This window comes from Cupressus sempervirens, chromosome 8 (assembly GCF_028749045.1).
Source record: "Cupressus sempervirens isolate cs-2001-9-10 chromosome 8, ASM2874904v1, whole genome shotgun sequence".
Taxonomy (NCBI): domain Eukaryota; kingdom Viridiplantae; phylum Streptophyta; class Pinopsida; order Cupressales; family Cupressaceae; genus Cupressus; species Cupressus sempervirens.
The window spans coordinates 504,738,595-504,876,784 of NC_143125.1; the positions used below are offsets into that span (position 1 = coordinate 504,738,595).

At 35.5% G+C, this 138,190-nt stretch overlaps 1 protein-coding gene across 2 annotated transcripts; it reads right to left on the reverse strand.

The window, feature by feature from the left end:
- Positions 1-5,457: 5,457 nt before the first annotated feature.
- On the reverse strand, positions 5,458-107,682 carry LOC149543413 (NAD-dependent malic enzyme 59 kDa isoform, mitochondrial-like). Of its 2 annotated transcripts, none has more exons than XM_089798200.1 (19): positions 106,935-107,682; positions 100,600-100,696; positions 85,449-85,567; positions 85,103-85,270; positions 65,715-65,843; positions 65,472-65,532; positions 64,262-64,365; positions 64,080-64,163; positions 63,837-63,943; positions 63,593-63,698; positions 42,884-42,997; positions 42,640-42,705; positions 17,773-17,845; positions 17,550-17,636; positions 17,415-17,469; positions 17,217-17,288; positions 6,770-6,832; positions 6,120-6,234; positions 5,458-6,034 (listed from the first exon to the last, which is right to left on the reverse strand). In XM_089798200.1, exons 1-19 carry the CDS (start codon positions 107,082-107,084, stop codon positions 5,957-5,959), a joined length of 1,848 nt encoding a protein of 615 aa, XP_089654326.1. In that variant the 5' UTR covers positions 107,085-107,682; the 3' UTR covers positions 5,458-5,956. The 2 variants fall into 2 exon arrangements, with proteins under 2 accessions (XP_089654326.1, XP_089654325.1); XM_089798199.1 differs by lacking the exon at positions 106,935-107,682 and adding an exon at positions 104,189-104,420.
- Positions 107,683-138,190: the final 30,508 nt, after the last annotated feature.

The following is a 138,190-nucleotide window of genomic DNA, read 5'->3' on the forward strand; positions in this document are numbered from 1 at the left end:
ACGAAAGAGTTGCATCTTTCAAGGCTACATTATTTGTCTCTACTATTGACAAACAGTCAACAAGCTGTAGGAGTGTGACTAGATCAAGTGGTTGGTCACATGTCTCACATCCAAGAAAGGTGAACTTGTAACAAGATGTTAACACAATGATATTACTGAGGTTATTGTGGTTTACAAAGGCATTTTGTCAAACACTTGCTTGGCAACTTGTGTGCACAAAGGAAGTGCCAGAAACTGACAGTGGAGGGAGCAGAGTCAATTTAAACACAATGTCTCTTTTAGTGGGTGATTGGTGCTAGCGCAATCACTGAAGTAGATATTCCCTCCTACCACAGGTCAAACCTTGGTGAGAAAAATGGTCATATGCAGTCTTGTTGATGTTAAAAGCTCTACACCACTACAAGATTTCAACTGCTCATCTTAGGAATTTCAAATGTGCAAAGGAAGATGGGTCGTCACCATGGTAATTGTAGATCCAAAAAGAAAACCCAGTAGAGAGAAGGAAAAATTATAGAAAATGGGCTTTCAACTAGATTTCTTCATAAAAACTACTTACGACTTATGCTTAGAATAGTTCTATGAAATAATTGGTAAGTAAGCAGCCCCGATGTTTGTACATTGAATTTTCTATATTCTAAATGCTTTTTTTTTCTTTATGGTATATTGTAGTAGCAGAAACATCATGTCTCAACCTAACGGTAGTGGAACTAGGGCTAAAACCTACCTTGATGCTAACCCTAGTGCAGTAACAAGGGATAGAGCTTGGACACATGCTATTCTTGGGAACAAGAAAGTTGTGACATGTTAACATTGTGTGATAACATATAATTTGGGGGCGGGGCGAGGTGAGGGAATTAAAAGATTGAAATATCACCTAAAACATGTATCAAAGTGTGATATCAAAAAATGCAAGGAGGTACCTCAAGATGTTGCAAGCTCTCTTAGAGGAATCTTTAGAGAAGAAATGTTTTTTAGAAAAGCATAAAAAAGAGATGACACAATTAGTTGGAACTAAAAGTGTAGAGGACTCTTCAAGTTATCATGGACATGGTCACCCTCTCATTCCACCTTTTACTACTACATCTCATAGTGCAAGCATTGGGCCTCATGTGTGTAAGAAAAGATCCTCACTTGATTCCATTTAATGCAACAATGAACTTATAATTTTAAATTTTAATTTGTAAATCTTCCCTTGCTTGCATAACAAGTATACTTATATTATTTTTTAATTTGTTATAACTTTTAGATCTCCTTCTTGGTAAATTGCCATAGATGTTATTGTTAGTGGTTCAGGGTTCAAAGCCCCTAATGATGAGGAGCTAAAAGGTCCTATTTTGGCCCATCGCATTGCTGATGTAAAAGTTAATATTGAGGAACAACGTAAAGTATGGGTCGCGAAGGGTTGCACCATCATGACTGATGGTTGGGCAAATAGAAAAAATAGAGCACTGTTAAATTTTTTTGTCTCCTCGCTAGGTAATTCAATATTGTACTTAGAAAGTAAGAATTTGATAATTTAGTAATAAATTGATTGATCATTGTGATTGTACTAAATTACTTTATTTTTTCTTTTTTGTGAGGTAATGGAGGAAGTGTTGAAGGAGGTGGGTCAAGAGAATGTGGTGCAAATTGTGACAAATAATGTAACAAATTATGTTGTTGATAAACTTCTTATGTGTAGGCACCAGCACTTGTTTTGAACCCCTTGTGCTACCCATTGCCTTGACCTCATCTTGGAGGATCTAGGTTGGGTCCTCAACCTTATGTGGCAACACACAAAGAATAAAGAGTTGTCTCATCCAATGGTCACTAGAATTGCAACAAGTTCTCACGTTGCAATCTTTTCTTATCGCATAGGCTGATTTGAAATGTATGTTTGTATGTGAGGAGTGGACAAATTCACAGTGCAACAATTGAGGTGGTTGATCAGGTTTTTTATGATAGTAGGTTTTGGAAACCCACCAAAGAGATTGTGGATGTAATTATTCTTTTTTTGCTCATTTCCATTTCATTTCACTATTTTTGTTAAAGTTTTAAACACTTGTTTATGTTTATTGGCATTCATCTTGTTCATTTGTAAACAAAAAACTTAAAAGCTTAATGTTTTTTTTTTTACAATAATTGCAAGTCATAGAGCCTCTTATTGTTATCCTATGGATTGCTGATGGAGAGAAGCCCTCAATAGGTTACATTTATGAGGGCATGGATAGTGCGAAAGAGACCATTAAAATTTTTTATGCAAGGAATCATGAAAACTATGTTCTCATATGAGATTGCATTGATAAGCGATGACACAATTTACTTCATAGACCTATACATACAACTGTCCACTTTCTTAATGTAACATACCAATTCAGCCCAAATTTTAAATTTGATAAAAAGGTGTTGATGTAATAAAGAGAATGCTACTTGATGCAACTGTTTTGTTGGAACAATTATAATCTATGAAATAGAGATGTATAAGAAAGCACTAGAAGAACTATTTTCATGAGACGTGGTTCTAAATTCTATTTTATTACCACTTTAGAATCTAGAAAAAAAATTGATAAAGTAAAAAAAAAAAATTACTGATTTAAAATTTTCTTGTTACAGATGTATATGGTGGGAGATGTTTGGTAGTAAGGTGTCAAATCTACAAAGGATTGCAATTCATATCTTGAGCTAGTCATCTAGTGCTTCAAGATGCAAACATAATTAGAGTATGTTCGACCATATACACTCGAAGAGGTGCAACAAGTTGACAACAAAAAAGTTGAATGCTTTTGTTTTTGTTCACTACAACCGTCACTTACGCCACAAACAAATTTTGGGCACCGACACATCTCCCATTGTATTAAAGAAATTTGATATACAAGCAAAGTGGAACGCAAAGGTTGATGAGAGTGGGTTGATGGGTCTTTGAGGCCGAGAGTGATGGCTTTGACTCTGATGATGAAGATGAATATGATAATGAGGAGGATAGAGATAGGGAGAGAGAAAGCTCTAGAGACTTCCATGACCTATCTTAGGCACACTCATGCTACTATGAGCCTTTCTTTTAATATATGTTTTGAACTTTTGATTCCATGGATATTGACATATAGTAGACATTTGACAATTACACTATATTTCAGATTTTTATTATGTTATTCAGTTTAACTTTTGTTGTATATGTGTACAAAGTAACTTCTATTTATCTCAATTATTGTGTATTTAATGTAATTGGCTAAATGATACATGAAAAAAACTTATAATTCTTGAAAATCTTTGAATTTCATGAGGTTTTTGTCTAGGCCCATTTTGGACCTGACCAAGTCCGACATTGGTAAAACTGGTTCAAGGATCCTTCCTTGGTTTATCAATAGAATGGTTTTTGAAGTTTACTAATTGAGTGAAGTAGATTGAGTTAAAATAAAATTTAGTTGTTTGCTATTGTTTTAAGTGGGTAATGTTCCTTGAGCAACAAAAATTTGATAAGTAGGAGATGATTTCCACAGCTAGTCAAATTGTGATGTGAATATCAGGATTTAACTGTGTGATTTTTGAGTCAAACTCGATGACCCATGTTTCATGAGTAGTGATTCAACATGAATCCATCTCTCATGAGAATAAATGGAACACTTAGCACTCATTGGATCTAGGTGATGCTCACAGGGGTGAAGCACCGGGACTTCCCAGGAGGTCACCCATCCCAGTACTACTCCAGCCTGAGCGCGCTTAACTACGGAGTTTCCTCCACAGTTAAACCCAAAGCTTGCAATCCCATTTGCAAAACCTTGACCAAGTGTTGTGCCTTATGAACCATTCATTAGAAAGCCCCTTAAGCTCATCAATTGATAAGTAGGAGATGATTTCCATAGCTAGTCAAATTGTGATGTGAATATCAAGATTTAACTGTGTGATTTTTGAGTCAAACTCGATGACCCATGTTTCATGAGTAGTGATTCAACATGAATCCATCTCTCATGAGAATAAATGGAACACTTAGCACTCATTGGATCTAGATGATGCTCACAGGGGTGAAGCACCGGGACTTCCCGGGAGGTCACCCATCCTAGTACTACTCCAGCCTGAGCGCGCTTAACTACGGAGTTTCCTCCACAGTGAAACCCAAAGCTTGCAACCCCATTTGCAAAACCTTCACCAAGTGTTGTGCCTTATGAACCATCCATTTATTCTCATGAGAGATGGATTCATGTTGAATCACTACTCATGAAACATGGGTCATCGAGTTTGACTCAAAAATCACACAGTTAAATCCTGATATTCACATCACAATTTGACTAGCTGTGGAAATCATCTCCTACTTATCAATTGATGAGCTTAAGGGGCTTTCTAATGAATGGTTCATAAGGCACAACACTTGGTCAAGGTTTTGCAAATGGGGTTGCAAGCTTTGGGTTTAACTGTGGAGGAAACTCCGTAGTTAAGCGCGCTCAGGCTGGAGTAGTACTGGGATGGGTGACCTCCCGGGAAGTCCCGGTGCTTCACCCCTGTGAGCATCACCTAGATCCAATGAGTGCTAAGTGTTCCATTTATTCTCATGAGAGATGGATTCATGTTGAATCACTACTCATGAAACATGGGTCATCGAGTTTGACTCAAAAATCACACAGTTAAATCCTGATATTCACATCACAATTTGACTAGCTGTGGAAATCATCTCCTACTTATCAATTGATGAGCTTAAAGGGCTTTCTAATGAATGGTTCATAAAGCACAACACTTGGTGAAAGTTTTGCAAATGGGGTTGCAAGCTTTGGGTTTAACTGTGAAGGAAACTCCGTAGTTAAGCGCGCTCAGGCTGGAGTAGTACTGGGATGGGTGACCTCCCGGGAAGTCCCGGTGCTTCACCCCTGTGAGCATCACCTAGATCCAATGAGTGCTAAGTGTTCCATTTATTCTCATGAGAGATGGATTCATGTTGAATCACTACTCATGAAACATGGGTCATCGAGTTTGACTCAAAAATCACACAGTTAAATCCTGATATTCACATCACAACAACAAAAATTTACTATACCATTTGAAAGAAAAATGAAGCAGCACGGAGTAATGATGATGATTGTTGTGATTTTATCTTCTTCAACAAAACATGGGGCTTCAGGTTTGGGAGGGATGGAACTGCTTGTAGTCTTTTGGATCTTCTAAAAAAGGAGGAATCTGCATAAGGATTTTCGTAGGTTGGTCATTTGTTGGGGTATTGTATAACACCTTTGTTAGTTGTTTTTAGTTTTGGTGTATTTTGCTACTGGTTTCTCACAGTTTTGATGCTTTCAAAAGCTTCATTGATTATTTCTACTGGCTCTCGACCCTTTCAAAATACCTATCTAGTATTTACTTTAATCAGATTATTCATATATTACCATTAAGTATATTGATACCAATATCTATCATTCACAAAAAGAAATTGAAGTTATGAATCTTGAAAAATATGCAAGGCTCCATACACGCCGCTTTTTCAACGTGGAGAAATGATAAGCAAAACATCGTTCTTCTTGATATCCATCTTGAAAGTAAAAATCTCAGAAAGTGCACTCTACCAAGAAACTCAAATTTGGCATGAGTTTCGACTGATAGGGAACAATAAAATTGATGAGTTCTCACATCTTCAGTTTGCCCCAAAAATAATATTCTCAGATTACTACAACAGTTCATCCACTTTGTCACATAGAAATATAGAGTGACAAATTGGACGTGAAGTAGTCATTGTGTTGATTTTTTCAGCATTATCTTGACATTGGCCGGCATATCCGTTGAGTAAAGCCATTGCCTAAAGAACTTTAATAAATTGTAGAGACAATAGGAATCAAGAAAATAATGAGAACCCTGCCTCATACACTATGGCATGCTCCATCCCCTATAATTTATATAAGGGGTTAGCAACACCCACTTGAAACTTTTCAAGTATGAATCTGAATACTATCGACATCAATTTTAGACCCCTGAGTTTTTCTCGGCTAAATAAATCCGTTGCTTAGTTCCACTTCTCACACACCAGAGGTGAGTAATCTGGAAACCACATATTTTTTCCAACATATTCCACAGTTTCCTCCTGGAAGAATGGAAAAAAAGCCAGTAAGCTATGTAAATCCTCAAATTGAATAGTGAAATAATTATAATTTATACAACTAGCTTACCTCAGACATCTCACGGAGTTCTCTGGGACTTGTTTCTCGATAACCATCTGCAAGGTCTTCTACAACAGCTGCCCTTATAACTGCTGCTCCAACTCTCATTGTAATGTTTCGTATGCTACAAAACAAAATATTTCTTTTAAAAAAAACCTAAGTGTTGTGTATCCAGGTTTTAAGGCTCTAAATTTTTTACCACTAACCTTTAACACATTTTGAAACCCTACAAGCTTAAAGAGTTTAAGGCTACAGGGACCAAATATATCATGTAAAAACCACATACCAAACCAATAATTAAATGTAATTCCATAATAAAAAATAATAGACATCCTAACAAAATAAAACATCTATGAAAATATTCTCTCGTAATATTTATACATCAAAATTTTAATTAGGCCTAGAAATTCTAATGTGGAGTCTCTGACACATCGGTAGGTATAACTGAATGTAATAATTACAAGCAAAAGGCAGGTGCAATACTATAAAATCTGAACATAACTCTTTGGACAAAAATCTCCATATTTTAATATTTTTAAAAAAAAATTCCAACAGAAAGCTATCTTTGTACGGAGCAGAGAGACACAGTTTCATTTGATCACTAGTTTAATATTTGTCACAAATAGGACAAAGACTATCTTGTCATAAGATAATTATACCTTGAAATGGATGGAAAAATTACACCCCTCTCGATCTCTTCATCTGTAATGTAATCTGCAAGACTGCAAAACCAATACCGATTATGCAGAAAATTCAAGTTTTAGACATCAAATTGTCATATGCAAAAAGGTTTGTAAAGCATCATGCAGAGAAAGCAATTTAATAGAAAGATCAAACAAACAACAGAATATCTAGAGTTTATTATGCAGGTGTAGACCAAATTTATATCAATGTTCAAATTAGATAATTTTGACACTACTGATCTATTTAAAACCAGCTAGAAAAGTTAAAAAGTAATGATACTCCATCCCTATGCCGTGTGAGTATGTAGGTAATACTCACAAGGTTCTGAACAAGCAGGATACATTATTAATTTTTAACAAGTAAATATTCATTAATTAGATCACAAAATTCAAAAAGCTTTAGATTTAGGTTCCATAGAAAATTAATTACTTGTGATCTCCAATTAGCTCATGTTGTGATATCTATTTATTTAACTTTTGAGTTTTAAAATTGATTTACATTTTTACTTTTGAAATTATTTTAATTTATTACATTTTATACTTGCTTCCATTTCATATCTTCTACAGTGTTCTTTATCTGCTTTGATTTTCTTGTTATCATAGAAATTTCCCTGTTCCAGAATTATTAGTTCATTGGCAAACAAAATTATTTATAATTTATTTGAACTGACTAGACTAGCTGTTGCATTGAATATGCTGTACTTTTGATTGATGATAAAGGTCATGTAAATTTTTAAAGAGTACTCAAAGTAATAAAGAACAGGAATGAGCTGTCTGGTTCTCTGCTTGAAGTGCTTGGTTGCGTGGTTGAGCTGCCTAGTTGATTGTTTGAGCTACTTGGTTGTATAATTGAGCGTACTAAGGTGTGCTTGAGCTGGTTGGGTGTCTGCTTAAGCTGCCTAGTTGTCTACTTCACCTGCTTACGTGTGCCAAGTCAGGTTGCCTTGTCAGCATTTGAACATTCTTACGCTCGACTTCTATGATTATAAATGTGGCTGCTAATTTAAATATGCATCACATATGTTAATGATTGTATTTAGCAAGTCCTTATCTGCGATGGATTCCTTTGTAACATTTTCTTAAAGTTGGCTCCTTTATTGGGACGGCATATACCAAGTCTTCAAAGGATGAAACAGGTCAGATCTATTAGATTTCCACAATCCATGTATATGAGATTTTACTTTCTGGATTTGATTGTGTACAGTTTTTTTACCATCAATGTTTCAGATCATACTACATGATCCATCATCAGGATGCAAGAGAACAAGAAGAACAAAAGATCATGTAGTATGATCCGAAATGTCGATGGTAAAAAAACTCTACACAATCAACTCCAGAAAGTAAAATCTCATAAAACAGGTCGTTTGAGTTAATGATTCGTTTCTGGTAAATTGTGTGAGTGTAAAGGGAGAGAAGGAAAACAATTGAGTGTCTAACTGTTAATTTTCAGAGTCAGTTTTAGTCTGGCCTGTTATGTGTGAAGAATTGTGTTCGAGTTAAGAATGAGCTTGCTTGCTGGAAATTGAGAGCATTAGTCACTCTTTGGTGAGAGTTTGTTGTGAGGATTGTGATAAAGGAATTCATTTCTGTTACAAATTGTGATTATATCATTTCTGCTAAGTTGTTGAATCGGGCATGGGAACAGGTATGGGTACATGGGTACAAAAGGCTGGTACAAAAAATTTTTTTGTAGGGGTACGTCTTTGGTACATTCATATATATATATACATAAACATATACATATATATGTGTGTGTGTGTGTAATCTATCTACCTTAGAATTAAGTTTATAATATCATATATCTATACCATAGTTACACCTACCTGGGGGACTGTGACATTGGGATGGGGGGCAGGTTTCCAAGCAGGGGTTACAAACGGACCTGAATTTGGGGATGACAGGGGGCGGGAGGGGTGTATATACTATATAATATACATGTGGTACTTAAAATGCAGGTAATGAAAATATGTATAACAATATAAGACATAAAATGTAAAATACTAATTTAGTAAAATTTAAATACTTGAATATTGCATTGAAAATTGAACATGAAAGTGGAACTTTGAACATGGAACAATAAATTGTAAATATTAAAATTTTAAATAGTCAAATGAGCAAATCAAAGAGTTTTAACTTCTATTATATAAATATTAAATAATAAATAATAAAAGTAATAGATATCAAAAGTATGAGTATCTCATCATAGAGATAATTACATTGAGCAGCATGATATGATATTCCATACACCCAATAGAACTTTAAAACATGTTTAGTTTTTTTAAGCAAACTTTTCTTTTTGGTTGGATAGGTCACACCCAGTCATCCCCTAGGAGGGTTAGGGGACTTGTTCCCGCCCCCATAGGAAGCGCAGGGACTTGTTACTATCAAAACTCACATTTTAAATATTTTGTTAGCTTAAGTAGGTTCATAGATATTTATCAAAGATAATCAATTGCATGCAACATTGTATAGTCATGTACCCCTCGATGACCATATGTAACTTTATATCCAAATGAACTGGCATGCCTGGGTTCAAACCCTGAAAACCCAAAGTTGAACCAGACTAGGACCCGTACCTGGTTTGGACCAGACCTGTACCAAGCCCTAAGATTGGCAAACATGATGACTTAGGTTTAGATTACTTTTTAAAAGTTTCTAGGCTAGTGATTTCTTTTTTTTATGGGATAAAATGAGAGAAAAAGAGGCAATTAAGGAGAATTTGACTCCCTTTGCATGGGGCATACCAAAATCATCAAGTGTTGTAGAGACAACAAATACTAGCTGGCTTACCTTTTAAGGGTACCCATATTCCAGTACCTACAGCAGGCAATAGCTCACAAGGTAAAAGTTTTCAAGGTATGTTTTCCTACCATGTAAGATTCCTTTTGTTATGCCATTTGCACCTTTTGTTGTCTCATTTTTCTGTTCAAAGACTTTTCTTTCGCTTCATATTTGTCAAGGTTTGCTGATTCTATTGCCAGAAAAGGGCTTGTCTATATTGAGGTTCTAGATTCATTCCACATCCTTTCAATACGTGTCCACAATTAGAGCCAATTGCTGTCCTAAAAAGTTTGATAGCACAACTTCAAATTTTAAGCCTTCAATAAGTAGGTGAATTGGTCACATACATTACCCAAATCATGGAGGCACCTAGTTGAAATTCACAATTCAAATCTTAAGTTATCAGCAATTTGTGTCAAAGGAGTCAAATGTCTACGAAATAATAGGGAAAAAAGTTAAATCGAAAACAAAAGAAAACATTCCTTCGGCAGGCTTTTGGGGTTTGTTTGCACCTTAGCAAAATTTTCTACTCAACCGTAGCTAGACCCCAAAGACTCAATTGTTGTTCTTTGAAGTTCAAAACCTTTTGCAGAGCTGCAATTCTTGTTGGATTGCATCTGGGCTTTTAAAAAAACAAAAGCTTATGTGACATTGGAGATAACAAATTCTCCATGTACCTTTGATGTTTGTGAAAAACTGTTCTTCGCATGTGATAGTCCACAAGAATATATAGAGGCCAGGGAGTTTCCAACACATCTACAATTCCTACCAAACCCTTAAAACCTCAAGGCAATACAAGAGCTAGGAATTTGAATGCACAACAACCTCTAAAGTTTGAAAACCCACACATTTCTTATTGTTAAGATTGACTCTTCTTTACAATACTTACATGCACACACAACCTAAAGCCCCCAAAATAAAACCAAACAAGGGCTCACTCATTGCTGCATGTGCGAAAGAGCTTAAAGAGTAATCAACCCTTTTCATTTGTAAAAGTAGCTATTCATTCTCCTCTATCCTATGCATCCCAGCTCTGCATCTAACCAAACCCCCCACAGCAATGCTCTAGCACCCTCTAAATCTATGTCAACTACAATCCAAACTGTGCCTTGCTAAACAATATGTACAAGGAAAGTTTCAAATTAAGCTTTTGAGGGCTTTTCAAAATTGTTGGATTTTGCAAAGTTTTTGTTTAAGTTTGCAGTGGCAATCATTCAAGAGGCTCAACATTCTAGAGAGCATTAATCCTCATTTCTCGAAATAACCATGTTCTTTTGCAACCTGTAAAAATTCACATTAAGCGGTCTTGTCCCCTGCCTCCATCCATCTTATACTCCTTGATGCAGCTCAAGGTGGCAGATTCCCCATCGGAGATGTCCAAACCTGGCAGCAACAAGTAAACACATAGATACAATTGAAATAACACCTTTATTATCAGAAAGTATCCAACTGCCAAACATGTCAGGCTGTAAGGTCTTCCTAATTGCAGTCAAATAGAAGACAACCAAACTCAAACCCAACCCACGATCTATCAAGTCCCAGAGACAATCTCCTAATTGTACAGCCTACCCCTAGTTTGCTTTTATGTTATATTGCCAAATTCTTTTAGGCCAACTTTCATGGTTACGTGATTTGATTCAGTGGTACTTGGTTACCTGATTTGGTTGATACTATTTACATGTTTGGATTATATATTTGATAAGCTACTTTATACTAGGATATTTAATGTGTTCATGGTTATTCTTTTGTTGATGATGCTTTGCAGACATCATATAGCGCTTTCAGTAGCTTTCATGATGATGATTATATGGATGATTATGTGGTTTTATGGTTACTTAACCCATACTTGCATGTGTATGGTGTACATGTATGTTTTACCTTATGTTTGACGTATATGATGTGGTTGAGGGATGGAGTTGTCGTCACCTGCTAGTCAGGACTACACGATGTACCACTCCCTGTCATTGCTTGTTTAGTTTAGATATATATGCATATGTACATGTTTGGCTTTTATGTAGATTACAGGTATCGGGCATCGACTTCCCTGAATTGCCAAGATGAGTGTGCCCTATTGCAGTATCTCAATGGAAAAAGAGGGGAGATAAATCTCAAGTCCAAATCTTAAACCCAAGCCTAATTGTCCTAAGATAAAGGACAAGTATTTGAGTTCTTCACCTTTTCGAATTAGTCAAAGTAACGTGAATTTGAAATCCTGACCTTTGAGTTTGATTTTTCACTTTGTCTTTGTAGTCAAGTTTGATCTTATTGAGTTTGTGGGTATGTTGTGATTTTCAAGTATAATAAAATCAGCCTAAGAGATTATTAAATGTTTTATTTAAACAAAAAAATTATAAAGAAAAGTTAATTTTATTATATTTAATTAATTGAGATCAATTAATTAGAAGAGTTAAATTTAAAGATTTTATCAAAAGACTAAATTTGGTGCAATTATATTTATTTAATTTAACAATAATAAGTTTAGAAGTTGCATTTAAATAATGGACTTTAAATATTATTATTAGTTAAATTAACAAATATATTTTCTAAAAACGTCTTACTTATTAAAAGACAAAGTGAGAATAATTTAAATAAGGTTTATTCTAATTAAAGGCATAAAGCATGCACAAGGGAATTAAATAAATTTAAAAAATAACAAAAGTTATTTTAAATGAGACGCCTTTGCATGTTCGTGAACCGGAAACTCTAAGTAGGATTAGACTCTTTATTAAGAGATTTGAGCTCATTTTTACACACGAGAAATTTCTGAAGGATCTGAGAGACATGAATTTTGCAATCGTTGAGCTATTGTCAGATTGTAGCATCATATTGAGGTAGGAATCTCGTGGAATTCATTGTAGGAAATCTCTTGAAAAAAAATTGTCTTCTTTGTGCCTATTATATCAATTTTGTTTACAAAATTGAAGCTCTCATTGAAAAGATTTGAATTGATCAAAACTTGTTCATGGGTAGGGTTTGAAACTGGAAAACTTCGTTGTTTTATTAATTCAATTGGTTACAATTATTCCCTTTATCCGATTAGTAAACATAATATATATATATATATATATATATATATAATACTTATCACAATATATAAAATTTACTGTGATAAGTGTCATTTTTGGGAATCGTGCATGGGAAGGGGGCTTTTATAAAAAAACTTATTATAAAAAATAAATAAAATTGAAGTGGGGGCGGGGGCTACCACATCCCCCCCCCCCCCATCCCGTACCCCCATGACACGTAGGCTGAGGCTGCGCAAGGGCAGCAACAACTGCCTTGGGCAAGCCGTCGGCTACTTTCCCCCTTTAGGGGTTTGTGTAAGTTTCTTTTTGATATTGGTGCTTTCCAGTTGCTTGTATAAGACTAATGTGGTTATTGTGATTTTATGAGATATACTTTTATGAGCTTAGGGTATGGTATCTATGAGTATGCTAGCGGGAAGTGACTTGCAATAGAGGTCAGAGCCCTAAAGAGGTTGCTCGAGTAATCCACCATAAGTTGTATTGATAAGTGATAATATTTTCATTAATGGGGTTAAAATGAATTAACTAGAGTCAGTATATTACCTCACCCATGCCTTGAGTGCTAGTATAGACCAGGATGGGAGTAGAGAGGATGCTTGGCTGCAACCTTGCCTTGTTAGTATGCCTTGTTTGTAAGAAAAGATAATGATGTTGCATAGAGTCACTAGGGGGCCGGGGTTTGGGGTCCTTAGAGACAACGAATGTAACCTTAGAGTTGACTCATGTGATGACACTTGCCCACTTGCATATTAGGCTTCCTACGTGTCTTTGTTGCTTTTGGGATTAGATGTTACTTGTGTACATGGTATCTTTGAGATAGATTGCTATCAAGATGCCTTGACCTAGACTCTTGTTATGACTTTTGAATTGTTATCCGTTTGGGACTTGAGATTCTCCTCAACATTGTGGGAGTAGGCCATTTTGGTTCCACGAGGTCGGTGGTAGTGTTTCTTAAGATGTATCTTATCATGATGTATATTCTTTTAGAATTTCATAACTCGTGACTTGTGCAGAAGATGATTATGCACTCTAGTTGTGCCATGTGGCATCTTAGGTAGTTGTATATTCTTTCATGTGATTTCGTACATATGGTTATTCTATGAAATGGACTTTGTTTACTTATCAGATTTAATCTTAATAAAACTTATGTGTGTGATTCAACGTTATGGAACCCTTGAGAAATGTAATTGTTATTGTATTGCTTTCTATGTATGTGAGTTATTACTTCCACTATGTTATCTGTTGATTGTTTTAATCTTTCAAAATATCAAATGTTTAGCAAACTTAGTGACATTATAGGTTAATTTCTCTTAGGTTTCCTGGCAGGGCGTCAACAACGCAACTTACAAGTCGGCTTAAAGAATCACATTTCCCAATAACAAGAAAACATGTTACAAACAAAGAATAAACCTAAAGATAAGACCAGTGGTTGATCAAATAATCATATAGGGATGTGCGACACTAGATATAAGCCCACACATGATCCAACATTCACCATGAAGAGCCTCGAACTATCGCAAACATGAATCATGCATTACATAATGAAAATCCACCAATCGGTCAAGCTAGCAACGAAGAACAAGCTACCAGAGAGAAAAACAATGGTTACTCGTCAAATAGCAATCCAAATGATGCACGATTATAGGAGAATGATCCAAACTAGGTCCTTAATAGGATACCAAAATCGTACATGCAAGAACAAAGAACCACACACACAATCTTCTAGACAAGAAAAAATACACAAACTGTTTTTGAGTGATGCAAGCTTGCTAGCTACCCAACAATGATCTTGCATCATGCACCCCATGTAAATAGAAGATGTTAATTAAGAGGAACAAAACTTGTGAACATTTGATAGTATTCAAAACATAGATCCCATGCTCATTCTTAATCCACATATCCTCTCCATCAATTACTTTGGCATTCTACAAATAGTAATTCCTATTGTTGTTGCATTCAATCCTCTCACCAACATCACTTGCAACTCTGTTGGTGCTACTAGTCTTATGTAGCTTACCTCTGCAACAAACTCTCAACTGATTAGTACTCACAGTCTTTTTACCATTACCTTAGTTCTTTACCACATAATCTTTTTGTTTCTATGGTAATACTTTATATTGTTGCATACTTTAACCTCTATCTATGCAACAATTTGTTGTGATCAAACTCATCCTTCACAACAATGTGTTGCATTGTTGTTATCTCATCTTGCATTGCTTTTGCATTTGACTTCACTACCAACTCACAACTTCCAAACTGTAGGTCTTTACAACACTCAAGTTCCTTGCACTCTTACCTATATCATCATTTGAAGGAATCAAGGTAAACCTTTGTCCATCCTTTACAATAGTAACAATATTCCTTCTCCAATCATGAATAGCTCCACTATCATATTGCCAAAGGCTGCCAAGTAAAACATTGCTCTCTAACTTCCACCATATGACTATCTTGAAGCCAACTTATCCCATAAGGACAAAAGTGTTCAAGTCTTCTCAATCCAAGCTATTGTACCATCTCCTTTAATACAAGGTTATCAATACTACCACCATCCATATTAACTATACAACATTTGCGACCAAACTTACAAAGTCCTAAACAAGATTCTTCTTTGTATTGGTTCCACTTCATGCTTACTCAACATAATTCTTTTAAGCATAAAAGATTCTCCCATCTTCAGTGAAGGCATACCTACCTCAAGCTCGTGCTCAGTTTGATCCTTAATTGCCACTAGGTTCTGCTTACCAAAACCTCTGCTATTATCTCTAGGAAATTGGAAAGCTCCATGTCCCTCATTCCCACACTTGAAGCGGGTGCCTTTAAAAACTTTGTTGTGAACTCTCTTATTTGGAATCATCTGATCAGATTCTGATTGAACTGCTTGCTTTGCCTTTGTGTGTATTGACCACTTGCTTGTCACTACCCCTAGGGTTACTTTGTCTTATTATCTTATGCCTTCATGGCATACTGATAAGCATCCTTAATTGTGCTAATCCTTAACATACTTAATTTATCCCAAATGTTAAGTCTCAAACCATTCACATACCTGGCCACCTTCTCCTTAGACAACTCTTATTGGCCCGACCTGATTTACATCTTGTAAAACTCCTCAATATACTCCCTGACTGACAAGTCCTTTTGCCTCAAAATCTGCAACTTCTTAAACAATTCCAATTCATAATCCTCATATATGAAATTGGCCTTAAATATAGCAATCCAAATGATATGTGGTCATAGGAGAATGATACAAATTAGATCCTCAATAATATGCAGGCATTCAAGAATGAACATTCGCACACACTATCTTCCAAGACAGGAAAAGAAAACAACAAATTGTTTTTGGGTGATGCAAGATTGCCAGCTAGCCAAGGATGTTCCTGCATCACTCCTTAACCTAACAATTAAGGACTTCTCTGCATTTTGTCGCTCTTTCGATATTGGTGCAAGACTAAGCTGTGATAGGATTTTTCATTATGAGACACCATTGGTATCTTCTGTCTTTTCTATTTGTTGGTTACTTCAGCTGCTACTCGCTAATATTTATTATGACGCTCTCCAAATAACTTATAACAGCTTACTACTTGCTGTTCAAATAACTTACAACAGCTTCTTATCTTCATTTCTAAACAGGTCTACAGATATGTTGTATAAAGTAGTGTCGTCTTTCTTAAAAGTTAACCAATGCATATTTTTCTTGTTCTGTAAAACAAGGCATTTACTTGTGAACTTACAACAAAAACATTGACAGAGCATCCATCTGTTCTCAAAATATCCACTCTTAGTGGGAAGTTATACACCATGACAAAATTATGTTAGTGTATCAAATAGCTTGAAACTTAAGGCTATTACATAAATGGTTAGGACAAGCTATAGATGGCCCACACAAAGCACAAAACCGAAAACTTTGTGATGTATTGGAGAAGGTACACACAAAGAGATCAACTAACCTAAAAATATATTTCTCACAATTGTAAAGCATAACTTTCTGTAGTTGCCTAATGAAAGCAAGCAAATTCTCAGTAATATACCAACACCATAATTTCTAAAATTTGGAGTGATTTGGAGTGGGCTTAGATGCTTAGCTTTTCATTGTACTTAAGGTTTGTGTGGGGCCAATAGACCATTAGAGTTAAGGCTACGGGCAGATGTAGAAAATAATTCTTGGTTTGTTTTCAATACTGACTTTTTCCATTTTACTACCACAAGGTTGCCTAGAAATCCTAGGGATGTTTGAACGACTCTTAGGAATTCCTAAGATGTCCTGGAACATCCTGGCATCCCCAAGCCATCGCTGAATTGGTAGTGAAGATAGTGGTATGGAAGGGGGTGTCTCTCCCAAGTCGCTCCATCCCTGAAACATCCCCATCCAGGAATATATTAGAGCTTTCTATGTATAAATAAAAATTATGATCTGGACCACAGAATCTTATGCTAAAATTCTGCTTCTTAGGCTGTGGAACAATTCTATATATGATATTCAACTTCAATATAGCTTATGAACATTTTCAATCATCAATATCTTAATACACACAGAATTAGTTCAACATATCAGCCAAAGAAGAAAGCCATGGCCATAGTACACAGTCATAAATGTAACACTTCATTTCGTGTAGACTTACCATTCAGCCGCAGCTTGTAGCATGCCATCTGAAATAAGATGAGCACCACAAAGAAGTGTTCCGAGTCCAATTCTACAAAAAAGAGTGATTTAGCATGATACAAATAATCCTTAGTTTTCATGATTAAATGTTGAAGAGTTTGTTTTTAACTGGAAAATCATGTTTAAACAGAATGTAAATGAATTAATATTCTTTTACCCAGGGAAAAGGTACATATTATTTGCTTGGTTTGCATGACCTATTTTTCCATTTCCTGCACAAATGACATCCTTTAAATACCAGCCATGTAAATTAAATCATGCACTAGATCAAAGTAAAGGAGAGGAGGCAAACCTAGATCAACATTCTGGAAAGGGCTACCGCTTGCAAATACTATGTTCTCACCCGCATACTTGAATGCTTCAGCTGCTGTGCATTCAGCTGTTCTACACCAATATTATGCACAAATAAGATAATAAAATTAAACAGAACCAAGATTAACAAATATTATCCTCTTCTCAATAAGCCTCTTTTGAGAGCAACATTTGATATTTGTGCCTATAGAAGGAAAAATCACCATTTTTTGTTGGATTTGACATAGCAAATATTGCAGGCTTTTGAGCATCAGATTCTTTCATTGCCTCCAGAACCTGTATGTGAAGTCCAAAATAGAAAAATGATCAATTTTGATTTTTAATATAACTGAAACAATTATTTCACTGGGGTCGAATTTAAAAAGCCTTTATAAAGGAATGTTAATTCTTAACGTTAGTACTATAAACCTAGGATACCGATTCGTCTGGAAATGCAGAGGCTTCCACATCAGCTGCAGACGGATGCGGGATGCTTCTTGAAGCCCTACGGATGCGGGATGCTTCTGGAAGCCCTGCAAATGCTGGCCGGAAGCCACCCACAAGCTCCCGGATGCATCCAGCGGGTGGCTTCCGGCCAGCATCCGCAGGGCTTCCAGAAGCATCTGGGACCATCCACGGGCCCAACTACATGAAAAGTGTAAAACTCATTCATGTTATTTATCTTTGCAGCATTCATGTTATTTACACGCTGCTTATCTTTGTTATATATATATATATATATATATACATATTTGTTTTCTTTAAATGCCAAACTCTGATATTGCTAGTGCCTAGAATATTTGATTATTAAACAGTATGTAGATACAACTTTGTTTATGACGTATGATTCTTAATATTTGTTGCTAATCAAAATCTTTGACCAAAAGTATTCACGCAGAGACTGTATGTCTTTACTGGGTCTTCAATACTTAATACTCATCGCAGTTGTTATAGACATATATTAGCATATTTGATATTTCTTGCATTTCTTTGCACTTCTTTGCATATTATATATATATATATATATATATATATATATATATATATATACACACACACAACTATATAGACATATATTAGTATATTTGATATTTCTTGCATTTCTTTGCATTTCTTGATATTATATATAATATATGCAAAGAAATGCAAGAAATATCAAATATACTAACTATATGTATATATATTAGTATATTTGATATTTCTTGCATTTCTTTGCACTTCTTTGCATATTATATATATATATATATATATGTATATATAGACACACACACACACACAACTATATAGACATATATTAGTATATTTGATATTTCTTGCATCTCTTTGCACTTCTTTGCATATATTATATATAATATATGCAAAGAAGTGCAAAGAGATGCAAGAAATATCAAATATACTAATATATAGATATAAATATCAAATATACTATATATATATATATATATATATATATATATATATATATATATATATATATACACGTTTCCTCCCGCATCCGCATCCAAAAAAACTCCACATCCCGTATCCACTTCCGGAATCCACTTTGAAATCCGCATCCGAATCGGTAACTTAGCTATAAACTATAAATCAAATTTCTTATTTTAAAAGATAATTGATGTAACTTAGAAAACAACCTATGAGGATGATAGGGAAAGAATGGCTATGTTAGAAATGGAATTAGGTATTATCACCAAAACAAGAGCACAACTCAGAAGAATTGTCCCTTGTCTTGATGTGAATGATGTTAATCTATTGCTTCAGTTCACAGCTATAAGTGTCAAACATCGGATAGTCCTTGTAAACACTGTGGACGTGTCTGTTGCCCTTTTCTCATTCCTGTTTTTCCAAGGCCAGTTAAATAGAAGTGACATTCCCTAGTGTTGAATCAAATGTTGGACAAGTTCCTAACTTGTGTATACCAACATTCTTTTTTGAGACTTTTCATACAAAATAAAACATGCAGAGCTTCAAAACATGAAAATTTATTCGACTACACAATTTATGAGGTTACAATTGAGGTTTCCATTTCCTTCGGTCTAATGCTAAACAATGTCAAGAACATTGCATAGATGAGTATATTCGATCAACACATTAGAATGCAGAGATAAAGTCATTAAAAACTTGAAAGAAAATAATAGCATTTGTGCATCCTAGAGGCCATATCCGCTTTAATGCTACCAAATAAATACAAATCACATTTCAAGAAGAGATCTGTTGTGTCGGAGTTATTGAATCATCTTCTCATGCCCCCACCAAAATCGCAGCCCTCACAAAATAAATCATAGCCTTAAATAGGAATTATGCCTAGACATAGCAAATAAATGAAGAGGGTTCACTAGATAAAAAGAAATTAAAATTAAAATGATAATGATTTGTTTAAAGAGGGCCAACCTGCCAAAGAGACATTTAATTAATTTAAATATCTTCAAGGGTGTAATGTCTCAAATATAAATTTGTATCGCCCCAAATTTAATAATAATATCTTTTGGGCCCTTTTATTTTATTAGTTTGTTTAATGGCTTTCCGTGTCGGTTCATTTGGAACTCTTTGGGAAGTTTCCTAGAGCCCATTTATAGGGCCAGGTTTGGCATAGCTGTAGGTATTGTGAATTATATGCTTCTTTGTATTTGCAAATCCAGTTGGATTTCTGCTTTGTTCGGCGTTTCAGAGGTGAGAGATCCTCTCTATTCTAGCCTGCGGCAGTTTCGATGGGAGTCACTCTCTGCTTGTCTACTTGTCGATTCATATTTGGGAAGTTTCAGTTGAAGACGGAATTATTGTAATCAGAGACATATTTATAATAGCTGTTACATTCTCAGTAGTTCATTTCTGTTTGTTGAAGTGCCATATGTTTGCCTAAGGATTGTGATACTTATGTACCTATCTGGAAGTGTAGATTTACCTATCGTTCATTGACATTACCCATATAGACCATACGAGCAAGTATCATCTAATTTGGAGCATGTCGGAAAGCAGGAGAAGGATTAGACACTGTAGGGTGACATAACATCACTGTATGGCCTCAATGCCACCATGCAGAGGACCCAAACTCACATAAAACATCAAGACCCCCAAACAGCATTGTACAACCTAATTTGACTGGTGTTGACTGTACATCCTTGCAACTACTGTACAGGAATTGTATCTTCACAATACAACCATAAACATTCCACCGTACAGACCACACCATTAATCATACGACCCAGTGATAGCTTTACAAGAGAAAGTTGTGGCCCACAGGCACTAGGGCTTGATATCACAGTACAGAGGTAAGAAGAGTGGCTAATGCGGATAAGGTGTGCAGTGCAAAGTATATGGGCAGTTGCATAGGAGCCACGCCATCAGGACATTACAGTGGTATCAGAGCTGGTGATTTTGCCAGCCTATTGGGTAGTGGATGCAGGTGTACACTAAAAGAAGGAACAGTTCCGCTAACAGAATGGGGGAACCACAAGAACCTACCACTAAAGTCATGGCACTGTTAAGGGAGCTAATTAGAAGCCAAGCTCAGCTCAACGAACCATGGTCAGAGATCAACGACAACTCATTGAGGAAACACTGCTGAAACTAGCAATAGGGAGAACAAAATGGGCACGTCAATAATTCTATCACAAGAAGAGCAACCACTTACCATTCACACTATTGGCCATCAATGCTTACATTTCCCCAGAAAAAAAAAGCACCTCACAGAGAGCGAAAACCTACTTTCCACGAGTTGCAAGAGCAATTGAGACAAGATTAAAGGAATGCAGATCTTGAGGGAAGATATATCCTTCAAGGATTATGTTGATCCTTGAATGAAATATTTGGGTGAAAGGGGTCATGCCTACTACAACAATGACATCAAGGTAAGAATTTTTTTTTATCATCCTTCGATGGCACCATGGCAAAATCAGCATGAGCATGGGCCTAGAAGGCAGATACCTACTTCCAGCTTAATCTGATGCCTAAGGATGAGGCGATCAAATTTGTAACACTTCACCTAGAAGGGGTTTCTCAAGAATGGTGGCATCATGGAATGGTCACCCTCAGCCATGATCAAGTAACCTCATATGCCAAATTCACGGGAAGGCTTATAGACTACTTCAACAAAAAAGATCCAAAGCTCAACTTTAAGGAGTTGGCTCAACTAAAGCAATTCAAATTAGTAGACAATTACATTACAGAATTCCACAGTTGTTTGTGCTTGTAACAGAAATCTTGGAGAAGCAACTAATTGTGTTTTTCATTGATGGACTAATCGAACACCTAATGGGTTGGGTAAAAGGGTTCAACCCCAACACACTCATCGAAGCAATTAAGAAGGCACATGACATGGATGCATCACCCAACATGACCCGACTCTGAAGGAGAAAGACAACAAATCCCATCTCAAGAAGCCATAATTGGATTAGGCCACAAGATGGGAGCTCACAAGGAGGAAACTCTACTTTACGTGCGGGGAGTTGTGGGAACCAAGGCACGGATGCTTAGGCAAAGGGAAATCCATTACATTGAGGTGATGTCTGATGACAAGGAGCAAGAGGAAATTGAGATACCAAAAGAGTCTATGAAAGAGAGAAAATTGCCACACTAGTACCAAGGGGCGGCAACATTGCGACATTGGCAGGCACCCCAAGGTGTAGTATGTTTCAAATACATGGTACACTCCAAAGGAAACAAGTTATAGTCATGCTCAACAATGGGGTCATGCTCAACTTCACCAACTCGTCATTTGTCACCCGGAGGGGTTTGCATAGTAAGAATATGAAAGGTTCGAAGTCAAGATGGCAAGAGGAAATCTCTAGTCATGCACTCATCTGGTTTTGCAACTAAGCATCGCCATGGGAAACTATATAGTGAAAGATGATTTCTTTGCGGTGGGTCCGAACGATACACGTCATATTGAGCATTCAATGAATGGATACCCTCAACCAATACACAAAAAGCTTCAAAAGGAGTGAGTTCTCATTCATGGTAGATGGTAAGAAAGTAGTTCAAAGAGGAATATTGAATGTGGAACCTTACAAAACCGGTGAAAAGGCAACAAACTTACTACTAGGATGAGGAGCTTCAAGCAATACTGGATAACTCTCTCTCTCTCTATGTATGAATGTATGTATGTATGTATTTATAAGTGTGTGTGTGTGTGTTTGTATAAAAAGCTACAACCTGCAACATACAATGAGTTATATAAAAGCAATCATAGCAGCAACTCACTGTATATTGCAGGTTGTAGCTACGGTTTAATTGTGCTATGCATAAATATGTGCATATTATGTATTGTTTGATATATGGGCTATAATATGTGTAATGATGTATTTGTTGAATATTCTTTAATAATTGACATTCACAATTATGTGAAATGACTAGATTTCCACTTTGTCTATCAATTTGGTGCAACCAACCATGAAGCTAGGAAAGTAGCACAAAGAGAGAGAAATTGTATGTGTGTGTGTGTGTCTAAGCAATCATAGAACCAATTCATTTGTATAATGCAGGTTGTAGCTACGGTTCAATTGTGCTATGCATCAATATGTGCATATTATGTATTGTTCAGTATATGGGCTATAATATGTGTAATAATGTATTTGTTGAATATTCCTTAATAAATTGACATTGGCAATTATGTGAAATGACTAGATTTCCAATCTGTCTATCCATTTGCTGCAACCAACCATGAAGCTAGGAAACTAGCACAAGGAAAGCAAATTTGTTGAGGTCCTCTTCTAAGCACATCACCTCATGGTGGTGACAGTCCCACGACGCCAAGGGGATGCAAAGAGTGACTTGCCCTTGGGCTTGAAGGAAATACCTTCTGAACACCCCATTGTGGCTTCCCCAACAACCTCAACAATGGTTGATTATGGGAATGGAAAGGAAAGGAAAGGAAAGGGGGTTTTATAGTCCACGACACTATGCCATAGTTTTTGGGTTTACGTATGGTGACAGTGATATGGGACTACCTCGTACTCTTTTTCAAGAGGCAGTTGGAGCTACAAACGAGGCATTAATACCCTACCCCCTAGTGGGATTTGAACTTGTGACCTCTCTTTCAAGAGTACAAGTTTTCCACCACTAGGCCAACTCAGGCTGTACCTTGGATTTAGTTAATGTTGTACCTTCAGTCGGATTGATTTAACCATGAGATGCATTGTTATGATTCTGATTAGTAATCATTAGACAATTAATGTGTGTGTGTGTGTGCGCGCGTGTGTGTGTAGTTAACAATTGTCTAATAATTCCTAATCATAAATAATGAAACAGTATTTGTTAATGAATAGACATGTCTTATGAAGGGGTTGTGTCTCTCCTTATCTCATCCACAATATAAATACAAGAGACATCGTTGCCTTGGGAAGACACAAAAATCACATGCAGTAGTATTACATTTGCAGGGTTCACACTTTAACAGATTCAATGGAATCTCAATCCTAGATGGTGAATAAGATGGTAAGGGTGGGGAAAGCAAATACAAGTGTCCTCACCAGGCACACCACCTCGTGAAGGATGGATTGTGGAAGGCCACATGAGGCCAATAGGGATGAAATATACTCTCTTGGGCCTAAGGTAGAAAGTCACTTCAGGCACTCTAATGTGTTCCTTATCCCAGTCATTACAATTGAACCTAAATGATAAAATATAGATTTTGCATGATTAACATGACTAAGAATATATGTTCACTAACATGATACCAACAATGAGATGGTGAACTAATTTGATGATGTATAGTTAGCATAAGCATTTCACCATTAAGATTATAGATGTGTGTCTTGCTTCTAATCCTCAACTACATATACAAGTTCTTTCTTTAATTTAAAAAATATCTGTGATATTATGCAAACATTGACAGTACGATATAAAGACTACAAATCTCCAAGGTTTAGTTTAGGGATCCCCACAATAAAAAGGATTTAGTTAAAGTGGTCATTGCTTGACAATAAACAATCTCAGGAAGGGAGGACTGTCCTGCCCCCACCTAGATTGCCACCCCCACAAACTAAATTGAAGCCTTATATAGAAACTAAGACTAGAAGTGGCAAATAAATGAAGAGGGCTGACTAGATTGGAAGAAATTTAAATAGTAATAATTTATTTAAAGAAGGCCAATCTGCCAAAGGGACATAAAACTAAATTTAATCTGTTTGAGGGGGGACAACGTCTTGAAGAGATGCCAGCCTCTTTAAGAGGCATGAAAGGGAATATAAAGGAAGGAGTTGAAAGATATATGGGGAGAAAACACAGCATCTATAAGCAGAGGTAAACTCTAAACAGTGAGTTAACAAGACAGCAGCAGCAACTATATAAATAAGAGACGCAATTTGCTTATTCAGAATTAAGTTTATGAAGAGTGGTGCCCCTATGTAATAATCCCTGCTTGTTCTGATCAAAGAATTCAAACTTGGACTAGTGGAATTTCGTCAATCAGTTGGCATGTTACCCAGATATTAAGGCCTAGTATCACTGATATGATCTGACACTCTAGGGGTAATACACATTCAATCAAACTAATATGTATATTGAAAATACTATTGAATACAAAGCTATTCTTTTTACCAACTTGCGGTTATAACAGAAATTACAAATGCAAATACCAGATGGGAACGATATTCATATGAACTTACTGTTTCATAATCACTCAGTTTGCACATATACAGTAAAATAGGAACAGACCTGGAGCCTAGCATGTGAGGGCTGACTGTTCACATGACCTGGTGTATGTGAGTTATCACGAGCTGCTCCTGCAATGGTGGCCGAATTTACTGAAGCTCCCTATCCTTGGCGTGGAACCAAGATAGCTGATGTCGTGATTTGCTTAGGCTCCCGTGACCCTGCTGCTCTCTGTGGGCTTTAGTGATGTTATTATTCCCAATCCACAGACCAACTTACTCGTAATTCATCACTGCCTTTGAATGTGAGAGAAGGGGAATGTCGAAAGTCTGGTGAGTGTATGGAAGAAGTCCCAATGTGGGTTGATGAACCCGATATCTCCTTGCTTACGTGAATTGTTTATTGTATGTGCCTTCCAAATGCCGTTGAATAACTACCCAATATCCACGTCCTCCCAGCTCTATTCTGGCCGTCCTTACAGTACCTTATAACCGATATGGTTACTGTTTCTACTGTATGGAAGAAGGTTAATGCATCCCACTATTATTCAACTCATAAGTCAACAGATAACTTACTTCCAGTTCTGAAGCCAATACCACATTTCTTCTTGCTGATTTCCTGCCTGAACCTGTATTTGTTCCTAATGAGGGGTTGGGGTGTCATCCAACTTCCTCAAACAACTTGAGGGGTTTGGTCCTTAGAGTTACCAGTCACATTAAAGAAACCGCTTTGTAGCAATAGATTAATATATCTCATGGTACAAATCCCAATGCAACTGCTTTCTTTTATAACCTTGAAGTGAGGGGGGATGCGAACAACTTAGCAATGTGGGATAAAAGCCAATTTTGTCTTTTAGTCACTTAAGTCATTTTTTCATAGAGTGAATTTAAATAATAAAGTACTTTATAAATCAATGTGACTTAAACCTTATAATTTCCCACTTAAATATCTCCTCCACTGAAACCAAAAGACTCCTGTGACTGGATGGCATCCTAAAACAAATGTTGTTAGCCTATCCGGATGGAAAGATAAACCAACTAGGCGCCATTAGGTCTAGCGCAGAGAAGGGGACATTATAGTCCTCCCTTCCCAGGATTGCTTGCCCTCAAGCAATCTCAATGCGAGATGCTGCAAAATTGATTCGCTCTCCCAAGTGGCATCTTTATATGGCAAATTCTTCCAATGAATCAAATATTCTTTGATGAACCTGTTACGTAGCTTCCTTTCTCTAACCTCTATCACTTTTGTTGGAACTAGTACTAACTTCCCTTCCTCATTTAAGTGGAGGCAATCCAATGGAGGGTACTACATGCTAACGAATTGCTTTCTTGAGGCAAGAAACGTGGAAAACATTATGAATTTTGCTGTCATCTGGCAAGTCCAGCTCATAAGCGACCTCCCCAAATCTCCTAGTAATGTGATAGGGACCAAAAAATTTAGGCTAGAGCTTTTTGAGACCCACTCTTCTTCAAGGAACTCTATATGTACAATTGGAGACGAAGATAAACCATGTCACCCAACTCAAAACTTTGCTCTGTCCAACGATGATCAACGTACATCTATTGATTCTGAGCCTGTAGAATGTTCTCCCGAAGGGATCTGAGAATGTCTTGCTGATCCTGTATCCAATCCCCAGCTAGCGGTGCCCTGTTGTCTTGCAAAGCCAGATCTACAAACGATATAGGTTCGCTGCCATAGAAAGCTTGAAATGGAGTCATCTAGATGGACATGTGGTAGTTGTAGCAATACTCCCCTAGATATAACCACTTAACCCAAGCTCTCTGTTGCCTTGCTACATAGCTCCGAAGATAACCCTCCACCTATTTGTTTACTATCTTCATTTGCCCGTTTGTCTGGGGTTGGTAACTCATCTTGGGTGTCAACTCCGTACCTATCAATCTGAATAGAATCTGCAAAAAGGTGTTGAGGAACTTGCTATCCCTGTCGCTCACCCTGTCACTCATAGTAGTGCGAGGAAGACCATGTAGACGAAGAACCTCTCGAAAAATAACTCAGCTACTTCAGAGGCCAACCAATCTGCTGTTATGGCAAAGAAATGAGCAAATTTCGTCAATCTGTCCACCACCACAAAAATGGAATCTTTGCCCTACACCCTCGGCAACCCTGTAATAAAGTCCATGGAAATACTCTCCCATTTTTGTGCTGGAATAGGAAGTGGTTGTAATAACCCAGTTGGAAAGTCATGCTTTGACTTGTTTTGCTAACAAGTCCAGCATTCTCTGATATGTTGCAAGACATCGTCCTTGAGGCCCTTCCATGAAAACTTTTCCTTGACTTGTCTATAAGTTTTGAAAAAAACTGGGTGTCCTGTTGATGGTGCATCATGAAGAGTTTCCATAATCTTACCCTTGAGTTTAGATCCTAGTACGAGGTAGATCCTATCCTTATAAAAAATCACATCATTGATTACGTTGTACCTACTGCCCTGAAGTTGTCCATCCATAATCTGACATGCTTGAGTATTCTTAGAATACTCAACCAACAACTAGGACTTCCAATTTGCCGATATCTCAAAAATAGCACAACATTTTACCACTAAAGGTCTACTAGAAAGCGCATCAGCAACTACATTGTTCTTACCCTTGACATACTCAATGTCAAAATCATAAGCCTGAATCTTGTTGACCCACTTTTGTTGTCTTTCATTTTGATCCTTCTATTCTAAGAAGTAGCACAAACTATTGTGATCCGTCCTAATTGTGAACCTACCACCCACCAAGTACTATCTAAACTTGGTTAAAGCATGCATAATGGCCAACATTTCCTTGTCATAGGTTGAGTACAATCTCTCACCATCCTTGAGCTTCCTGCTCTCATAAGCGATTGGATGCCTATCTTGCATTAGAACTGCGCCAATCCTCCGCGTTGCATCACACTCTAATATAAACGACCGAGAGAAATCAAGTAGTGCCAAGACTAGGAATGTGCTCGTCACCTGCTTGAGCTTATCAAAGGTCACCTCTGCATCTATTGTCCACCTAAATGCCCCTTCCCGTGTGAGATCGGTGAGGGGAGCTGCTATCTGTGATAAACCTCTAGCGAACCTCCTGTAATAAGACCAAAGACCAAAGAAACCCCTCCAATCTGATACGTTCCTCGATGGTGGCCAACCTAGGATTGCCTAAATTTTTTCCTAGTGTACCTTCACCCCATCTACACCAATCACGTGCCCAAGGTGAAGAATCTCAGTCAATCCAAACTCACATTTTGACTCCTTCGCAAATAATGAGTGCTCCTCCATAATACTAAGTACCTCAGCTAAATGTTGCAGGTGCTCCTCCCAAGTTCTACTGAAAACCAAGATGTCATCAAAAAATACTAACATGCTCTTTCGTAGCTGTTTTCTAAAAATATGGTTCATGCATGACCGAAATGTAGCCGGCGCATTAGCGAGTCCAAATGGCATAATCAAAAACTCGCAGTGTCCATAGTGACATCGAAAAGTTGTTTTATGCACATCCTCCTCGCAAACCTATATTTGATGGTATCCCGATCTAAAGTCAATCTTCGAGAAGTAAACTACCTCATGTAGCTCATCCAATAACTCATCAATGTGAAGGATAGGGTACCTGTTCTTGATGGTCCTCTTGTTGAGAGCACGATAATCAATACACATGCGAAGAGTGCCATCCTTCTTCACCAATACGACTGAAGAAGCGAAGGAATTGGAGCTAGGTCTGATGTGTCCCACCTCTAAAAGTTACTCGTCTTTTCTATCTCCTCTTTATAGTGCCTGGGATGACGATAAGGCGTAGTGATGACAGGTTTCATGCCCTCCTCTAACTCAATGATATGCTCAAACCCTTTGTCTGGGGGAATGCCCAAAGGTATGTCCTCAAAAACCCTCTTGATGTCGATATGAAACTATTGTCCGGAGTCTAAGGTAGCCTTAGAGGAAATGAAACACTATGCTGCCCACTCCATGTCATCATGCCTCATAATAGCCTCCATCCTGTGGGTTGAAATCAACCTGGGTTCACCCTCTGGCATAGCCTTAAGGATCACGTATCAGCCATCTTGTAAGAACTCTAGATACATCTTATCATGATAAACTGTGTATCTGCCAATAGTCTGTAACTACTGCCTTCCCAACATGGCATCTAATCCATCCAAATCAACCACATAAAAATATACCTCAAGAAGGAAGTCATCAAAATGAATCGAAAGTCTTGACACTTTCCCTGTGCATCTCAATCTCTCACCTCCTACCACTCTAACCTCAAACTTGAGTATGTCATCAATCTGTAACTTCCTCTTTGTAACCCAGTGTGTTCTTATGAAGTTAAGTGATGCCCTCATATCTAATAGACACACAATACGTTGTCCCCTAACTATTCCCTTCAAACAAAAGGGATGTCTCGTGGGATCGCTGGAAAGGGAAGCTATGATAGGAGGTTGTCCTTGAATGGGTTCCTTCTTTCTCTGTCTAAGTGGTCATTCCTCACCTTCTTCCTCATCGCTGCCCTCCTGTTGCTCATCCTCCTCCTTAGAAAGTACCTCGACATAATGTATTTTGCCTTTGCCAAGGCATCTATGATCCGGTGTCAATGGCTCTCTACAAGTGAAACATAACTTCTTCCTCCTGAGTTCATTTCATGTCTCAAAGTCCATCCTGGGAGGTATAGCCTTATGCTGGTTCTTGTTCTTTTGGAACGAAGTGGACCCCTTATAAGGTTTCTTAGGAGGTTGTAATATCGAAGAGGGTGAATCTAGATCGTGTGAGATCTTAATAGCATCATCCAAGGTGATTGGCTTAAGTACCTTAGCCAAACCTCTATATTTGTCCTCTAGACTCTCAGTAAACAACATTACCTTACGGTGTTCTGACATATCCGGAACCATCACCGAAATCTGTTGAAACTCATCAATGGAATCATCTAGAGATCTGCCTTGTCGCAACTGCACCAAATCCCTGTAATAGACCTCTATATCCTTCCTGTCAAAGTGAATGATCAGCTTAGAGCTGAAAGTCTCATAAGACATAATGAGACCATGATCCTGGGTGACCAGCCCATGATGCCACCAATCATATGTCGCTCCTTCCAAATGCACCGTAGCGAATCTAATGGCTTATGTCTCTGACATGTGCTTAAGTGTTAGGTAGGTGTCTAGCTTGTGAATCCAACCTCTCGCGAATGTCTTACTACTGCCATCAAAAGTAGTGAGAGATAGTTTGTTCATGGCATGCTTCAAATCCCTGTTTTGTGCTCTAGATCTCCTGTCTTGTTGTGGACTCTCTGTCTCCCTTTTTTAATTTAAAAATTGAACAAAGGACAAATTCTGCTTGACCAAATTAGGAAATTAATCTCATTCATCGTACATTACCATAATGTTATCAAGTAGTAAGTTTGGTGTCACCGGTGGTGCTACTTCTTCCTCTGCATTAAAGATGGGCATCAAAGGCCTGTCAGTGTTCCTTGTGGGGGCCCTAGCAGCTCGGGGTAATCCTGCTACACTACCAACCTCCACTATGATGACTCAGGGCTGCCCTGTGACGCGGAGCTAATTGTTCCATAACACTTGTAAGCTACTGAAGTGCAGTAGCTATATTGTTCTGCCCATCTCTAATAGCCCTCAAAGTTTCTCTCACTTCCCATTCTTGTTCATTCTCATTATGAGCCATTTGAGTGTCCTGTACCTGTTCAACCTATTAAATATGCTCAATCTATTCAACCTACTCAACTTGTTCAACCTATTCACCTGTTCCAAAAATTAACTCCTCATCAACTGAATAGCTATCCTCAATGTCAATCTGATTTGAAGATTCTGCCTATTCTGGTTGGAAGTGACTAAATTTATAAGGTTTCCTACTCATACCTGGCTATCATTTTCCCATTTAATTCAGCCTGTTATGTAATAAGTTTTCCCCACAAGTTGGCAGGACTTATGGCTCTGAAACCACTGTAATAATCCCTACTTGTTCTAATCAAAGAATTCAAACTTGGACTAGTGGAATTTCGTCAGACAGTTAGCATGTAACCCAAATATTAAGGCCTAGTATCACTGATATGATCCGACAATCTAGGGGTAATACACATTCAATCAAACTAATATGTATATTGAAAGTACTATTGAATACAAAGCTATTCTTTTTACCAACTTGTTATAATAGAAATTACAAATGCAAATACCAGATGGGAACAATATTCATATGCACCGGATCAACTTCTTACTATTTCATAATCACTCGGTTTGCACATATATAGCTGGAGTCTAGCATGTGAGGGCCGACTGTTCACGTGACCTAGTGTATGTGAGTTACCATCAACTGCTCCTTCAATGGTGGCCGAACTGACTGAAGCTCCCTATCCTTGGCATGGAACCAAGATAGTTGATGTGATTTTCTTAGGCTCCCGTGACCCAACTGCTCTCTGTGGGCTTTAGTGATTATTATTCCCAACCTTTAGACCAGCTTACTCTTGATTCATCATTGCCTTCGAATGTGAGAGAAGGGGAATGCAGGAAGTTTGGTGAGGGTATGGAAGACATCCTAGTCTGGGTTGATAAACCCGATATCTCCTTGCTTACGTGAATTGTCTGTTATATGAGCCTTCCAAATGCTGTTGAATAACCACCCAATATCCACGTCCTCCCAACTCTATTATGGCTATCCTTACAGTACCTTAATTGATATGGTTACTGTTTCTACTGTATGGAAGAAGGTTAATGCATCCCACTATTATTTCAACTCACAAGTCAACAGATAACTTACTTCCAGTTCTAGAGCCAATACCACATTTCTTCCTGTCGATTTCTTGCCTGAACCTATATTTATTCCTAATGAGGGGCTGGGGTGTCATCCAACTTCCTCAAACAACTCGAGGAGTTTCCTCCTCACAGGTACCAGTCACATTAAAGCAATCGCTTTGTAACAATAGATTAATATATCTCATGGCACCAATCCCAATGCAACTGCTTTCTTTTATAACCTTGAAGTGAGGGGAGATGCAAACAACTTAGCAATGTGGGATAAAAGCCTATTTTGTCTTTTAGTCACTTAAGTCATTTTGTCATAAAGTGACTTTAAATAATAAAGTACTTTATAAATCAATGTGACTTTAACCTTATAATTTCTCACTTAAATATCTCCTCTACTAAAACCAAAAGACTCTTGTGACTAGCTGGCATCCTAAAACAAATGTCGTTAGCCTATCCTGATGGAAAGATAGATCAACTAGGCGCCATTAGGTCTAGCACGAAGAAGGGGACATTACGCCCTAAGATAATGACATCTCTAGGAAGAAGCATAAATGGAATATCATTCCTATTTAAAGTAATGGAGAAAAATCAATTAGGCACTAGCACCTATAAGAGTAGATCGACCCCTAGCATAAATATATATACAAGCAATCAAATCAGTAAATCATTGCTTATTGCAGGCTATAGCAGTACAGTTTACTTGTAGCATGCAGAAATATGTATTTATTGTGTTGTTTGTTATATGGATTACAATATTTGATGAATATTCTTTAATAATTGATATTGTCAATTATGTGGAATGACTAGATTTTCAATCTGTCTATCAATTTGATACAACCAACCATGAGGTTAGAATATGAGTACAAGGAGGGAGAAACAGTTATGATGTCCCCTTCTAAGCACACCACCTCGTGATGGTGACGAATAGTCCCATGAGGCCAAGAGGGTGCAAGGAGCGCCCCACTCTTGGGCTTAGAAGGGGAGGACACTCTAAACACCCTATTGTAACTTCACCACCAACCCCAACAATGGTTGATTATGGGAATGGATTTAATGGGATCTCGATCACAAACAACGAATAAAGTGTCACACATAGGGAAGTCTATACAAGTGTCCTCATTAGCTACACCACCTATTGATGAATGGTTCTTGGGAGGCCAAGAGGGTGGTATATCCACACTTGGGATTAAAAGTAGAGTCATTTCGAATACCGGGCTTCGGCCTAGAGTGTTGCTTCAAGCACCCTATCATGTTCCCCTAGCCAATTCTTAGCATAAAATAAATAATCAATTTTAAATATTATGTAATTAAGATGCTTATAAATATATATTCTATAATGCTAACAATAATAATTGATATTAATGTGTTTTTTAATGATTTCCAACATGGTTCCAGGATCTAAACTAGCATCTATCTTGTTCAACAATTTAATTAATAGATAGATATCTGTAATTCTATTCCATTGCTTGCTTGGCTTGGAATTGCTAAAAATTAAAATCAAAGTCATTTGAATAAAGAAAATGTCTAAAAATAGACCAAATTAATTCAACTAAAAATAAAGCTTCAACGACCATTAACTAAACATATAGGATAACAAGTTAAATATAGTAAGATCCTAAGATGCTAAAAATATTCTAATACCCTCCCTTAATGGTCATTCCATAGCTACCCTAAAAACAATTGTACATGTCTTGTGGTCATAAATGTTTTAGAACATGCTGCTAAGACACAGCCTAGATCTATAGAATGTCAATGACCAAGAGTAGCCAAAAAAACAAAGAAGGTTGTCCCTTCTTCAGAATGGTTTGCAATTAGAGATAAGAACCCGACACTGAGATGAGTCTACACTAAGCCTCCTAGGATCTACAAAAGCTCTAACCAAAAATCATTCACAAAATGTCTAAACTAATGTTTGATAATGAAATTGTCCTTCCATGTAGACAGGGATGTCAACTGAGAACAACTACCACAATTTTGAGGAAAAACTGGCAAACCCTCCAAACTATTACAGATGAGTAGGATGCCCCAAAACCAACTGCAAGATATTGTTATTTGAAAAAGAACCTAAATACAAAATTCTTTGACCTAAATCCCATGTGAACTTAGTGAAGCAAACCAAAGCAAATTTTGAGGTGAAAAATCGATTCAAAACAAACAAATAGCGAGCACAAAATCCAAGAAATGGATTAGCATACAAAACATCGTTTTTAAGGAAAAATAGTAAAACCAAAACCCAACAAGAACTAAAGAGCCCTCTTGGACTGCATAAACTCTAATCAGGGTATATAGAAGCAAACAATAATGGGCATGTGGGCATAAACACATAGGAGGTAGGCTCCTTTAAATAAAAACACATAGCAGTTTGAGCCTTTTGCTAAGGCCCTTCCAATGAAGACTATGCGATTGCCAATCATTTCTTGCAATCTATCTTCATGTGACTATGCTCGTGACAATAATTGCACCAAACACTTCTTTGAGAGTGCCAAAGGCTCACCTAGAGCAATTCGTTAGAAATACTAAGGTTTACCTTTACTCAATGTAACACAAACACTGGGGTACGTTGGGACAAGTTTTCAGGACGAAAGGACAATGGGCCTCAATTTTGGAGCGGCCAGAGGACAATGAGGCAAGGAGGGGTGTTGTATAATATACATATAGAACTTGAAATGCTAGTCATGAAATGATGATTCAGTATAACATACCAAATTGAAATACCTAAACAAAGCAAAATTGCAACCCGAACTAGAAACATTACACATTCAACAAGGTAACATAGTACATACCCAATATTAACATTCAAAAATTAAAATTAAAATAGAAATTCAAGTACCCATCCCAACGGCAACGTGGTTGCAGAATGTCGGAGGTGGGGGTACTTGGGTACCTCCAAGCTAAGTCACAAGGTTCGAGTTTGAGTTCGAGTTCGGCAACTATGAAGTTCGGATAAAGTTCGGTAGGATGAAAAAATTTGAAAAAAATTCGACATAAAATTCGTCTTATATAATTTTCAAAAACCTTAAGTATATCCAATAAACTTATCAAAATAATTTATCATTACAAAATGATTTCAAATAAAATTATTAATTAACATATTAATAAATAAACATACCAAATATTAAATATTAACGTTTTAATTAAAATATATATAAAAATAAAGTAATCTAACAATAAATAAAAATAATAGTAAATGGACATACAAAATAATAAATATTAATATACTACAGATCAAAAAAATATATATAAATATAGTAAATAATTTTTTTAATTTTCTAATTTCTAAACGAACCCAAATGCTTTAATATTGTTAAACAAATAAATACATCATAAATTTAAACAAATTGAAACTTAGTATAATAAATATCTACGTCGTTGCATCTGCTCGAATGGAAGAATTCAACATAAAGAAGTGGATGATAGGTTCGTCTCTCCAGTTGAGGATGGATCTGCAGATAAGGCCACTACTATTAGCAGCTAAGGGCAAATGGCAGAAGTCTCGATTTCTTGTCAAGAAGATATTGACATCGCTAGATTTGACCTCATTGATGACGAATAGGGCATAAACAAAGGGGGGTGATCTTTTGGCATTTGTCACAGTTGGGTCTGCTCAAACGAAATCAACAAAAACTGCTCGCTTTGGACCTACTCCTACCTTTGCAGAAAGCAACAATTGTTTCTTTGGCCATACGAATTTAAGCTGAATTTTAACGAACTTTTTTCATTTTTTATGAGTTCACCGAAATTCGACCTTGAAGCCGAAAATTCGGCGAACTCTATGACTTAGCCTCCAAGTACCTAGCACAGGAATGTCTCAGTGGCAGGCACTTTGAGGTTGAGAGGGGGGTGCGAGTCCATGGGTTTCGTTGTCTTTATTCTTACCTAAGGCTTTGGCTATGAAAGCCACATGTTCAAAAGAGGAGGAACTAGCATGGCTTCCCAAATGTCACTCCCATTTCTTCTTCCTCCATTTTGTAGTCAATCGCCTAAAGTCGATCATGGATGTCCCTTATTGCATAAGATGTGCCTAAAGACGCCTACTTATCCATCATGACAGATGTCAACACTCTTCAAAAAGAATGCACAACTCTAATCAGACATCTCATGAAGATCCTTCAAGATGTCCCAAATTTCTTTGAATGTTTTGCCAAAAGGCACCTACAACTAAAAGCTTAATCAACATGAAAGCTTCACAATTATGTTCATCCCATTTGTCTTGATCAGTCAAAATTTGTGGACGTTTTTCTTTACCCAAAACTATTCTATCCAAGCAACATTATTCAAATATTGCCATTATTCAATGTTTCCAGGTGTTGTAATTATGATAACTAAAATGTTGGAATATAGCCAAAAACCCTACACAAGTTTAACGGTGTAAAAAAAAATTCCAAAAAACTAGAAAACCCTAGCCCGTTGAAACCAAATTTTGGATTAAGGTTTCTAAAATCCTCTAAATGATGCAAAGGGTTGTCACATGGCTCAAAACAACCCAAACACAGAGATTTATGTTATAAGTACAAATTTTAAAAATGAAATATCACAGATTAATGGTCACATTCAAACCCTATATGGCACTAGAAATCATTGAAAAATGTGGAGAAATTCTGACAAAAGTCATGTTCAAAGTTTTCTAAAATGAAATATCACAGATTAATAGTCACACTCAAACCCTATATAAAACTGCAGCCAAAAAACCCTATATGGCACTAGAAATCATGGAAAAATGTGGAGAAATTTTGACAAAAGTCATGTTCAAAGGTTTCTAAAAATGGTGGGAAAAACCAGTGATGCAGCTTCTAAAAACCAGTGGGAAAAACCAGTGATGGGAAAAACCAGTGAATCTAAGTTGTTTTTAATGTCGCAGCTTTAGGGTGAAGCATCAAGGATCCAAACAAAAGCAAGAGAGCCAAAAACCTTCAGGTGACTGATTCTGGGCTTGCAACCTGACCAAGCCTCTTCCGGAGTTTTACCTTTGACCGCCACTGTGGGTGACCGGTTCAACAGATAAACTGCAGTGTTAACTGCTTCTGCCCAAAAACGCTTCGGAACATGTCTGTGTTCGAGCATGGAACGAGCCATCTCGGTGATTGTCCTGTTCCGACGTTCAACTACACTGTTCTGTTGTGGCGTGTGGGGTGTGGTGAACTGGCGTTGGATGCCATGTGTATCCAAGAAGCTAGAGAAAACATTAGAACAAAATTCCCCCCCATTGTCTGATCTAAGAGTAATAATAGATTTCCCAGACTCTTTTTCAACTAAGGGTTTAAACTTTTGAAATACAATAAATGCATCAAATTTCTTTTTAAGGAAATACACCCACATTTTTCTACTGAAATCATCTACAAACAACAGAAAATACTTGTACCCAAGAACAGAAGGAGTGGCCATAGGGCCGCAAATATCAGCATGAACAAGCTGAAGTACTTGAGAAGCTCGCCAAGAATCGCCACTGGGGAAAGGTGTGCGATGTTGCTTCCCAGCCTGACATGCGTCACAAACTCCAAGGTGTTGGGTTTGAATCTCTGGCAAACCAAGAACAAGCTCATACCGAGCAAGTTGTGAGAGATAATGCACATTTAAGTGCCCATATCGCTGATGCCAAAGTGAGCTGATGGAAGATCGCCGAGCAGCCATAGCTAAGTCCTGAGAATCACCAGAATCAGTAAGTCTGAAAAGACCATGATCCTCAAGACCAACTGCAATAGTAGACTTAGTCGCCCGATCAGTGATGGTGCACTGATGTGAACTGAAGGTGACTGCCAAGTGTGGAGAATGTCGCAGCAACTGACTAACCGAGAGTAGATTTAGTTCCATCCCTGGAATGTAGTACACATCAAGGAATATGAGCTTCCTCCCAACAGACTAAATTTGAATGTTGCCTTTACCAACAACCGTGTACTCTTCTCCACCACCAAAGATAACAGAATCTGAATAAGGCTGGTAGTCAGTAAACCAGTCTCTGCGGTGAGTGAAATGTCGAGAGGCACCTGAATCAATGTACCAGGCAGATGACTGTACATGATCTGCAGGTCTTTTAGCCATGAAGGCATAAAAGGCAGATTCCACCTGCTCAGTGTGCTCTGCACTATTCACTTTGGGTTGCGAACCTGATTGCTTAGACTGGGCAGCTAAGCGTTTCTGACATGCAACCTTCATGTGACCATACTTGTGGCAATAGTTGCATTGAATGTTCTTCTTTTTGGTACCATCGAATGCTGGAGCAGAAGACTTCTGCTGAGATGGTTGTTGAAACTTGCCCTTATCCTTCTGAAAGGATTTCGCAGCAAAGGCTTGCTCAGTGGAGGTGGAACTGGAGCTGCTACCGAACTTTTGTTTCCACCGATCTTGCTGAAGTAGCAGGGTGCAGAGATCAGTGAACTTTAGATCAACACCAGTAGATGTGATGTTGAGAGTCTCGATAAAATGCTCATAGGAATTTGGTAAACTCCGAAGAGTGATTACCACAATATCCTCTTCCTCCATCTTGCGACCGATGGCAAGTAACTGATCACGGATTTCCTGAATCCGATTCAGGTGTGCCTGGAGCGAGGTGCGCTCATCCATGACAATAGAAAACAGAGTGTTTTTCAGAAAGAAGGCTCTGCTCTTGTCGGAAGTCTCATGAAGACCTTTTAGATGTGTCCAGATTTCGGCCGCTGTCTTGCCGGATGGAATCTGAGAAAGCTGGTCATCAGCTACGGATAGTTTGAGAAGCATTACTGCCTCTCGATTATTCAGATCCCATGTATCTTGATCAGGACCCAGAGAAGTCGGACGCTGCGTAACACCCAGAACAAGTTGATCAGTTTTTCGATATTCGAAGATTGCAATGATGCGTTGCTTCCAGGTTCCATAATTGTGACCATTGAATTTGGAATTATGCTCGAGCAGAATATTTGTCAGAGATGCCATGGCACGTTTTTCAATGAAAAACTGTGAAAATTTGTGAAGGCACGTTCTTCGAGGCAAAAATACGGAAGACCCAGAAAAATCAGAGAATGACCCAAAAGAGAGCTCGAAAAACCCAAAAGGAATCTGCTGTCGTTTTCTGAATCCGCTGGCTCGAAAATTGAGGCACAAAAATCGAGGCACCCAGAAAAAACAGACGACAACCCAGTTGAGCTCTCGAAAAACCCACCAAGAATCTGCAAACAAAAAATTTTTTCGACCCCAAAAATTAGGGTTTCGAAAAAAAAAGGCCCTAGCTGAAAAAAGCTTGAAAAAACTTCAGATTTCTTGATGAAAAATGGTCGAATCTGCTTCCCAGAGCACGATGACAGACTGAGACGGCTAAGAGCATGAAGATTTGATATAGAAACATGCAGATTTTCACCCCAAAAACGCGAGTCTCCAAAAAATGGCCACGATTTCCCCGCGATTTGCAGACCCGTAATTTGGGAATTTCTCCAAGCAGAAAAACCCTAGGTGGGTTTTGGAGAAATTAGCTGAAATAATTTTGGAAAAATTTAAACAAATAATTTCAAGAAGAAATTATAAATTTTTTCGAAAAAATTTAAGTATTTAGTTCTGATACCATATTACAAGGTAATTGGTAAATACTTGCTTATTAATAATAGAGACCGAAAGGTCAATTTATACAAAAGGAAGAGATGATGTTTCCTTAGGAAACGATCGTAAAGAATAGAAACATTCTATTCCAGAGAAAGCAAAAAACGAAAGCAAACTAAAGCTAAAGATATTTACAAGATAACCATTAACTAATAATAGACGTCTTATCTATTATTGTAATATATAAGTTATGCAAAAAAAGTACTGGATCTACAAATAAAAAAGGCGTGATTTTTGGCAAGGGATTCTGCAGGAAAATCATGTTGAGACTGAAAGAATCTGCAGCTTTCAAAAATCTCCAACCAATGTCCCAAAAACCAGATGGGTTTGGAATAGACTACAAAATGGAATAGATTAAAAAATTTACCCAAATTTTTTTGTCTGCTCTAATAATATAAAACTTAAAAAAATGGAATGCATTGTATCAACAATACAATAAATATATAGAGGACGCTGTTAAAAGTGTTAACTAAGTAGCAAAGTTGTCTAAATAAAAGCATCTAAAAAAGACCAAATAGACAACTAAAAAAAGCCTAAATGGCCATTATCTAAATTTCTAGAAGAACAAGCTAAATATAGCAAGAACCTAGGATACTAAAAATATTCTAATAAATTTGTACCACATAGCTTAGTGCAAGACTCAAAATGAAATAGGAGACTCAAGATGATCTACGTTAAAGGATCTCAAATTGAAAAGTCAAGTTTGGTTGGCCTTCATCTAAACAAGTCATAAACCTTGTCACACAAGAAATTTAGTCCTCTTGGTCTTCAAGTTATGATAGTGGAGTGCAATTTTCTAAACAAAGAATTCTCCCATTGGAAGCAAGAGCTAGAGAAATATGTGTATTTGAAAGATGATGATTCTTCACCCATGCCACCAAAAAAACCCAACCTTTGCAACTATCAAAATTAAGAAATGATAAAAACAAAACATGACATACATAAAAACACTAGATACATACATAACATATATTAGCAACACCATGAGAGGAGATGGGGGGGAGGCCTTGAGATGTGTGCCATGGAAGACTACTCAATTGTCCACATTTGTGTCATGCAAGACTACTCAAGTTGTCATTAAAAGGGAATAGAATATCCTCAATTATGCCCCATTGTATGGAGTGTGTGATGTATCAAATTACCCTACAATATCTGGCAAGTACTCGTCGCACAAAAACAAAACTATAAGGGAACTATGACTTTGTTAAATTGTGTTGATTTCTGAAGAAGCGGGATGTAATGAAGAAGGTACAACACAAGTCTTAAGAACAAAGGTGGAAGATGAAAGAACACATAGGTTCAGGTGAACAATCCTCCCCTTAGATTTCTGATCCACACTCACTGCATGAGAGTTGACACCAGTCAATGGAGCTACATCCTCGATGGGAGCAAAATGGGAGAGCCCATATAACCATGATGCATTATACACACTACAAACCATAATAAGCTCTACTCTGCAGATCTCAGAGAAACATGGAATTTGCGGTGAACTCAACTATTTTACCATTATAAGTAATCTAATTATTGGAAAGGAGATCAGATGATAAAAAAGAGATGCAAAGTACACCATTGATTTGTGCCATCAACAACCTCAATGGAACACCTCCCAATAACAATTATAGAAGCATTTTGCCCATCAAAAAGCAAGGTAAAGTGCAAGGCTCGTATGGAGAGAACATTACCGCAAATGATGCCTAATAATTAGATGCCCCTAAATCAAAAAGCAACATGCCATATTGGAGGTGTGTCGATGTAAAGAGGGTATGGCCATTAATCTTGTCTTCACCACAAGCCATAGAAGATGACGTGGGAATGTGCAAGTCCAGAAGTGGTAGAAGAGGGTGAACTAGGTGAAGCTGACTCAATATGATTCTTTTGGAGATGATTCACCAGCTCATCTATCTGCTTTCCAATTTCTTGGAGATGATTGAGCAACTAAAGCATGTAATTTGGAACCCAGGTACACCAAATTGTGTCAACTTGGCCTATTTCCATGTCAAGTGTTTATAAAACACTTCAAATTAAGGTATAGTGAAGGCAATACCCAAAGCATCCATGGTGGAAAATAATGTGGAGGCAAAGACCTAAAAGGGGCCTCAAAGCTTCGAATTTCTCCTGATGGTTCTCAATGGAGAAGGAATTGGGTCCAAAGATGCCAAATTTGATTTAAGCTGGTTGAAGTGTTTACAGAACACATTAGTTCCCTTGAAAAGCTCCAGATTTGAGCTACATAGCTCAAGTAGTGCAAGAATCAAATTGAATAGGAGACCATCTGGAACACGCATACCAATCAAAGCCCTAGCCTGATCCATCTTGTCCCTATGCTAAAGGATCTCAAATTGAAAAATCAAGTTTGGTTGGGTTTCATCTAAGCATGCCATAAACCTTGCCACTGCAACAATCTGGTCATCTTGGTATGATAGTTATGGGGTGCAATTTTCTGAACAGAGGGTTCCACCATTGCAATTGGTTTTCAGATTATGCAAGGGCTAGGGCAATATGTGGATTTGAAAGATGATGATTCTGAACCTCTGCAGAAAAAAACCAATTCTTTAGCAACTCTTACAACTGAGAAATGAGAAAAGAAAAACATGACAAAATCTGAGATCTGAGTAACACGTGTGTGTGTGTGTGGGGGGGGGGGGGGGTGTGGGTGGTAAGTGAATGTAGTAAGTGAAATAGAAAGAGCCATGTGTGTGAGTGTGGTAAGTGAAATAGAAAGAGCCATAGGCAAGGAGTTCATTTCCTATTATCAGTATTTAAGATTAAAAAAGATGGAAAAGTCAATAGAAAGCACTATAAACTGCAGTAATTAAATATGGCACAAAAGGTATCTCCTTATATTACAAGTTTACATTTAGAAGTTCTAGAAAGAAAGCCTAAATAAGCTTTTTAAATGGTTGAACAAAATTTGCCCCCCAAAAAATCTTGTTTCTGACAAAAGAATGATCAATTAGATAAAATCAATCCAAACTAAGAATGAATTCCATGTAATACACCTTTACTACCAAGTGAATTCCTACGAAGGTTCATTTTCATCAGAAATTTTATGGCATTTATCAAAAAAATCAATCAAATATTATATCCAAATATCTAGTATAAATAATACTGAACATTACAAATCAAAAAAAATGCTTTAAAATATACTGCTTTTGTAGATTTGCATAATGATTAGTTCATTGTTTCAATTCATTCATCAACAGGGTAAAGACATTCACCTCCTGATTGAAGATACCACCAACTCCAGATAAACCTAGAAGCACATGCGGCTTAACTTTTTTCACCTGAATGCAAAACATCACCTCAGAAGCTCAGAAACTGCTGTGGATTGATAAATACACTATTAAAATGAATGAATGAACCTTGCTCAAGAAAGAATGTCATCAAGTAACTTTCACCACATAGAGAAACATTGAAATCATTCTTATGAGCTAGTATGAGACAAATAGAAAAGGAACAGACCACTTCAATTAGGCTGGCACCCTCATGCAAGTCATTGACCCCATCAGCTCCAGGCCCTCTTGCAAATGGTTCTGCCTCTGGATCAAGGCATTTCCGAGCTTGTGTAACTAGTCCCTATTTCCAAAATGTAGATACAGTTAATAAAAGTCATTAGTAATCTAAGCATACACTACAAACATTGGATACAATCAAAACAGAAATTGTATAATACATTTTATCAGTTTATGATATACTAAATGTCCAAAGGTAAAAGAGAATATCAGAATGTTAAAATAAGACAAAGCAAGAAGAACAAAATCCCATATGGGCTTTCCGTATTTATGAATTCATACATCTCATATATGCTAGTATTAAAATGTCAGGACATTATATATCAGAGAGGATAAGATCAGTATACAGTGTCCTTCCAGAAAACATGGTTACAGAGTTCCCAAAAATAAGTTTGGGGTTGCATCCAACCGCTAAATTATTCCATATATTAGTCACTTTTGAATTGAATAATATAATATGATTAATATAACTATTTAAAAGAATTGAGTTATAAAAATGCTAAGAAATTTGAGATTATATAGACTGTAATGTTGAACAACCTAGAAAAACGTATACATTAAATAATTTATTACTAAAATCTTTTAAATGGATTAATAAATATTATTTTTTTAAATCCAGTTTATCAAAAATAAAAATAAATCATTTAAAAAAACCCCATCAAAAAAGTTATTATGAAAAATTAATAAGAGAAATATAAAAAAAAATATGAAAAAATAACTCTCTAACAAATATTCTATTGACTAAATAAATTATAGAAACTTAAAAACAATATTTAAAGAAAATACTAAACTAATATTAAAAAAAAAATTTAAAAATTTAAAAACTAAAACCTAAATCAATTTTAAAAATCAAAAGTTAAATAAATATAGAGCACAACATGAGCTAATGTGGAGATCACAAGTAATTATTTTTTAAATAAATAGGAAAAGAAAAACTATAGTCAAAAGTGGAGATTTAAAATATAATCTTATGTGAACAAATTAGATTATAAATAATTTTCAAGATAAATAACATAATATTGCTAAAATCTTTTAACTAGATTAATAAATATTATTTATTTAAATTTAATTTATCCAATATGAAAAATAAATCATTTAAAAAAACCCCATCAATAAATCTACTATGAAAAATTAGTATGAGAAATATAAAAACATAATATGAAAAAACAATATTTAAAGAAAAAATAAACTAATATAAAAAATAATTTAAAAACTAAAATCTAAATCAATTTTAAAAATCAAAAGTTAAATAAATAGAGATGACAACATGAGCTAGAGATCAAAAGTAATTTTTTTTTTAATAAATTAAAAAAAAAACACAGTAGTTAAAAGTGGAGATAACTAATAAATATCAAAAGAAAAGTTAAAAGTAGAGAGACAAAAACTGGCCGGTAAATAATTGAAGGATTTACAATTTTCCGGTCAAACTGACAACTTTTCCATCAAAAATATATAAGAGAGGATAAGATCAGTATACAGTGTACTTCCAGAAAACATGGTTACAAAATTCCCAAAAATAAGTTTGGGATTGCATATAATTGCTAAATTATTCCATATATTAGTCACTTTTGAATTGAATAATATAATATGATTAATATAACTATTTAAAAAAATTGAGTTATAAATATGCTAAGATATTTGAGATTATATAGACTGCAATGTTGAACAACCTAGAAAAAAGTATACATTAAATCATTTATTATTAGAAAATGTATTGAAGATACAAAAAGATGTGTATTAGCAAAATTAGTATTATATAATGATAATATATCAAGTTCAGGTCCATGATTCAATTAATCTTTTCCCTTTCCAGGCCCTTTGTCAAAAGACTCCAAGAACAAATTGCTTTCAAACTCTATCAGATTGCAGGGTTCAATCATATATGCAAATAACACCTATATCAATTATGAGTTGTTTACAGTTCCCCTAAGGACGTCTACGAGTCCCTGGATTATAAATCATATGGTGTGTCCTACAGGTTTTCTGATTTCTTTGATACAAGATCCTAAATAAATGAACAAAATTCCGAAGTGCTGATTACTTTTGCAAAAATAGAAATTCATGCCCACTAAAACAAATGTCCGTAGTTTTAATTCAGATGTGCACTTCTAAAACCGACAACCTTTATTTTCTCTTCCTAAAGACAACTATCTTAAAAGGTGGATTTAATGCTCCAGCTGTAGATGTATAAATATGGTTTGATTTGCTGTTTTCTCTAAACCTTAGTCATGTGAGATGCAGACACAAGAGCATAAAATCTGAGCAATGTATAAGGTAAATGGAGAGAAATTCCTATGTAGATTTCAAAATGGCATCTCATGTTGGAGATTGTAGCTGCGATAGACATCTTTATCTCTAGAAATATGGACGCATTATCATTATGGTCATCTTCAGCTGAAAAAGGACATTTATGATAAATGTTACATCCCAATTTTTGACCTGATTTAAAATATAGCCGTTGAGGTTCACATGAAGTCAGTTGGCAATTTAATTTGTTATTATCTTGCGAAATGGTAAGATGGTTAGTCGTTATAATTTCAAATGAAGATAACAAGCTAGTTGATCATTTATCACGAATTCATGGAATTGAGAAGATGGTTAACCGCTATAATTATTTATGATTAAATAATTTATTATAATAATATAATTTAATTACGAAGAATTTCCTTGTAGGAAACACATCGAAGGGGTGAAAGCATTGTCAGAAAAGAATTAGGCACAGGAGCATCACCATCACTAAGAACCTAGTGACTTGAAACAGGATACATCTGTGGGACCCGCATGAGCTATTTAAATAAATAAATTGAGAAACATAAATAATTGGGTTAAAGTATAAAACGTACCTTAAAGGATTTAATTTGATCTTTCACCTTATTATTATAACAGATATATCTATATACCTACATATAAAAATGAGATGGCGCCATTTTATTATAATAATAAAATGATTAACACTTGGCATGAAAAATCAATTTAATATTTGGCAATTCGAATTGTCTTATAATCTTCCAACTTTATCTTCCAACCATTTAAATTTTCTTTTCCTCTTCTTTGTTTCAATCGAATTAAAACATTTGGAATTTGATTGACTATAATCTTTCGTAACCGATGGGAGCCAAGGAGTCATATTTCACTCTCCATTTAAGGAAGCCATGAGGGAGAGGCGGGATCACCTTTTTCCTTGGTGCCCGAATTCTTCCTTCCTTGCTACATACAAATTTTCCTTGTTTCTTTTACCAACTCATCCCTGCATTGATACGATTTGCCTATGATACATCTTACAATCTGCCATTAAAACGTCTTACAGTCTACCATTGAAACGTCTGCTATTGCCATTGATATATCTTACCATACACCATTGATACATCGGCTATTACCATTACCTTGTCAGATTGTGCGACTTCAACTTCAAGAGATTCCGGCTAGGATATTGTGGCTAAGTGCTGAAGCAGTCAAGAGGGAGTCGGTCAGTTTGCAAGTTACCCTTCTATATTTTTGAATGCATATTCTCCTACAGCTGTCTTGGCATGGTAAATCAGTATTAGGACTGCAATTATTATATGTTGCTTTGCTGATGGCTTCTTGCGAATTTCATAGAGTTTCCATTTTGGTTCTTTATATAATATCATTGTATCTTAAACCACCATTAAGAAGTTGAATGGTAACTGTAGCAGTCTCATAATGATTGTATGAACCATAAAAAATAGTATGGATATCAACAGCAAGAATTAAATGTATAATAAGAGAAGTATGCTCATCCAATGCACCTGGGAATCACTGGCAATGAAGCCATGAAATGGTGAATAGGTGTAAATAAAAAAAAATGTTCATAATCTTTCACGCACCTGGGATTCACCGGCTGATAGCCATGAAATGATGAAGAGGTGGAATGACTCTACAAGAACGCAGAAGAGAAATCAGATATGATAAAATTAAATTAATTAAACAATAAATTATGCAATCTTCAAGAATATCTCTTTCAAATCACAAATTGTGATAAGCTAGAACATATATGTTATTCATGAATTTGTTGGGAATCAACAAACAGAGCCGATTGCTCTAAGATCCGAACACTTAGGATTAACCGGCTGTATAGCCATGGAAAAGGGTGAAGAGGTGAGATTGAGTCTACAATGACTTAGAAAATAAAAGTCAGATATGATACATTAAATCTAGAATAATATTATTTAATAGCTCATGCATGATCCTGTTAATTGTAACCTCCTTCTATCAAGTTGAATGGTGTGTTTAAATACCAGGATGCTCAGTAGATGACAGATGTTCCCTGTCTATTCCGGGTAGGAAGGGACTTTCTCGTTAGAGGTTGTGTGAGGAATAACCTAAGGTTCAAGGTTCGGTGGTAAGCCCCTAATAATGTTTCACCTCTCCCCAAGTTATTGGACGTACAATAGACAATGATAAGCTATGCATTCAATTGTTGTCAGAAACAAGCACTTTTACTTTTATGAAGTATATGCAAAAAGAGGGTAAGATTAATTGAGTTTTATCATCATTACAGTTACTTTACACTTAGTTGCGAGAGATAGATAGATTTATCTAATGTATTGATTATATGAATATTGAATATGAGCATATCTTTTAATCTTAAGTTATTGCCATAGTTAAGAAATCGGAAGGAAAGGAATGATACAGCGGTATCTAAAGCCCTAATTGAATCAGTGGTATCCGGAGCTCTAAATGACACAGTGGTATCTGAAGCTTGAATTGATATAGTGGTATCTGATGCCCTAAATGATCCATGGTAACTGAAGCCCTAAATGATACAGTGGTATTGATGCCCTAATTGATACAGTGGTTTGTGATGCCCTAATTTTATATAGTGGTATTTAATAGTAATCGTCATTTGATTTTGATATAGCAGTATTGAAAGGTAGTCATTATATGATTTTTTATAGTGGTATTTGTGGACTAATCTAAGTGATTGCAGAAGCATTCTTACAATGATTTATCGGTTCAAATTTCATGATATGTGGATTTTAATTACTATAGTAAATTCATTGATGGTGTTTTAAGTTCTTAGTTAAGAAATTTTTGTCTAACTATTTTTAATGGTAAATCTCATTCACATGAACATGACTGATATAACTGTCTTCCTATGAAATTGAAGTAATAACTATATTTCTTTGAGTATGTTAGTTGTTAATTAAGACCTGGGAAAATTGGTCGTTACAATAAATTACAATGTTAAATATTAAGATGTGTCATACAACATGCATTGCAGCATGGAAATATGAAGAGTTGTATTTGAAAATAAAGAGTCTTGTTTTGATAAATCGAAGAGACCTTTGGTTGTAATGTGAAGAGTCTCTCTTATGTTATATACTGCTCCAAGCGAAGAACATTGTACACTGGTACATTTTATTATCAATGAAGTGATATTTTTGGTTGTGTTGTTGGGTTTTCCCTTCATCTTGAAGGGTTTTCCCAAGACAAGGACAATTCTGAGTGTCTCTTGCATCTATTTTGCTCTCCTTTATTGTTGTTTATCTTTTTTTCTAGGCTCAAAATCCAACATGGTATCAAAGCCAGACTGATATTGGCAATATATGTTTCTTGAAAATATTGGAAGGAATTTGGATCTTCAAATATTGTTTTTTGTTTCACCCATTTGTTATATTGAAAGCATTGACTCTTTCTGAAATTGTCTCAATTTCTCAAATAATATGCAGATTTTTCGATGATTTGGGTAGTTTGTAATGTTCCCTTTTGGAACATTACAAACATTGAAGTTTTATTTTATGCAATATTAAATTGACTTTGAGACATAGGCTCAATATATCAAAAAGGTCGATTTAATGTTATATAAAGGACAAAGGGGCAAGGAGGAACAAGACGAAATGCCTTAGGGAAGTTGAAAAGCCACAAGGGAATAAGACGGAAACCAAAGAGGAGTCGAGGAGTCTTGGTTTGCGTATTAAAAGGGGAAAGAGGCTCATTCTTGGGTATGCTTGATTTTATTATTCAGTTCAGTTTCCTCTCTTGTGAGAGTCTCAGAAAGCTTCAGCTTTCAGCTAGTTGGAGGATGTAGCCCCTCGTGCTAGCAGATAGTGGACGCAAACCCATTGTCCCGAGAAACATCACTTCAAGTGTTTATCTCACACTTACAGGTTCTTATCCTATCATTCCAATCCGATTGTTAAATCTGTATTTAGGATTGGTTTTCTGGTACTAGTTATTGTATTGTTGTTGTCTAATACAATAACGTTTTAGTTATTGGTTGTTATATTGCTGTTGTTTAAGGCAATAACGTTGTTCAAGGAATTATAAGAGTTTGTTGGTCTCATCTCATCAATTTGTAATTCGTGGTGATATGTTCGACATCTTGAATGTTATTTTGGAAATCACAAATTGTTATCTTGTGGAGAATCATTGATTTTATTGAATGTCTCATATTACATTTGTTTATATTTGAGTCTGATATTGTATTCAAAAAGTGGCTGGAAAAGTGTCGATTGGCATTTCTACTGTTTTCAAATTTGATGGAAATTATCCGCAATGTTTTATTTCTGAGTGTACTGTTGAAAGGAAAAATGAGCAAATATCTTGCTCGGGATAATACATAGTTGTCTAATTCTTGGAGGCAATCTCTGGTTCTTTCAGGATATTCTTGTTCTTTTGATTTTCATGTTTCAAAAGGCAGTGTCGTCTGAGTATTTTTAGGCAGAATTTAATGTGAAGTATTCAGGAGCTTGGATGCTTAAGTTCGGTGTAGAATCTGGAAGTTGCTATTTGGATATTTTTTCCACTGGTAATGGCATTTTTTTTTTATACTGTCTTAATTCTGACAGGAGATGGTTCTATTCACGTTTCTATAAATTTTATTTGTGTAACAGCTTCTTATTATTGTGTTCCAGCTTTCATGCTGCTGTTGTGTCACCGTCGATTTCCATCTTTCCTGTAACTGTTGATTTCCTTAAGCGCAGAGGAAAACGACAAAGGTTGGAATTACAGGTCATTTGTGGCAATTCACTCTCATAAGTTCAAAGTCAAGTGCTGTTGTGTTTTGATTAGGGCATTTAATAGAGGTCCATCGTCAATCTCACATGCACAGCAATGACGCAGAACATGGCTTTTCATGGCCTCTTCTGTATACAAAGCATCTAGTGGGATTTGTGCATGCCTATGACCACCATGTGAACCCTGAGAGTTGGTCGCCCCAGGTGGAGGTTGCTGAATTCAATCAAGTCACATAACACTATTGACAATTTGGGAGGGAAGATCGACATTTGAGGGAGATAGAGAAAGTAGAGTATTCTTGTGGCACACTTTAGATATAAGCCACAACTTACAGGTCGCAATCTAGTGTGCTCGAAACTCGTAATGCCAATGGATTCTGGAAGACTTCATCGTACAAAACATCGAAAGATTTTTTTTGGCAGGTGCAAAAAGTAGTAGATGTTGGGTATGTTGATGCTCTCATAGATGGTCGGCTCATTCCTCTCTTTTTTTCCTTCTTCCCATAGAGCAGGTACATTCATTTCCTTTATTCAATCAAAAGAGAACCACTCAAATTTGTTGTTAAAAGGATTCTTGATTTAAGGTCAACTTCTATTGAGTCAAATTTGTGGATTTAAATCATGATCTCCCCTACCTGCTAATTGGGATTACTTTTGCTAAAACTCTAATATTCTCTATCACTTGTGTCTATACCATATTTGGGAAGTTTAAATCCCAATATTGATGTGTAGTATGAATGTCTGGTCAAGACAGGCAATTTAATGTCTTTCGATAATTCTGGAGAATTCTAGCCTGGGTAATGACTTTGATGTGTTATTATTTTTTTATAAATTCTAGCTTGTGGAGCAAGCGTTGGTGGCCATATTGTCCAGTGGGGTAAGCTGCACCAAGAACAGCTTGCAGGATTTTACCGAATAAACCTATGAGAATTTTTTTATTTCATCTTCTTGTAGAAAGCTCGGCCTTAATTTCTTCCATATATATTTGAATTTATTTTAAATATCCAAATTAAAGTTTTATTTCTCCAGTCTTGACTGCCGATATATATATATAAAGATTTCTCTAATTTTTAAATTGTTCCATCATTTCACATTGTAGTTCATGAAGATAAGTTTGCTAAAGCGGAAGAGAAAGAGAATAATAGATTGACTTCAGCATAGAGATAAGTATTCTATAGTTAAATCACTGGGAAGAGTATGCTTTTAATATTTATCTTTATTATAGATGATTTTATGAGTTATTGATATCTCTATTTGATCTTTATAGGGAAATGTTCAGCTTTGAAGGGAGGTAATTTCACTATCTTTTGTGTCAATAAAAGCCATCCCTGCTAAGAGGGAGTCTTTGTTGAAAGGGTATTTCAATCATTATATGCACGTTGTTAATGAGTAACCTTATCTGTATTATAGGATATTGAGACTCTTGATGGAAATGGGTCTCGGTTGTATTTTTCCTTCTCGTTAATCACGGATTCTTATTTATGTGAAATTAATTAAAGTTGTAAGGTCAACCTAATAATCTTTCACTTATGAGAATCATGTAGAGAGTCCCTGATGTCATCACGTTGAGAGATTCCGTGCTAGGAGTTCAAAGTCTTGTTGAAAGAGTCCATGACTGTATCACGTTGAGAGAGTCCATGATGAAAATTGATTGTGATTCTTGCAAGTTTGTCGTGTTGAGATATTTGATGACAACATCACGTTGAGCGAGTCCATGATGAAAATTGATTGTGAGTTTTTGCAAGTTTGTCATGTTGAGAGATTCTATGATAGCATGTGATTTTTGTAGTTTTTTTCATGTTGAGTGATTTCATAATTATTAGTTATGAATAAATATTTTCATGTTGAGTGATTCCATGAATTTTATAGGATCTATGTGATTACATTTTATCATTGAGTTGCAGCCTTGTGTGACTATGATGTAGGGGCATCCGAGGGTCAAGGCTGTTGACTCAAATGTGGGTTTTGGTCTAGATTTACTTCCAGGGGTCATAACTTTTGACTCGGATGTGGGTTTTGGCTGAAATTTTATAGGCAGTTGTATGAGGAGTTATTTGGATTGCTGATTGAGCTCAACTCGATAGGTGGCCATTTTGACATTTCTTTGGGAGCCTAAAATACCATCTTGACCTCCAAAATTGGCTTTTTGTGTTTTTCCAATTTTTTTAGGAAATTGTTTCTGTAATAAATCCAAAATCATATTTTTGATTTCATTGATTAGTTGGCAATTCGTCTTGCCTTAGTGGGGGCTTTTCTTGGGAAAAATCGGGATTCATGGGATGAGTTTTAAAAATTACCAAAAATGGTAAAATCCGTTTTTCCCAAAAATCTAGCAAATATGGTAATTTTTGGAATTGTAATAAGTAGTTGTTTTCTTTTATTGTAGAGGCAAAGTAGAGTTGCAAAAGTTTTAACGAAGAATTATGGCATTTTCAAACATTTGTGTTGTGTCAATTTCTGATTTATTCTTTGGCAGGATTGGGTTACATCATTTGGTATCAAAGCAAGAGAGGAAGAGGAAGAGGAAGAGGAGGCGTCACGCCGATGCAAAGATTGGTAATGGCTATGTAAAGGGAGATTGAACAACTCAATGAGTGACTAGATAATCAAAGAATACAAAGAGGAAATGAATCTGATGAAGAGGGAGAAAATGCAGACGAAAGGCTAGGAGAAATGAGCTATGAAGATAGAGTTCTCAGAGCTTTAGAAGGAAAGAGTGAAGCAATAAAGATTGACGTTTCAGACCATGCTGGTGGTCTTAAGCCAGAAGAACTAATAGACTGGCTGAACGAGATGGGGAAATTTTTCGAATGGAAGCCTATGACAAAAGAAAAGAAAATGAAGTTTACATGCACAAAATTAGAAGGACATGCAATGATATGGTGGGATCACCTCCAAAAGGAACGAGTTAGAAATGAAAAGGAAAAGATTAAGACATGGATCAAGATGAAGAAAAAGCTGAGAAAAAAATTCTTACTCGTGGATTATTTCAAAACCCTCTTTCGTAGATTCCAAAATTTGAAGCAAAACTTGTCTTCAATGCAAGACTATACAAATGAATTCTACAAGCTATCCATGCGCATAGAACATCAAGAAAATAATGAGCAGATAGTTTTTAGATATGTGAATGGCCTAAAATTCTCTATTCAAGATGAGTTGAGCATGCATCGTGTTAGCAATATGGAGGAAGCCTACCAATTAGCTTTGGAGGCTGAAGAAAAGCAGAATAGGCAATATAACCAGAGGAATAGAGGTGGTCGAAGGGGTACCTCAACTCCATTTTGGGGAGGTTCCAATAATGGTCAAGGAGAGAGTGTTCAAGGTTCTGTAAAAAGTATAGACACTAGGAAAGGTCCTCCAAATCAAGAAAGAGGAAGGGGGTTTCAGCGAGGTTGAGGCTACGGAAGCGGAAGAGGCTAGGAAAACCAGAGAAGGCCTCTCGCTTGTCTTAGGTGCGAAGAAGGACACAGGGCTTTCAAGTGTTCCAATTTTAACATGCAGGATAGAAATCAAGGAGGGCCATCCAGAGTAAACCTAGCCGAGGTTGACAATGAATCTGAACAAGAAGTATCTTCGGATATGGGAGAAAGTCTCATGATGAAAAGGACAACGATTATTCCAACCAAGGAGGATGTAGAGGAGAAAGGTATTGATGATTCATGGCTCAAAACCAACATATTTTGGACAAGGTGTACCTCAAGAGGAAAGGTATGTCAAGTAATTGTTGATGGAGGCAGTTGCGAGAATATGGTTTCTAAAGAAATGGTGGAGAAACTAAAACTCTAGTGTGAAAAGCACCCTCGTTCTTATCGGATTGCATGGTTTAAATAGGGAAGTGAAGTCACAAAAGATAAGAGGTGCCTTGTTTAAATTTTCGTAGGAAAGGTCTACAAGGATGAGCTATGGTGTGATGTGATTCCGATGAATGCATGCCATGTCCTCTTGGGTCGTCCCTAGCAGTATGACAGAAAGGTTATTCATAATGGGGAAAATAATACTTACACCTTCTGGAAGGATGGATCTAAGGTAGTCTTATTACCTCTCAATGGTGATGGAAAAACTAAAAGTATGTTATTTGAAAAGGAACTTGTCAAGGAGATGAAAGTAACAAGGTGTTGTTATGCATTGGTAGTACAAAAGGGGAAAGACAAAGACTTAACTATACCACCAGAAGTAGTTGCAGTGTTAGAAGAATATTCAAATGTTATTCCAGAGGAGCTACCTGATGGACTTCCCCCAAAATGAGATATCCAACATCATATTGATCTTATTCTAGGAGCAAGTCTTCCCAATCAAGCGGCATACAAAATGAGTCCGACATAGCATGCAAAACTGGACAAACAGGTGACTGAGCTCATACAAAAGAGCTTAGTAGAGGAAAGCATGAGCCCCTATGATGTCCCAGCATTATTAACTCCAAAGAAAGATGGAACGTGGAGGATGTGCACATACAGTCGAGCCATCAATAGGATAACCATCAAGTATTGTTTTCCTATCCCACGTTTGGATGACATGATGGATGTTCTTGCTTGAGCGACGTGTTTCTCTAAGATTGATCTACGAAGTGGGTACCATCAAATCCGCATCCAAGAGGGGGATGAGTGGAAAACAACTTTCAAAACTAGGGATGATTTGTATGAATGAAAGGTTATGCCTTTTGGTTTATTCAACACACCTAGTACTTTTATGAGACTCATGAACATCGTGTTGCGTCCCTACATTGGTAAGTTTGTGGTAGTTTATTTTGATGATATACTGATTTTTAGTAAGGGAAGGGAAGAACATTTGCAACACCTGAGGATCATATTAGGGGTACTGAGAAGAGAAAAGCTCTATGCTAATTTGAAGAAGTGTAGGTTCATGCAAGAAAGCTTAGTTTTTCTAGGATTTGTCATTTCTGCAGATGGTGTCAAGATGGATCCAGAGAAAGTTCGAGCCATTCTTGAATGGCGTAGTCTGCGTAGTATCACCGAGGTGAGAAGTTTTCATGGCTTGGCTACTTTCTTTAGAAAGTTCATTTGTAATTTCAGCAACATTGTAGCACCTGTGACAGACTACACTAAGGGTCGGGAGTTTTCATGGACCAGAGAGGCTGAAGAGGGTTTCCAATACCTAAAGAAGAAGGTCATTGAAGCTCCAATACTAGCACTACCAGATTTTGATAAAGTGTTTGAAGTGGACTGTGATGCCTCACATGTGGGCATTGGTGTTGTACTCAGCCAAGAAGGTAAGCCCACTGCCTTTTTTAGTGAAAAATTGAATGATGTGCGAAAGAAATATTCTACAAATGATATAGAATTCCATGCAATTGTGCAAGCTTTGAGGCATTGGAAGCATTATCTAGTAGCCAAAGAATTTGTGTTGTTTACAGACCACATTGCTCTAAAATACTTGAACACACAAAAAAAATGAACACTAGACAGGCAAAGTGGGTCTCTTTCCTACAGGGGTTTAAAATTGCTCTGAAGCATAAATCAGGGAAACAGAATCAAGTTGCTGATGCCTTGAGCAAGCGAGTTGTTCTTCTAACCATCATGGAAATAGAGGTGGTTGGCTTCGATGCAATCAAAGGCTTGTATGAATCTGATAGTGACTTTTGGGAAGTTGTTGATTAGTTGAAGAATCCAATACCTGGGCACACAGACACTATTCAAGGTGAGTATCTGATACAAGATGGTTACTTATTCAAGGGGAAGCAGCTGTGTGTTCCTGTAGGAACAATGCGGGAAAATATTATTCGAGAATTTCATAGCAATGGTATGGTTGGGCATTTTGGAAAGGATAAAACAATAGCTTTGGTAGCAAATAAGTACTATTGGCCAAAGATGAAGCCAAATATTACCAGATTTGTGGAGAGGTGTCAAATTTGTCAAGTAGACAAAGGGCACTCCCAGAACACCAGATTGTACATGTCATTACCAGTACCAGTAGGACCGTGGACAGACTTGAGTATGAATTTTGTATTGGGACTGCCACATACACAACGAGGTAATGACTCTATCTTTGTAGTTGTGGACAGATTCTCAAAAATGGTTCATTTCATTGCTTGTAAGAAAACTAGTGATGCTACTAGGGTGGCCGAGTTATTCTTTTCTGAAATAGTCAGATTGCATGGGGTTCCAATAACGATCACCTCTGATCGAGATACTAAGTTCTAGAGTCATTTCTAGAGGACCTTATGGAAGAAAATGGGAACAAACTTATAGTTCAGTAGTGCTTACCATCCACAAATTGATGGACAAACAGAAGTTGTCAATCGCAATATGGGTAATCTGTTGCGATAAATTGTTGGAGATAAGCCCAAACAATGGGATTTGGCATAGCCCCAGGCAAAATTTGCTTATAATAGCTCAGTGAATAGGTCAACTGGTAAGTCACCATTTCAAGTTGTTTATGGTAGTAACCCTCAGGGTGTTCTCGATTTGGTGTAGCTTCCCTTGGGTGACAGAGTTAGCCATGATGGAAAAGCCTTTGCAGAGCAGCTCTACCAGTTGCAAGAAGATGTAAGACAGAAGTTGCAGGACAGCAATGAGCGATACGAAGCTTCTACAGATTCTACTCGAAGGTATCAAGTTTTTAGTGCAGGGGATCTAGTGATAGTTTATCTCAGAAAGGAGAGGTTTCCTATCGGGATTTATCATAAATTGAAATATAAGAAAATTGGTCCCTGCAAGATTTTGAAGAAGATTAATGATAATGCTTATGAGGAAGAGCTCCCCAGTGGTCTTGATATTTCTCCTGTGTTTAATATTTCTGATTTGTATACTTTCCATGGTAATGATACCTCTGTTGAAAAGGAGGATGTGGTAGACTAGACACACACCATCCCCATCAAAAAAAGAGAACAGGTTGCACAGATTCTAGACAAGACTGTTCAGACTTGCCAAGGTGACTACAACATATATCTAATGCAGTGGGAAGGGTTGGCACCGACAGATAGCTCCTGGATTACGGAATGGGATTTGCAAAAGCTAGATGAACCTTAATGGAAGCAATTTGACGATCGGTACTTGCAAGAGTTGCGTTCTTTTCAAGTAGGGGAGAATGATGCAGGGGCATCCGAGGGTCAAGGTTGTTGACTCAGATGTGAATTTTGGTCAAGATTTACTTCTGAGGGTCATAACTTTTGACTTGGATGTGGGTTTTGCCTGAAATTTTACAGGCAATTGCGTGAGAAGTTATTTGGATTGTCGATTGAGCTCAACTCGATAGGTGGCCATTTTGACATTTTTCCGGGAGCATAAAATATCGTCTTGACCTCTGAAATTGGCTTTTTGTATTTTTTCTAGTTGTTTTAGAAAGTTGTTTTTGTAATAAATCCAAAATCATATTTTTGATTTCGTCGATTAGTTGGCAATTCGTCTTGCCTTAGTTGGGGGCTTTTCTTAGAAAAAATCGAGATTCGTAAGATGAGTTTTAAAAATTACGAAAAATGGAAAAACCTGTTTTTCCTAAAAATTTGCCAAATATGGTAATTTTTGGAATTGTAATAAGTAATTTTCTTTCATTGTAGAGGCAGAGTAGAGTTGCGAAAGTTTTAATGAAGAATTATGGCGTTTTGTAACATCTGTGTTGTGTCAATCTCTGATTTATTCTTTGATAGGATTGGGTTATATCAAACTATGCAGCTAAATATCTCTATCTTGCTAAGAGGGAGTAATAGAGATTGTAGTTGTGATAGAGATCTTTATCTCTAGAAATATGGAGGTTATTATTGTTATGCTAACTTTTAGCTGAAAAGGGACATTTATGATAAATTGTAGTGCTAAATATTAAGACGTGTCATACAACATAAGTTGAGGCATGGAAATATAAAGAGCAGTATTTGAAAATAAAGTATTTTTTGAGAAATTGAAGAGACCTTAGGTTATAATGTGAAGAGTCTCTCGTGTTATATATATTGCCTCAAGCATAGAACATTGTACGCTAGAACATTTTATTATCAATAAAGTGATTTTTTTGGTTGTGGCTGGGTTTTTAGCTTCATCTTGAAGGGTTTTCATAGGATAATCATGAGTGCCTCTTGCATCTATTTTGCTCTCCTTTATTTTTGTTTATCTTCTTTTCTGGGCTCAAAATCCAACATCTCATACCTCAAAATGACATAAAACAACTTTTATTTTTACAATTTTACAAATACTCCACTTAACCAAAATCATTAAGTACATTTAGAAAATTAAGTTATTTAAATCCCCATAATAGTACTTCCAATTCTATGCTATAAAACAACCAAGAGATACACAAGGGAAGGTGCCAAATCCGCAACTACACATCCTGATCTTATTTACAAAACAATGACAAAGTTAAGTAAAAAAAGTGAGTGAGGCCAACAAGCTCTCCCACACTCTTTATGAAACCAAACACACCCTACAAGTAATCCACTCACAATCACCATTGTCGGTTTTGCACTTGCAACAATGAACTTCAAGAATGAAGGGAAAAAGGGAGCATGCATACTTTATGATTAGACACCCTTGAATAACCACACCACTACAAACACATGAAACTCATGGCTTGAAGGTATAAAATTCAAACGCATGACAAGCTTGATGCCAAATATGATGATTTTCAACAAAATCTTCGACGACCCCAAGACACATCAAGAATGTTGAATAGTACAATTGCTTTATATGTTTCGGTGCTTTCAAATAGTGTGTTGTGGATATCATATGATCGCACCTTTGTTCACAATGTATTCTAAATTTGGAAATATTGCGATCCTATGTTCATCAACAAAACAATCTAGCATTGAGTAGAATTCAAACAACTGTTGGCTCTACAATAAGAACAAATTATACACATCATGTTTGCAATGCTTCTATTCTTCTAGTAGGGCCACTATACTTATATTTATACTTTTTGGCTAATTTATTATGTAACATTCAAGAAATATAACCATACCCCACTTTGGAAAAATAAAAAATAAAAACATTTGAGCCATGCTAGATGAAAAGGGTCATTTTTTTTTGTTCTTTCATTTCTTTTACTTTGAATTTGAAGTGACTTAAATATTTACTTTTTGTTTGTTGAGTCAATCTCTGTCCTCAATTTGGATATTAAGCTACGATACAACCATAGGACTCTAAATAGATCTAATGAATGCTAGGTCAAATACAAGCTCCTCTCTACCATAGTTCATGACTCGATATTGTCATTTGTTTTTTATTCTATGACTAGAGGAAAGTGACCACTAGTGAATCGGGGTCCAATAATGATTCAGTCATTTTCACAATAAAGTCACCAATAGCGGATCATTTATATACCAATAGTTGGTCATTTTTTAGCTTTTTATCCCCTAATTGGCTCATTTCTGCACCACTACTAGGACATTTGCCCACAATTGCTGGTGATTAGTGATGATTTTAGCATGTATTGGTGATTGGGGGTCAAGCATTAGTCAACACTTTTTTTGGACCACCTTTTGACCCTTTCGCAGTAACATCTCGTATAGAGTGCATTGTTATTGGCTAGAAAACAAAACTCTAGATTTAAGCAATTAAGTTGCATAAAGAAACGACTCAAAGAAAGGTCAAAATCCGATACTGTTTGGTACCTTAATTGAGTGTACGAAGTAGCTATAGCCAATACTAGTCCCTTCCCCTATCGTAATCCATGAGTATTGTGTTGGAAATATTCAGGACTAGCTCGGTTATTGAGAGGGGAGGGGTGAACTAGTAACCTCAAAACTGTTAACACTTTCAGCACTTAATAACATAATCCAATTATCATTAATAGATCTAATCTACTGCATGCATGAAAAACTGAAAGCATATAACACTTTGAACACAATATGTGGTGACCCAGAAACCTTCCAAATAGAAAGTAAAACTAGGGTGGGGATGATACTCACAAAACTTCAATACCGCATTATAAAGTTGGTCTGTTAAGGCTTACAATGATCACTTCTAATGATCTGCCCTGTTAGGAGCAATTAGGACTGCTAGGTCCACCTTGTTAGAGGTCTTACAAACATACAATGAAGTATGCACTTGGTAAAGAGATTTAAAGAAAAGATTGTTAAGTCTACCATGTGAAAGGATTTGAAGTTGATTCACCTATTAGGATGAAACACCAAATCTCTTACTTACAACTGAATTGCTGATTGAGATCCTTGAAATACTGATCACCTCTTTGTGACAAATGTAACTTTGTTGCTCTTGATATGATCCAATATACTTTGCTCTGCTGCTGATTTACATTCACATTCTCTCTTATCAAAAACATTACACTTGGGTATGATACAATACATTACATATATACCAACCCAATTCACATAATTACAAGGTCAGCCAATACACAAGTTAACGCCAATATTACAGAGTCGGCTCAAATGTAGAAACTCGGGTTTTGAAAACTGACTTGGTGAATTTCTAATACACAGCGTCCACTGTCATTACTCGGCATCATCATGCACTCAGTGGAAGTAGAGGCTCGGTCCATATTGATCCCTTCAACGTAGTTTCAAACTCGGTATACACTGGTGACTCAGTAGATACAGTGTCACTCGATAGAAACTAAATTCCACGTTTACCATGCTTGCACTCGGTAAACACTAATCATCTCTTCACTCGGTTAACACAAACTTCGCTTCACAAGAATTGATGACTCGATAGACACTACGAAGCTTGGTAACCACTGAACTCTCGGTAAGAATTGTTGGACTTCACACTGCTTGAATTCACTTGGTAACCACTGGAATGCTCGGTAGGAACTGTAAAGCTTGGTAACCACTGAATTACATGGTAAACACTGGAATGCTCGGTAACCATACAGAATCTGAATAAGTGTTGTAACTAATAACAAACTTGACTTAATGCCAACATATTGTATACTTAAAAACACTTGAGAATATTTATACATTTAAAAATGCTCTTTCCTTCAACTCAAATCCACTCATGTGCTTATTTAATTGATGTATAGTGGTGTATGTGGTTACAATAGCTACCGATTGATTAGCTTATTTTGTCTTTACAATGGATTTAATAAAAGATGTTTGTTACAAGCTTTAAACACTTATAATTAAACAGTTTTAAAACATCTATATTTCATGGCTTTTCAATTTGTTGAGTTTGAATCTCACCAAGTCAAGAATTACTCTGAGTTGAGTCTGATTCTTGTAAGTTTGTAACTACAGTATTATATTGAATTTCTAAGTTTTTATGAGAAATAAGAAAGATATTGCAGATATAGTGAGAGTATTTAAGTGCCAAAGATGAGTGAACAGAATACAAACATTGAGGTACTAAAAACCTACTCTAACATGAAGTAAGCCATTAATCTTCAACACACATAATTGCATTCTATACCTGTTGAGAATTCACCAAGTTTCCAAGTAAAATGTAGGAAGAAACACAATTTCCAATTTATAAAACCCCACCTAGCCCCTAAATACCACAAAAACTTGATATGGTGTTTCCATGAAGAAAGATCCAATCTGAAATTGACATGTTACATTGATTATAAACCCTGGAAACTTGAGAGTAACTTGATGCAACGAAATCACTGAACACTACAAAGCATTGACATAGCTAAGCCATTTAATCTGATGACACATTATAAACCAAAAAACTGAGAGCACCTAGAGAGCACCTTAGTCATGTACTCGGAGTAGCCAAAGTGCTCCTGTGGCCACTCCCAAACTCATGTCACTTTGTAACAGGCAAAAAGTACCTAGGAGAAGAACCTCAAAATATGCTCACCCAAGTTTTCAAGATGGGGATGACAAGGGATGCATTCCTCTGAAAGAAGAATTTAGGCCCATCTTTTTGGTGAGCAGTAGGGGATGACTACTTATAAAGGGGAAACTTAAATATAAGGAGATTTTAACTATTCATATGATAATATTATTATTGATCAAGCATTCATCATAAACATTGTAAAGCATTTACCTGTATGGGTAATTGAATAGGAATTAGGATGCTCTTAACAAACACAATAGTTAGGCATGTCTTTATCTAGTTAAAAAAGAAGTGCCTAACTAGTGTGTATCTAGGTGAGGGATTTATTAGTGATGTTTACCTCAAGATTGCAAAATTGCTAATTAATGGTGATAAGCTCCGAGATAAATACAGATTTGAAATCAAATTGTATTTGAGATTAACTCCCACATTGGTTCTAGATATCCTTGGGAGGTTAAAAGTTTTAATGTGAAAAGATCAGGTGCAATCTAAAGGATTTAAGATCTGGGAAATCATCTAAGGCCAAAATGATTAAAAAACAAGATTATGAAACCGAATGCAAATCAAGTAAACTCTAGGGTGAAACCCATTTCAGCTTCACAAATCTAGTTGTGAAATCAAATAAAATCCCATTTTGGTTTAATTTTTCTTTGCACCTCCATAAGATAATATGTCATGTGCATGACCCATCTAGATGCAAAAATCTGTTATCCAATGGGGTGAAAGTGAAGACCAGGTCCAAATTTAATGTCATGTCATAACAAAGGGAATTTGAATGCAAAAAACGATAAAATCCCCATTAAAGATATTTGGGGTACGGATGATCCTTAGAGATAAAAAGAAGAAAAATCAATGTGATATTCTCTACGATGAATATGAACACCAACTCAAATCAAATGAAAGGGAACTCAGAGAACACAAACCAGGTAAGCTCTTGTATACACATCATAGGGAATATGGAGGAAAATATTTTAGGAAATGAAGTGCAAGACTTTCTCCAGATTTAAAGTTTTCTTATGGAAACAAGTCCAATCTTAGATCAGGTCTGCAACCAACAAGAAAGACACAACCTGAGGAAAACTTAAATTAAAAAGGCCTGAAACTTGAATCTAAAGTCTCATCAGCTATGAATACTCAAGTTTTGACAAACAAAGGTGACTTTAGATGCAAACAATAATTCGAGCAGGCATTTCAAAAATTGCCATCCAGAGTTAAACTCAAATTGATTTTCTCTGGAAATAGAACAATTGAGCCTGTGCAATTATAGATTGGACATAGATTAATCCAAAGAGTATATTGCCAACTAAACTTCATAAAGTTAACAAACTAATCTGATCAAAATGGATGAGCATTATCATTATTACAAAACCAGAGACGACTCCAAACATGAGAAACGGAAAGATTAAACAATCCCATTAGGGAGAAAACTAGAAAACTGAAGCACAGGAAGATCTTATTCAAAGAAAAAAAGTCACAAGGATCATTAATTTGATGAACCAGTTGGGTACGGTGAGTACAAAAGCAATTATGATATAAGCACATATTCTCTAGATTTATGAATACACATAAAATGAGCATACTACAGGATTTTTTCATTTTCATCACACTGAGGACAGTGATTGTCATAAAGCTAGTGGCCCACACTTTCATTCTAAGCCATGAAATGCATCACACTTTGATTCATTTAAAATAAATGTATTGTTTAAGACAAACAATCAGGCCTTAAAAACCTACGAAGTATCATATAATCGTGTGCTTCAATTCTGTGATTTGCCTTTTTAAACATATCAGTGCCGCACACATTGAACAAACAAATTCAATAATAACTTCCATGTCACAACCATTCATATACATGTATATGTAACAGACGTTTCAAGAAACATTTTTAAATCTAAATGAAGAATTTGTATAAGTCAAATCAAAAAAATCAATACAAAACCATTCTGAACAGAATTTTAACCAAAATCTGGTATGCGTTACTCTAAGATTAAAGGATAATCTCACAGATTTATCTAGAAGCCAAAATTGATGGTTTGCCAGTGATTTTTGGTGGGAACCTAACATCCTTGACATTGTCTGTTGTGCCATATTGAGTATCCCAAGCCCAGCACTGCAAAATACCAGCTCCATTTTTGAGGAAAAACAGAAGTATAAAATTTCTTTACACTGCTTGAGATATTATACAAAACAAATAATATTGAAAGTACAAGAGCAATTTTGGTCTTTCCAAGAAAGACTTTCAAAGTACCTTCCAGCACCAACGACGACAATTTTTTGCTTTACAAAATCTGTCAGTGGTCGACCCTGAGCTCTTACTGCACTTAATAACCCAGCAAGTGCAACCCCTGCAGTACCCTGCCAAACAAAACAAACAGACAAGGATAGTATGATTAAGGATGCCTTGACTTCACATTGAACAAAAATCTTTTATGGACATAATTAACAAAAAACTCAACAATTAAAAGAAAAAGTAGCATAGTCAAATAAAAACCTGAACATCATCATTGAACATACGGAAACTTTTACGGTATCGCTTCAAAAGCTCAAATGCCCATTTGCTTTGAAAGTCTTCAAACTGTTAATATCAAAAATGAATCAACATTAACAAGGGACTTGATGGAAACATTAATAACAAAAAAATACTATTCTTGACTATTACTCTAACAGACCCACCTGCACAATAACCTTTGGCCATCGAGCATAAACAGCTTCCATAAATTCATCGAGCACAGCCAGGTACTCATCTCCTTCCAGTCTTGGTTCACGCAACCCCAAATCTATAACAAGAAATTATGTAACTTTGTAAAAATATCATTATCATTGATCATTAGAATATCCTAAAAGTCATTCTAACAAGGAAGTTAGGAACCATTTCCAACAGTTGTTACTACGTTTACTACAAGCATGTGACTATATCTGACATTAGCACAATCATTTTTGTTTTCTATTTATTACTCACTCTTCCAGCACAAAACCAGCATGATTATTACGACAGTCCCATGAGGGTACAATCAGTAATTCCATTACCTACTTAGTGTGCATTGCCATTATTATCCCCTACATTAAATTTTAAGAAAAGATTCTGGCAGATGAAGGAATTTCCTTCTGAATAGAAATTAGTATGAGATAAGAAAAAAGCTTACTTCTATTTAACCCTCACTTATTTTCTTATACTATCAATTCATTGTCAACTACTAAATATATACCCTAATGATCTTTATAGAATTGAATTTCAATCTAGATTGCCCAGATGGACTCCAGTCAATATCTTCTTGCATTGCCCTTTGAATCCATAATGGTTTGATATGACTAAACAAAGTTATCTAAAAAATAGTTTTGTAATGATGCAATAAAAGATGCATGGTGTGTAACACAATGCTAAACTACCCTACAAATGCAAATTTTTGTTCTGATAGTAGTGAAGTTTTTAATAATGACTCTTTTGACAACAGTGGGCGTGACTTAAATTTTACTTCATACAATGGGTGTATGCAAATGAAAACAAATCCCTCCAGAGTGTATGCAAGCATTCATATTGCTTACGTGCATGCACATATCATAGTAATGTAAACATGTTACCAGTGACTATTCAACTCCCATTAAGAAACCCTTAATAAAATCAAGTCAATTAAAATCACTTGTCAAATAGAATGCACTTCGTTTAAGTAGTCATTATGGATTTCCTTTGTTTCTATCATGTTGTATATACTATATTTAAGTTTTTAGCCACATGCGAGATGATTAAGCTACTGTATTAATTAAGCCTTGCATATATAGGCCACTAAAATTGATGAGCATACTGCTATTGATGTACAAAGTTCACACAAAAATAAAAAATAAATCTTATAAGAAGAATGGAGAGAATCAAAATTTGTATACTTACAAAGGTTATCTCTCAGTAATTTTTCATTGTTGGTCCCAACATCAAGCATAACAGGCAGGATCTATATGTATAAATTCAAATTTAATTTTAGAAAGAATCAACAAAATCAAATCAAAAAAATCACTAAATGAAAGTATTTTACGGACAAAAATTTTAGTGCTAAGGAATAAATCATCCACACTTCAAAAATATGCACATCAAAAGAAACAAAAGACAATGGCTAGAAAATCGTGCAGTACTTACTCTTTGAGGATTAATTCCAGCAGCAGCTACGTACATATCAAGCTTCCCAATAGGTATACCTATTCCTTGTACTCCAAGATCCCCAAGACCTAATATTCGACTTCCATCAGTAACAACGATCATATCCACCTGTCACCCAAACAAGAAAAAAACAAAATAAAATTTCAATCGTGTCAACAAGACCTTCTGAAAATTATTATCTAAATTAGTGGGCTTGCCTGTATAAGCCAGTATATTGCAAAAATCTGGTTCTAATATGGTTTCAGGTTTAGGATGGCCCTAAGTTTACTAAGGGACCAGCCCAAAATCCCAAGTGAGAATTCCCATTTGATGAGTCTCTGCAATGTGTTTCTAAGTCGTTACAATGTTTATAAATCCCTGCAACTTGCTTGGCAAGCACTGGCTCATGTGACTCCAATTTTTAAGACGAGCAGATATGTATTACCAAATCAAAACAAAAAAATTAAAATCATTAAACCGATATTATATTGACCCAACGTATTTGCAATCTGCTAATAATTTATACTACTATATCAGTAGTAGTACAACCATGTGACAAATATATCCAGACATTTGCTATTAATATGTAAGGAATGCATATGTGAGATTAAGTATAAGAATAGCAATATGATATGAATTAGTATTTACTATTAATCTATGTAGCCAGGACAAACGATATAAGAACTAATAACATATACAAAATATGTATTAATACTCATATACAATTATTAAAAATGCCAAATCATATCTAGTGCACTTGTAAAGTCATTCTGTTAGTAAGGAAGCCACAAAGATTCAGAACTCCACTAAGCTGATGTACTCACAGGCCTTGTGCCTTCACCAGAGTAATGTGGTTGTAGGATATGTGCTTTTGCAGCACTGTTGTACTTGCAGGTTGTGTACCTTGGCTAGGCTGTTGGGCTCACAATTTTAAACAAATGAGATGCTGAAATGGGGATTGACAGCACTCAATGTGGCCTCTATCAATTTTATAACAGAAAAGAAAGTAAGCAGCAAAAAAAACAGAACACAAGACAGAGCAAATTCCCTGGGAAAACCCTCCAACTTGAGGGAGAAAAACCCATCCACAAAAAAATCACTTATTTAATGAACAAGCAGAAGTCTGATTTACAACTCGCACAAAACTAGGTGGTGCAGAGCACCTAAGGGCCCATAGAGGCCTCAATTGCAAAAATAATGAGTTTTGAGTCCATTTAATGTAATAAGGTCTACGGTGGTCTATTCTTATTTGCTTTCTAATGCTGACAAACTTGAAAAATACATGTCTTGTGAAGATTCATTTTGGAGACAGGTTTAAGATTCAGTGTTGAGCTCAATATAGATTGCTATCCAGTAAGCTTCAAATTAATTATTATATGATTAAGAATTATACCCTTCCACGGTCTCTAAACAGCAACTATTGCATCTCTTAGGCATCATTGCTAAATAATTCAAGACTCTTTGATTTGAGAAATCAGGACTGAGAGCTTGAGAACACAGCTCAAAGCTACATCTTTACAAAGGTCAAGAGACAGCTTGATGGAGCCTCACTTTGTACAGGGATTTGTTTCTTTCAAAGAAGATTTTCTCATAATATGTATTGATATTACATGATGAGCATGACTTGTTATGTAAATAAGGGAGAATGTTGGCAAGCTGAATTTGATGCTCGCAGGATCAATGTTATAAGGGGGGAATGTTGGCATAACTGGCATATTGCATTGTCTGGTGATAGTCTATAACGGATATATACAGTATGTAGTATTTTACTATTTACATCATAACTGTACAAGTCAGTTTTGTTAGTCTTTGTTAGCCAATTTCTCAACTGATTCTGTACTAGCACCGTTATATATTTGATGTTATCATGGTGAAATATACATCAAATATTTCACTATTCGATTTTGGTTTTTGAATCTGCTCTGTTAATAAGTTCCTAATCAAATTTGAAATTGAATATCTATCACTACTGGTTACCAAGATACCTAAATGGCCAAGGTGAAAGCATATGGTGGAAAAAATTAATTTATTTTTTATGTAAGTATCCCAATCACACATATTTATGTTAGCCCACACCAAATATTTCAAAATGATACCCTTTACCCAAACTACAGATATGTTTTTTTTCAATTGTATGGAATACCAAATAGTCAACAACACAATATCACAATGTGTAGTATATGCTATCAATATTAATGTTGTGATGCATACAATCTCACTATGGACCACTAGCAATAACAAGGAACTGCTACAGCTAACTTGAATGGCTGACAGCAACAATACATCCACCCAATACACCTTAAAACTATCATGAATAATCTCCACTGAACTAGATGCCACTCTTTATGGATGTAATCTTCCATGATCTAGATGCCACAATATTCTTCAAGAATGGTGCTGCACAATATCTAGATAGGATTATCAGTTTGCCTTCAGAAGAATCATGAAACAATGGAGGTTGCATCTGCATAAACTCTGATGACAACATCTAAAATTTGGGATAACCCTGCAATTTAATAACTAGTGATCCAAATCTCTTTTATAGATGCAGCTAGCGTAATTAATAGGACTGCTTTCGATGTTTGAAACATAATTAAATAGATTCAATGCTCCACATAAATCGGCCCTAACAGAATAGCTCACAAGATGCGATCTTTGCTAAAATATGCCAATACAATACCAAATCAGCATTGGACCTGATCAAGCGGCCTCACAAAAATTTCTTATTTAAATGTCCAAAGCAAATTCTGACAAAACAAAAATATAGATACAATCTGGCACAGTTTGAATGCCTACACGAGTTTTTTCTAAGTGAAATCACCCCAATAGACCAGTAGCTTTCTGTCCCCCAATTTTGCTGGAAACCCACAAAATTTTTGTCCTCGGATCTCCTCAATCTCAAGGTTATTTATCCTTGGATTGTTTGTTCAACACAAGGATCACTATGAAGAAACTGGTTGATAAGTGCACCTTCCTTTGAAGAAACTGGTATTAGCACACCTCGGCTCCTCTCTTTTACTTCCAAAAGATGACTTTTCAATTCCTCATTTACTCGTTCTCATATTCCTGGTTAAAACAAATAAACTGCTCAATTTTTATATCAAAGTATATCTCTGTGAGTTATAAAGTTGTCCACGTTTTGAGAAGCTTTAAAATTTGATTCAAAATATTATTAGATTATTTTCCAATTTTTCCTTTTGGCTTGGGAGAAATACTGTAAGAATGAGCTTCTTAGTCCATTGCTAGGCATGTTTGAAAGGGGACAAGACATGTCCACCCTTTCAAAAATTGCTTGCATTCAACTAATGCAAATGCTGGGATCTAAATTCATCATTGCAAACTCACAATTTCATGGTTTCAATAAATTTCAAATCCTTGTTTATTTGTATGACTTGTAAAAATCAATTCATGTGGTTCTCTAATAAATCCTTTTCATTTCTTTGCAATGCATCCATAGTCTCTATGAAGCATTTGCCTATATCTTCAACTTGGCCATTTCCAATGTCCTTGCAACTATTAGTCTTACTGGGGGCTGCTTTGTGCAAAATGTTCTCGCCACCATGTTTTTGCTGCACTTCTCTGACATAACTTGAAGCTAAAAAACTGCACTTGAAGAGATTTCTACCACCATGAAGACTTTGTGAAACTCATTCTCTCACGGAACATAGTATCACCTAAAAGTTGTGGCTGAGTAAAGATAAGTGAGAAAAATTATTTATGCTTCAATTTTTAGCACATTAGGAATCCTATCCATAATCAGACTTATGCATTACTCAGCAGAAGCTTCAAATTTTAATACCTCTTTGCTCTCATTGTGATTGAAAATATAATATTTAAACCTTCCTCGTGAGTAGCGAGGAAAGCATCACCATAACCCTTTTTGATTCTCCATACAACAGTCCTTGATTTACTATATTTTCTAGTTGCAAGTATGGCTATTTTTAGTCATGACATCTAAGATTCTAATATAAGCAATTTGGAAACACTAAAATATGCTGACCTTTGTTAGCATTCACGAAATGCACTTCATATCTTCTACGGTTAGATTTAATTTTCAAATGCATGGGATGATGAGCTCATCCATAGTCACCAAGAAATGGCAGATATACCAAATTCTCGCACGATTTTCAGCGCAGCGAGAAAACTTAAGGTTTTTGCGTGAGATTCTCAGCCAAGAAGCTTCAAACTTCTCATTGAGAAAACAGCAATATATCTCCACGAAATCACCCACTTACCGCAATAACTTACTGTTTTCTTGTGGGTGGCAACTGTCAAAATGAAACTCCCATCAAGTTACCTCATTTCATTTATTTTTTCATTTAAAAGCCCTTGGAACAGAGAAGGGTATGGAGGAGAGAAATAGTGTTCGGCAGCCTTGTAGATCGATTGCAAGTGGATTTGAAGTAGATCCAAAGCTCTTTTCAAGCAAATCTAGATTCACAAGTTTCTAAATTCTTTTTCTTTTGAGTTAAATATCATTTTGTCTTACCTTAATTGCAGGTAATTTTATTAAATCTCTAGAATACCATTTACAATGTTCTCTAACACGTTTTAGAGTGTAATGACTAAGATCTAACACCATGTTTTTGCAACTTTTCGAAAACAAATCATAGTTTTCTCAATAATTTCATTACTCAACAGATTTTTGGCTAAATCCTTTCAAGTTTCAGCTTCTATTAAAACTTATTTAAAGTTTTGATCTAATTTAGTTTGTTCCTAAATATGTTTATTACATTTCTAAATATGTGGCTTCAACTTGTGTTTTGTATGTGTAGGTTGATTTTAAATTAAACAGCAAATATAGATTTTCTACAACTGGCTCAGCTACAGCATAAGCTAGTAGTCCCATAGGTGCTTGTCCATCTAGATTTGTAGGCATGCACCCCAAAGGGGCTATAGAGGAGGCATGGAAATAAGGCTTTGAAGAAATCAAGTATAATAGCGTGATATGTATAAAATGCGAAAAACAAATTTGTGGAGGCATAACTCATTTGAAGTACCACCCTGCTGGTATAAAAAAGTGTGACACAAGGATTTGTGATGCGACCACTAAGGAAACAAAAAAAAGATGCTTTCCTTGCTTGTTGCCCAAGAAGAGAACAAGTTGAGAAGGGAAAAGCCTGAATTGGCCATGAGGTCAGCCATTTCTAAATCGCAAGGCATGTCTCCATTAAGAATCATTTATTATTCTAAACACCATTATTAGTTCGGACTTTGGAATGTGCAAAACATATGATCATAATGAAATGATGTGAGTTGTGACCAAGTATCCCAGTCAACCTTGATAAATAAGAAGCAGTAGTTGAGGCATTGTGGGCTCTATTCATGGCCCACAGATCCACACACCTACCATCCACTCATATTCCACTTATGTAGGTTCTAGTAGACCACATAAATCTTCTTTTCATGGTTCTTTTATGCATAGAAACACACTTGGAGCACAACCATCACTGGAGGGTACTGGATGGAATAGTCATGTGCATCGGCAAATTGATATTCAATGTGTCAATTTTTGGGTTTTTTTACAACATTCCCTTCAATGTTGCAGCAAGTCCATGTTTTCTAAATTTTGTAATTGGTTGTATGGTAGCGGGAAAGGGCTACAAACAACCTACTCCTACAAACTTGAGTGGCAAGTTAGTTTACTTGTTTCGAATTTTAAAACTGTTACAATTTTACAATTTACTTATTTTTGTTGAATGTAATTTTTAAAATTTAAAGTCGTGTACTTAATGTCATTTTTTATTGTGTTTGTAGATTGCTCAAAGATGTTGTTTTTAGGGCTAAAGATGTGGTTGAAGAACAAAAATTACACTGGGAACAGTATGGTAGCACCATTCTTTCAAGTGGATGGAGAGATAGAAGAAGTTGTACCATCATTAATTTTTTGGTTTCTTGCAAGGATCAAATAGTCTTTCTTAAATCCTTGGATGCCCCGGACAAGGTAAAGACTGCTAGAACTTTGGCTCTAATGCTAAAGAATATTGTGATGGAGGTTGAGGCCTAAAATGTGGTGCAAATAATAACCAACAATGCAGCGGCATATGTGGCCGTGGGCAGGATCTTACAAGAAAAGCATTACACAATGTTTTGGTCTCCTTATGCAACACATATTATTGACCTTTTGGAGGATATAGGGAAATCGGATTGGGCGAGACCAATTGTAGAGGATGCAAGGAAGATAACAAAATATATCTATAATCGCCCTTGGGTTCTTCACTTGATGAGAGACTTCACCCATGGGAAGGAGTTGATTAGACCCAAGGTCACAAGGTTTGCAACAATTTTCTTAAAGTTGCTAAGTGTTCCTTTTTATATGAATCCTTTGAGGCAAATGATTGAGTCCACCATGGTTAGAGTCAAGTTTTTTAAAGAAGCCCAATGGACAAAGGGTTGCACGCTTGTCTTTGACAACCACCTTTTTGATCTAGCTACATAAATTGTGGAGGTAACTCTAAAACTTCAAAAGTTGAATATTTAAGCTTTTTTGTATTCAATCATCAAGTCTTTCATTATTAATTTATAACCCTACTCTATGATTATTGATAATCATTTTCAACATTTCAATTGTAGGTTGTGAAACCCTTGTTTAAAGTTCTTCGCTTGGCAGATGGGGAACAAACCCCAATGGGGTCCCTTTATGAGGCCATGGATAGGGCCAAAGAGGTGTAAGAAATCAGCTCCACCAACCCATTCATGTGGCGGGATATTTCTTGAACCCTCATTTCCACTTCTCTTCATCATACAGAGATCCCAATGGAGAGGTCATGGAGGGTTTTAGTGAATACATACAGAGGATGGTACCTAACATTGAGGTGAAAGACCTCATTGTGGCCAAGATGGAAGTGTATCAAAATACAACGAGCAAGCTATTCTCCTTACCCATGTCAAAGAGAGGCACAAAACGCTCAAACCCCAGGTACAATATCATGTGCATGATAAGTAGATATATACTAAGCTATAGAAACTTATTTTCTCCTTGCTTTCTAACTCTTTAATATTTCTCTTGTAGATACTTGATGGTGAAATTAGGGTAGAGATGTCCCAAATCTGCAAAAACTTGCCCTTTGGATCTGATGTCAGCCATGTAGCTCATCTAGTTGTGAGCATAATTGGACCTTATTCAAAGCCATTCACACAAAGAAAGGGGAACAAGTTCGCACAAAAACACCTAAATGATCTTGTTTTTGTACAATATAACCTTAAGTTGCGCATAAGAAAGGTAATCATTACTAGTTGAGCCACTTGATCTAGATGACATAGATCCTTATGGTGATTAGACAACACAGGAGCAGCCTCCATTGCTCATAGAGGATGACATATGATTTGGAGAGATGGGTTATGGAGGAGGATTTTGCACCAGGATTAGACGACATTTAGGAGGAGGGCAGTGACAGATGATGAGTCATTGCCAACACCAACACCATCCACATCATACAGGTTTGCTAGGGCTAGAGATGCTAGACACCCTCCCTCTCTCATAGCTTTACTAGAGCCACTAGGAAGGAGAAGAGGAAGATGTAGGCTAGTTTCATATTATACTTGATATTTGTATTTTCTTATCAATTTACAAAGACAATTCACTATCTCTTTCAAAGTCTCTAACTACATCGACATTCCACATGAGGATGCGATTTTGTTACTTATTCCATATATATATATATCAACTTGTTTGGTTTGTTTACATATTTACTAACTCACTAAATGAATCTAGATATTGAATTTTGCAAAACACTGCATTCTTTATTAAACTTAAGTCATTTTTAATTTCCCAATATTTTGCCGCAACGTTTCCAATTTATTTCTAATATTTGCCAACAAAACTTATGTTTGAATATATCTCTAAGGTTGAATGTGTAGGCAACTTTGGACTGAAGGAAATTTACATGTAAAAATGTTTCCCATGACGACATAATTTTGAGTATTTATGTACTCAAGCTTGTGCAACATTGTGTTAAATCATTCCAGAAATAATTAATGAGTTGAGGAGCTTAATTTTATCTTGTTTTTTGTGTCTCTGGATAGTGGAAGGGATGGTTTCCTTACCCAACATCATGCTGGAACGCAAACAAGTATTCAATGACCACTAGAAACAGCACATTCTCACCAATTTTGTGTCTATTGTATTGGCCACAAAGATTTCATCTATCAGTACTCTTTGGCAAAGTTTTTAAAATATCAAGATGAATAGTGTAGTTAGTAGATTGACCATTACGAGAGGGTATTAAGTAACATTGTCATATTTAGCTTATAATGGTCATTTAAATTATTTAGTTAATTTTTAGTAAATTTCTATTTGTAAGTTGTTTAATTAGCTTTTAATGTCTTTCCACTATGTCTTGAGTTCTCCATCATTTCCATTATGGAAAGATCTTCTACAATCGCTTATATAAAGAGTATTCCTCTCTTTTGTTTGATAGAATCAATTATCATTTCAATTGACAACGGATTTTGTAATGACCCCTACTAGCTCACTCCAAATCTCTGTTGTAGAAGTCACTATTTTGTTTTAATTTTTTTATAATTTTCTAGTGTTTTGAGAGAATATCTGCCTTTTTTGCAGTGTAGCACAAGGACGCGTCCCCCCAACAAAAATGGGCCACACCTAAGACAGGGACGCACCTAAGACAAGGGGACGGCGTCTAGGTGTCTTGGGTGGTGCCACTCAAAGCGCCACCTTTGCCAAAGATGGCAAGATGTCTCTGTGTCCCCTGTGGGTGCGGGGGGGTGTCTCCAACAGCAACAAGATGGGGGACATTAAAAAATTAAAAATATAAGGCATTATTTTTTTAAAAAAATTGGTTCTACTTTTGTTATAATGGGATGTGGGGGCCATTCCTTCCTTGTTTGTTCAAAAGCCTTCTATTCTTCATTTTTATTCACATTTGCATTTCTATATCTCAAGACTGATATATATTATAAATCTAAAATTATATAATTTGAAACTCTTTCATTTGTTGATGTTCAATGTTCATTGTTTGTCATTTGATCATGAATCATGATGTTCCAGTTCAAAACTTCAATGCAATGTTCAATGTTTAAGTTTTTTACATCTTTATATCTTATATTGTATAATTGTAGTACATCTTTTCATAACTAGCATTTTAAGTACCCATATCAAGGCCCCTCTGTCCCCCCATCTTAGAAACTTGTCCCCTCGTCCCGCCGTCCCCCTGTCCCGCAAAGCGGTGTAACAAGTTTTTTGGGTTTTTTAAATATATAGAAATAACAACTAGCGAAGCTAAACAAAATTGATAATAACTAACTCCAATTTTCATTTGTTTACTTCTACTAGCAAATATTTACAATGACAATGAGCTTCCAACAAGTTTGCACTATTTAAAAAAAACCTGGCAGAGATAATATGCAACATGGGTCTTTGTTGTTAGCAGGTATGATTAATTGTTGATATAGACAATTCAATCGGTGCTGCACGAACCAGATCACAGCCCTCTAATTACCCAACGTCACCTCAAGAAACTTAATGCAGGAGCAGTATGATATTGCCACCTCAATGTATGATGTAATAATACCATAAAAAATGGTCTGTAACAGCAGATTAGTGCCCAGCTCAGGTAGCTGCTCCAGAATTGCAAATGCTAGCAGTATATGTTCAAAATCTTTCAAACAAATTCCTTGCAAAGTTCCAGAAATACTTGCAGCAGATATCAAATCAGAAAACACAATTCATTGGCAATGAAAGCCAACTCAAAGTGCATATCCAGCTGGAGGAATTTCATAATTCCTCAAACCCCAACACCAAACCCTTTAACTCTCTCAATTTTCATACACATAAACACAATAGAATGAATCGACTTCTTGCAAGGAATGTACTTTTATAACATTTTGGAGCCAAAGCTTATTCTTCACACCAAACGCCATATAGCTTATTATTAAACATTTCACTTAAAAAGCTTCATTTCTCATAAAGCAACTGTATGTTACAATTTGAAGTTAACAAATAACAAAGTCAATTAATTAATCAAATTCTCCCCCATTGCTCCAAAATTAACCTTTTCACTAAAAGTGGTATCCTTGACACACAAGGTTCCTGATTCATATGCCCATGATTTAAAACTTTTGATCTTGATTCCACAGGCTATAACACTAAGGTGCCCATCAATTACAATGGCAACCTTAGTAAATATAATTGAAGTATAACCAATAGTACACCCAATTTGTGAAAATTGCCTAACAACACCAAAATCAAAAATCTGATAGCACGGGAGTGATCCCGATGATAGAAGTTGGTGAATGGTCCTAAAGGGGTGATTTACTAAAAATAGATGCTACTTCCAACAATCTTGGAGCCCAAACCAAAAGTCACAAGTAACATCTGGAAGCATCATATAACTTCAATAAATCATAAGAGCTCGTTGGAATCATCTATTGACTTACCATGGAATCATAAGTCCCCCAAAACGGAGCCAAACTCACAATTGGCCACTAGAGAGCCAAATAACTCCACAACAAGGTCCTCTAAACATCACTATCAACCTACAAGGACCCAATGATAGGCTAAATCCATCAACCCTAATACAACTCAAAAATAGGGACATTATAGATTCTTGGATGTAAAATCTCTCAATATACAAACTCCAAATATAAGAACACTATATCTAGAGAATTTACTTTTTGTAATACAAATCCAATTTTGGTCAAAAAAAAAAATCTGTTTAAACTACTTTCCATTCAGTTATGCTACAATGTAGTACATAGAGATTATGAAGACCAACTCGGCCTCTACAAGCTCCAAAACCACTCATGAGCTCTGCAACCCTCAATTTCATACTTTCCTGCTACTTACAAGCTTTAAACGCACATGACATTTGACATTCTCTATATGTAGAATCAACAAGAATGTTCTCTCCTCTCCTAGAAAACTAGAAGGTTAACAACAATTACTTGACTCTCAAGCCAACAAACGAAAGAATAACACTTCAATAGACAAGAAAATTTCCAAAAATTATCCATTTTCTTGCTTTGAGCCAGGACAAAAGTCCATTTGCCCCTTTCTTCAATTTTAGGTTTGAGGAGTGAATACTAGTATACCACGATGGACTCATGGTTTGGTCAACTTGCTTCAATATTTTGAAAACCATAGTTTTGCATAGAGACTCAAAATTAGGTGCAAATTATTTTATTGCATATTTTAGGGGCTATCCACTGCATTTATGAGATACCAAATGAAAAATCAAACCCAAAAGTTGTCTCTTCTGCCAACAAAGATCCTAAGATGACCCAATACAATGATTGAATCCCCCACTAAGTTCAAGAACATGTTGTGAGCTAGAATAACATGTCTAAATGTCACATCCAAATTTTTTAATTGCACCTTCCCTATTAGGAAGCTTTTGCTCCCAAACGCTCACAACTTAAAAAATTATTTGAAGAGCTCAGTCTACGCTATAGTCTCAAGTATTCTTCTTTTCATGGCTTGGACTTCCAGATCCAAACCATGCTACAAGCATATTTGGATAAACTAGACCTCATTATTTTATAGACTACAAATAATTTATCACAATAACAGAAGCAAAATTCAGCTCACCCTTGCTTTTTGATCACTCTCCAATAGTGGAAGAAACTACACACTTCTTTCCAATAAGCATATGGTCCATTCTTTATTAAAAAGAAATATATATCCTCCCTCCTTTGAGGGCATTTGGCTATTTGGAAACCATTTTTAATCACATAGCCCGTCAATCATTTCTCATACCACAACTGCAAAAAAGGTGCTTCGCAACAATGCCAAACAACACGCTTTCCTCTACAAAAAAAGAAGCACATGATTGAAAACATCTTCCTTGCATACCTCGCTTTCTTTTATGAACACCACAAACCGCTCCATGGGCTGCAAGTTTCCATGGGATTATCTTATCCTCCTATTCAAAAATAGTTTGTACTAACATTGAGTGTCATTCCCCTTATCTTTCATCTACCTACTCCTTGTGTCTCCTTTCTCTTACTAAAATGGTTGTAGATATCCTTCAAGCATTTCCCACATTGAAGCTCTTGTCCCATCTTCCTTAAAGTCCCTAATCCTATTGAGAAATCTTAGCCTTTTCGGTAAACTACTCAATGATTAGGAAACTCAAATCCTCTCTTGCCTTCATAAAAGGAAGCATGCATTCACCACATAAACATGTAGAGGTCTTTCTACAGCCTCTATGGATTGACCATTCCTTGACCTTACTTTACAAGCCCTCTGCTTTGTAACCCATCATCAACAACATTTTTGAACTAGATCCTTCACTACAAAAATTGAGCAAACCAAATAATTCTTGTGGATAAACAAATAAACCTATAGCAAGGCTTACCATGCTTTCCTATGTTTGAGTTCAAGCATCTACCCCACAGAATTCACTTCTCTTTATTCTTCCTCTAATTTACAATTGTGTAAACATCTCATCCTTTGCATGCAACTCTTCTTCCATCTTTCTCAAAATGCCCAACAAAATGTCTCCCTCACTCCCCAACGAAACATGCAATTCCTTCTACAAATCCACCATTATTGAATTTTCAATTGGCGGCACCTCAAAACCCAAAAACCACCACACTTTTAAATCAATGTAGCACTAATGAAGTTTTTTACCAACACTCTAAGCTCAAACAAAGATCAGAAATTGAACCATTAAATAAAAACTCAAAGGATTTTACTGCTTTAATACCAATCCAATACATAAAATGGGAGGATATTCTTCAAACAAGTTTGTCAACAACACATTATTGGATGTAAGACCTCTCAATCCACCTTGACAAATACCTTTACTGTTTACAATGTCTTGAAAATCAAAAGGTCTGAAAGCACAAAATAACAAAGATATACACATCAACACAATGTGTAATTGAACACATGAACAAACTCAAACTTTGTACGTAAAACTTTATCTAGAGAAAACACACTCAAGGTGAAAAAGCTCCAGCTTGGGCTGCAATTACTTGTCACCCCACTATGCATTAATGTATTGAGTAAGTCAAACGAGTTTACAAAGACCAACTCAGCTCCAACCCCGATGATGAGATCTACAACACTCAAATTCACAGACATCTAATACAACTAGATTTCAAACTCGCATAGCATCCAACAATGGCTTCACACATAAACAACAAGAACATTCTCATCTCTCAAGAATCTAGAGGGTTCACAACAACTCTTCATGGTTCCCAAACAGACTGATCAAACATTACTGCCCAAAATATGCAAGAAAATGGTCAAAATCTTTTAATAGTTTAAGGCTAAGTCAGAACATATATATATTAAAAACATAATAATATTACATTATATTCAAACATTTAAATAAATGATAATAAATTTTAAAATAATTCAATTTAATATAAATGTTAATTAAAATTAAAAATTGCTAATATTACATTTCCTAGATTTATTTTTAGATGTTTAAAGGTTTTTTCAATAGACAATGGGCCAAAGCTTATTATGTGTTATAAGAGGCTCATAAATCGTTGTGCTATAGGGTCTTGCCTTTAGATGTTTAAAGTTTTAAAACATAAACAATAGATTTAATATTTTGGAGTATTAAAATTTAATATAACAAAAGTTAATATTTCTAGAATTTATTAAAAATTAATAAAAAATAAAATCATATCAAATTTAGAACGAATATTCACTTCTTGTTTTAAAATAATAACTAACGCTTAAACCAAAAACAGGTGCAAAGGTACAGCCAATAGTTGCCTGAAGTTATTGATAAATATCTATGACTTCCATAGCACCTATAATAAGAGGCATCTTCGTATTGTCATAATTTGTACACCATTCATTCATATTATGAAATCATACTAAAATTAAATGCTGCGAGTTTTGTTTCTTTCTTCTTGTAAGTCTATAGCATTTGACTTTATCTTAGTTCAATAGAAAGATTCCTTGTAATACTAGATCATGGAAGGCTGCAGGGAATAAAACAATAATCACGTCAACAACTTACTTTTCTGTCAATTCAATACAACAAAATTAGAAATAGATATAAATAAAACAGTTTATAGATTCTGTAAAGAGGAAGCTCTTTATAGAATTTTAAAGTTTTGAAACTATATGATTCACATAAATATATGAGACATAAAAGGATATATTGCACCAGAAGGATAGCTAATTCTTGGTTTGTAAGAAAGCTAAACTTATACATTAATAGTGTAAATATTGGAAGAGCTGAAGGACAGCCTTGGTTGAAAGACTTTTTATCACAGATGGATCAGTTAAGTTTAGTTTGATCATATATGTCTAAAAATAAACAATCATCAATGCAGTGTTCGAAGGGACAAAATGGCAGGTCTACCATGCTCTCAAATTAGAATAAATCATTCTGGTTTTCATTTATTCCCACTCTTTTTTGTTCCTCCTTTTAGAACAGAGTAAATGTAATAGTGATCTATTCTGTTTATTATTAAGCAAAATTTTCTTACTACCATTTTGGTACTGCAAAAGCACTTTGCAAGGCCCAAGATATTTTTATACAAAATTAAAAAGGAATTACCAGACTAAAAAGTGTGCCAATGCTTCTATTGAATACTTGGTATGAAAGATGAAATTACAATGAGGCAATGCTTCCATTGGATACTTGATATGATAGATGAATATGCATGATAGCAAACTTCAAACATTTTTGGCTACAGACCAGCATACATGATTCTTTAGTAAAGTTTATCCCCTGTTGAGTTGATTTTGTACATATGTTAAGTTGCATATGATTTAATCATTTTGCTAACCGTAGGCTAACTAATTAGAAACCTGCAATATCTCTACCAGATTTTCCTTGATCTAAGTCTCCATAAACATACATTCAGTAAAATATATTTCTATATCATTTCGCTAATCATATAGTCTACTGTTCATCTACAAATAAACAGAGGAATATACATATTATTGTTTCTAACAATTCAAATCTATGCTAGAAATTATTTAATTACATGAACTTAATCTGGACAAGTAGACAAGCTAAATCAATGAATGATTACAGAAATTGTGGAACAAAGTATTGTAGCAGACGGAACCTATCTGTACAACCTGCGATCAAAAACTGTGATACTAAAGCTACTCGCATCTACACAATAACTTTGATACATGTGTTGTAAATTTGGCAAACCATAAATCCCTAGAGTTTCATGTTCCTGCTGATTGGGTGGCATCCCTGAAGTCCAGTAGAGACAAAGACGCATCTTCGACAAGCATCCCATCATTAGAGGCTGGACAATTTGTTTAATGTGGCACAAAAGAAATCAAATCTTGAGACGCATTTTTTTTGGTAGCAATCTTAAGATGTTCTTAAATGCTATAATAGAAATTAGAATAGAAGATTTTTACTGTATACAAGGCCAAATGATAAAAAGGAGTGGATTGTGATTGCAAATTCACCTCATTATATTTATATTTTAAACACTGGCTGTTTTTAATTTGTTTAAATTATTTCAATCACCACTCTGGAAAGGAAATTAGTTCAATTGATCAAATGATAAGATAGTTTAGTTCACAAAGAGTCAAATCAATTCTTGCCTAAGGCCTGTCACTGTAAGAGATGGACTCTGATTCTAATCGATGGGAAATCTGGGCTGTAAATACCTCCAAACCAAAAAAGATTGGCATCCCCAAAACAGCTACAAAGACAGATGGCAGAAAAGGATGAATATTAAAAAGCAGTTACCGGCAAAAAGGCTGGAAAATATTTTCAGGCCGATAGCGTGAGACAAAATCAGCGGGCTGTGCCCCTGATGGAAAAGCCTATCGGCTAATCCAAGTACTATTAATAAACTCTTAATCAAAAACTAAAATGTGTAAGTAAAATTTTATGAAGGGACGGAAGAAAAAAAATGTCGGAACAAAAAATACAAAAAATATCCGAATGGAGGTCGTCGAAAGTGGGAACAATTCTGTTCTGATGTATTTGTTTGCACTAGTTGGTCTCTAGAAAACAACAATGATTTGCTGATACCAGTTGTGCCATTCTTCTGCTTTGAGTCACTGCTGACAAATTTTGATTTTGTAGGTGTGATTTACCGACTCGCAACCTATTCTCAACTGCAAACTAATATTCTATCAACAACCCCTAAAAATATATTTGAATAAGATTTTTTATTCATACAAATTTATTGACGAATATTACAATTTTTTTTAAGAAAATCGTGTTCGCCAAATTTCAAACTCCATTGCTGAAATTCAGTGAACCCTCTGACTAAAGTTTTAGGTTCGCCAAAGAAAATACCAATGTACCAGATTGAACTCTTGATTAAACCATTTTTGCCTTCAACTTCAAGAGACATAACTTTTGCATATAGGCTAAAAAATAGGTGCAATTTTATTTTCAAAATTGAACTACTTTTCTAGGCTATCCAAATATGCAATCAAATCTTACTTTAGATTCTATTTATCCATTCATTATATGCTGCAACATTACTTCTTTTATGAGACCCCAAAAATGGTCAAATCAAACACAAATAGAGTCATCCACCAACAAAGATTTTGAGATGTCCTATATCATCACAAAACATCAATAAGCATGAAACAAAAAGGCCATTTTCAAGAAAACATTCTGTACACTGGTTTGACAATGAACTCTGCCATTGGGCTCCTTGGCAGGCACGCTGCAAGCTGAAATGAGATGTCCAAATGTCAACTACATCAAAAAATTAGGATCATTCTTTCCTTAGTCCCTAAATAATAGAATTTTGCTTACACTTCCCATAGGTAGATTTTTCCTTAACAAAGATCAAATACATTCAATATAAAATCCTCTCTAACTATCAAATTACTCAAAGTTTCTAATCACTGATTGAACTAAAATCATAGTTACACCACCCTGGGGGACGGGGGGACGGCAAAACGGGGGGACAAGTTTCCGGGACGGGGGGACAGAGGGGCCTTAATTTGGGGACGGCGGGGGGACGGTGGGGGGACGGCGGTGGGGGGACAAGAGGGGTGTATATATCTATGCATATGGTATTTAAAAATGTTAGTTATGAAAATATGTATTGCAATATAGGATGTAAAGATGTAAAAGAGTGAATACTTGAAACATTGCATTGAATTGGAACATCGAACATTAAACATAAATAGTCGAATTTGCAAATACTGAATAACAAGATGTCCCCCATCCTCGGTGGAGGTGGTGGAATCTAGTGGCACCACTGGGGACGGGGAGACGGAGTCCCCAAGTCTCCGGTGCGTTGAAGTCTCCGAGACGTCGGGCAAAAAGGGGGGGGACGCGTCCCCGTGTTACTATGACTAAAATCTTTTTGGCAGTTGGAATTATATCATCCAGCTGCTCAACTGTGTTACTCCTAGACTTGTTACCATGATATAACACCCTTCTCTTGCCTCTTGTTTCCTTGGCCTCTCTCTATCTAGCATTGTGAAGGGATTCCTCTCTCAAAGCCTTTCCATTTTTTGTGTAAGATTTTGCAGAATACCTTGCCTTTCTTTGAATCAATCTAAACTGCCCAACTATTAAAGAATGGTTTGTATCTTTATCATTCTCAGGCTCTCCCTTTTCCTAGACCATTATCAATCTCCTAACTTCCTTTTTTGTATCCTATTTCAATTGTGTGTTCTCTAGGTCTATGAGATAGACCAGACACCATCGTGCAAGATCACCGTGGGTGTAGCATAGAGAACTACTTACCAAAAAGGTATATTTATGTTAAACAGTGGTTCTTTTATTAACAAGGGCAAAAGTTCTGTTATTGTTAATGGAGAAATCCACAACCCCCCATAGGAGGGAGTGGAAATAGAACAAGGCCAAAGATACCGTACCTTACACATTAGTAAAATTCTAAATAGATGGTAGGCAGAAGAGGATGGACTTGACAGGAAAGAATATAGACACACGGGAAATAAAGAAGCATGATACAACTATCATAGGCTATATCCAAGGCCCTATAGGAGAGCCGTTTACCCAGATCCTTAAAAACATTCTGAAGTAGGCAATTCACACTGAAGACAATGGGGATTCCTCAAAGAAATTCAGATTGTTGCATGCGTCGAGCCCTATGTGTCTGTAAGAACATGCATGATATCTCCTTTATAAAGAAAAATCATCATATCATTTTTTACCAAACCCTAAAAGAGAACATCTACAAAGATATGATATGGTGTTCCTAAAACTGATTGCGAGCAACCTACAGACACCGTTAGGGCATATACATTGGAGAGAATAAAGTTTGTCAAAGCAGGAATCTTAGGTATATTTTCCTTCATTTCCTTATTCATTCCAGCAATAACTGCTTGCGAAATTCTTAAACCATCAATAATGGTAGCAATGTCAATTCTGGAGTCAAGATTGTGGTGGGTGAGAAGAGGACCTTAATGAGAAGGGGCCATGACCAATGGGTTTTAATATTCAGAGGAAGGGCAAGATACCCATTGCATCCAGTGTAGTATTAACTGTTCAGTTTTGGAACGAACATTATTACTAAGTTTTGATTGGAAAATTTGTGAGATGGTGGCAAATTACTATGTTAATGGGGCTTTGGAAGGATTAAGAAGCATGCTAGGTATGGTGCCATTGCTGAGCAATGCTTCTACTACAAATCTTCTCGAAAGTAAAGACTTGTGTAGACCTGAGACATAAGGGCAACAAGGCAAAGGGGAGGCCTGGCCTGGGAATTCAGGAAAATTGGATGGGACAGCTATCATCAATGGCAGATCAGTTAAGGGTAATTTTGGAAGGAAAGAATAATGGGAAAGAGAATCTCCATCATGCATTTTAAAAAGGGACATACGAAGTAGAACACTGGGGGCTAGGATTAGGGTTATTAAATTACTGCATTCTACAGATTTTTTTGAAGTAAACTGGGTTTTATTCTTTTAAACTATGGGCTTGGTATTTTCCACTTTCTTTATACACTTCGCGAGAAACTTTGGGGTTCTTTTCAAACCAAAGTAACTTCTCCCATTGATGGTAGGTTTCATACTATCCTGAACCTAGGTATCGGATTTGCCTTGAGCTGTGAATTGTCCATGTGTATGAGAAATCTCTATGCAATAGTAAACCTTTCTAGTCCACCTACCCTACTAGGAGATAGAATTGAACTGCAACTTCTTTTTCAGATTTTTTAAGTAAATTAATTTTAACCTTTGCAAGTTTAAAAATGAGACAAAATGGTCAATTCCTTCTATGCCCCACAATATTATTGGTAACTTAATTTGAATGGCATTTGAATAAGATTTGTGGACGGCTATGCATTAGTCCGTAATGCAATCAAGATCATTAAAGATGCATTTCAGCTAGTTCATATTACATAGAAAAGGAAGTACATCTTTGTCAATGCTACTTGAAACATAAATATGATGAGCAATTGTAGGTGTTCATTTATCCCTTCAAACACCGGTTTGTGGATTTAAATGAAAAAGTAGACAGTGTGAATAACTATATCTTGCATACCTGTTCAGATGGCCAGTTGTAAATCATGGGCAACATCTCCCCTTTATCCTTTGCAGAGAAATACATTCCACGAGGACGCCGGAACAAACCACTGTAGTTCTGACAAACCAAGCCAACGGTTGGAGTATAGATTATTGGAGCAAACTCTTCAATGTGATCTATAAGAACCTGTCAAAGCCCATGATAGTACGTACCAATATATTATCAAGGTTACCTCACAAATCTATACTGGTAAGAAACCCACCAATACTAAGATTGGTACGACCTTCTGGAGAGTGAATTTAAAAAGTACAGTCCATGAATAGACATCAGAGCTTTTGCTGAACTGACCACAGGCTAAATTTACCTTATAGTATAGTGTTTCATTTCTGTCATGTAATCTATTAAGAATTCGCCATTTTGCTAAGGCAGTTGTATCAGCTGGTCCATCTCGAGTGTTATGCTCCAAAGAGCGAAAAGAATCCACTGAAACAAACACCTTATGAGTATAAAAGCAAGTAGTACTACAAAACAATGTCTTTAACAGTTTTAGAAAATCACTATAATCTTATTCTTATTTCATCATCCTTGAATTGATGCTAACTACATAACTCGATCATATTGTTCTGCACACCAACAAACTACTAGCTCAAGGAATTATATAACGTCTGATTTCATTTCAACCAACAACTCAAGAAACCTATAATCAGCCATACAACACACTAGTAAAAAAGTTGCTAACTATATTGTTCTCAACTTTCAACAACAGATAAATATTTTCAGATTAAAAATGTCCTTGATTCAAACCACTGCATGTCCTTTATATGTTGTAAACTTGAAACTCAAAAATGAAGATAGCCCTTTGCAGATAGCACAAAATAGGCCATTTTGACATTTAATGTGGCACTAAGATGCAAGTTCCCTATTTAAAAGTTGCAAACCATTCAAACAAACCAAGATCAAAGTAGCGTATGTATCAAACACAAAGAGCTTACAATTATGTGGTTTTAACTGTTGAAAATGTCTTTAAACATTATTGACAGATTGAAAGATGTGAAAGGAAAAATAAATACCTCTATAATATGTTGCCAGTTTGGGTCCAGACTTGGACTCAAGGTTCACGTTTATATCATAGAAATGAGATTTGGACTCAGCAAGGCTGACCTCACTTAAGACTTGGGAAAAATTGCAGAGCTGGGCAGGACTCAACAAAAGCTTGGTAAAAAACCAATTCCTAGTCTCGCCTAGAGCAGGTTCCTAGCCTGAGACTTGCCAGGACACGGAGAGTCCTGGAACGATGGTTTATATATAGAGAAAAAAAGTCAAATTATATGAGAGAGAAGAGGTCCCACCTCTTAGTGTTTGAAAGCACGAGCAAAGTAGCATTCTTCAGCAAGGGGTAGTAGGCAAGCAGGCAATGTGAAGCTATTTGCAGCTTGACCCATAGAAGAAAACAATAATAATAATCATTACATGTTACAATTAGTAGGCACCCATTAATCTCTATTTAAAGGGCATTTGGAATACAGACCTTTGTGCCTCGCTCGCATCAAGAAAAGCTTCATATGGAAAACGCTTTTGGGTAAAAAACCACAGCAGATCATTAATTTGACCTATATTTCTAAATACAATAACAAACGTGACAATTTGTAACAAACTAATGGTTTAAATCCCAGCTATAATTCAATATGCACTTATGAAGTGAATGAAAAAGGAGAAATTTGCAATTGATGCCAAAAAAACAAATTGTTGCAGTGCCTTTCCTTCCAAAGATGGCTATGTGCAATAATTATAAAACATAATTATGTGTCTTGAATCATTACCATCGATTCTGAAGGACATCCTCCACCATATTTGTTTTGTATATCCTTCACTTATTATTGAGAATGATAGTTGTTTCCAATGCAAATACCTAGTCTCTAAACAACATATGTACTTGAAGTAACTGTTTTCATAGTTTTACCTCAACTCATTTCTCAATGCCTACTTTGATTTTGGGTCCATTATTTGCCAAAATAAGGATCCCTGGAGCCCTCTTAACATAAATGGAAATAGAAATGCATCCACCACAATAAATAGAAAAACTATCACAAGCAGCACAAATATTATATTTTGCATGAATGAGCCCAAAATATTCATTAAGAAAAACATAATATGGCATTGACAAAAGACCTTTAACCTTAGGCATCCTGCACATAACTATAATAACACCCCTGGAGATTTATCTTTTTGTTTTGCAAAAAAAGTTGATAACGAGAACTTATATTTATGAGAGCATACTGCTATTATTAAAACAATATCAAAATTAGCATAAATTCATCTATCGTCAAAGTCATATAAAAATGCACCGAGTAGACAATATTTTACAAACAAACATAGTAAATAATATTACAAAATCAGAGATAGAAAAGAATGTTACAGGTTTGACATATAAAATGGCACATGCTAGAGGTCTTGTGTTCATGAATGACCTCGGAGATCCCTCGGTGTATATGACACCCAAACCACCATAGAAGGATGCATCCACTACTCCAGCATTCAATGCCATTTAAACTCCCGAGAGATGATGAAACACACACCAAAGCAATCCAAGAACAACATTCAGAATTCTAGGTGCTGGTTGTAACTGTACAGCACCTTCAAACCCGTGCTATCTCAAAAATGAAAAATCCCATCAGAAAATCCTTCCAATAAAGAATAACAGCAAAAACCCTATGTTTAAAGATTCCAATCTGATTGCCTAGCAAAGCCAAAAATAACCCAAATTTATAAACTTGTTCCATAACATCCAAAATATTGCTCAACAACTTTGGCATCTTCTAAAATCCTCAGTTGCACAGGCAGCGTAGAAAATACCTGAAACCCTTCCAATAACACCACAAAATCTCTGCAAAAAATACCAAAAAGAAAACCCACAAAATTGCAATCAGAACACCTTGAATATGTCCATTCTTTTTATGAAACCCCAATCTACAACTGCAAAAGCAATTGTGTTTCCTAAAGTAGAAACGGACCCAAACAGGGAGGATCATTCACCACAAGAACTAGCCCTTAGACAAGGGTTTTCATCGTCAATCAACTTCAGAAGAACATCTTTGTTCACTCCTGCCACATCCTGTTACATGTGCAAATTCTGAATGCAGAAATGAGAGTCAAAACAATGATTTATAGAGTTTGGATAAAATTAGGGCACTTTTTAAATTCAAGAATCTTTCTACTCTGAAGTTGTCAATACGATTTAAAAAACAAGTTGTCTCCCCCCACATCACTACTGTGCCCAACATTGGCAGTTAAAACATAACACTTTATGATTTAAACACTGAAGTAAATAATTAGAAGTCACTTTAATGGATTATCCATCGCCTTAGCAGGACTTGCCAAGACACTGAAAACGGAAAGTTGATCATGTTGGAACATAATTGATATTGAAAGACAATGATTAGTGCCGACACAAAAATTCAATAAGAATTGGAATGTTCTCTGATTCTCTGAGGACTGAGAACAGACCCAAAAAATAGTGTCAAACAGGCACTTACTATAAATAGCTATAATGTATAAGATCTAAGGAGAACAAACCCAAAAAAAACCAAAAGGCTTGGTGCTGCAGAGGCTTGGGCTCAAGCACTACGCTTTCTCATTCGCACAACTGATCTCTTACAAAACATCCTTATTGGTACTTGTTGGGCATCCACACAACATGGAACTATATCAAAACAACTCCACTATCAAGAGGTGGACTTTTAACCATGTTTTACTGACAAACTCCATCCCACAACACCCCCAAAACAGTACAACCTCTCTGACAAAACAGCTTTCCCTTATAAGGTGAAATATTGGCTAGTAGACCTCATCATCCACTCTTTTAACAATGAATTTCTCCCACCTCTTCAAGCCCTTACTTTTATGACACCCTTAATTCATAACATACTCAACTTGCAGATACATTTGTTTTCTAATAACACCGTAAAAATGGTTGGAGTCTCTGTTTTAGGCCTAATTAGCCTTACAGTCTGTGGCCTATCTGCTTATTACTCTCCAGGAATTCTGCAACCTATGGAAATGATTGCACTTCTAGATACTCTTTTGGGTCCTCTAAAAAATATACGAAGTTTGACAAATCGTGTTTTGCAACAAATGATCAAAACCATAGTTCAAAATAGAGCCATGAAGTGGCAGATATACCAACTTCTCACAAGAGTTTCAAACTTCTCTCCAAGAAAATGGTGATATATCACCGAGAAATCGCCCACTTACCAGGATAACATACTGTTTTCTTACTAGTGGCGACTGTCAAAACGGCATGCCCAACAAGATACCTCACTTCATTTCTTTTTATTCTAGAGTGCCTAGAAGAGAAGAGAAGGGTTGTGGAAGATAGAAATGGTCTTTACAGTCTTGTAGATCGATTGCAAGTGGATTTGAAATGGATTAAAAGCTCTTTTCAAGCAAATCCAGATTCACAAATAAGTTTTCTAAATTCTTTTTCACTTGAGTTATAAAATGTTTTGTCTTGCCTTAGTCGAGTATAACTTTATTGAATCTCTAGAATACCATTTACAATTATCTCTGACACGTTTTAGAGTGCAATGACTAAGATCTAACACCATGTTTTTGCAATTTTTTCAAAAAAAACATAATTTTCACAATAATTTCATAACCTAACACATTCTTTTTATTTTTTTCTTTCAAGTTTCAACTTGTGTTAAAACTTATTTAAAGTTTTAATCTAATTTAGTCTGTTCTTAAATATGTTTATTAAACTTCTAAACTTGTGGCTTCAATTTGCGTTTTGTATGTGTAGGCTGATTTTACATTAAGTGGCAAATATAGGTTCTTCTACAATTGGCTCAGCTGCAGCATCTACCAGTGGCCCCATAGGAGCATGTCTTACCTTGCTCAGTGCCCAAGAAGAGAAAAAGGTGAGAAGGGAAAGGACTAAATTGGCCACAAAGTAAACCATTTCCAAATCGCAAGGTATGTCTTCATTAATAATCATTTATTATTTTCTAATCATCATTATTAGCTCAGACTTTGGATTGTACTAAACCAATGATCATAATGAAGTGATGTGGGTTGTGACCAAGTATCCTAGTCAACCTTGAAGAAGAAGCAGCAATTGAGGGCATAGTGGCCTCTTTTTGTGGCCCATGGATCCACACACTTACCATCCACTTATCCTCCACTTTTGTTGGTTCTAGATGACCATAAAATCTTCTCTTGATGGTTTTTTATGCATAGAAACACACCTAGAGCACAACCATCATTGGCGGGTATAGGATGGACCAGTGATGTGCATCGGGAAGTTGACATTCAATGTGCCGATTTTTTGTTTTTTAACAACATCCCCTTCAGTGTAGCAGCAAATCTATATTTTTTGAATTTTGTAACCGGTTGTACAATACCAGGAAAGGGCTACAAGCCACCTACTTCTACAGATTTGAGTGGGAGGTTAGTTTACCTATTTCAAATTCTAATACTTTTACAATTTTACAATTTACCTATTTTTGTTGAATGTAAATTTTTTTTATCAAAGTTGTGTACTTAATGTCATTTTTTACTTTGTACTTGTAGATTGCTCAAAGATGTTGTTTCTAGAGCTAGAGATATAGTCGAAAAACAAAAATTACAATGGAAATAATATGGCTGCACCATACTTTCAGATGGATGGGCAGATGGAAGAAACCATACCATCATCAATTTTTTGGTTTCTTATAGGGATCAAATAGTCTTACTCAAATCCTTGGATGCCTTGAACAAGGTAAAGATGGCTGAAACTTTCACTCTAATGCTAGCGAATGTTGTCATGGAGGTTGGGGCTGAAAATGTAGTGCATATAATAACCGACAATGCAGTAACATATGTAGCAACGGGTAGGATCTTACAAGAAAAGCATAGCACACTCTATTGGTCTCCTTGTGCAGCGCATGTTATTGACCTTCCTTTGGAAGATATAGGGAAATTGGATTGGGTGACACTAGTTGTAGAGGATGCAAGGAAGATAACAAAATATATCTACAATCATCCTTGGGTCGTTCTCTTGATGAGAGACTTCACCCTTGGGAAGAAATTAATTAGACCTGCGAGGTCAAACGGTTTGCAACAATTTTCTTAATGTTGCAAAGTGTTCTTTTTTCTATGAATCCTTTGAGGCAAATGTTTGTGAAGTCACCATTGCTAGAGTCAAGTTATTCAAAGAAGCCCAAAGGACAAAGTATTGGACACATTGCCTTTGACAGCCACTTTTTATATCTAACTACAGATATTGTGAAGGTAACTTGAAAACTTCAAAAGTTGAATATTTGATTTTGTTGTATTCAATAACTAAGCCTTTCGTTATTGATTTGCAACTCTTAATGATAATCATTTTCAACATTTCAATTGTAGGTGGCAAAGCCCTTGGTTAAAGTTCTTTGCTTGGTAGATGGGGATCAAACCCTAATGGGTTCCCTTTATGAAGCCATATAGGGCCAAAGAAGTTGTAAGAAATTAACACAGGGAGAAAAACCTAAAATTCGAGCCCATATGGGAAATTGTTGATAAGAGGTGGAGCAATCAGCTCCACCGACCCATTCATGCGGCACGGTATTTCCTCAACCCTTGTTTCCACTTCTCTCCATCATACAAGTATCCCAATGAAGAGGTCATGTAGGGCTTCAGTGACTCATTTGAAGAAACCTTGGGGTTGTCTCATTTGACCACACAATCCATATGTATTGTTTAGCATTTGAGCTTCCTTGTTGAAGATAGAGTTGGAGATATGGTGTTTTATCAAAGATATTAAATACAATTTTGTATGTCATAGTGGCATAAAACTCACATCAACAAGCCCCCTTTACCTCGTAGGCCCCATGGGACTCTTTAGTCATATACCATGTTGTGGCATGCTTAGAAAGTGACCTCATCACCATTTTCACTCCTGTGACTTCCTCATTAGCCCTACCATAGCAATTGAAGCAGACAGAAAACATACAAATGCATATTAGACCACTCATATGCAGATGAATATAAAAGTCCTTATGTATATCTACATATAAGCATTTGCATATTAAAATGAAATCACTGAAATGCATACAGAATCCAAATAGAGAATAGTCATCAAAATAATTATCATCAAATTCATATATCATGCGATACTCATACCAAGGAACGGCTGATCTGAGTTATTTTATTCCTTTTTATACATTTTCTATCTCTCCATGATTTGTGAGAATGGGTTTGATCCTTAATAAGTTAATATATCCTTACCATAACTGGTTGTTAGTTCACCCAATTGCAAATAAAAATTAGTTACTATCATATGATAATTGCTGATTACCATTTTACAATTAATTCGGATAGCTATAACCACAACGATAAATTTGTTTTAATGATCACATGATGAATACTACAATCTAGTACCTAAATTTGGCAAAGTGTTTTCTCAAACATCAGAAGTTATTCCTGATCAATACTGCTGTGACCATCTTTTCGGTTCAAATCAGATCACTGTCCATGATTTCTCTGTCAAAAATTGTAGCTAGTCCCACAGTAGCCCTAAGCAACAATATGATAACCTTCAAATGATGTTGATTAATGTTTCACTTTCTTCTCTGTAGCTCATAATAGCAAATGATTGTGTGATCTCTTTAACAACAATAGAACTGATGTTGAATGATGACATCCATCTAAAATTGTGCCTTTGTCAGTATCAATCAGCCTTGATATAGGATGTTGCATTTTTTGCTATCTTCAACCAAGCCCATGAATCGATTGTCCAGGAAATGTCGCTGATGTAATCATTGATCTATTTTGAAACTCAATCCTCTTGATTGCTACATACTCAAAATTCCATTGTTGATATGGACTCTTCAATTTTATATTCATACCCTTGTCATTAATGCAAATTTGCTATCTGACAACCTTTGGCATTAGAAGAAAATCATAGAATCTTAGATTAAGACGATTTTCTCAATAGTTCCACTGCTATAACATAAAGATCACAGCACTTGTAATGTTTCCACTATAGAATATTTATAATAATATCCAACACTTCAACAGCTCCAGCAATCCTTATATTCCATCGATAAATCAATCCGCAATAATAATACTCACAAGTTTATAGAGTCAAAACCATATTGTGGCCTGCGATTTATTATTATTCTTTAGGTAAATCAATTCACCTCAATGATCTTCACTCTCAAATTGAAGCCACAAGATAAGATTAGCTCTATCAGGGCAGGAGCGCAAATTAGCCGAAGAAATATATGTTCAGCAACAGCATCAATCCAATCCATCAAATAAGAGATAAATAGAATGGAGGAAACAGCAGCAGAGAATCAAGTGTCAATCAACTATCTTTTATATATGCTTATGATAAGATATAAAATGCTTAGGTCAAAACTTTGAATATAAATCCCCACAATGAATAGAAGGAAGAAGGTGTAAGGAAAGGGTAAATCATGACAATTGTCATCTAGGTAGGTTACCCCAAGTGGATCTCCATGTTTCACAAATTAAAGTATGGGGATGTTGAAAGACAACTACAGGTTCCTCAACAATATCTTAATACTTCATTTCAGTTTATAATCAACATGTAGGAATAGATCGTTATATTTGAACATTCATTAGTTAATTGATTTCAACATTTGCTCATATTTATATTAGACCCCAATATAACACCCCCAACTAACTATCTTGCTAACTAACTCATCCTTCAAAATCAATCTAAAATTTCACTAATTAACATTAATATAAGTAACGTTATTAATCATTTTTTTTAACATTACTAATAATAATTAAGCCTTACATGACAAAATAATATATATTTTAATTAAATGAAATTAATCTAAAACAATATATTATTTTAATTTACCTTTCAATATTCCATACATAAATTGAAAATACTTTTAAATCTACTAAAACTACTAATACTAAAGAACTTTTTAAAACACTAACATTATCTAACATTTAACATATTAGGTGGAGGCATACCAGGGAGCTCTAAAGGAAACACATCCGCAAACTCCTGCAGGATTGGAAAATCATCAAGGGATGGCTCTCCCTCTAAATCTTCCTCTCTGTCACTAATGGTGATAGCGAACAACTGACATCCCTTTCGCATGCACCGTCTAAGCTGCATAGCAGAAATCATACGAAGGGATACTGGTCTCTTTACTCAGAAGATCACTCTAGAGATCCCATATTCGTCCACACATTCTACCCTCTTCTGTTGACAATCCATCTTGGCGCTATGGGCATGGAGCCAATTCATGCCAAGGACAACATCATAAGAACCTAGAGGGGTAATGCAAAGATCAAACATCATGGTCATGTCTCCAATCTGAATCTGGCAATTATGCACCATGGAACTAACTGACACTTTGGCTCCCGAGGTTAACTCTACTTCCCAATTGACATCCTGTCTAACTGTCACTAGCCCACAACGCTCCACTACATATGGAGATATGAAAGAGTCAGTAGCTCCGGAATCAAATAAAACAACAACCATACTACCCTGTATTATACCTATGGCCTCGATGACTATGGCCTAATGCTCAACCTAGTGGTTATCAACCGCTGCAAAAACTCTATGGGATCTACCCATGTCACTGATTGTCGACTCTAAAATAGCCCCTCTCTGACCACCGAATGATTGTCCTTGCGGACACTCTCTAGCTATATGACCCATGCCACCACAAGTATAGCACGATCCTCAGGTATAAGACTGTACACCCTATGATCTGGACTGCAGTGGGCCTCCTGACCTACTAGATCCACTGTATCCACCCCTGGAAAACTGTTGAGTCTTCGCTAACTGTGACTGTGGGGCATGTACCTGCTAATCCTGTTTGGGACCCTGTGACTGCCACTACTTGGGCTTAGAGCCCTGATAACCCTGTGAAGGTTTTTGTTGCTGCTGTGAGCCTCAAGTACAATGAGCTTGCGCAAACCCCCAATGGAAGGTACATACATACGTCCTCTATGACGCAAAAGTCCATTGGACTCCAAGGAATACTCTGAAAACTTCCCTTCTAAGGGTCTCTGAGAACGCACCAACTGACTAACTTTTGACTAAAGCTCATCCACTAGCAAATGATGTAGGATCCGCTCTCTCAAATCGGTGCAAGTAGTCACAGATGAAAGCTCATGGTGCCTTCTACTTAAGGCATCTGCAATCACATTCTCCTTTCCCTTGATGTAATGAACATCAAAATCGTACTCACCAAGGAACTCCATCCACCTTCTTTGCCTAGCGTTAAGGTTCGGCTGAGTACATATGTACTACAAGCTCTGGTGGTTGGAATGAAGTTTGAATCTATGACCTAGAAGGAAGTGTCGCCACCTCACTAAAGCATGAACAACTGCTGCAAACTCTAGGTTGTGAGTAGGGTAATTGAGTTCATGAGTCTTCAACTTCCTAGACTCGAAGGATATAGGTCGTTCATCCTGCATAATGACTACCTCTATACCATCCAGAGATGCATTTGTGCACACCACAAAATCCGCAAAAGTTTTTGGAATAGCAAGACTCAGTGCACTCGTGAGGGCTCTCTTGAGCTCTTGAAAAGCTCTACCACACTTCTCTATTCACTCATATTTCTCCCCATTTTTCTAAAGAGATGTGATTGGGCGTGCCAATCTAGAGAATCTCGCAATAAAACGTCAGTAATATCCTACTAGTCCCATAAAGCTCCTCACTTCAGTGACACTGGTGGGTGTTGGCCAATCCATGATGGCCCTAATCTTTGTTAGGTCTACTGAGACTCCATCACTTGATATAACATGACCCAAATAATGTATCTCGGTTGGTGCATTTTCAGAGACCCTTAGAAGGGAAGTTTTCAAAGTATTCCTTGGAGTCCAATGGACTTTTGCATCATAGAGGACGTATGTATGTACCTTCCATTGGGGGTTTGCGCGAACTCATTGCACTTGAGGCTCACAGAGCACCTTATGTAGCGCACCCCGATATTAAGAAGTTACATGCAAATCTGAGGCAATTGTATCACTGGCCAAGCATGAGAGTGTAGATTGCTAGAATTGTTGGGAGATGCCTCGAGTGTCAGAGGGAGAAGGCAGAACACTGTCATCCCTGTGGGCTTCTTCAACCTCGTGAGAAAAAAAATTAAAACTTACCCATCTTAAGGTCACGAAAATGGCAGATGAGGCCAGTATGAGCAATTTTTTCACGGATGACGAAGAACCAGTGTGCTACAGAGGAGGATTTAAGAGGGATAAGCTACTAGCTTCGTGGGACGATGTATGCCTGGTGCTCATGAAATACCTTATGCTGGAGGGCAAGTTTGGTGTTTACTACTATTACCACTTTCCCCTCTTGAATCATTTTAGGAATAGGGATTTTATTTCTATCCCATTTTTTCTGCTACATTCTCTGAAAGATATGGTCAGTGATGTTAGGGAGAGGAGGAACAAGGGGCATAACTTCACCATTATTCACCAAGGCCTGATTTTTCGCTTATACCAATTCCATCTTGCTCTTTGCCCCCCTAGGGTGGTGGTGGTTGACAACCAGCACCACCGTCAAAGTTCTCCCCCGAGTACCAACACTGGTACCAAAATTCATGCCCCACGGCCTTCCCCTAGTCGTGAAAATAAGGAAAAGAAGAAATCTAAAGTGGTTGTGGAACAAAAGTGTAGCAAAAAGATTAAAGTTGAAAAACCGGTGGAGGTGGAAGAGGACTCGAAGGAGGAGGGAAGTGGAAAAGGTAGGAGACGGTCAAGAAGACTTGCCTAATCCCAGGCAAGGCATAAGCAAAAATCTACTAGATTCAGGGTTGAAGAGGAGGAGAGCTCTAAGAACAATGAAAGGGAGAGAGAGGAGGAGAATAACTCTGACTCCAAGAGAGAAAAAGGGAAAGAGGGGGTAGAAAAAAGTGAGAATTCTGCTGACAATTTTGTTGTTAATTCCCAGAGGTCTGTTGGAAATACTCAAGTGTCGGCTGGAAATGCCATCACTACAAAGACTACCCATGTTTTGGCCAGCTTCACCCTGCAACCCATTACCTTCTCTGAAGATAGTAGCAAAGTAGATACCTCCCCCATCACCATTTCCTCCCCGGTCAAGGAAAAATCCAAGGTTTTTACTAACCCAAAGGTTTTGCAAGATGATAACCAGGCAGAAAAAGCTAAAGAGGAAGTTAAAAAGGAGGGAACTGAAAACAAAGAGAAGGTCGAGGAGCAAAAGGGGGCAATTGCCCAACTAGATCAAAGGGTTAAAACTTTAGAGGAAGGATTCTTCACCTTCTCTAAATTTGCCCTAAAAGTCACTCGTGCTGCTGCCACCACCCTCCAAATGTTGGCGCAGGAGAAAGAAGAAACAGGGCTGGATATGGAAGATCATAAGCTCCTCTTTAAGTTTCTTGCTAATGATTGGGCTCGGGTTTTATTGGCTGGGAAGGGAAAGGATAAAACTGAGAAATAAGTCTATAGTTTTAAGGGATCACTGGATCCTAGTTGTTTTATGTTATTATGTTGTTACTTGGTTTGTTGGTATCCAGCTGTTCTTCAGATTTGGGTTGGCTTGACTGTGCCAACAATTTTTATGATGAACTTAAGTAGTATGGTTAACTCTATAGACTTCTGCTTTAGATTAGTTGTTTATGTTCATGGTAGTATGTTGGTTAGTGGTTTGGGTAGAATTATATTGGTTAAGTTACTTCTTGTTTTGTTTTTGTTTCAGTAATGTTCTCTGTTGGTTTCTGCTGGTGATGCGTTGGTTACCAGCCTTTTGGTTGTAAGGGCCGACCCCCTTGTTTTTGGTCGCTTTTAATTTCAAAAACATCGGATATATTTATAACTAACTTGAAACTTACTACTTTAACTTTTAACAATAAATCTTAACTTAAAATTTTTAACATAATCTAAGTAAATTAACAAATAAATTTTAACATTTAACTTAATATTTTGAATACAATATTTTAAAAACAAAATAAGAAAACTACTAACCATTAGTTATATTTAACTTTAACTAAAACATACTTTTAAAAAAAAACAATAAAAAAACAAAACAAATTTAACTCACTCCTTACCTTTTCCCTTAACCTACCTACCCCATACTAACCTTTACACCTAACCACCCCTCTCCTTGTCACCCATTTGGGCACACTACCCCAAGAAACGTCCTCCTCCCATGCAAGCACTTGCCAAAAAGGTGGAGGTTCATAATGTTGCAAGAGATGGTAAGAAGGGGGAGTTAAATTTGTTTTGTTTTTTTATTGTTTTTTTTAAGTATGTTTTATTTAAAGTTAAATGTAAAGCAACGGTTAGTAGTTTTGTTATTTTGTTTTTAAAATATTGTAGTTAAAATAATAAGTTAAATGTTATAATTTATTTGTTAATTTACTGAGATTATGTTAAAAAATTTAAGTTAGGATTTATTGTTAAAAGTTAAAGTGGTAAGTTTCAAGTTTGTTATAAATATATGCGATGTTAAGATGGGTAAGTTTTAATTTTTTGTTGTTGTTGTATTAAGTTAGTTCGTAGTTATTTTAATTAATATTTAAGTTAATATCTAACTTTAATTCGGCTCAGCGCCAACTTATTTTAAGGAGGTACTGCTATTTATAGACATCATCAGTGGGCCACAAGTTCAGCATCAATTGTCAGTATCAGTGGACAAATATGATTATGAATAAATATTAAAGTTAATATTAACTTAACTTTAATTCTTGATTCAAATGAAAGTTTCTTTACTATAAAACAACTTAATTAAAAAAATTAAGCGACTTTGAAAATAAATTGTAATTTACTTATTAAATTGATAATAAAGTGACTTTATAAACGTCAATTACCAAAAGGACGACCATTTTGAGGATTATTTTATTAAATAATGAAGGGGCTCTGAAGTACAGTTTTTAAATAAATTTGCAAACCCTAAGATGTGTGCTAGTTTGGAATAAGGAAGTAGAAAGGCGTTTTGGATACCATCTTGACATATACAGGAAAACCGATTAAGTGTTTTGGAGAGCAAGGGCCTGCTGCTTTGGAAGTTCGGAAAAAGGAAGTAAAAAGGCATTTTGGACACCATCTTGACATATACAGGAAAACTGATAAAGTGTTTCGGAGAGCAAGGGCCTGCTGCTTTGGAAGATTCAAGCTTATTGAGAAGGAAATCCCTCAGTGAGGACAGTGCTTGCAGATGTGAGAGATCACCCAAGGGCTACTTCATTCAGAACTTATACCAGGGCATCATTTATTGAGATTTCCAGAATTATTCAAGAGATTAAGAATTATTTTAGCAGATTGCAAGAGAATTATTCAAGAGATTACAGAATTATTTTAGCAGATTGCAAGAATTGTATGAGCAAATTGCAAGACTAAGTCAGTTTGTGGGCTAAAGAACCAAGGCGATTCTACCTCCAGTCTAGACTTACTCATTCAAGGCCAGCAGTACATTATTGAAAGGGCTGCATGGGAGTTTTGCCACAATTTCAGGGCAGAATTCGGTATATTTTCCAGCTGTACCAGCTTTCCCCTCCTAGCTGCCCTTTGTCTACATCATTGTAATCATTTTGGAGGAACATGGGTTTTAGTGTAAAAATCAGCATTTTAAGAACTATTAATTAGCCTATAGCGGTATGTGCTGATCAATCACTCTCTGAACTTTCAGATTTATAGGTTTGAATAAAGTTTTAATTTGAAAGTGCCTAGAATTGTATTGTCCAATAAGCATTTATTTCCAAGCATTTCCTAATTCCTCCATTTATATTCCATAAAACACCAAAAAAATCAGAAATAATAAAATTAAATATTCATAAATTACATTCCCGGAATAGGGTGGGATATCTTAGAGCACAATCATATAATGAGAAAAGAAATATTCTTCTGTTCAACAATTAATTTAGGAGGAATAAATATATTTCAATGATAACTATTTCTTGCTTTTGGCTGACATCCAATATTTGGTGTAAAACTGATAATGTATAACAACTTCAGCAAGATTTTATTTTCATGCAGAACAAAACGTACAAAGATCACACAACCAGCACTGAACATTTTCCTGGCTAGAGGAAAAAAACCCTTAAAATGCTTTAACAAGAGGAAATGGATGTATAAGGCGAGCATGCGTTTGGATGTCCAGCTTGCAGCTTAGCAGCCACAGCTGCCTCTGAGCTGTTATACTAGCTTTCAAAGAGCCTAAGCAAAGTGCAATTACAAATCATACATGAAGTAACTATGTTGCTCTGAGATAAATGGTAAATACCCTAGTAAATGTATTTACTATATTTTTTCAATTTTGTTGAGTTTTGTATGATGTAGGGATGGATAGGGTAGGAACAGTTGACTATAAATATTGAAGGCAGAGTTTGGAGCGAACATATGTAACAGCCTCTTTAAGCATTTGAATGAAATTAGGGGAAGTAATGAATCTGTTTTCCATGGTGATGCCCCCCTGAATCAAACTACACAGGTACTTATCACCTGCTTTTGCAATTTTTGTTGATGTAAATTAAAAAAATATTTCAAAAAACGAACAACAAGTAATTGAGATTTAGTGAAACTTTCCCAGAAGTGCTTACTGAAGCGATGGATTTGCTGCTCAAATGAAATGATACGAGGTGGAAGAAGACCACGAAGTCCAAGCCTATCCCTTTCTGTCAATGGAAAAGCAGTCTCCTGCCATCAATGAGAAGTGTTGAATGTTATAACTTACATATTATTCTATAATTAATTTAGGAGAAAAGTGGAGAAATCAACAATAAAACTCCTTATAGTTTTCTTTATGCAATACAAATTCTCATTCTCATTAGTCTCTACCTCTGGTCATTATATTTGTTTGAGCAATATAGTACTCATACAAACTATCTTCAGAACAGGAACATAAAAGTCTCCACCAAATTGATGATAAAATAAGCATATATGGCTGTCCACGATTAAATCAGGCAAAAGTTGTTCACCAAACAAACTATCTACACTCAATACTCTATTAAGTATATCACAATTAAAATAAAACTGATGGACCCACACAGTGTAAGGAAATGCTGCATAATCATTGATATAATATTACAACATAAGCAATCCAAGTAGAAAGTGCAATGCAAGGTCCAAGGCTTGGACTCTGAAAAAACCAAATTGTATGTAAATGTGTGCACTAAGCCTTGAAGCTTTGCTGTAAACTGAAGGTTGCAACGCCTGATGATGCATTTCAAATATACCAACTAAAGTTAAACTTACTTAGAAACTATTGAACAACTTAATTAAAATTAGTACTCGTGATTGTCTGCTATCAAAGTTGAACCAAAATAAATTACCATTGTTGTGGGCAATCATAAACAAAACTTGTCAAGTACTCAAAAAATTGTAACCTACTCACAAAATTCTTTGATGGCCGAGTACTCCTATGGAAACTCTTTGGCCTTGTTGCCAAGGTTTCAACAGATCACAATCTCCAAACCCATTAACCTGAAACTTGTTCTTGTCCCCAATCCCCCACATGAGGAGCTGTCCATAACCCTCAACCTCATTTGAAATATTTGTAGCAGTCTTTTGGCATAGATGTTATTTTCAAACATTGAGTTTTATTTTAAGTTGCCAAATTAGTCAAGCTGGAATTTTTTGATCTTTCTAAAGTCTACGCTTATCAACCACAACGAATGTCATTTCTCCGTGTCTAAATAATTCAGCACCATGTTCTTCACCTAATTAATGTTTTCATGCATCACAAAAGTTGAATTGAATGTCCTCTTTCCTACAAACTTGAAAATGCAATTTCATTCCACTTTCTACTCTTTTCTTCTATTTGACATCTATAAAGTCTTCCAAGTGGCACTTTTAATCCATCAGTTCATGGTCAATTGCCAGAGTCAAGCATGTTCCTCAATTGATATCACAAGGTCTGCCACTCTATCACTAGTCATTGATTATCCATTAGAAATTCTTGTTTAATCAATTCCATACTCTAAGTCACTAATAACTATTTTTCTCAATCATCAGGTTGCCTTAAATGTAGTGTGTCTATCACAGGTATTTATAATTATGGCTGCACTTCAGCTTCCATTAATCTCTTGAAGTCATCAATGTCAATTAGTGAGTCTTGCCTATTCAACAATTCTCATTCTTATTTCTTCCAAGCATTTCACTAAAAACTGAGAGTCAATGAGGAAACCTGATCATTGGTCCCTGAATATAATATCTAAATACAAGGTGACAAAAGGTAGAGTCAATTCTGTATGATTTTCCCACTGTTTATTGTTTACCATCACAATGCAATGGTTTGAAATGGCATGCCTGGTGTTAGAGTATGCTGATTGCAAAGACTGCCTGTCTGCAAAACTAATCAACTAGGCAACTTGCATCATCACATATTCCCGTCTACAAATGTAACATGCCTCTATCTATATACATCATATCTTTAGAAGATCCATCTAGTTGTTACATGTGCTAATCCTAAGGTTCAAACTTGTTATCTAAATCAGATCCATCGTTAGAACTTGACTCTCCTCAAAACAGCTAATTTATTCCTAGAGTATCTGGGGTTAGTCTATCTCTATGGGTTTTTTATGATAGCTTTATGCTACAAATAATTAAAGGCTTTTATCTACTTCAGTAGGCTTTGGAAACAAGTGAGGTATCAAAAATGTAGACAACAAATTTTAAAGTCCACCTAAAACAAATACAACTAGATAGAGCAATCATAAAAAATACTCATATTCAATTGTTTATAAATCAAGGATTCCAAAGAAATAGACCATATCATTACAATTATTATTTATTTATTTATTTATTTATAGGTTTTTATATTTTAGTTTATAAAAAATAAATTTGTTTTATTGTAGTTGGGTTTTCACCCCTCCCCCTCACACTCTCACACCCACTCCCACTCCCACTCCCACTCCCTTGAAGAGAGAATGAGAGAGAACAATTCCTTTTTTTAATGTCTTTCTAGTAATATTTTTAACGCTTTTACCCTACATGATTTTGAGATTTCACAATTTGAACCTTATTTAAATGATTCGAACATAATTTAACACCTAAATAGTATAAAAAATCTTTAGGTTTTATACCAATAATAAATATCTTTCAAATTTTAAATTGATTATCTCATCTTTCAGACTTTAGATGGCACACAATTTAGTTTTGACGATTATATTTCTCTAATCTCATATATGTCAAATAGGTTGAATGTACTTGTTTAAATTCATCCATGGAATTAAATGAGACCCTCTTGTTCGCAGTGTCACATTCATTGTCTTATGTAAAGGATTCGTGGATAGTAATTATTTTTATGTACGTTAATTGTATTTTAGTTTCATTATTTTTATACATCACTTGTTTAATGGTTATTTTTATGCACTCATATAATTGCACTCATCTTTTTAGTTTCATTAATTATTTTTATGCATTACTTGTTTAATGGTTATTTTCATGCACTCATCTTTTTACTGTACTTGTAGTTACACTTTTTTGACATGACCATAAATTTCATATATATCTCTGAAAACATTAACCCAAAACAAATTTTTACTTCTACAAATAAAACAAAGGTCTGAAAACAGCAGCCTCCAACAGAGTCTGCAGTTCATAAATTCTTATAAGTTAACAAAGGAAAAAAACATCATATGGGCCGCCTGCCATGTTATTATTATCAATAGTAGTTTTTACAGGGGCAAACCAGTAACAGAGGTAGGGCTTCAAGATCGAGGATCCCTCGCTAAGCTTGTGAAACCAAGAAATGGGGTAAATCTTAACATCAGAGCAATGAAAAAAATTATCCCTGTTGCACCCTGTGGGGCCTCTAGTCCTGTGATTATTATCAAATTCCTTAAATGCCTTGTCGGTCCCACGTACTGTGGTCCCCATGATAGACTTTTATGGACCAAAACGCCGAACTTAAGGATGATTGAGCAATCTTCAACAATTGGTTTGTTTAATCAGTTTTAGATCAGAATCCAAATCAGAAACTTCGAAACATCTGGGCGAGGTGATACTGTCTTATATTTTCAAAAAATCTGGTAAGCATCTTCATGTATAACAAAATAATAATGCTCTCTCAGAAAAAGGATGTTTGCATTTTAATCAAGATCTCAGAAAGAAGAAAATCAATATGAGGCCAAAAGAACTGACATAAATGCCCTAATCCAGCAGTCAAAGGAAAGTAAAATGCAGTACCTTGTTAAACCAGGGATCGTGGAGAATGTCGCATCCACGCTTGTGGACAATGCTGGGGCGAGAAACTTTGTTGGATAACCCTCTTCGCCATACCCCAATCTCATGCTCACTCTGCCTCACTCGATGACATCCGGCTCTAAGAATTTTCCACATTCTTTTCTATTTTACGATCAACTCCACAGACTGCAATGCGTTTTGCTGTGCGAAACTCCCAGCCTCCCACCCCTCCCACAGGCAGGCAAGTTGTTTATCTTTCTCTTTAAGGCTCTAGTTTCCCCAAACTAGCCCAAACAAGAATAATTAACATCTAATCAATTTTGATTACCCTGTCAAACAGACAGGTAAACCGTCTTGTTAACCGTACCCCCGCCCCACAAGGGCTCCTCCCCACTCTTTCCTATTGGAATAGTGTGGTGCCGTGGCAGGGTCTCACTGGCAGTCACTCCCTCAATTTCCCACTTCACGACTGTGCCACCTTGTGCAAGTAATCATCTAAGGCAGAAAAAGAAACACTTTCAGATCTAGATTTTATGACGGCACTTGGCTTCTGGCGATTGAAAAGGACCTGGAAAGAGCATGATTTGCGAGGGAGATAAAAGGAAATAATAAATGGCAGGACGATACGCCACGTCTAAAACCGGTGGATCTTAGAAAGGCAAAATACGATCTCTTTGTGACAAGACAACAACCGGCAAAAGTTTGACGGCGTGAAAAGGTCGATAAAATCAGAATTTCTCGGGGGAGGGCGGATGTGGAATTGGAAGAGCAAATCTAGGGGTACCAGAGATCCTATACCGCTAATCCGGGGCAGTTTTGGGGATTAAAGAATAAAATAGAATAGAGCGTTTTTCCCGTCTTGGAGTTTACATCAAAAATAGTTTAATTTTGATGTAAAAGATAGTTTGGAATATCAAGTTTTTGTCTTTTTATTTTTATTTTCAAATATGATAAACTTTCTAAGTTTTTCCAACATTGTTCTAAATCTTGTGTGAAGTAGTTGGGACATTTTTAAATAGCATAAAATAAGTTTCGGACTCATAAATGAAAGTGCAATATTATAATATGTAACAATAATATATTATAATATTGGTCAAAATATAACAATAATAAATGAGATTGCATATCTAACATATTATTCTATATATATTATTATTTAATAATATCTTTTTAAAATATTAAATATTAAATTATAATAATCATTTATAAGATATATATATATAGATATTATAAATTTTATATAATATATATTTTCTAATATATAAAAGTTATATTTTAAATATTTTTAAAGTATAACAATACTAGTCATATATAGATTGTTAATAGAGATATTTATATAAGTATGTAGTGTAATGAAATATAATTACATATTTCTTATTTTATAATAAAATAGATTAACATTAATAATTCATATATAATGTCTACATCAAAAAGAAGTAATATAACACAAAATGAATTCAACCAATCAAATAATTTATAAATAAATAACAAAACTTTATAAATATTTCGATTGTTCAAAAGTAATTAGTAATGATTGGTGAAAATTAATTTAGTTTATAGCTTTTAACATTAAAGATGATGTGAGCTCATAAAAAAAAAAAAAAAAATCTTAAGAAAATACTTATTTTTAAAAATAATTTGTCAATATAAATTTGTAAAACTTAGATATAATCCATTTAATTTAATTTACATTTTCTCTATTTTTTTACTTTCCTTTCCATTTTACTTTGGCATTCCTTTCCATTTTAGTTTACATTTAATATTTTATTTTATTTCGTTCATAATCACAAGTGAACTTAAATTTTGTAACATAATATTCTTTTTCTCTACCTGAACTTTTTCTCACATATATTTTATCCCTTTATTGAGAATTCCAGAATCCTTCATATTAATATTTGTTTAATATTATATTTTATTTACATCTTATTTATTTTTGTTTAATATTATATTTTATTTACATCTTATTTATTTATTATACTTCTCTTTTTGAATAATTTATCGTAGTCTATGTTCTCTTCGAATAACTTAACATTTGAATCCCATAGAAAACTCTAAAAAATTCCTCTAAAATATTAAATATGATATTTTTTTAATATAATGACCAAACACCATTATTTCACACCTTCATTTTTCCCACTTGGAATGATAAAATATATTGATCATATACTATTATTAGCTTGACTAATTTGTATACAGAATCATATATTATGTCAACTTACCCATATTATTTAGGTTTTTAGAAGATAACATTCTACACTTTACTTTAATTTTATTTTTTTTGTCTTTTAGTATTATTTCCTCGCTCTTTGAAAAAGAAAAGTCTTCATTTGTTTTGATTTTTTTGAATTCAATAAATAATATATTTACATATATGTTTTATTTTAGTGTTTAAACAAATATTTAATGTGACATTATTAAAAGCATTCCTTCCTCCTCCACCCAGTCCCAAAGTGACCGACAGTCCACTCGTATAAACACGAATTTCTTTTGACGAGTATGCCAATCTGGCCTGGAGACAAATATCCTCCAATACAGCACATGCATATATTCTTTACTAACGTCACGAGAATTAACGTGTTGCAAGTCATCGAATGTAAAAAAACGTAGTTCAAAAAACTCTGACTAAAATCATAATATGCTCAGATACATTTACAGTTTTGAGTATAAGCAAAATCGATTCAAGTCAAATACAGACAGAAAAAAGAAAAGAGAAAAAATGAGGGTTTTGGAGCGACAAACGAGAAAAAACCTTATTGAACCATGGATCGTGAAGAATGTCGTTGCCGCGTTTATGAACAATATTTGGACAGCAGACTCTGTTCGTCGAGCTTCTCCGCCTCCCGCCATTGCTACGCTGGTAAGCTTTGCAACAGACTGATCGGAAGACCTTGCGCATCATATCTTTTATGCCTTTTCACCTCTGCTAAGCTCTGCTCTGATTTCACTCAGAGCTTATTCACAGACACTAATGGCGACCAAATGCGGTCTTAAATAGGTAAAGGTGGAATAAAATCTGAAAACTGCTTAGCTTTTACGAGCTGTCGGACGAAACTCTGGAAATTATTTGAGCGCTCCGCCGGGCAGCCGCTTCTGCTTCTCTTCAGTTTCGTGTTTTGACGCGTGCAATACAGAATAAGATCACAGTTTTAGGACAATAAAGTAGGAGCAAATTGCAATTACTGTTCTCGTGAGAATTAGATTTGGTACTTCAATTAGTGAGAATCGAATCGCCGCATTTGCCCTAAAAAGAGATGAAACTGCCCTGTTTTCGGGATTCGAGATGTTGGATGTGTTCATCGGATTTGGATTGAATTTTATTTGCAGCAGGAAATGCCCTTAGCTTTTGTTCATTAATCCAATCTTCCGTCACAGAAAAGTTGTTTTTTTTAAGATCCTGCGTACTGTTGTGACATTTTAGATTGAATGTGGGCTAAAATAAATCTGTCGAACACTATTTTGCAGCCATAAGCAATCTGCCTGTCGGAAGATAACTTTTCCTAATTTGCCCAGACCAGGCACCGCGTCCCTTCTCAAACGCTGAGGTTTTTTTCATTTGCGACTGTTTTGCATTTTATTGTGGGCTCTCGACACGTAGATAGATTTTTTAATTTGTTTTTTTTTTTTAATAGGTAAAGTATGAGAAAGTGTTGCTGTTTTTTAAGGGTGGGTAAATATTTTGTTTTTAAGAGTAATAAATTTCTAATGTCACAAATGAGAGACTTCATTTCTACATGGGGATTCACAATGCGTAAATGTCAATATTCCTTAAAGTAATGTTAATTGTAATAAAGAGAAATATGTCAATATGTTAAGCAATTTTAATTATAATAAAGAGAAATATGAAAAGATAAAAGGAGGTGGGAAGAGAGAGGGGTGGAAATAATGATTAATAAATAGAGGGAGAGAGCGATATGGAGATGATAATTGAAGGCTTGAGAGTGAGAGAGAAAGAAGGTGTTGGAGACTAGTAACAGAGAGAAATATTTAGAGAAAGGAGAAACACAGAGAAGGGAAGATAGAGATAGGGATAAGTAATATGGGATGGGTGTGTGTATATGAGTTAGAGAGGGAAGAAAAGTACAGAGATTTGAAAATAGGAAAAGATGGGGGAAGATAGAGAGAGGGAGGGAGTGAGATAGACGCGAGAGAGAGAGAGAGAGAGAGAGAGAGAGCAAATGATGTACTTAGAGAGTGGGATTGGATAAGAGAGATAGGAAGAGAGAAATAGGGAGCATGAGAGAGAGGAAGAATGGTATATATAACTAGATAGAAAGGAAGAGAAATATAGAGAGAGATAAAGAGATATAAAAAAGGGATTGATAGGAAGAGATAGAGAGGTAGATGTAGTGGGAAGGGTGGAAGGGGAAGAGAGAGAGATATATGGGTTAGGAGGTGGAGATAGAGATAGAGATAATAATCAAATGATGTGCAATCCCAAGCTATCCATCAATTATTGGCATGAAATGGATAATCAATAGTTAGCTTTTTTCCCTCTTGCTCAAACTTTGAATTTTAGGTTTTTGTTGAAATTTATTTTATTTGATAAAATTCAATTCAAATTCAAATAGTAAATAAGTTTTTAATAAGACAAATAATAGAACTAATTTAATTCTAATATCTTAATATTTATCTATAAAATTACATAAGAAGACATACATAATTAAAATTTAAAAAATTAATGAAAATTAATCCACAAAAGAAGATAAAAAGGAATAAAAAGAATATCTTGATAAGAAGATATATTCTTGGAAAGATGAAGTGAACGACTAAGGGTTTAGAGAGAACATCTAGCTCATGCTAGAATCATGTGGTTCTAAACAAGCACTAGCATGGAATTTTTCATTTGTGGAAGAACATCAGGGTTTTATCAACTATGTGTGAGGGGAGCTTTGGTTTTCATCATAGTTTGGGGCTTTCTTGTAGGTGTTTAGAGGACTAGTTGGAGTCTTGGGTGTCCTGTAAGGAGTGCCATAGGGCTTGTTCTTGTTCTCCAACCTGACTTAGTTGAAGATGATATTAATCATTTGGATAATGCTGATCTAATCTATTAATTCGTGGGGATTTTGGTGTCTTTACCCTTATTGGAATAACATGTACATCACATATGGACTCTAGAGTGGGAAATGAAATTGTTATTTGTTGACAACAACTATTTTTCGGTATTTTGTCATGTATGTTAAACAAATTGCCTGTGGCTATACAGCCACAAAAATGCACTTTCTTTACATTGCTTTTTCTAACTTTTTAAAAAATTGACTAAGTCCTCTCCTTCGTATGGAAGTGCATTTTCGTGGTTGTATAGACGTTGCCAAAGAAATTGAAGGCTTTTGAAGGGGAGACTATTTTTACAATCAAGTTGGTCCCTTAATTAGGTTGTGTCATGTTGGATTCAAACCTACAAAAGAACTTATGTTGAGGTTTCTATTCTAAGTGAGATTTATATATTTTTCATTGGAACCATGGAGAAACAATATCTTCAACCTAGTCATAGTGTGTTTTGGCGAGCAAGTTGGCCCTTCAAGTCAAACTACAGACAAAAAGGCAATCACATATGCTTATGTTTTTGTTCAAATGATCAATATGAGTAAGGCTTTTCCAGATTCTATGGAGATTTGGCTTGGATTCAACTCTTGGATTCAACAATTAGATTATGTAACTTTACCTTTTCACTAGCAAATTTGTCACAAATATGCTCACTTGCATCAACTATGCCTAAAATCAAACAATCTAGGACAAATTTATGTAGATATGTCTGCAAGCCACCCAAGTGAAATATAAAATTAAAATGTAATTTGGCATATTAGTAGAAATTTTATTCACATTTGTAGTCTCAAAAGTGGATAATGTGCAAATCGACATCTATCGATGTCATGATTTCCTTTTGTTTCGCATGGGCCTTATTAAAAGAAGTTGTCAATTGTCACACATGCAAAAATTGTGTCCAAGGGAAAGGAAGAGACTTTTAATAATGCCCACTCGGTTAAATGGGTCTCAGGCAAAGTGTTGCAAATAGAAGGCATCAATGTTGAGTTTGTTATGGCTATAAGAATGACATCAACAATAAAGGAATGCTCTCTTAAACATGTTAGGAATTAGTTACGAGGAAATTACGGACCTTAAAAATTCAACAAATCCATTATGGATTTATTACACGAGATGTCATTGGAGGGACGTTTTCTATGGAAAAGGGGAGGAAAAGTTTCAAGTGGAAGGCTAGTCTATGTAAAGGAATGACTATTTAGTTTAAGCAACCTAGACTTTTATGTTAGCAAGAGGAATGTAATACAACTGTTAATGTTGGATATTACTCAAACCTTAATTCTTCGCTTTAGTTTAATTCATGAAATCTAAGATTTTTCTTTTAAGTCTTTTTGTGATGCTTTATTTGATGAATATATGAAGAATATAATGTCAAGTGGCTAATTTAACTTGTTCCTAATTTTCTAACTCTTATGATTATAATCAATAAATTTATATTACTAAATTATGTATTTTACTCTTTCATAATTGTGTTGGATCTAGAACTGTTGGGAATTATTTGAAGTCTTGACAATTTTATTTTCCTCAAACTAAGTTTATGAAGAGTCAACTTCTCAATCCTAGAGGTCATTACAAGCCTACATTGTGTTTCTCAACCACCAAACTTCCCATAAGGGCTGATTTTTTTAGCACGTATAATGGGGCTTGAGATCATATTTTGATATGTTTTAAGAATGTATGTGTTATAGACCCATCACAAGGTCATAGATTGCACAAAACCAAGGATCATTATTGTTACCTTTGTTAAACATAAGGTGTACTCACACTTGTACTTTTGGTGCTTTGTGACCTCCACCACCTCCTCATTTTGTAGTTATGGTCTATAATTTTGTCACGTAGGGTATTGGAAGCCCCTTGATTGCACCTATTATTATTGTAAATTGTGGTCTTGTCTCTACATCTACTTTAAAGGAATTACCAAATTCACAATAGAATATGCAAGAAAATAAAATTATTGAGAATATTAAAGATGTCTCATATACATGCACAATTCATGAAATAATGGATCAAATTGTAGCCCTTAAACTATTGGCAGTTTATTTCAAAGAGAAGGCACAATATTGGTATAAATCCTTGACACCAAATACCATAGCCATGTGGGATGAACTTAGAGGCCTCCTCTTTGACCACTTATCTAAAAAGGGTGAGTGTTCATCCCCACTCTTGAAAATAATTAACATCAAAACATATCCTTAAGAAAGTTCAATGAATTTCAATACTTGGTTTCTAGATACCTTATTATGGACCCCAATTATAGCTTTTTGCCCCACAAATATGGCTTATGTTTTACTTGAAAGCATCACCTCATAAATTGTTGTGTCAATATAACCACTCAGAGGCGATATGTTTCCAAGTGTCAACGCTTCGACTATGAGAGCAAATAGAAATTTGATTATTCTAGAAAGCTTCTCACAAACTACCAATGATTGTTTTCCTAGAATTGGCAACTCAAGTACAAAGTGATATGCTACCAAGGATTATTTCTCCTCCTCAATCAATGTACACACATCGCTACATGGAAACAATTTGTGGAGGATGTTAGCACATGGTGTTTTCCTTGCAATGATGCACTTATGCCATAAAATTGTCAAAGGGACAATCTACAACAAAATCTTGAAGAGGAAAGAAGCCATGGGGTCACCCTTGATTCTAGTGGTTATTCCTGTACATCCCCTAGTATATATAAGACTTTGTTGCCTTGTGAAATATAGAATATGTCATTAGAGAAATCATTTGAAATGACCCTGATCATGCTTTATTTTCTTGGATAAAAGAAGAACAGACAGTGTTTGCAAATGATGCATCTACTTTAAGAAAGATTCAATATAGTCAAATTATAATGTGTGGTCCAAGAGGAGGCTAATTGGAGAGTTAATATCTTTAAATTAATTTCCCAAAATCACCAATAAGAAAATTATATCCCTAAAAGATCACATTCATTCATTCCAAAAGCCACAAGGTTTCAAGGCTCCATAATCGCCTTGCTAAATATGATAGAAATTTTGAAAAATATCCCAAACAAATTGTCCATTGGATAGTTTGGCTATTTGAGAACAAAAAATATTATAAAAATAAGATCTATAAGGATGAGATAATAGAAAAGAGTTGAATATGTTGTACAACAAGTACAATTGAAAGGAATTGATCATCTAGTGGACAACATATTCCACAAGTTCAATAAGTGATAGCATTGATCAAGTCAATTAAGGAACAAAAAAGTGTTTAAGAATGGGTAAATTCCCTTTCTCCCTTACACTCATAATAGGAGATAAGTTGACGCATAATTGTATGATGGATTCTTGGGCATGTACTATGATTAAATGCTAAAACAAATAGTTAAAGCTCATATCATAGAGTATAAGACTATTCATAAAGGGGTCAAGCAATTAGATGGAAAGATTCAAATCTATAAGGTTGATTTTAGACCTTCCCCTAAACTTGATTTCATTTTGTAATATAATCATTCCCTTAGATATCAATTTCATTAATATTCCCATAATTTTTGGCCTTGCTTGTCAAGAGATTTAACAATAAACATACGAGGTATGTGTTCCTTAATTGGTCAAATTTTATTTCGAGGTCCAAATATCAATCAAATATCAAGGTATTGCCTAAAACCATGCACTTCCAACATGTGGCCTATTATTTTGTAATGACTTTTGAGCCCACAGACGCATATATCTAAAGAGGAGATGGATTGTATTGAAATGTTGGAAGAAGAGAAGATGATCGAAGATGGAACTAAAGTGAGAGAAGTCCCTTAACTCAGTTTATAGAAAATTATCCCTTTAGAAACAAGGGACGCAATGCGTCACAGTTCCTGCCATATGCTATAAAGCTAATGGACTAAGCGTTCCAGCTTTAACTAGAAAATGAAAATGATGAGCAACCATTTTTATAGAAGTTTGGTAACAATGAAAAAACACTTAAAAGAGGGTTTTTTGAGTGATCAATCCACTAAAGAATACACATTTATACCTCCAGTGCCTTTCTATGATTTTATTACTAAAAACGAACTCAAAAAATTGTGTATGTAAAGTGTTCATGTTTGGTAACTTTTAAGTTTCATTTTAAAAACCAACATCATTTTAAGAGTATTAAACTTTAAAGTATTGATTGTCCTGTGACGCTCTATGCATAATGTCAAAATTCGAAGGGAACAAATTTCAAATGATACGATGAAGATTTGACATTTCAAGTATTATAATTGTAAGAAGGAACATAATCAACTCTTATGACATTACATATAAGTTTGGAGCTATAATAGAGATGATGTTAAACAACTATTATAATAAAAGAATCATCTCAACGGTACAAGAATTTCACGTGAAACGAGAACAGCTAAATGAAAGATCAGAAAAAACAATGTGGCTGTCATTGGAAAAGTGGCATGGAATGATAGATACAATGGACATGGAGAATACAACAATTCATCAAATATTGTAAAAGCTGAATAGTATATCGTAAATAAAAGTGCATCAATAACATTACTAGAGGTACATTGATGATCTTCATACGCAAAGGAATGACATAAACAACTGGATGGAGTATATAGACTATCTTTATTAACAATTCAATTACAACAGTGTCATGGAGCAAGTGTCTTGTAGATGATGGTTAAATCATTGTGTCTATGATACAAACATCTCTGACATTGTGCAATGGTTGTTGCCCATTGTATGATCTTTTCATTCTATAATAAATTACAGGTGTTCAAGATACAACAAAGAAGATTATATTTAACCATTTAACAAAAAAGATTATATTTAACACTATTTAGTTATAATCTTGGGTATACATAACTTCAACACAAGAATATACAGGAATCCATATCAGGAGATTGAAATATTAAATATCAAGTAAAGAAGACAAAGCCACTGGCACACTTAACTTCAACAAATAATGTCTAATTCTACTGAAGAAATACAGTGACAAAACTGAAGTTTATGAAACTTCTTTTTTCTACACATGAGTTGGTTGAGTTTATCGTGCAAAAAATCAAAATGAGGTTCATATCTCTGTGCTTTTAAATTATGCAAAATCTGCATTGGTTTTCCATTTTTTGAAGCAGGAACTGCATTCACGGAAGCAAGCACAAATTAGAATAAAAAACTGTGCAATCTGTGTTTCAAAAAATATACAGAAATGCATTCGAATAATAAGAAAAGAAATGACAATAATAAGAGCTACAAAATTAAAGAACAACATGAAATAATTGAAATCAAGCAGTTATTTTTGTTCATACCTTTAGGCAAACACATGTAGATATTGAATAGTAGCTTAACAAATAGACATAATAAAAATTCAAGCATAGGTCAATGTGTATAGTGCAAAAAACTAGAGTATTTCTAAATGATTATGGTTTGATGCGATCTACACTCTAGAACAGTAGCGTGAATTTGAGAAGTTACTGTACCTTTTTTCCTAGAAAATTAGCCTACTTGCTAGCGCACCTAGACTGATAAATTCTAACAATATTGATTGAATAAAAAATTTGTCAAGCAGATTATATACCAGCACCACTGGAAATGACTATCCAGCCCCTGTAATGGCAGAATGAATATCTTGGTGCAGAGAGCAAAAACATGAATTTTTGGTTTCTCAAAAACTTCAATGGATTTGACATTGCATAAATCAAATCTGTGGAACCTTGTGAAATAGATAGCAGCTAGAAATGAAATAGTTTCCTAATTGAAAACTTGTGTCGCAAATTTTAGGGCAAACTGAAAGGAATTTTTTAGATTTGTTAAAAATTCAAAAGAATTTCAAATTTGAGGATGACTGCCATTATGGCCGTATAGAGAAGATGTACTTTTTAATTTGGGCATTTTATTTGAAGAGGTGGAGCGCAATTGTCGCATACAACTCACTTGTAAAACTGGACTTAATCAAGACTATTTTTTAGTCAATGCATTCATTCTGAACCAAATACATTTAGGAATTAAACTTATCAGTTTTCACTAGACACCTCACAGAGAAAGCATTAACATGTTTCTTGTTCTGGAAGCTCCTCAAATGCCCATGTACACGCACATATGAACCATTCCTACATCAAATTACAAAACTTTAGTAGTACAATATCAAAATGTAGTTGTGAAAACATACACAGTCAGTTCTGAGTGACGGGTAATGCATCTGAATGATGATTACAAACTATTGAACGTAGGCAGAAAGGAGTCCAATGTGACATAAATGATTGAACAAGAGAATGAAACCAAACTACTAAAAGCAATGATTAAAATCTTACTGCACAACAACCATCTCTATAGACTCCATTGCATCATTAACCCTGTATAAATTAAAAAGGATCAATTTCATATTCATACATGTTACAGATCAAACACAACTAGTAAATAGTAGAATAACAAACTTTCAAGTAGCTGATTCTAAAATAAATTTACAATGCAACACTAAAAATATCAGTCCTTGACCACAAAAATTATGTAACGCGTTCTTTAAGCTTCTCAGTGTTTTTGATTTTAGTAAATGCCAAATGTTTTCCAAAACAAATACGATGCCAAGAAGACTTGGTCTCATTAAGTTACTCAAGTAAATAGGGCATGTGAGACATCGCACTAAACCAATTAATAATTAATAAGATGCATCACTCCACTGATGCGAGCTAGTTTGCAAAGAAATAGCAACTACCAAATGAAAAATTAAGTCCAGCATTGGCACCACCAATTAAAATGAACACAAACTACTATTGCAATGAAATAAAGATATTAGGAAATAATAGAATTCATCTTATCTAGATTGCATGTTAGGATTACAGCAGAAACCTTGGTCCAAAGATCAGAGTGTTATTTAAACACCAACAAAAGAAGAAGTTTAAAGTTGCAAACACTAGAGAACAACTAGCCACACAAAATACAATGGAACATTCCCATATAGAGCTTGATCACAGATCAAAAGCTCACACACAATATAAAATGCCTGAGATAAATCCTTGATGCAGAGAAATTCTCAAAAAATTGATATACAAATCCATCATTATCAAGTAATCCCAATGGCTAGGGCACTCTAGCATACACATAGGAGGAAATACCCCAGACCTACAAATACTAGAGATCCAATGATCTCAGATAAAAGATGTATAGAGAGAGCACCAAAACGCTGGGAGAATGAAATAGAGATAGCATACAAGCAAACGGGTAATAGTTCCTCGTCATAACCTACTCGAGATCAATGTCAAATGCAAAAGAAAAACATAATGCTTCTAATTTAATATATCATATGCAGAGCACTGACTCAAAGCATTAATGAATGGTTAATCCATTCCCACCGACTGAAGATAAATGAAAGGATTTTATAATTTAATATACCATACACAGAGCACCGACTAAAAGCATTAATGAACGGTTAATCCACTCCCACCGGCTGAAGATAAATGAGAGGATTTAACTGGCCAGTATATGTTAAAGATATATATGTCAGGGATATTTATTATTTGTTCATAACTATCAATATGTCTTTTATTTTCCTTCTATTTTTCTGATGGGAAAATTAATTTACTCCTTGCCTAAATTGACCATAGCCAATGAAACATGAAATAAATAAAATTTTCTACATTTGAAAAAATAGTTTTTAAAAAAGGAACATTAAAATAGATCATAGAAATGGTAAAATATTTTAATTTCATTAGTCAGTTTGAAAAATTTAAAGCACTTGCATGAATGCATTACTATTCCTATCATAGGCAGGAACTAATAATCACACTATTATCTTGGGAATATATGTTATTTTTGGTAAAAATAAACCAATTATAAAGGTTTCCAAAGATAAGGATGGTTAAAAAAATATACAATAAAGACCAATCTTCTAATCTTTGGACATTGTACTTCAATGGTGCAAGATGTAGAGTTGGTTCCAAAATTAAGGTTTGTTGAACTTCACAAAGTGGAGAAAACTATGAATGATATTTTCACTTTTATTTTAGCTACAAGAATAATGGCTTCAAACATGGAGGACTAGTACAAGGAATGAACATGACAAAAAGGATGAGTGCAAAATAATTTAAGGTGTTAAGAGATTCTGAGCTAGTTATAAAGCAAGTTTGTAACACCTTAGTTGTCAAAAACCTTTGGATAGGATCTTGTTGATACAAAGAATGGGAATTAATTTAAGACTTTATTCTTTAAATATTCAAGTCATTCTAATAAAAGGGAATGCAAGAGTAGACTGATTGGCCATAATTAGTTCCCAATTCAAGCCAGTCATAGACTTGATTTTCACAATTAATTATCTCAAGCAATTGGAAGATGAGCAATCCCTAACCATGAACATAATTGTAAGGTTTTTGAAATTAACTACCAAAATTGTCATTCTTTAACAAAATGTGGAATATTTTTTTGAGAAGTCACAATCTAAGCTAGAGGAAGCTTATAAAGTCTAGATAATCTAGTTCAAAAGGAAATAAGTTACCTTTTGGTGACTCCTTTTTATTGTGATGATGCAATAAATAACAACTTAAAAAATCATCATTAAAGGGGGATACAAATAGTTATTTGTTGGAGAAGGAAAAAAGTTGAAGGTTGGCAAAGGAGTCTCAAAAAGATAAAAAGTGGTTGATGATCCTATGTGAGAAAAATGGAGTTATAGTGTGGACTTTTGAATATCTAAAAGGATATGATCAAGACATTAAATACCATAAGGGAAGTAGAATGAGCTAAATATATCCAAAAAAAATAGATACTAGTAAGCCTAAAGATTAAATCTATGATGGCACAAGAATTAAAAATGTTTATTGATTCCAAGATCTTTAATCCAATCAATGCAACAACCTACAACAAAATGGTAAGTTATGAGCCTCTCATTTGGGAGTTATTTAGTTTGATTTTAGTTGGTCTTAGTCAATAATCCATTAGTACAAAAATAACAATGTATGACGAAATAAACTACTGGAAATTGTAGATATATGACCAATTTTGGTCACATGACTATTGGTAGTTTATTGTCTGTCATTAATCTCCAACCAAACTTATGAATAAACTATTTTAATCATTGATATGGTCATTAATTTGATCATTTATTACTATTACTTGGTAGTTTATTTGGTAACTTTGGTAGTATATTTGGTAGTTGATTTGGTAGTTGATTTTGTAGTTCATTTGATAGTATATTTGGTAGTTTATTTAATTATATTAGGGTAAACTGGAATCAAACCACTATCCTCCTACTTGTTAAGTAGGTACTCTTTCATTGAGCTAGTGCCCTTTAAGTAATGAACATATTGTCACCCTCTTCTTACCCATGGGAGCAAGAATTCTTACCAAAAAAAATTATTTACTTGATTAAGCAAAATTAATGTGAGATTCATCCAAATTTGTATCTAATAGCTCAGGATAAGAATAATCAAACCATCAAAATATCTGATACAGAGTAACTAACTCATTCACATGGCATTTCCTAACATAAAAACCTTCATTTGGGTTTACAAGAAAGGCTAATTTTCCAATTAGCATGTTAGACCTTGAAAATAAATAGAAAAGAATTTGTTTATCTTATTTTAACTTATTGACTTAATCATAAGAGCATATTCAAACATAGATCATACAGAGTACTACAAGAACGGAAAAAAAAACTAAAAAGCATTATTCGTCTTCAATAAACAGAACCTACAAACTTGAAAAGCTTTCAAAACCATTAGTGAACAAGGTACAAATTCATAATAATAATTAATCTTAAAAAATAAATTAAAAATGACGATAATCCACTTGTGCATGGACTTTCATAGCATGTACAAGACTTCTTTTAGATATCATTATAGAGTTTCCCCCATTAAAAAATTTCTACAAATAGTGGTAGGATCCAAAATATTATCTTGGTTCGATAGTTTATGTGGTTACAATGAAGTATGGATTGTAGAAGAAGACCAACACAAAACAATATTCTTCACCCAATGGGGAGCCTTTATGTATGCTAAGATTGTATTTCCCACCATAGTTTTCTTTTTAGTTATATTGTCAAACTCTTTTAGGTAACTTTTCATGTGTGTGTTGGTCATTTTAGTGATACTCAAGGACATGGACGTATGACATTACATTTTCATTCAATTTATATCATGACCATCACTAGTAGAATTTGGCCAAGTAAATGACTAAGTGACTAAAACTTTTAGTCACATGACTAAAAATAATCAATTTCTACTATTTCTTTGTAATTAACAGGTATAAATCACTAAATAAATGACTAATTTGATCATTAAATAAAATAACAACTAAATAATTGGTCAAACAAATAAAAATCAATAGATAAATGGTTAATTAATATTTTTTGAGTCTAACATTCTCATTGATGTTGATAAGATAAAGAGTATTAGTTTTATTTACTCATCAAGTCATCACCAATTCTATGGCTTTTTAAAAGTTTCTAAGGAAATGAAATAAACAATTTTTTTTCCAATACAAATAATACTAAAATTTGTAGAATTCAAAATAATGTCAAAAAAAGAGGATCACAAAATGCAAATGAAGCAATACATAGCAATAAGAAATACTTTACCACAAATTAACTCTAAGCTAGAGTATAACCACCTCGTGCAAAATATCTCATTTAGACCTAATATGAAATCCACAATAAGAAAACTCCCTCTCCATGGAAAAAATAAACTTTCCCATTACTCCCATGTACAAATTCTCATTGCATTCCAAATAATATTATTAAAATAGTATTTTTAAAACTATTTCAGTATTTGAATGAATAATAATAACTATAAATTTATAAATATAAAAGTACTGATTACAAATTTTATTAATGCAATAATATGAACTAATATCTAGAAATAATATTTATGGAATCATAAATTTATCACATAGTAAATATTCATTGAGTCATAAATTTGTTAATAAAAAAGTTTATTTTTTAAATTATTAAAGCCTAGAGATCTTATACAGTTGGAAAGATTCATTCAAAAGATGTTTCTAAAACAAGAAGACAAAAAAAGCCTTATATCACTCCATAGATCTTATTAGCTAAAATAATTTATCTCTCACCAAATTTTAAATGATTATTAATGATTACAAATTTATCTATAAAATTATAAATTACAACTTTTAATAATACAATAAAATAAGCTAAGATTTATATATTATGTGAAATATTATTTATCAAATTATAAACTTATGACATAATTAATATTGCCTTTAAATAAATTTAATCATTAAGTCATAAAGTAATGAAATAATAAATCTTTTTAAAAATAAAATGTAAATTTTATTTTAATAAGGTCTAAATAAGGAAGATTCTTTTAAAAGATGTTTCTAGAATATCAAGGAAAAAAGTTATCTATCACTCTCGAGATTTTTAATTAAATTAATTTATAACTTCTTATTTAAATAAATTTCCATAATCACAAATTTATCTATAAAAAAATTACCAATTATAACTTTTATTAAAAATAATATTTATTAAATTATAAATTTAATATTACCTTCATCAATTTAAAAAATAATTATTATTTTTATAATAAAATATAAATCTTAATTCATAGGACAAACATGATTAGATTCATTCAAAAAAAAAAATTTAAGTCGATAGACTTGTTGTGGGAGCTTTGCTCCCCAAAATTGTATTTCTAAGGGAAAATTTGTAGGACTCATGAGTTTTTTAAGTTTCTAATTGATTCTCCGACAATGCACTTTAAAAAAACTTATTTAAAAAATTTCTAAAACTGAAATATTATTCTTTTATACTTTCTTTTAACATTGTATTTTGTTTTCTTTATTAAGATTTACAAAAAGGTAAACTAAATCAATTAAAATAAGTATGTTAAAAGAAAAAGTGAAAATAAATTTGTATTTGTAATTATCTTTTATTGAAGCTAATTTTCTTATATTTAGATGTTCATGTATTTATTTATATTATTATATTTTTAAATATTTAAATATTTATTATTCATTGATATAGATACCAACACTTTTTTGAAATAATCTTTTAATTTGTATTATAAGATAAATTTTATATTTATTTATATGAGAACAATTTTTTGTTAATTTATTTTTAATTTATATTATAAATTTAAATTATTTGTGAAAATTTATAATTTAGTGGATAGATTATTTGTGGAAGTTTTAAAGATAATAAAAAAATTGTCATTATTTGTTTTTTTTTATCATTTTTAAAATTTTCAAATTTTTTAAAGATATTATTAGAATACAATATTTTTAAGATTTTCATACTATTTTACAGTTTAAATTCTATATTTTTTTTAAAGGTAAGTAAAATGCTATTTTGAATAGAAAAATACTTTACAAAACGGTAAAATTAAATCAATTAAAATAAGTATATTAAAAGAAGAAGTGAAAATAAAATTTTTCTATTAGCTATAGAGAGTACCAAAAGAAGAAGAACAATGTTCATCGAGTATCAGAATAGAGGCATTGCCTCACACCAAAACAACAGGTGCAACTGTACAAATATACAAAAACATGAACAACAAAGAACTAAACAACAGAGGTACTAGTGTAGAATATCAGGGTAGGTATCCACCCACACGGACTAATCGAGTGGGCCTTCCATCCAAACAATGTCCTTTCTTTCCTGGATTTGGGCCAGCATAAAGATCTCTTGCTTCTTGGAATTTCGGTTCCTTCTTATCACCTGGTCCAGTCTCCAACAAGTGTTCTCAAACATCCGTAGATCATCCAAAGTCCTACACCATTGATAACCATACTTGAGCTCATAGAAAAAGAACTTGGCTTGACCATCTTTGAGAAACCTCCTGAGCTTCTCCTTCTTAATCATCATGGTAGTTTGAATCTGCAAGAAGATTTTAAAATATGTGAGTTTACAATAACACTCAATAAGAACCCTTGGCTTACCTTGATATTTTTCTTCATTCATGCACTTCCAGATCTATAATGCCTTGCCAAGGGATCCAAAGAATTAACCTAGAATTTCACTAGGTTTGGTAACATTTTTTTTTTTTTTACACGAAAGTAAATACCATACATAACTTATTCACAATAACGGAAGCAATAGGAATGTGCATCTGAAAAATAAACATAACATACATAACAGATTACATTCTTTAAGATCCCTTAACGTTGAATTACATACATGAATCCATCTAGTACAACATCCACATGAAATAATAATGATAAGTCCAATGTTCATACATTACATTTCCAAATGCTCAATCATCCATTGTACATGTCATAGGGTATGAAGGCTTAAAAGAATATACATATGTGAAATAAGGTACATCATCCTATTCTAATTCATGATACATCAAAGACCATCACATGATACACATGATACATCATCATAGAATACATATACATTCATCATAAGATCAAACATAACTAACTAAGTGCACAGTTCCTTCCAACCATTAATAACATCATTAGACCATCGTGGGCCCTAGCTATCCCTCCGTGCGTAACATCCCAAATCACCGAAGAGATCATCGGTATTAACATAGTAGGAATGTTACTCCTAACATATATAACATCATATGTAGAAAGTAATCTAACATGCAAATATAAGCATAAGATAACATCATCTAACATATGCTAATCATCAATGAAAAGATACATATCCACCATCATGAAGGACGCATTAGCCACAATGTCTCAATGAATCTCAAATGATAAGAGTGGAAAATACACTACCACCCGACTGTGTGGTACCTAAGTGGTCCACTCCCACCGTGCTGAGGAAATAATCTCAAGTCCCAAACAGGCTATCCATAACACATAACACAAATCTCTATAGTCCAGGAATCCTAATAGTATACTAACTCAAAGGTTCCAATCACGAAACTGACATCTACTTCCCAGAGGCACACAATGACATGTAGGAACCTACTATGCAAGCGGGAAAGTGTCATCACATTTATCACGTACAAGTTACCCTGGCAGTTAGCTAAACTCCACGGGTCCATACTGATCTCATGCGGCCACTAGTATCCTCTCATACTGACAAGGCATACTATGGAATGCAAGGTCGCAACCATGCGTTCTCACTACTCCCATCCTAGCCTATACAAGCACTCAAGGCAGGGGTGAGAACCAAAACTCTTATCTTTTTAGGTTCATTCAGTTAGTATTAGATGTGAATGTTATCACTTATTAATCAAACTTACAATGAGTTACCCTGGCAGCCTCTTAGGGCCTTGGCCCCCATTGCAAGCCACTTCCCGTCACTACATGCAGATATCCTACCCTAATGCTCATGGACTCATAAATCTCAAAATTACAAAAGATAATCCATAAAATCATCAAATATGCATAAAAGTGTCAAATCTCCATGAGCACACATCCATAGAAAATCATGACCACAACAGCTCTCTATTGGCAACTGAAGCATCACTGATAATCAAAAGTATCCAATGGTTCTCAATTACCAACAATATATCTCAAACACACTGATCGAAGACTCCAAAAATGGTTGAGTCAAACATGTCACAGCATGACATCATCAAGAATAAATCCACATTTCAGTCCCATCATGGCGACTAGAAAATAACCAAGGATAACTGATCGATGACCAAAAATAATGGTTAAGTCAAGTGTCTCATAAATAAGAACCTCAACTAAAACAATCAGTATTACAACCAATACATAGAGCATTCCATCAAATAACCATGGTTCGGTTATAAAGATCGAGATTAAAACATCATCGTGACATCACAATCACATAACTCCCAAGCCTCTGGTAGACATCGTATAACTGGTCAACACTAGTCAACCCAAAACCCAAAACAATAGCATAAAGAATACACAATGTAAACACATGTTTTGGTTTTGCTAAGTTTTCAAATTTGAATTCAAAAGTCTCAATTTACGTATTCCCAAATTAACATCAAGTGGAGAAATTTCACGTTATACCTAACCCATGTATTTGTTTGATAGCTAAAAAGTTTCTCCGTTAGACTCAATTTTCTAATTAACAATATTTTATTTATATAAGATTTGTTTGAAGATTGACATTTCCCATGAACAAAACTTCGATTATTTATTCTAATAATTAATCTTAATTAAAACTAAGTTTAATTAAATTAATTATTAATATCTCTTCATAATTAACAAGCTTAATAGCAATATTTTAATCATTAAAAGAGTGATCCATTAATTGAGAACTTTATAATAATCATTTATAATTAATAATATATACATATATACTTATATACATATACATATATGTATATATATATATATATATATATATATACATACATACATACATACATACATACATACATACATACATACATACATACATACATACATAATAACATTGCAACTTATAAAAAATGAAATCGAAATTCATATCCAAATCGTATATGAAATAATCGTTGCAAATATAATTTAAAACCAACACATATAATACAATGCGATTTAAAATCGCGCGGCTATTAAAGTGCCGCATCACAGGTACACTATGGATGCAAGTACCCTGCGATTACGCAAGCCTGCGGTGGGTGGGGTACGGAGTACCCGCCCGCCCAACGTTTTATATATATATATTATATATATATATATTTTTAACAATCGCTTACGCAATTTCCATACAGACTTTGCGATTTGGTTTTAACGTTTCTTAAAACGTTTTCGCCCACGGTATTTAATCAATTTTTTTTAACAAATATATATATATATATATATATATATATATATATATATATATATATATATATATATATATATATATATATATATATATATATATATATATATATATAAAGCAAATTGACAATTTATGATTACAATTTCAATTTTTCAGAATTTCTCCATAGATCTTTGATTTCCAAAATTTCCAATAATTAATCTAATGGGTTTGGCTATGAATCTCAACCCTAGCCCCGTTTTCTCTTTTTTTTTAAATCCATGCATATAAAATTCTCAAATAAATTTAATTGCCCAAATTGAAAATGCATACAATAAAAATATGAAGTTCCTCAGAAGACATATGGAAGACACGAAGAAGACAGGAATGCATAATGCGAAAATAGCATAAGAAAAATCACAAGAATCTACTTGGATTCTGATGCTAATTCACTCTTCCTCAGAAAACCCGCAGAGCAAGCTCCCTTTTTCAGAGTTCTTGAGTCCTCCAATGCTCCAATTGCTCTCCACCCCCCTCTCTAAGCTTCTACGAATGCATCAATAAAAAGAGCTCTCAAGAAACCTTTGGATTGCTTCTTGAAACCGCTGAAAGGTGTCACCAACTAAGCATGGGTCTTTTCCAACCTTTTTTTGATGAGTCATAGAGTTGTAGACACCTTGTGCTTAATTGATGCACTAACCCCCGTGTTGTTGACACATGTTAATTCCCATGCAAGCTTATAACTCCAATTTACTTTTTAAATAATTTTTATTTAATTTTTATAATTTTAATTTTAATTTTTATAACTTTTATTATTATTATTTTATTTATTACTTTATTATTATTTTATAATTATTATTAATTTTAATTTTTAGTTTTCTTTTATTTAATTCCTTTTCCCTAATAATTCACATTTAATTAATTACAATCAAAATATCAAAGATCATGATATTTTATTAATTTTCTCAAATAAATAATTTATTAATTAAATCTATTTATTAAGACTTAATTAATGGAAAATTCACCATAGACCTCCAAGATAAAATATGAAAACCCATCATAGAACAAATCATACAAAATAAATCTAAAGGGTTAAAAATCACGAAATATGTCATCTAACACATTCGGTGGGTATTCAACTCTGATACTTGTCCTAACTCACTAGGACAAATGGTTTTAGGGTTTGGGATTTGGACTTGAGAATTTATCTCCCTTCTCTTATCATTGAGATAGTATAATAGGGTACGCTCATCCTGGCAATTCAGAGAAGTTGATACCCGGTACCTGCAACCTGTAGAAAAAAAAATAATGCATGTACATACAATATATAATGCTAAGCTAAACAGACAATGGCAGGAAGTGGTGCATCGTGTAGATCTCGACTAAGCAGGTGACTACGACTCCCTTCCTTAACCACATCAGAAACGTCATACAATAAGAAAACACGCACACCATACACATGCAAGTATGGGGTAAGTTGTTGAGATAATGGGTGTTGCACACATTGCATAATATTATTATTTTATTTTATTATGTAATGTTGTGCCTAGATGGACGTGCAACATGTAAAGATTTCCATGAAATATTCTTGATGAGTTGTATTGTAACATTGTGAAAATATTTCATGTAATTATTTAATATTGGGAAAAAAAAAGAATTAAATGCCCAATATTAAATGTGGGGTCAGTGGGTTAGGTAGCACATGGTTTATGTAATACCACTTAGTGGTTTTGTGGGACTTGCTACTATATATGTAGCCACAAGGGTAGTTGTTGTAGAGAGAGAGAGAGAGAGAGAGAGAGAGAGAGAGAGAGAGAGTGACAAGGAGAAGACAAAAGGCAAGAGTCGAGCGGGACAAGGCTTGACAGGTTAGCCAAGGGAACATTTGTGAAGGTTGAAAGCATGGCATGGGATGTGTGGATTCATGCTTGTTCACATAGTTTGCTCGGTTGTGGCTATGGCCATGAAGGCTTCCATGGTTGTATGGCAATGGTATTTTTGTTGAATAATACATGATGATGGATGCTTTTGGAGGCTGGGTTTTTCCCTCAATGAGGGTTTCCCAGGGTATATCTTGTGTCACAATTTTGTGGGTATGTTGTCTATTCTCTTGCATGTGGATTTTAATTCCGTATTTATTTTAGATCTATTATGGGTTATGTGGAAACGGTTATATTATTTGTTGCCAAGTTTCCTTGCAAGTGGTATCAGAGCTATGGTTTTATTATTGTAACCCTAGATTGAATCTATGGGAATGCATGAGAGGATAAAAGAAATGGCAAGATATATGAAGGATTTATTGCAGATCTAAGGGTTTTGGATTTGCTGTTATGATGGGATGTTAAAAGATTTGGGCATGTGAAATTGTTGGATAGAATATTTTTTTTTGGATGTTTCATTTAAATGAGGGTTTTGGGGGGTAGCTTGCAGAAATGACCTCCTACGTAAAAACAGACCTCACCATTGGATCTGGGTCGACATTTCTATAATTTTTTGATATATATTATGCCCTAGTTTGGCCATGTTCAGAGGAAATAAAAGAGTTTTTTAGTTTCAGCCCATGATGGCCGTCAAATTTAATCCCGTCGGAATTTTCGTCACTGAAAAAATTAAAAATGAAAAAATCGTACTGAAAATGGTAAAAATACTGTCTTAGTAAAACGGCCATAACTTTCTCTCAGAATATCGAATTTCAGAGTTCTTATAGGCGTTGGAAAACTAATTCAGAGCACTACAACATGGTGTAGGTTTGGTTCTATAATTTTGAAATTTTGTTAAGTTTTAAGAGCCCTAAAGTCAGATGTTATTTATTTTGAGCACGAATTGGGGCATAACTTGGGCATACAGAGTCGGATTTTGGACTTCGAGTAGTCAACGGAAAGCTCTACACATTGGTTCAAATTTGGTGCAGGTTTGGCATGATTTATTTGTTGATATATTTATCTGAACAACTTATAGGTATATTTTGACTATGGTAACTTATGAGTTTATGGAATTGAAGATTTAAGTTTTGATGTCATTGTATACTCAGTTTATATTCAGATTGGTCTCATGATGATATGGTTATCAGTGTTTGGTTTGGATATGTATGATGACTTGTTGGGTTTACAAGTTGTGCAGTGTTATAAGTGGTCTATACTTACAGGTTGCATTTATAGCTTGGTTATGGGTTGTCTTTGCCCATTGATCTTTCATTATTGATGCATATTCAGATTGGTGGCTTGGATTTGGGTTGTCTATGCCCTAAGTCACATGATTTACTATTTTCTTCATGTAGAAGGGATGAGATGTTGTTACCAGGGATAGTCATGGTGGAGGATTATGGTTGACTATGTTGACAGGTTGGACACTTTGAGAGCTTAATGCTCGGTTCATGGATGTGATCATGGTGTCACAGATTTTTTGGCATGACATGATTGGATATACAGGTACATCCTTGATGTTCATTAGCTTGGATTTTCTGATTTGGTTATGGTGGTATATCTTCTTGGTTGAGGATCATGGTTATTTGGTTTTTCTTTTGAGGAGCTCATGATGTGCACTTTGAGTTCTTTGATGGTTTGATGTCTTGGTTGATTCTCATGGTTAGAAGATGGTTTTTCATCATTATGTCATGGATAGCTTGGATAAACGATTTAGTGGGAGCTTGTGACAGTGATGGGGTGATAGTGCAGGAATAGTTCCTGGTTTGGTTTATATCTTCTTGGTTTGGAGAGGATGGATTTTATGATGCCATAGGTGACTTAGTACCATGGTTGAGTGGGAGTTGTTAGCATTGATATATTTATTGAGTGTTTGTAGATCTTGGAGGTTGGTCTTAGATCCTGTTGTTACAGAAGCGTCTTTGACATTTGCATGGCGCACTTGTTATCTTCATGGTGTTTGAAGATGGTTAGATCTTGAGGACTCATGGAGTTCTTGGTTATCTTCATGGTGTATGGAGATGGTTCTTATTGGTATGTGGAGATGGTTTTCTTCCTGGTATGTGGAGATGGTTTTCTTCATGGTGTGTGGAGATGGTTGCATCTTGAGGACTCACAGGGTTCTTGGCAAAGGTGTGGCTTATGCTTTTATTTGGCATGTTATCCTTGGTATGAAGATGGTTTCATTATTATGTCATGGTATACTCTTGATACGCGTTTAGAGTTGTGACATGTTATGGTATGTTCATATGGAGCATGTTATCTCTTTGGTTGAGATGGTAAGATCATATTGTCATGTTTATGTTGCTGAGGCCATGGTTGGAACTTTGACATTGATCTTGGTTTAGTTTCTTGGTATTGAGTACACTGATCATAAGCTGGATACTTCATGATATTGCTATGTTGCATTTGGAGTTGGCATGGATTGATTGGTTACAGGTGCCCGTGGATACTTAGAGATGGTGGTGATGCTGATTTCTCTTAGGATTAGAGAAGTATTTGTTGGGATGGTTGATGGTTTCAGCAGGAAGTCTGAGGGGCAGTCACCTGATATGGACTTGAGAGGAGATTGTTCTTAGATGAGTCTTGGTTGGAGACTTGGGTATCTTTATGAGTATTCTCATTCCCCACTCTTGGTCTACTCGGCAATTTGTTACTTGAGAGGTATAGCCCATTGTTTCTCTCAGTTGCATTATATTTATGCTTGTCTTTCATGGATATGGATCTTGAGCTATGGTACATGAGTTAGTTCTGGAGGGTTCATTTGAGAGATGGTTTAGCATTGGTTATCTCCATGTGCATATGTTGTTATGCTGGTTGAGTTTGGGAGATGGTTTTATATTGGGCATTTTCCTTGGTTTAGGAATGGTTTTATTGAGTTTGATCTTCTTGTGAGAGGCTTACATCCATGATCAGTTATATGGTATGGTTTGGGTGTTGTTGAGGCTTCTTGTTGGGGTTTTATGGAGGAGATCATACTTGCACAGTTTACATTTAGAGGTGTGTGTAGAAGGACATGATACAGGTTATGATTTGCATGGTTTCTCCGGTCTTGGTTATCTTCCTGGATGTTTGGTTTTGCTTACACTGGATTTGAGATTGGTTAGAGATTGTGATCACTAGTTTGTGCTCATGTATGTCATGTGAGAGATGACATGGTTATTCCTTTATCTCTTTCCTCTGTTGGTTGTGGTGAACTTGGGAGAGCATTGGAGACTTGTTATGAGAGTTGTTCTTGCAGGATATTAGTTTATGTATTGTGGATGTCCTTGATACTACATGGATTCACTTCTTTGAGATGTTTTGAGTGGATTGGTTATAGATTTGACATTATCTTTTGCAGTAGGAGCTTCTTGGTATATATGTGGCAGGTATTGCTCTTGAGGCTTGTGATTGCAGGTTATAGATTGGATATGTCGATGATATGAGATTCACTTGTTATACCTTTGAGGTATGGATAGTTGGATGGGTTTGGCACTTGTTGTGGGTGCTATTTCAGCTATGAATATTTTGACAACTACGGATACATGTGATTACCTTTGGATTAGGTTTTTTGTGCTTGGAATTTCAGTTGGTACAAGATTTTATGATATTCTAATGCGACAGGTTGGGTGGCTTTCTCTTTGGATGGCTTCTATGTATGTCCAGTGGGAGTGGCATAATAGGAGGTGAGATCATTCATGTTTGAGATGCTGGATACTTTGATTTTTTTGCAGCTACCAAGATGGAGCACTTGGTGTATTTTTGATCCATGATGGTGGATGTGCTAGGAGGGATTGTTCCCTTGTTCATTTTGTGTGGCTACAGATTGACCCTATGCAATGTATACAACAAGTGGGAGATTGTTGAGATAATGGGTGTTGCACACATTGCATAATAATATTATTTTATTATTTTATTTTATTATGTAATGTTGTGCCTAGATGGACGTGCAACATGTAAAGATTCCCATGGAATATTCTTGATGAGTTGTATTGTAACATTGTGAAAATATTTCATGTAATTATTTAATATTGGAAAAAAAAAAAAGAATTAAATGCCCAATATTAAATGTGGGGTCAGTGAGTTAGGTAGCACATGGTTTTAGCACATGGTTTATGTAATACCACTTAGTGGTTTTGTGGGACTTGATACTATATATGCAGCCACAAGGGTAGTTGTTGTAGAGAGAGGGAGAGAGTGACAAGGAGAAGACAAAAGGCAAGAGTCGAGCGGGACAAGGCTTGACAGGTTAGCCAAGGGAACATTTGTGAAGGTTGAAAGCATGGCATGGGATGTGTGGATTCATGTTTGTTCACATAGTTTGCTCGGTTGTGGCTATGGCCATGAAGGCTTCCATGGTTGTATGACAATGGTATTTTTGCTGAATAATACATGATGATGGATGCTTTTGGAGGCTAGGTTTTTCCCTCAACGAGGGTTTCCCAGGGTATATTTTGTGTCACAATTTTGTGGGTATGTTGTCTATTCTCTTGCATGTGGATTTTAATTTCGTATTTATTTTAGATCTATTATGGGTTATGTGGAAACGATTATATTATTTGTTGCCAAGTTTCCTTACATAAGTAACCATAATAAAACACATGAGATAATAAACCATCTAACTAATCATCATTAACAACTGAAAACAATGTAATGATCATCATACATACATGAAATGTAAAGTCTAAATGATCTCATCATATATCAACTGAATCCCAATCATAATATCTGATAGTGTCAAAACAACACCACTAAACCATCAACATAAAACTAGTCTACATAGTCTGATAATAATAGCAACAATAAGTCTAGAAAAGATGTGAACGAGGGTAGGCACTACATCCACCCCCCCTTGAATTAGGCTCACTCCTGGAAGCCTACAAACAAATATGGATATAACTCCCTCAATCTAGCTGCATCCTCCCAAGTAGCTGAAGAATCATCAGTAGGGTCCCATTGGACCCTTACCTGCTCGATGGATCGACCTCTGAGGGTCAACTCCCACTGCTCCAGAATACGAACCGGCTCCAAAGCCAGTTGCTCGTCCTCTACCTGCAACGCATTCCAACCAAGAACATGTATAATATCAGGAATATACTGCCTAAGCACTGAAACATGGAAACATCATGAATGCGAGCTAGACTGGGCGGTAGAGCAAGACGCTAAGCAACCGGGCCAATCCTCTCCAAAATATCAAATGGTCCCACAAGCGAGGTGCTAGCTTAGAACCCTTTCTGTACCGGATCAGACTCTTTTGCGGTTGCACTCTCAAGAAAACCTTATCACCCACAGCAAACTGCTTATCAATCTTATGAGCATCAGCATACTTCTTCTGCCTATCTCGTGCCGTAGTCAAATGCTCACGGATACGCACTACCTGTTGCTCCATATCACGAAGCATCTCAGGTCTCAATAGAATGCGATCCTCAAGGTTGTCCCAACTCAATGGTGTACGACAAGGACGTCCATATAAGGCCTGAAAAGGTGCCATGCCAATAGAACTATGATACCCATTGTTATAAGCAAACTCCACTAGGTAAAGATAGTCCTCCCAATGTGTCTGCCTATCCATCACATACATCCGTAACATATCCTCCAAAACCTAGTTCACCCTTTCTGTCTAACCATCAGTCTCTGGATGATATGTCGAACTGAAGTTTAGCTGCGCTCCAAGCTCATGCTGCAACGATGTCCAAAATGCATATGTGAATATAGGATCCCTGTCAGAAATGATCTTTCTAGGAATACCATGTAATCTCACAATGTCACGCATGAAGACATTCGCTACAAAAGCTGCTGTGTAGGAAGACCTGATCGGTGAAAAAATGTGCCACCTTAGTCAACCGATCAATGGTAACCATGATAGCATCATGACGTCAAACTGTCATAGGTAATCTTACTATAAAATCCATGGAGATGATATCCCATTTCCAAGAAGGAATGAGATTAGGCTGCAATAGTCTTGTCGGGTGCTGGTGTTCTGCCTTGACTCTTTGACACTCAAGACACCTAGCCACAAAATCAGCAATATCTCGCTTCATCCCGGACCAAAAGAACAAACGTCTCAAATCAACATGCATCTTCTTGACACCTGGATGTGCTGAGTAAGGTGTATGATGGGCTTCTTCCAGAATCAAGGTGCGAAGTTCATCCAGTAATGGCACATAAATCCTCCCTAAATGTCTCAAAAGACCATCTGATTCTTGAACGTAACCTGCAAACTTACCTTCCAAGGGTCTTCCTGAATCTATCTCTCTGCACACTTCCTGATACCAGGAATCCGTAGGAAGTGCCTGAAGAATTCAACTCCTCAAATCCACACTAAGAGTCATTGATGTTACCACATGTCTCCTGCGACTCAAAGCATCTGCCACCACATTCTCCTTACCCTGAATGTACTTAACCTCAAAATCATACTCGCATAAAAATTCCATCCATCGTCTCTGGCGAGCATTCAAACTAGGCTGAGTAAAAATGTACTGAAGACTACGATGATCACTATGTAGCTCAAATCTGTGCCCCAACAAGAAATGTCTCCACCTTGTCAAAGCATGAACTACTGTTGCTAACTCAAGATCATGTGTAGGGTAATTTAACTCATGATCCTTGAGCTTGCGTGATTCATACGCAATCACCCATCCATTCTACATCAACACTGCTCCAATTCCTTCAAGAGAAGCATCTATACACACCATGAAATCACCTTCTGGATCGAGTACAACTAAAATTGGTGCACTAGTCAAAAGCTCCTTGAGCCTCTGAAATTCTTCCTCACATTTCTCTGTCCACACAAACTTCTTACCTTTCCTCTAAAGAGAAGTGATAGGATGTGCTATCCTAGAGAAGTTCTGGACAAATCTGCGATAATAACCAGCTAAACCCATGAAACTACGAATCTCTGACACATTAGTCGGGGTAGGCCAATCTATTATCGCTTGAATCTTTGCAGGATCCACTGAAATACCATCACCTGAGATAACATGCCCTAAATACTGAATCTTCGATTTGAAGAATTCACACTTAGCGGCATTGGCATAAAGCTGATTGCCTCTCAAACACTGCAATACCAACCGCAGGTGTTCCTCATGCTCCTTCTGAGTCTTAAAAAATATCAATATGTCATCAAGAAACACGAGAACAAACCTGTTAAGATATGATTGAAAAACACCATTCATCAAACTCATGAACACTGATGGAGCATTAGTCAACCCAAAAGGTACCACTGTGAACTCATAATGCCCATAGCGCGTTCGAAAAGCGATCTTGTGAATATCTGCTTCCTTAATACGAAGCTGGTGTTATCCTGACTTAAGGTTAATCTTGGAGAATACTATAGCTCCCTTGATCTGATCAAATTAGTCATCAATCCTAGGCAAAGGATACCTGTTCTTAATAGTCACCTTATTCAACTGTCTGTAGTCAATACAAAGGCACAAAGAACCGTCTTTCTTTTTCACAAAGAGCACTGGAGCTCCCCATGGTGATACACTAGGTCAAATGCTCCCTTTGGCCAGAAGTTCCTCTAGCTGAAGATGTAGCTCACCCAGTTCCTGAGTAGTCATACGATAAGGAGCTTTAGAGATAGGCTCCGCTTCAGGAATTAGATCAATGCTAAAATCAATGTCCCTCTTTAGAGGCATGCCTGGAATCTTACTTGGAAAGACATCTACGTACTCTTGTAAAATTGGGTGATCTAAAGTCTTCCTCACAGGATCTTCCTCATCAAGATCATTTACCATAACAACAAATATTTGACATCCCTTACAGAAACTTCGCTTCAATTGCATAGCAGAAATCATCCGCAGAGATATAGGCCTCGGTATCCCAACTATCTTCACATCATTCCCTTGGTCATCTTGGCACAAAATAATCTTCTTCCTACAATCTATATTGGCTCTATGAGATCCAAGCCAGTCCATGCCTAGAACCACATCATAGGAACCAAGGGGTATGACTCGAAGATCCACTGCCGTAACAAAGCTCCCTAAGCTAAGCCCACACTTATGAACTACATAATCCGTGGAGGCCTTAATCCCTGAGGCTAGTTCCACTTGCCAACCATGATCTTGCTTCACCGCATCTAGCTTACACTTAGAAACTATAAATGGTGAAATAAATGAATCTGTAGCTCTTGAATCAAACAATACTGAAACAGATATACCTCAAATAGCACCTGTGGTCTCAACCACTGTTCTCTGATGATCTGCCTAACGCTGATCAACTGCTGCAAAAACTCTATGAGCTCTCCCTGCATCACCAACTATGGGTTCTGAAGCTGTAGGCCTAGGTCCTGAAAACTGAGGTGCTCACTGTGGATACTGAGTTGCATAATGTCCAATCTAACCACATGAAAAACATTCTATATTCTTGCTAGATCCTCTTCCCGTAGGTGGTACATTAGATTGCTGGCGACTGTTCCTGCTTACAAAAGACTGGCTACTCTGAGCTGGTTGATTGGACTGATTCTGTTTATTGTGTTGAGCATTGCGGTTGTTCTTAAAGTTAAAACCTTTGCCACCACCTTGAGCCTGAGAATTTGATCCCTTCTGCTGCTGCGTCTACTGAGACTGCTGCTGATACTGTTTTCCCTTATAAAAGAAAGGCTTCTTGTTACCACCTGAATTGAAGTTGCCTTTAGATCCTGATGCTGCTGGTGCTCCTACAAAACCACCTTGACCAAGGTTGACACTTTGCTCAACAAGGATTGCTCGATGTACCGCATCCTTGAGAGTTTTTGGCTCAAATACCTTGACACCCCCAATTATATGGTTATTCAAACCCCTAATAAAGTGTTGTGTCAACTGAGCTGAATTTTCACTGAACCCTGAAAAAGGCATAAGCTCATAAAACTTATGCTCATACTCGGTCACTAACAAAGTGTACTGCTTGAGATTATGAAACTCATCTGCCCTTTGTAGTTTCCATTCCTCTGGTAGGAATCGTTCACGGAAACTCTCTAAGAATAGTTCCCATGTGACATTGCTTATATCGATTCCTAGCTTCTTCTCCTCAATCGTCCACCAAGTGGCCCCAAAATTCTCTAAATTAGTGATCGCAAATCTTGCCTTAACATTGTTTTCAAAATCCTGCATGGCAAAAATCTTGTCGAGGGAAATCAGCCACTGCTCGGCCACATAACCAGAACCTTGCCCATTGAAAGGCTTGACCTTGGATCTTGAAAGATCCTTCATCTGAGTAGACACAATGGACCTTTGACAATCCTTTCGAGGACTTCTAGATTTGGGTCTATGCTCTTGTTCTGTCTAATGCACTTTAGGCTGTTCTTGAACAGGAGGTAGACGTTCTAAAATAGTCTACATCATCTGTCTTAAACCAACCTCTTCAGACTCAGCTTGGTCCTCTCTACGGCTCTCTTCCTGCTGCCTATTAGAGTGCTCTTCCTTGCTCTCTACATGAGCCGATACCTCATGGGCAGACTCATGGGCACTGATAGTTCTGCCACGACCACATCCTCTTCCTCGGCCTCTACCACGGCCTCTAACAGAAGACCTAGTCCCATACACCATCTTACAATAGAACAAGGTACTATTACAATCAAAAGACACATGTTTGCAATAGACTAAGTTCAATTCTATGTTTAGGTTTAAGTAAAATCTCCAGTTTTGAAAACTAAGTGTTGAAGTATGAAAAATATTCAAGTAACAGTTCAGGTTCTATTTCAGTTCACCTAGTTTCAAGTTAAAGAGATACACTTAATAGTTCAGAATTCTAGTTGTTCCAAAATACCCAGAGCTCCCAATGTAGAAACTCGGGCTCTGATACCAAATGTAATGCCCCGCCAAGGGATCCAAAGAATTAACCTAGAATTTCACTAAGTTTGGTAACATTTTTATTTTTTATTTTACACGAAAGTAAATACCATACATAACTTATTCACAATAACGGAAGCAATAGGAATGTCCATTTGAAAAGTAAACATAACATACATAACATATTACATTCTTTAAGATCCCTTAACGTTGAATTACATACATGAATCCATCTAGTACAACATCCACATGAAATAATAATGATAAGTCCAATGTTCATACATTACATTTCCAAATGCTCAATCATCCACTGTACATGTCACAGGGTATGAAGGCTTAAAAGAATATACATATGTGAAATAAGGTACATCATCCTATTCTAATCCATGATACATCAAAGACCATCACATGATACACATGATACATCATCATAGAATACATATACATTCATCATAAGATCAAACATAACTAACTAAGTGCACGGTTCCTCCCAACCGTTAATAACATCATTAGACCATCGTGGGCCCTAGCCATCCCTCTGTGCGTAACATCCCAAATCACCGAAGAGATCATCAGTATTAACATAGTAGGAATGTCACTTCTAACATATATAACATCATATGTAGAAAGTAATCTAACATGCAAATATAAGAATCAGATAACATCATCTAACATATGCTAATCATCAATGAAAAGATACATATCCACCATCATGAAGGATGCATCAGCCACGATGTCTCAATGAATCTCAAATGATAAGAGTGAAAAATACACTACCACTCGACCGCGTGGTACCTAAGTGGTCCACTCCCACCGTGCTAAGGAGATAATCTCAAGTCCCAAACAGGCTATCCATAACACATAGCACAAATCTCTATAGTCTAGGAATCCTAATAGTATATTAACTCAAAGGTTCCAATCACGAAACTGACATCTACTTCCCAGAGGCACACAATGACATGTAGGAACCTACTATGCAAGCGGGAAAGTGTCATCGCATTTATCACGTACAAGTTACCCTGGCAGTTAGCTAAATTCCACGGGTCCATACTGATCTCATGCGGCCACTAGTATCCTCTCATACTGACAAGGCATACTATGGAATGCAAGGTCACAACCATGCGTTCTCACTACTCCCATCCTAGCCTATACAAGCACTCAAGGCATGGGCGAGAACAAAAACTCTTATCTTTTTAGGTTCATTCAGTTAGTATTAGGTGTGAATGTTATCACTTATTAATCCAACTTACAATGAGTTACCCTGGCAGCCTCTTAGGGCCCCGGACCCTATTGCAAGCCACTTCCCGTCACTACATGCAGATATCCTACCCTAATTCTCATGGACTCATAAATCTCAAAATTACAAAAGATAATCCATAAAATCATCAAATATGCATAAAAGCGTCAAATCTCTATGAGCAAACATCCATAGAAAATCATGACCACAACAGCTCTCTATTGGCAACTGAAGCATCACTGATAATCAAAAGTATCCAATGGTTCTCAATTACCAACAATATATCTCAAACACACTGATCGAAGACTCCAAAAATGGTTGAATCAAACATGTCACAACATGACATCATCAAGAATAAATCCACATTTCAGTCCCATCATGGCGACTAGAAAATAACCAAGGATAACTGATCGATGACCAAAAATAATGGTTAAGTCAAGTGTCTTATAAATAAGAACCTCAACTAAAACAATCAGTATTATAGCCAATACATAGAGCTTTCCAT

Coding starts and splice junctions, on each gene's coding strand:
- LOC149543413 (XM_089798199.1), bottom strand. CDS start 104,341: ATGTGGAAAATTCTTAGAGCCGGATGTCATCGAGTGAGGCAGAGTGAG. Junction 65,844..85,102: donor ACAACTGGCCATCTGAACAG/GTATGCAAGATA, acceptor TTTGGGTGACAG/GTGGATATGATCGTTGTTAC. Junction 64,366..65,471: donor ATTACTGAGAGATAACCTTT/GTAAGTATACAA, acceptor TTCTTGTTATAG/ATTTGGGGTTGCGTGAACCA.